The sequence below is a fragment of the Myotis myotis genome, unplaced genomic scaffold (assembly GCF_014108235.1).
Source record: "Myotis myotis isolate mMyoMyo1 unplaced genomic scaffold, mMyoMyo1.p scaffold_m19_p_3, whole genome shotgun sequence".
Taxonomy (NCBI): Eukaryota; Metazoa; Chordata; class Mammalia; order Chiroptera; family Vespertilionidae; genus Myotis; species Myotis myotis.
The window spans coordinates 121,080,400-121,184,780 of record NW_023416335.1 but is presented as its reverse complement, the minus strand read 5'-3'; the positions used below and the strand labels follow the sequence as shown (position 1 = coordinate 121,184,780).

Sequence of the window (104,381 nt, the reverse complement as noted above, 5' to 3'; positions counted from 1 at the left end):
AAAAGCTTTTTCCATTCCTTCACCATCAATCTCTGTGCGTCTTTTTTTCTGAGGTGGGTTTCCTGTAGACAGCAGATATGTGGGTCATGTTTTCTTATCCACTCAGTTACCCTATGTCTTTTGATTAGGGCATTTAATCCATTTACAGTTATTATTTAAAGTTATTATTGATACTTGTTTGTCACCATTTTTATTCTTTACCCCTGTGTTCCTTCTTTGTTTCCTATTTTTTCTTTTTACAGCAGACTCTTTAGGATTTCTTGCATTGCTCATTTGGTGGTAATAAATTCCCATAGTCCTTTTTTGTCCGTGAAGCTCCTGATTTCACCCTCAATTTTGATTGATAGCCTTGCTGGGTACAGTATTCTTGGATTCAGACCCTTTCTTTGCATGACTTTCTATATTTCATTCCATTCCCTTCTTGCCTGATGCGTTTCTGTTAAGAAATCAGTCACTAGCCTGATGGGGGACCCTTTGTAGGTAAATTTTTGTCTCTCTCTGGCCCCTTTTAAGATTCTTGCTTTGTCGTTGGTGTTTGCCAATTTAATTATAATGTGCCTTGGCGTTGGTCTTTTGGGGTTCATTTTGTTTGGGACTCTGTGAGCTTCTTGGATTTGTGTGAGCTTTTTCTTCCCTATATCAGGGAAGTTTTCTGTCATTATTTTTTCAAACAGGTTTTCTATTCCTTGCTCAGTTTCCTCTCCTTCTGTCACCCCTATTATGCGGATATTGTTTCATTTTGTGTTGTCCCAAAGTTCTCTTAGGCTCTCCTCCTGCTTTTTCTTTTTTTTTTTCTAGAAGCTGCTCTGCTTGGGTATTTTTTCCTACCTTGTCTTCTAGCTTACTGATGCGGTCCTCTGCTTCTTCTAGTCTACTGTTGATGCTTTCTATTGAGTTCTTTATAGCAGTGATGTCATTTTTCATTTCTTCTTGGTTCTTCTTCATTTCCTCTTGGTTATTACACATATTGTTGAATTGTCTTCCATTCTTTTCATCCATCTTATGACCATTTCTCTGAATTCTTTCTCTGACAGGTTGCTTGCCTCCATTGCCTTCATTTCATTTACTTCCTTTTCTGGTGATGCCTCTTTTTCTTTCATATGCGGACTGGTTCTTTGTCTCAACATGAACTCTCTTTTCTAGTTGTTTGGTTATGTAGTTCTCTCTCTGCTGCGTTGATTTAAAGGCACAAAATACAATACAACAAGGCACAAAGCACAAGGCACTGTACACAAATGTATTCACGATACTAATAACCCCAAATAAAGGTGACCACCAGATCAAAGAGAATTAGAGGATAAGGAAGAAAGAAGAGAAAAAGAAAAGAGAGGGGGAAAAAAGAAAAAAAAGGAGTGCAAAAATGAAATTGGGAAAAGAAAAAAAAAGTAAGAGAGAAAAAAAAGAGAATGAAATAGAAGAGGGGAAGAAACTATATGTGGAGAAAACTCCAATAGAACAGCCACTAATCCCAACAAATTCCAGCAACAGAATGCAAACTACAAATAACAATTAATATCAAGTGAGGCGAGGGAAAAACAGGAGCAAATAAATAGCCAGAAAAGAAAAACAAAAACAAAAACAAAACAGAAAAATAGAAAGAAAAACAAAGAATCTCACAAGAAGCATACAAAAAACCGAATATACTGAACAATCAAATAAACAACAACCAAATGACAGGGAGAAAAAAAATTTGGATAGTGAAGAAAGAGAAGAGAGAGGTGTATATGGATTTGGAGCAGGGGATTGGAAATTAGATATATAAGTAGGTTGAAATTTTAACGGGGTAAAAAGAAGGAATAGGGAAAATCTAAAGCAGGGATACGGTAAGAGAAACAGCAACAAAAGGGGAAAAGTGAGGAGGAGAGTTTTGGTGCAAAGGTAAAATTGAGGTAGAGTAAAATGATGCTAAAGGAAAAATGAAAATAGAATTTAGAACACTAATCCCAAAATAAGATAAAGCGAAAATATAATGACACTTTAAAAAAAGGGTAAAATGGTAGTAGTAATAATACTGGTTAAAAATAAAATTGTAGTAATTAAAAAGGTAAAATCAGGTGATGAAAAAAGAAAAAAAAATAGTTTCTTAAGTAAAAGGTGAAAAAAAATGTTTTTAAAATGTGCAGTAGTGGCCAAAACCGGTTTGGCTCAGTGGATAGAGCGTCGGCCTGCGGACTGAAAGGTCCCAGGTTCGATTCCGGTCAAGGGCATGTACCTGGGTTGCGGGCACATCCCCAGTGGGAGATGTGCAGGAGGCAGCTGATCGATGTTTCTCTCTCATCGATGTTTCTAACTCTCTATCTCTCTCCCTTCCTCTCTGTAAAAAATCAATAAAATATATTTTAAAAAAAAATGTGCAGTAGTGAAGGTGCTTCAGTTCCTCTACTCTTCTGTTTGACACGCCTTAGTCCTGTCAGGTATTCAGGAGAGTGTTCAAGTTCCCTGCGATACACTGTTCCTCCGTGTTGTAAACCACAGTCCTGATTTTAAAGCAGGCCGTATTTGTTTCCAAGACTGCCTTTATTTGTGTTTAGCTAAGAGTCAGTTTGTGTGGCTCAGGCTCTGGGTGGCAGTGTTTCTGGATTGACCTGCGAGGCTATAAGTCCTCTCTAGCCAGTAGTTTGGGAGAGCTGTTTCTGCCACAGAGCTGTTTCTTTGAATGTTACTCCCAGCTCTGAGTCCCAGGTTCCACAAAAACAACTTTTCCCTGCAGTCTCTGCGAGTGACACCAATTGGGCGATTCTACATATTGGGTTTAATAATCAAATGCAAAGATTTAAGGGGGAGAGAGGGAAAACAAAGGGCCTGAGGAGGAGCACAAGCTCTTGCAACCCTCCACCATCCAGCTCTATACGCAGTCTCTTCTGCACGTCCTCTCTCCCCTGGCACTAAGCAGCCAGTACACTGGCAAAATTCGAGGCAGCCTTTTTGCACCCAGTCCAGCTATGGGCTTATTTTTAGCATTCCCTTCTGGCAGCAGCCCTGTGAGACCCCTTCCGCACTCACAGATCATGCTGGCCGCAAGGCCGCAGACCTCGTGGGGCACAGACTAACCCCACGTGCGTTCCTCTCTCCAACCTGTATTGCAAACCGCACCCTTATCAAGGCGAAATCTGACCTTTCCGTGAAGAGGAGCAGGGCTCCTCTGAGTCCACGTATTCGCGCTGCTTTAGATCCAGTGTTTCTGATTCAGTAGCCTATTCCTGGATGCCGTGGTTGCAGGGTCTCTGAATGTGTACGCTTCCGAAAACAGCCACTCAAGATGGCGCGGACTACATGGCTGAGCCAGCCGTTCCGGAAGAGTTTTCAGCCGCAGTCTCCAACAGTCCCATTTCTCCGGGAGTCCTCTACTGCAAAACTGTCTCCCAGCTGAATTTCCTCTGCCTCTTTGGGCTAGATGTTACTTGGTTCAGCTGCTCACCCTATCTGCTCTGGGACAAGGCACGGGACAGTTCCATCTATACTGCCACCATTTTCTCCACTCCCCCCACCCCCATTGATTTTTTAAAAAGTAAATATATACATATTTTTGAATATGAACCCCAGAGATGTGCCTTTTACTACAATCAAACCTGAGACCCTTCAGTCAACAGGCCAACCCTCTATGCACGGAGCCAAACCAGCTAGGGCTAAATAAATATATTTTCATTGATTTCAGAGAGGCAGGGAGAGGGAAAGAGAGAGAGAAACAGCAATGATGAGAGAGGATCATTGATTGGCTGCCTCCTGCATGCCTCCCATAACCCACACCCACAACCTGGGCAAGTGCCCTGACCCAGAATCAAATCTGGGACCCTTAGGTCTACAGGCCAATGCTCTATCCAAAGAGCCAAAATGGCTAGCTCCCCATTGATTTTTAGATAGTGTAGAAGGGAGGGAGGGGGCACGAGAGAGAAACATTGATATGAGAGATACATGGACCAGTTACCTGCTGCACAGGTCCTAACTTAGGTTAGTGACGCCTGAAACCCAAATATATGTCCTTGCCTGGGAATCAAACTCAGACGCTTATGGTCCATGGGTCAAGGCTCTAACCATTAAGAAAAATATGGGCCCTTTTTTGCTTTTTTTTTTAAATAAATATTTATTGTTCAGATTATTACAGATGTTCCTCTTTTTTTTCCCCATAGCTCCCCTCCACCTGGTTCCACCCCACCCCATGCTTTTGCCCCCCACCTCTGTACTCATCCATAGGTGTATGATTTCTGTCCGATCTCTTCCTACACCCCTCACACCCCTTTCCCCCCTGAGAATTGTCAGTCCACTACTTTTCTATGCCCCTGCTTCTATTATATTCACCAGTTTATTCTGTTCATCAGATTTTTTTATTGACTTAATTTTTAGATTCACTTGTTGATAGAAATGTATTTGTTGTCAATTTGTTGTTCATAATTTTTATATTTATCTTTTTCTTCTTCCTACTCTTCATAAAGAATACACTTCAGCATTTCATATAATCCTGTTTTGGTGGTGGTGAAGTCCTTTAGTTTTTTCTTGTCTGTGAGGCTCTTTATCTGACCTTCAATTCTACATGATAGCTTTGCTGGGCAGAATAATCTTGGTTGTAGATTCTTCCTTTTCATCACTTTGAATATTTCTTTTTTTAAAAATTGTTTTATTGCTTAAAGTATTACAAAGAGTATTACATATGTCTCCTTTTTTTCTCCCCATGACATTCCCCTAGCCTCCCATACCCCCCAGTGTCTTGTGTCCATTGGTTATGCTTATATGCTTGCAAACAAGTCCTTCAATTGATCTCTTACCCACCCCTCAAACCCTCCCCGGCCTTCCCGCTATAGTTTGACAGTCTGTTCGATGTTGCTCTGCCTCTGTATCTATTTTTGCTCATCAGTTTATAATGGTCTTAATTATCCATAAATGAGTAATATCATGTGGTATTTTTCTTTCATTGACTGGCTTATTTCACTTAGCATAATGCTCTACAACTCCATCCATGCTGTTGCAAATGGTAAGAATTCCTTCTTTTTTATAGAAGCATAGTATTCCATGGTGTAGATGTACCACAGTTTTCTAATCCATTCATCTGCTGATGGGCACTTAGGCTGTTTTGAGATCTTATCTATGGTGAATAGTGCTGCTATGAACATAGGGGTGCATATATCCTTACTGATTGGTGTTTCTGGTTTCTTGGGATATATTCCTAGAAGTGGGATCACTGGGTCAAATGGGAGTTCCATTTTTAGTTTTATGAGGAAACTACATACTGTCTTCCATAGTGGCTGCACCAGTCTGCATTCTCACCAGCAGTGCACAACTGTTCCTTTTTCTCCACATCCTCTCCAGCACTTGTCGTTCATTGATTTGTTGATGATGGCCATTCTGACAGATGTATGCTTACTTACAGTATTCCTGTTCTGGCAGCTATCAATTTTTAATATTTGAACCTTGGATTTGTATTATTTTTGTATCGGCTTCATAATCTCTAAGAGCCTGGACACTCACTCCATGATTCATCTATTTTTCAGTTACTTTTAAAACCCAACATGTATATTTGACTTGACAAAGCCTAAAGATAATCTTTATCCTTCATCCAAACAATATAAGAACCTTAGAAGCTTGATTACACCGCCCCCGTTTTATTAATTAATATTGTCTAGTAGTTTAGTTTCACATTCTTTTAAAATCCCCAAATGTGGTCTTTAACATAATCACCACCATTGCTGTTATGTTATATAGTCAATACTCATGTAGATTTTCCCATATGTTGTTTACACATTTCTTCATTTACCTTTCCTTCTTATAGCTCTCTCCTCCCTTCTAGATTCATTTTCTTCTTTTTTCTTTGTGGCTTCTTCAGTGAGGGTCTGTTAATAGCAAATGTTTTCAGTCTTGGTCTGAAAATGTCTTTATTTTGTCTCACATTTGTCTTTAGTTTTTAGCAGTTTAGGATGTCTTGGCATGAATTTCTTTAGGTTTAGCCTGAATTTTTTGAAATCTCTATGTTTATGTCTTTTACCATACTTTAAAAGTTTGTAGCCATTATTTCTCCAAAACATTTTCAGCACATTCGTGTTCCTCTCTTTTTAGAAATCTGATGACAGAAATGTTGGACCTTTTGCTCTTGTCCCATCGGTCCCAAGATTCAGTTCATTTTCAATAATTTTTCTCCTTGTTGTTCAGATTGGAAAATTTTTATTGATCTGTCTTCAAGTTCACTGTGTCTTTCCTCCGACACCTGTGTTTTGCTAATTTGTATTTATCAGTTTAAATATTTCCCATTTTTCTTTATCTTGTCTTCTTCTTTGCTGAGGCTTTTATTTCTGAATTTATTACAAGGTTATTCAGTGTTGTTTTTGGAGTATTTTGTATCATAACTCCTTGGAGGTTTATATCAGATAATTCCAACATTTGTTTCATCTTAACTGGTATCTGTTTCATCTTAACTGTTTCATCTCAATTGGCTTTTCCCATGTGAGTCAAGATTTTCTGGGCTCTTCATATATAGAGTGATTTTTTTTTTAATCCTCACCTGAGGATAATTTTTCTATTGAATTTTTAAAAGAGAGTGGGAAAACTGTGGAGAAAAATGGCAGAGGTATAGACAGACGTGTCCCGTGCCTTGTCCTGGAGCTGTTAGGGTGAGCAGCTGAAGCGGGTAACATACAGCCCGAATAAGCAGATGATATTCAGCTGAGGGACAGTTTGCAACCGGGAAAGGCGGAGGAATCCTGGAGAAAGCGGATTGAAAGTTGGAGACTACGGCTGAAATCTCTCCCAGAGCACCGGCTCAGCTGCGGAGACTGCGCCACCTTGAGTGGCTATTTTTTTGGAAACGTATACTGTACACGCAAAGACCAGGCATCCAGAGATCGGCTGCTAACCCAGAGACACCGGATCTGGGACAGCGCGACTGTGTGGAGTCCTGCTTCTCACGGAAAGGTCAGGTCTCACCTGAAGTTGCAGTTTGCAATTCAGGTTGGGGAGAGGAGAGTGCGCAGGAAGGTCTGCACCCCACAAAGATCACAGCCTTTGGGGCCTGCGTGATCTGCGAGTGTGGAAGAGCTTCCACAGGGCTGCTGGCAGAAGGGAACGCTTAAAATTAGCCCATAGCTGGGCTGGGTGCAAAAAGGCAACCTCAGATTTTGCCAGTGCGCAGGCTACTCAATGTAAGGAGAGAGAGGGCGCGCGGACCAGACTGCGTGGGCTGGAAGGTGCAGAGTTGCGAATTCGCGCAACTCCGCAGGCTCTTGTTTTTTGGGGTTTTTTTTGTTTTTTTTTCCTTTCTTTCTCTTCTCCTTAAATCTTGGCGTTTGATTATTAAACCCAGTGCATGGGATTTCCCAGTTGGGGACACTCACAGAGACTGCAGGGGAAAGTTGTTTTTGTGGAATCTGGGAAACATAGCGGGATAATGATTAAAGAACCGGCTCTGGGCAGTGGACTTCCTCAAACCAGTTTTAAGTGCAATAGAGAAAATAAACCCCAACTGTTGGATAGAGAGGCCATATAGCCTCGGAGGTCAATCCAGAAACACTGCCACCCAGAGGCTCAGCCACAAACTGACTCTTATGTAAATACAAATTAAGGCAATCTGGGAAACAAATACGGCCTGCTTTAAAATCAGGACGGTGGTTTCCAACACGGAGAAACAGTGTATCGCAGGGAAATTCAACACTCTCCTGAATACTTGGCAGGACTAAGGCGTGCCAGACTGAAGAGTAGAAGAACTGAAGGACCCTCACGACTGCAAATTTTTATTTATTTTTCTTATTCTTTTTTCACCTTTTAACTAAGAAACCAATTTTTTTTTCTTTTTTCATCACCTGATTTTACCCTTTTAATTACTACATTTTTATTTTTAACCAGTATTATTACTGCTACCATTTTACCACTTTTAAAGTGTCATTTTATTTTCTCTTTATTTTATTTTGGGATTAGTGTTCTACATTCTATTTTTATCGTTCCTTGAACATCATTTTTCTCTACCTCAATTTTACGTCTATGCTAAAACCGTCTTCCTCACTTTTCCCCTTTTGTTGTCCTGTTTCTCTTACCCTATTCCTGCTTTAGATTTTCCCTATTCCTTCTTTTTACCCCCTGTCAAAATTTCACCCAACTTTTTAATCCTATTTCCAACCCCCTGCTCTAAATCCTTATACACCTCTCCCTTATCTTTCTTCACTATCCATTTTTTTTTTCTTTTTTTCTTTTCTCTCTCTATTGTTTTGTTGTTGTTTGCTTGATAGTTGAGTATATTGGTTTTTTTAGGATTGTTTGTGAAGTTTTTTTTCTTTTTCTTTTTCTGTTGGTTTCCCCTCCCCCACCCCACCAGTTATTTTTTTGCTTATTTTTCCTTGCCTCACTTGATATTATTCGTTGTTTGTAGTTTGCATTCATCTCCAGGGATCTGTTCCTGGAATTTGTTTGGATTAGTGGCAGTTCTATCAGAGTTTTCTCCTCATATAAATAGTCTCTTCCACTCTTCTACTTCATTCTCTCTTACTCCCCCCCCCTTTTCCCAATTTCATTTTTGCACTCCTTTTTTTTTCTCTTCTTTCTTCCTTATCCCCTAATTCTCTTAGCTTGAGTGGTCACCTTTATATGGGGTTATTAATATCGTGAATACATTTGTGTTCAGTGCCTGGTATGTTGTGCCTTGTTGTGTTGTACTTTGTGCCTTTATATCAACGCAGCAGATCCAAGCAACAGCAGCCTCCTGATCACCACACCCCCTGTCTGAGGATCAGCAGCTGCGTGTGAAGCCTCCCCCCAACAGCCAGAAGAGCCACCACAGCTGTGAACAGCACCCACCAGAGGAGGTACTGCCAACTGAGGAGCAGCTGCTAACACAACCGCCCGAAGAGCAACCACAGCTCGAGGAGCCACTGCCACCAGGGAGCACCCACTGAACGACTCAACATCTATATATGTCAGTGAGATCAAACATGGGTCGACAAAGAAACCCCCAAAGGAAAGAAAAGGAGGACTCACAAGAAAAGCCGCTAAGTGATACAGAGGCATGCAACATGACAGAAAAAGAATTCAGATTAAGGATCCTAGAGTGCATAAACCAGTTGGAGGAAAAAATCAACAACTTATGCAAGAAGCACGAAGAAAAAGATAAAATAATAAATACCTTATGTAAGAATCAAAAAGAAATGGATGAAAAAAATCAATAGCTTAGGTAAGAACCAAAAAGAAATGAAGAGCAATATAGCGGCAATAAAAAAACATCATTGAAAGTATCAACAGTAGAGTAGGATAAGCGGAGGATTGAATTAGTGAATTAGAAGACAAGGAAGCAAAACACACCCAAAATGTACTGCAATTGGAGAAAAAAATTAAAAGACAGGAGGAGAGCCTAAGGGAGCTATGGGACAACATGAAATGAAACAACAAATGATTAATAGGGGTGCCAGAACAACAGGAAGAGGAACAAGGATTAGAAAACCTATTCGAAGAAATAATATCTGAACACTTCCCTGAGGTGGGGAAGAAAAAAGTCACACAAGCACCGAGAGTCCCAAACAAGGTGAACCCGAAAAGACCCACACCAAGACACATCATAATTACCATGGCAAATGTTCAAGACAAAGAGAGAATCTTAAAAACTTCAAGAGAGAGACGGAAAGTTACATTCAAGGGATATCCCATTAGGTTATCAAATGATTTCTCAACAGAAACACATCAGGCCAGAAAAGAATGGACGGAAATTTACAAAGTGATGCAAAGCAAAGGACTGAATCCAAGAATACTCTATCCAGCAAGGCTATCATTCAAACTTGAAGGGGAAATAAGGAGCTTCACAGACAAAAAAAAGGCTAAGGGAGTTTATCACCATCAAGCCAGCAATGCATGAAATGCTAAAGGGACTGGTGTAAAAAGAAGAAATAAAAAGCTATGAAATAAAATAGCCACACAAAAAGAGAAATGGCTATAAACAAGAACCTTTCAATAATTACTTTAAACGTAAATGGCTGGAGAACCAAGATGGCGGCTTAGGTTAACACCGGAGTTGGCTGCTTTGAACAACTACTTCAAAAGTGAAACCAAAAAACGGAAGGGACATCACCCAGAACCACAGGAACGCTGGCTGAGTAGAAGTCCTACAACTAGGACGAAAGAGAAACGCATACAGACACTCAGAGGAGGCGCAGTGCTGAAGTCAAATTCTGAGGTGCGGAGTGCGCGGAGCGGGCTGGCGGCGGAGGGCGCGGTTGGCGTTTTCAATCGGGAGGGAGTCGCAGACTCTGAGCTCCAGATCCGGGCGAGTCTTTAGGGACCCAGACTCAAACGGGAGAAGCGGGACTGTCTGGCTTCGGTCAGAGCGAGTGCAGCTTTCTCTCTGAGCTTTGCAGCGGGTGCTGGGACTCAGAGAGGCAGAGCCCCTGGGGACAGGACTGAGAGCCGCCATAACTGCTCTCTCCAGCCCACCCTGTTGATCCTGTGCGACCCGCCCCGCCCAAGCCCTGCACACAGGCATTTGCCGGATAGCCTCAGGCAAAGGCTAGATTAGCACCTCCCTAGAGGACAGAAGTGCTCTCACTGCTGACACAGCTGATTCTCATAGCCACTTGGCCTGGAGGTCAAACTCTCCCTGGAATTAGCTACAACAATCAAGATTTAACTATAAGACTGCGAACAAAGACCACTAGGGGGTGCACCAAGGAAGCATAACAAAATGCGGAGACAAAGAAACAGGACAAAATTGTCAATGGAAGATATAGAGTTCAGAACCACACTTTTAAGGTCTCTCAAGAACTGTTTAGAAGCCGCCGATAAACTTAATGAGATCTACAAGAAAACTAATGAGACCCTCGATCTTATATTGGGGAACCAACTAGAAATTAAGCATACACGGACTGAAATAACGAATATTATACAGACTCCTGACAGCAGACCAGAGGAGCGCAAGAATCAAGTCAATGATTTGAAATGCGAGGAAGCAAAAAACACCCAACCGGAAAAGCAAAATGAAAAAAGAATCCAAAAATTCGAGGATAGTGTAAGGAGCCTCTGGGACAGCTTCAAGCGTACCAACATCAGAATTATAGGGGTGCCAGAAGATGAGAGAGAGCAAGATATTGAAAACCTATTTGAAGAAATAATGACAGAAAACTTCCCCCACCTGGTGAAAGAAATGGACTTACAGGTCCAAGAAGCGCGGAGAACCCCAAACAAAAGGAATCCAAAGAGGACCACACCAAGACACATCATAATTAAAATGCCAAGAGCAAAAGATAAAGAGAGAATCTTAAAAACAGCAAGAGAAAGAAACTCAGTTACCTACAAGGGAATACCCATACGACTGTCAGCTGATTTCTCAACAGAAACTTTGCAGGCCCGAAGGGAGTGGCAAGAAATATTCAAAGTGATGAATAGCAAGAACCTACAACCAAGATTACTTTATCCAGCAAAGCTATCATTCAGAATTGAAGGTCAGATAAAGAGCTTCACAGATAAGGAAAAGCTAAAGGAGTTCATCACCACCAAACCATTATTATATGAAATGCTGAAAAGTATCCTTTAAGAAGAGGAAGAGGAAGAGGAAGAAAAAGGTAAAGATACAAATTATGAACAACAAATATGCATCTATCAACAAGTGAATCTAAGATTCAAGTGAATAAATAATCTGATGAGCAGAATGAACTGTTGATTATAATAGAATCAGGGACATAGAAAGGGAATGGACTGACTATTCCTGCGGGGGAAAGGGGTGTGGGAGATGCGGGAAGAGACTGGACAAAAATCGCGCACCTATGGATGAGGACAGTGGGTGGGGAGTGAGGGCGGAGGGTGGGGCGGGAACTGGGAGGAGGGAAGTTATGGGGGGGAAAAAAAGGAACAAATGTAATAATCTGAACAATTAAGATTTAATTAAAATTTAAAAAAAAATAATAATTACTTTAAACGTAAATGGACTAAATGCTCCAACCAAAAGACATCGAGTGGCTGAATGGATAAAAAAACATGACCCATATATTTGCTGTCTACAAGAGACTCACCTAAGAAGAAGGGACACACACGGACTGAAAGTGAAGGGATGGAAAAATATATTTCAGGCAAATGGAAATGAAAAGAAAGCTGGGTAGCAATACTTATATCAGACAAAATAGACCTCAAAGTGAAGTCCATAACAAGAGATAAGGAAGGCCACTTCATAATACTAAAGGGATTAATACAACAAGAAGATATAACCCTGATAAACATATATGCACCCAATGCAGGAGCACCCAAATACATAAAAAAAAAACTCCTGGAAGATATCAAAGGAGAAATCGACAACAATACAATCATAGTAGGGGACTTTAATACATAACTGACATCACTGGATAAATCCTCTAGACAAACAATCAGCTAAGAAACAGCAATTTTAAATGACTCACTAGATCAGATGGACTTAATTGACATCTTCAGAACACTTCATCCCAAAGCCACGGAATATACATTCTACTCAAGTGCTCATAGGACATATTCAAAAATAGACCACATATTGGGTCAAAACAAAGTCTCCCCAAATTCAAGAAGATTGAAATCATATCAAGCATCTTCTCAGACCATGATGGCATAACATTGGAAATAAACTACAATAAAAACAACCCAAAATACTCAAACGCTTGGAAGCTGAATAGCATGTTATTAAATATTGATTGGGTTACCAATGAGATCAAAGAAGAAATTAAAAACATCCTGGAAACTAATGACAATGAAAACACAACAATCCAAAACCTATTGGACACAATGAAAGCAGTCCTGAGAGGGAAGTTTATAGCTCTACAGGCCTATCTCAAAAAACAAGAAAAAATGGTAGTAAATCATCTAACTCTACATCTCAAAGAATTGTAAATAGAGCAACAAGAAAACCCCAGAGTGAGCAGAAGGAAGGAGATAATAAAGATTAGAGCACAAATAAATGACATAGAGACAAAAAAAAAAAAAAAAACAATACAGAAAATGAATGAAACCAAGAGCTGGTTCTTTGAAAGGATAAACAAGATTGACAAACCTCTAGCCAGGCTCACCAAGAAGCAAAGAGAGAGGATTCAAATAAACAAAATCAGAAATTATAGAGGTGAAATAACAACAGACCCCACAGAAATTCAAATGATTGTTAAAACATACTATGGACAATGCTACTCCAACAAAGAAGACTACCTGGAGGAAATGGACATATTCCTAGAAAAATACAACATTCCAAAACTCAATCCAGAGGATTCTAAAAATCTCAACAGGCCAGTAACTATGGAAGAAATTGAAGCAGTCATCAAAAAGCTTCCAGCAAACAAAAGCCCAAGAACAGACGGCTTCACAGGGGAGTTTTACTAAACATTCAAGGACGAACTAAAAACTATCCTCCTCAGACAACTACAAAAAATCCAAGAGGAAGAAACAGTTCCAAGCTCATTCTATGCAGCCAGCATCACCCTCATGCCAAAACCAGACAAAGACAACACAATGAAAGAGAATTACAGGCCAATAACCCTCATGAACATAGATGCCAAAATCTTCAACAAAATCTTAGCAAATCGGATCCAGCAGTACATCAGAAAGATCATACACCATGACCAAGTAGGATTTATCCCAGGGATGCAAGGATGGTACAATATCCGCAAATCAATAAACGTGATTCATCACATAAACAAATTGAAAGAAAAAAACCACATGGTCATATCAATTGATGCAGAAAAAGCATTTGACAAAATCCAACACCCATTTTTGATAAAAACTCTCACCAAGGTGGAAATAGAAGGATCATACCTCAACATAATAAAAGCCATATATGACAGGCCCACAGCCAACGTCATACTCAATGGACAAAAACTAACATCATTTCCCCTAAGAACAGGAACAAGACAGAGATGCCCCCTCTCACCACTCCTGTTCGATATAGTACTAGAAGTATTAGCCATTGCAATTAGACAAGAAGAAGAAATAAAAGGCATCCAAATTGGAAAAGAAGAAGTAAAACTGTCCTTATTTGCAGATGACATGATACTGCACATAAAAAACCCTAAAGACTCCATAAAAAAACCATTAGACTTAATAAATGAATTCGGCAATGTAGCAGGATACAAAATTAACACCAGGAAATCTATGGCATTTCTATACACCAATAGTGAACTTACAGAAAGAGAGACTAAAAAACAATCTCATTTACCATCGCACCAAAAAATTAAGATACTTAGGTATAAACTTAACTAAGGAGGTAAAAGACCTCTACTCAGAAAACTACAGGAAGTTGAAAAAAGAGATAGAGGAAGACATAAACAGATGAAAGAACATACCATGTTCTTGGATTGGTAGAATCAACATCATTAACATGTCTATACTACCCAAAGCAATCTATAAATTCAACGCACTTCCCATTAATATACCAATGGCATATTTCACAGACCTAGAACGAACTCTCCAAAAATTCATCTGGAATAAAAAAAGACCCCGAATAGCTGCAGCAATCCTGAGAAAGAACAAAGTAGGTGGGATCTCAATACCAGATATCAAGATGTATTACAAAGCCACTGTTCTAAAAACTGCCTGGTACTGGCACAAGAACAGACATATAGATCAATGGAATAGAATAGAGAGCCCAGAAATCGACCCAAACCAATATGCTCAATTAATATTTGACAAAGTAGGCAAGAACATTCAATGGAGTCAAGATAGTCTCTTCAAGAAATGGTGTTGGGAAAATTGGACGGATACATGCAAGAAAATGAAACTAGACCACCAACTTACACCATACACAAAAATAAACTCAAAATGGATAAAGGACTTAAATGTAAGATGGGAAACCATAAAAATACTAGAGGAATCTAAAGGCAACAGAATCTCAGCCATATGCCGAAGCAATTTCTTCACCGATACAGCTCCTAGGGCATTGGAAACTAAAGAGAAAATAAACAAATGGGACTACATCAAAATAAAAAGCTTCTGCACAGCAAAAGAAACCAACAACAATCAAGCCCCATGCGTAGGAAAACATATTTGCCAATGTTATATCTGACAAGGGTCTAATCTCCAAAATTTATAGGGAACTCATACAACTTAACCAAAGGAAGATCAACAATCCAATCAAAAAATGGGCAAAGGACCTAAATAGACACCTTTCAAAAGAGAACATTCAGAAAGCCAAGAGACATATGAAAACATGCTCAAAGTCACTAATCATCCACGAGATGCAAATCAAAACAATGAGGTACCATCTCACACCTGTCAGAATGGCTATCATCAGCAAATCCACAAAGAACAAGTGCTGGAGAGGATGTGGAGAAAAAGGAACACTCGTGCACTGCTGGTGGGAATGCAGACTGGTGCAGCCACTATGGAAGACAGTATGGCGTTTCCTCAGAAAACTAGAAATGGAACTCCCATTTGACCCTATGATCTCACTTCTAGGAATATATCCCAAGAAACCAGAAACACCAATCAGAAAGGATATATGCACCCATATGTTTATAGCAGCACAATTCACCATAGCTAAGATCTGGAAACAGCCTAAGTGCCCATCAGCAGATGAATGGATTAGAAAGCTGTGGTACGTCTACACGATGGAATACTATGCTGCTGTAAAAAAGAAGGAATTCTTACCATTTGCAATGGCATGGATGGAACTGGAGAGCATTATGCTAAGTGAAATAAACCAGTCAATGAAGGAAAAACACTACATGATCTCACTCACTCATTGGTTATAAAGACCATTATAAACTTATAAACAAAAATAGATACAGTGGCAGAGCTGCCTGGAACAGACTGTCAAACTACAGCCAGAAAGCTGGGGAGGGTTGAGGGGTGGGAGGGGCGGGTAAGAAATCAACTGAAGGACTTGTATGCATGCATATAAGCATAACCAATGGACATAAGACACTGGGGGGTAGGGGAGGCTGGGGGATATTTAAGGGCAGGAAAAAAAGGAGACATGTAATACTCTTTGTAATACTTTAAGCAATAAAACAATAAAAAACCCGAAACAACCCAATTTAAAAATGTGCAATGGACCTGATTAGACACTTATCCAAAGAGGACATACATATGGCTATTATACATATGAAAAGATGCTCAACATCATTAATCATCTGGGAAAGCAAATTAAATTAAATTAAAACCACAATGAGATATCTCCTCACCCCTGTCAGAATGGCTATCATCATTAAATCAACAAACAAATGTTGGCAATGATGTAGAAAAGGGAATCCTTGTGCACTGTTGGTGAGATGGTAAATTGGTGCAGCCACTGTAGAAATCAGTACTGAGGGTCCTCAAAAAAATTTAAAATAGAACTACTTTATGACCAAAAAATCCACTTCTGGATATTTATCTAAAGGAATCCAAAACACTAATTTGAAAAGATATATGCAGCCCTATGTTCATTGCACCATTATTACAAGAACCAAGATATGGAAGCAGCCTAAGTGTCCATCCATAGATTGATAAAGAATGAATAAGGAAGATGTGGTACATATATAATGGAATATTACTCAATCATAAAAAGGAATGAAATCTTGCCACTTGCAACAACACGGATAGGCTGAGAGGGTATTATTCTAAGTGAAATAAGACAAACAACACAGGATTTCATTCATATGGGGAATTTACAAAACGAACGAACAAGCAAAACGGAAACAAAATCACATAGAGAAGAAATTGTTGGTTGCCAGATGGAAGGGGGTTCAGGGAAAAGGTGAAGAAATTAAGTACAAATTGCCAGTTATAGCCCTACATGGTTTTGCTCAGTGGATAGAGCATCCACCTTTGGACTCAGAGTCCGAGGTTCGATTCCAGTAAGGGCACATGCCTGGTTTGCGGGTGATCCCCAGTAGTGGGTGTGCAAGAGACAGCCAATCAATGATTTTCATCATTGATGTTTCTGTCTCTCTCTCCCTCCCCCTTCCTCTCTGAAATCTATAAAAATATATATTTAAAAAATTGCCAGTTATAAAAACAGTCAAGAGGAAGTAACGTAGAGTATACAGGAAAGTCAATAACATTTTAATAGGTATGTATGATGTCAGATGGGTACTAGATTTAATTGTGTGATCACTAGGTAAGTCACATAAATGTCCAATCAGTATTGTTGTACTCCTGAAAATAATATCATATTGCATGACAATTGAAATTGGAAAAAAAAGACGTCCAAGTTCCTGTACAACCCAGTTGAGGCGAGTACTGTCCATTCAGAGGTAAAAATAACACGTTCACATATTAAGGCCTGGCAACAGCGAGGATCAGAATACTGGTTTCTCAATTTTCTGCTAGCCTTTTTGCCTGCAGTGTTTGGTAAATATGAGCCCATTTCTTCAAGCCAATCATCTGTGGAGATTAGAACATCTGCGCCAATAGACGGAGGATCAAACATCCTGCACCGGGCAGGACTGCAAGGGAGTCGCAGGTTGGCATTAAGCCCAAAGGCTGTGTGTGGTCAGAAAGGCTGGCCCAGGGTCCATCACCTGCAGCCTTCCTACCTCCAGGAAACAGTCCCGGCCTGAGCGAGCCGCGCAAGCGCAGTGGTGCAAAAAGAGACCACGCCCAAGTCTCCAAGTGAGCACGCGCAGTGGCTCGGGGCGTGGCAGCGCTGCACGCTCCTCTGGGGACGGAGCGGAGCCGCGCTTTTAAGCTCCGCGACTTTCTCTCTCATTCCTCAGCCGCCTGGCCTGAAGCGAAGCTGTCTTGCCCGAGAAGAGAGTGGTCACGGTGGCGCGTGGTAACAAAGCTTAGGACGAGGAGAACCTGAATGAGAAAGGACGTCCTCCGGTGTAAGTGCTAACCAGTGGCTGTTTGCGGAGGGGCGGGGGGCGTCGGGAGCGGGAAAAACCTGGGCGACATAGAGGGGCGGAGCTATCGTGTGATTGATAGGCGAGAAACCTGTGCAAGGGCGAATGGGAGGTGAGTGAGGGCGGGATCTGCAGTTGAACTGGAGTGGTGCTTTGGAGTAATAATAACTAACACGCACCAGGGACTTCAGTAACCCATCTGTTCTAACCGCTTTTTATAAGTTACTTATTTAGTGGTCACTGCAACCTTATGGATATGCAGTTTTATCTGTCTCTCCTTTACACGCGGGGAAACTGAGGGTCAGGGCTTTTAACTTAGGCAAGAATACAGCTGGGGTCCCAAATTTAGAAGCCTGACCTCAGAGCCCATACTGTTAATGGCTCTGCCCTTCAGAAAAGCAAGGTGGAGTGGGGTCCAGTCAAGAGGGTTCGGTTGAATGGAATTGACCAGATTGTTGGAGGATGTGCAATGAAAAGTGGAAAAAACACCAAGTAGCAGGTTTTTCCTACAGGATGTGAGAGCTCTGAGGCTGGAGGTGGGAGGCCGGGCCATGTCCCCTGCTGTGGGAGCTTTGCAGCCCCGCTGGTGCTGTGCCTGGATTAACTGTAGGTGCAGAAAACGTGTTCTTTTGGGGCTGTGTTGTCTCCCAGGTGTGTGAAGTTAAAGCATTGTAGGGACTTAAAATGGGGATTGTGCTTTTAAATTGTTTCTGTCTTCTCTGGCTGCCATAACAAAATGCCATACATTGGGTGGCTTAAACAACAGAGTATTTTGTTTGTTTGTTTTTGTTCTATTTTAATTCTCACCCGAGGATATTTCCCCATTGATTTCTAGAGAGAGTGGAAAGGAAGTAGGAGAGGGGGAGAGAGAGAAACATCGTGGGACAGAAACAGATTGATTGCTCCCGCCCCTACCAGGGCTGGGGAACTTGCCACTGAGGTACCCTTGACCAGTACCCTTGGAGCTGCAAGCTGATGCTCTAACCACTTAGCACACTGGCCAGGGCCAGAGTTCTTTGTTTTGTTTTGTTTTTTTCCCCTCACAGTTCTAGAAGCTGGGAAGTCGAAGATTAAGGTCCAGCCTATTCTGTTCCCTGTCCAGGACCCTTTTCCTGTCTTGCAGAAGGTTGGTCCCCTTCTTACTAGTACTTGTTCTCACGTGGCTGGTAAAAAGAGAGCTCTCTGCCATAACCAGTTTGGCTCAGTGGATAGAGCGTCAGCCTGTGGACTCAAGGGTCCCAGGTTCGATTCTGGTCAAGGGCATGTATCTTGGTTGTGGGCACATACCCAGGAGGGAGTGTGAAGGAGGCAGCTGATCGATGTTTCTCTATCATCGATGTTTCTAACTCTCTATACCTCTCCCTTCCTCTCTGTAAAACATCAATAAAATATATTTTTTTAAAAAAAGACAGAGAGAGCTCTCTTACTCCTAGAAGGCCACCAATCTTAATAAGGATTAGGGCCCACTGTTATGCCTTAATTTAATCTTAATTATCCTTTTCATTTTATGTTAATTGCCTCCTAAAAGCCCTCCCTCCAAATAAAATAGAGTCTCATGTTGGGGGTTAGAGCTTTAACACATGAGTTTGAGGGAGGGTGGGACACAGTTCATTCTGTAGCAATAGTTTATCCCCAAGTAAAGAACAAGTGATAATTGAAGACTGAAGAAAATGAACACTTTCAACACTTACACTTTCATATAACCTCTTATTACCTCATTTAATGAGCATGAGGTTTGTGCCTTAGCACTGGTGGGGAATTCTAGGGAGAACTTGTGTGGGAGATCATGGTTGTCCTTCAGGCAGCCAATCTGAAGACGTTAGAAAAAGCTACATCAAACATTATTATAGTGCGCATAGTGTATCTACTATTTGTGGATTTATCTAAAACCTTCTTTAACTTCTGACTTAGCTTGTGCCGTTTCTGGAATAATGAAATCCATAATTACCATCCATAGGGAGTGAAATAATTACTACTTCTTTATTTTTTTTATTAAATCTTTATTGTTCAGATTATTACAGTTGTTCCTCTTTTTTCCCCCCATGGCTCCCCTCCACCCAGTTCCCACCCCATCCTCTCCCCTTACCCCCCTCCCCCCACTGTCCTCATCCATAGGTGTACGATTTTTGTCCAGTCTCTTCCTGCACCCCCCACACTCCTTTCCCACCCGAAAATAGTCAGTCCACTCCCTTTCTATGCCCCTGATTCTATTATATTTACCAGTTTATTCTGTTCATCAGATTATTTATTCACTTGATTTTTAGATTCACTTGTTGATAGATGTGTATTTGTTGTTCATAATTCGTACCTTTACCTTTTTCTTCTTCTTCCTCTTCTTAAAGGATACCTTTCAGCATTTCATATAATACTGGTTTGGTGGTGATGAACTCCTTTAGCTTTTTCTTATCTGTGAAGCTCTTTATCTGACCTTCAATTCTGAATGATAGCTTTGCTGGGTAAAGTAATCTTGGTTGTAGGTTCTTGCTATTCATCACTTTGAAATTTCTTGCCACTCGCTTCTGGCCTCCATAGTTTCTGTTGAGAAATCAGCTGACAGTCGTATGGGTGCTCCCTTGTAGGTAACTGACCTTTTTTTCTCTTGTTGCTTTTAAGATTCTCTCTTTGTCTTTTGCTCTTGGCATTTTAATTATGATGTGTCTTGGTGTGGTCCTCTTTGGATTCCTTTTGTTTGGGGTTCTGTGCGCTTCCTGGACTTGTAAGTCCATTTCTTTCACCAGATAGGGGAAGTTTTCTGTCATTATTTCTTCAAATAGGTTTTCAATATCTTGCTCTCTCTCTTCTTCTGGCACCCCCATAATTCAGATGTTGGTACGTTTGAAGTTGTCCCAGAGGCTCCTTACACTATCTTCATATTTTTGGATTCTTTTTTCTTTTAGTTTTTCCGGTTGGGTGTTTTTTGCTTCTCCATATTTCAAATCTTTGACTTGATTCTTGCAATCTTCTACTCTGCTGTTGGAACTCTGTATAATATTCTTTATTTCAGTCAGTGTATACTTAATTTCTAGTTTGTCCTTTTTCATAACCTCGAGGGTCTCACTAGATTTCTTGAGGGTCTCACTAAGTTTATCGGCGGTTTCTAGAAAACTCTTAAAAAACCTTAAAAGTGTGATTTTGAACTCTATATCCAGTAGTTTGCTTTCCTCCATTTCTGTCATTTGTGACCTGTTTCTTTGTCTCTGCATTTTTTATGCTACCCTGTGTTGATAGAGTGGCTTTCTGTGCTAGGTGTCCTATAGGGCCCAGTGGTTCAGCCTCCCCAATTACTGGAGGTGGACACTCTTGGTGGACCCCTTTGTGGGCTTTGTGCACAGTCTTGTTGTAGTTAAGCCTTGATTGTTGTAGGTATCACTGGGAGAAATTGACCTCCAGGCCAATTGACTGTGAGAATCAGCTATGTCTTCAGTGAGAGAACTTCTGTGGTGGAGACACCCTTCTGGGGCAAGACTTGCTTCAGTGGGGCTTTGGTGCTCACTGAGTCTGCCCCCTGAGTGTGTCCCTTATGGATCTGCGGAGTTGTAATCTGGATGGTCCCACTCTGACCACTGAGTACACTGGCTCTTGGATCTCTAAGGAGGTGCTAGTTTTGCCTCTGCCTGAGGCTACCCAGCAGGATCCCAGCTGTGAAGCAATGCAAGCTGCTGTGGGGCCTTGGGCCTTCTTTTGGAAGTTCTGGGTCTCTCTGAACCAGTTTGTTAGGTAATTTTCAGATTGCAGAGGGCCAGGTTTTTCATATGCAAAAGCCTCTGCGCACAGCTTGGGTGGGACGGGGTTTCTGGGGATCAACAGGGCGGAGCAAGCAGCTATGGCTGCTCCTCAGTCCTACCCTAAGAGGCCCCGCTTCTCAGTGTCCCGGTAATCGCTGCAAGTACCTCTGAGAGAAAGCCGCCCTCGAGTTCCGGCCGATGCCAGACTGTCCAATTTGTCCTGTATGAGTCTGGGTCCCCAGAGACTCACCTGGAACTGGAGTTCAGAGCAGTCAGGAGCTTGAGACTCCCTCTTGATTGAAAAAGACAACCGTGTCCTCAGCTGCCAGCCCTTTCCACGTGCGCCTCTGTACCTCTGCACTTTACTTCCACACCACACCTCCTCTGAGCCTCAGTGTGCTTCTCTCTTTCCTTCTAGTTGTAGAATTTCCACTCAGCCAGCCTTCCTGTCGTTCTGGATGATGTCTGTTTTGTCTTTTAGTTGTATTTTTGAAATTGTTGTGTGAGGCAGCAATTTCCGGTGTTTCCCTATGCCGCCATCTTGGTTTCTCCTTTTTTTTTTTTTTTTTAATCCTCACCCAGGAATATTTTTCTATTGATTTTGAGAGTAAGTAGAAGAGAGAGGGAAAGACAGAGAAATATTGATGTCAGAGAAACATATCCATTGGTTGCCTCCTGCACATGCCCCAACCAGGGCCTGGGCTGGGGAGGAGCCTGCAACTGAGGTATGTGCCCTTGACTGGAATCAAACTTGGGACCCGTACAGTCCACAGGCCGGGACTCTATCCACTGAGCCAAACTGGCTGGGGCAAACATTACTTTTTTTCTCTATTGTTTCCTGTTGTTATTCTAAAGTTTGGTAAACAAGTCTACTTTCACCTTACCCTGTTGAGAGAAGAGTGAGGAAATACAAAGCTTAGGGGCTTGAAGGTCTGGCAGATGTGTGTTCAAATCTTGGATTCAGGCAATTGCTTTATGACTGTGGGCAAGTCACTTAACCTTTCTTTTAAAAAAAAATTATGTTGATCTCAAAGAGGAAGGGAAAGGGAGAGAGAATCATTGATCGGCTGCCTCTTGCACGCCTCCCACTGGGAATGGAACCTGCAACCCAGACATGTGCCCTGACTGGGAATTCCTAGTGACCTCCTAGTTCATAGGTTAATACTCAACCACTGAGCCACACCGGCCGGGGAAGTTACTTAACCTTCTGACTGTCAGTTTCTTCATCTATAAAATAGAGCTAGTAATAATACTGACCACATGGTTGTTGTGAGGTTATATGAAAACAGTTTGGAACTACTAAGGAACTGGCCTTGCACTAGATATTTAAGTTATGGGACATCCTCCACTCACACCTCTGAAGGACAGAAACCTCCACCTACAGTCCCCATGTCAAGCTGGCTGTTTATTTATTCATCAAATTTTTATTGAAACCCTGATAGTTGTCAAAGCACCTGGCATTCTGAGTGCTAGGGGAAGGGAAGAACAAGACAGACAAAATTCTTTCTTTTATGCAGCTTATAGTGTAGTGGGAGGACTAGATGAATTGAGTTGAGTGCTAAGAACTATGAAGAAATTAAATGCAGGGTAATGACATCAAAGAGTGACCGTAGAGCGGCCTGCGTGTGTGCATGCACATGTATTTGGAGGGAGGGTGTTTGACCACTGTAGGGTGGCCAACTAAAGGGAGAGACTTCTGCCCTAACTGGTTTGGCTCAGCGGATAGAGCGTCGGCCTGTGGACTGAAGGGTCCCAGGTTCTATTCCGGTCAAGGGCATATACCTTGGTTGTGAGCACATCCCCAGTGGGGGTGTGCAAGAGGCAGCTGATCGATATTTCTCTCGCATTGATGTTGCTAACTCTCTATCCCTCTCCCTTCCTCTCTGTAAAAAATCAATAAAATATATATATTTTTAAAAATAAAGGGAGAGACTTCTCTGAGGAGCTGAGCTGTCATTGAGGACTGGTCATTCCCTTTGGAGGGACAGAAAGTGCAGGGCTGATAAGATCAGGCTGGATGCCTTAGATGTCTGTAGGCTGACCAGTGATCTGGGCAGGAGCCAGACAGAAGGCTCTGATTCTTGAGGCCAAAATTTTTTTTGGAGGCAGCTCTGGTTTGTACTGGAAATGGAAGGTAGGATGAACTAAGAAGCAAACTAACGGTGTCTGTAAAATAAGGTTATGTACATTAACCTGTGCCATGTCAGAAAAACTGTAATTGTACTTGTAACTCTCTGCCTGTGTGTCATGATTTTACTTACAGGTCTTCCAACAGGATAAAGTGGCATTTGTCATGCAAATACCGCCCTGTGCAGAAGTGAGGGAAGACTGCTGCAGAAGTGAATACAGGCAACATCTTTGATCCCAGGGCATAGGTCTTTGAGAAGAAACCTCCACGCCTCTCGAAGAGGCATTAGAAGGCTATCCAGGCAGCAAAAGTACCTCAGGTGAAATGCAGGGAGTTTCTGTATAAGGGCTTTCGTATTCTGCATTCTTCTAGAGCAGTGATGGCGAACCTTTTGAGCTCAGCGTGTCAGCATTTTGAAAAACCCTAACTTAACTCTGGTGCCGTGTCACATATAGAAATTTTTTGATATTTGTAACCATAGTAAAACAAAGATTTATATTTTTGATATTTATTTTATATATTTAAATGCCATTTAACAAAGAAAAATTGACCAAAAAAATGAGTTCACGTGTCACCTCTGGCACGCGTGTCATAGGTTCGCCATCACTGTTCTAGAGCCCTTGGTGATAAATGTCGCTGGGTGGATTGCATGATTTGGTGTGGCTTCATGGGGATATGCACATGATGGAGAGAACATGATCTCTGCTTGCCAAATAATGTAGAGCCTAAGGAGAAAATCCGTAATCAGTATTGAGACTGCTCTTAAGAACTGTCCTAGATTTCAAGCCGGTTCTTCCTGGCTCATCAGAGAACTACCAGATATTTTTCTTCCCTTAGGATCATGGCTGATAAAAACCAGGAGATCAGTGGCACCCATTTCCCTTTTCCCTTCACACCCTATTCCATCCAGATAGACTTCATGACAGTGCTGTACCAGGTGTTGGAGGATGGCAAGATTGGGATATTTGAGAGTCCAACTGGCACTGTAAGTATGAACAGTTGCCCCAAGAGGGCTCTTGGGAGAACCTGATTACAACTAGTCAGAGGTTTATTTTCCTCTGCAGAGATTTTCATGGTTTGGAGTTGGGCAAAGTAGTTTTCTCAGTTTACCTTTCTGAGTAATGCTCACTTCCCTCTATTAAATTGTTAAACACAACCCCGGGTTCTAAGGAAAGTTAGGCTAAAGGCAAAGGAGAATTTGAATGGCAGTAGAAGCATAGCACTGAAACTTTTAAGACTTCTCTGGGCACTCGCTTTGATATTGAGCAACATAGAAATTACTTTGGCTTATTCACAGATTTAACATGTTGATTTAATCTCCAGGCACTTGGTTACTGAGAGCTGGAGGGATCCAATCAAGGGCCCCTAAGTTTTTCCTTCCTGGCCTGGAATGAGGGATTCATTAGACATCGGTTGTTGAGGTTGCTAGGGCAGTGGTAATCAGTTCCTACTTCTCTCTTGCACTTTACTTACTTTTTTATAGCAAGTACTCTGTGATAGTGAAATGCATGTGTTGCTGTGAAGGTCCCTCAACTAGGCTGTGACCTTCTGGAGGATAAGGACTTTGTGGTCCTCACCTTTGTGTCCCTATCGTCTAGCAGAACTTGGCCCATTTGGCCCATAGGAGGCTCCTAATAGGTGTGTGGAATGAGTGAATAAAAGGAAGTGACTCATTCTTTTTCTCTCACTTGCTGATGGAAGCATGTCACTCTCTCCTGAGATGACATGATCTCCTGGGACAGGAAAAGTGCAGACTGGGGTACTGTATTGTTTCATTTTGTTCTTTCATATATGTGTAGTGAGTGGGAGAGAATAAGTCCTGCAATTAACAAAATGTGGGTCATAAATATAATGTGCAAAGGTATTTTTTTCAGTAGTATTCTAGCATTTTTACCTTCCATTTAAACCCAGTGCAATATGACTTATTGCCCTACCAACCCACTGAAATAATTTTAGGGTCAGTAGTGACTACCTGTTTAATAGATCTGGATATCTCAAGCCCTTATTTTGACCACTCTGTAATGTTTGACATTGTTGAACTTATCCTCCTCTTTTGTTTAAAGCAATATAAAAATTTCAATCAAAGATAACGCATGTTATTTTAAAAGTCAAATTTATTGCCCTGCCGGATTGGGCTCAGTTGGTTGAGCATTGTGTCATGTAGCAGGAGGTTACTGGTTTGATTCCCAATCAGGGCACTTGCCTGGGTTGTAGGTTGATTCCCAGTAGGGGCATGCAGAAGAAAACTAATCGATGTTTCTTCCTCATCAATGTTTCTATCTCTCTCTCCCTCTCCATTTCTCTCTCTGAAATAAATGAAAACATTATTTTTTAAAAAGTCAAATTTAGCCCTGACCAGTTTGGCTCAATGGATAGAGCAGCCGTGGGCAAACTACGGCCCGTGGGCCGGATTCGGCCTGTTTGAAATGAATAAAACTAAAAAAAAAAAAAGACCGTACACTTTTATGTAATGATGTTTACTTTGAATTTATATTAGTTCATACAAACACTCTATCCATGCTTTTGTTCCGGCCCTCCGGTCCAGTTTAAGAACCCATTGTGGCCTCAAGTCAAAAAGTTTGCCCACCCCTGGGATAGAGTGTCAGCCTGCGGACTGAAAGGTCCCAGGTTCTATTCCGGTCAAGGGCATGTACCTTGGTTGAGGGTACATCCCCAGTAGGGGGTGTGCAGGAGGCAGCTGATGGATGTTTCTCTCTTATCAATGTTTCTTTCTATCCCTCTATCTTCTTCCCTGTAAAAAAATCAATAAAATATTTTTTTTTTAAACAGTCAATTTTATCAAATTTGCTGCAATGGGCTGGTGCTTTTAATTCTTTTGTCTGTTTCTTAAGAAATGTACTTTTCTCATAGCACATTTTGAAATTATAACCTATGTACTCCTATTTCTTGATTTGTGGATTTTAGTGATTGGTACCTTCCCCTTGTGATGGATAAGATGTAGCTTTATTACCATCCCTTTTCCTTGCCTCTCCTGATGTAATTAGCTGTTTTTAGTCTCTGCTAAGTCATTATACTTTGACTAGAGGCCCAGTGCACAAAAATTCGTGCACTCGGCAGGGGGTCCCTCAGCCCGGTCTGTGCCCATTTGCAGTCCAGGACCCCTTGGGGGATGTCCACCTGTCGACTTAGGCCCACTCCCTGGGGGATCAGGCCTAAGCTTGCAGTCAGACATCCTTCTGGCAGCCAGGGAGCCCTTGGGATCAGGCCTAAACTGTTAGTTGGACATTCTTAGTGCTGCCATAGAGGTGGGAGAGGCTCCTGCCACCACCTCTGCACTGGCCAGCCATGAGCCAGCTTCTGGCTGAATGACACTACTTGGTCTGACCTAAACCCTAGAGATTAGTACTTCATTTTACAACTTTTTCTCAATTTATAGGCAGCAGCAAACTAAGACCACACAGTCGGGTGTGCGAGAAATGTTGCTTTCTTTATTGTTTAGTAACCAAACCTAGCTTCAGCTTCAGCCCCCATTCTGCCAAGTGAAAAAACAAAAACAAAATATTATTTAACTTAGGTTCCCCACCCCCTTCTCTGGAGTTGTACTTCCATGTCAGACAGTTTATATCTCAGGCAGAGGTGCCAAAAAACTGAGCAAGGTCAAGGACATCTGGACCTCAGTCTTCTGTCTGGGCTGGTCCCCACCCAGCTGCCTTTGACCCTCACAGAGCTCAAGTCCATGCTGATCCCTGGTATATTCTCCTCATCTGGGCCTTGAGGCCTCTTGAGTCCAATTCGCTCCCTCCCTCCCTCCCTGCCACCTTTTCTCTCTCACACAAAGAGGTATTGGGCTTTCTGGGGTGAGGTCCTCTGACACCTCCTCAGCCCCATTGCACAGACACAATCTTGGTGCCTGGGTCACCGCCATCAGGCTGTGTGGCTGCTCTCAGACCCTCCGTCTTCCTGCTGCCTTAGGGACTGACTCAACGGGAGGGGAGGGTCACAGTCCTTTTTACATGGCTGCCAACAAACACTCAGTGTTCCTTCCCTCTAGCTCTCCTTCTCCTCCTCACCCCAGTCCAGGCACGTCTATGTGCAGGGCAGGAGTGTCTCTGATCCAGCACACACAGGCTTCCTGATCCACTGCTCCCCCAAGAGGTCTTCCATGCTCTGGACCTCGACACCCAGAACCTGTCCCCTCTCAGCTGCAGGTCTTTGCCTGCAGTGGTCAAGTCTGTTTAGAGCAGTGGTTCTCAACCTTGGCTGCACATTAGAATCACCTGGGAATCTTTTTAAAATTCTGATTTCTGGGCCTCATCCTCCGGAAATTCTGTTTCTTTGTTACTAATGTTGTGGCCCTACCCCACAGAAATAGAATTTCTGGAGGATGAGGCCCAGAAATCAGGATTTTAAAAAGATTTCCAGGTGATTCTAATGTGCAGCCAAGTTTGAGAACCACTGGTTTAGAGGCTTGAGGTCAAGAAGTGCCTCTTTGTTCTCTGCTTTCTGGAGGCGGTCAGCGTGGAACATCCCTGCCTGGATTGGGGAGGGGTCTCTGGGTGTTAAGAATACCAGGAGGGGGAGCACAGACTCCTCCTAGAGCTCCGAGATGGGAAAGGCAGCACCCCGTCACCTCTAACCCCAGGACGTTTCTTTAAAAGCAGAAGCCTGGTCCCGTGCAGGGGCCTGTGCTGGCTACCTCAGTTTCTCAGAGACAAAGAATTTGATGAACGTCTTTTTCCCACTTAGTAGCTGCTTTATTTGTTTATTCTTCCATTTTTCATTAGCTGCTAAATCGCCCCTGTGGCTGCAAACCTGTTGTGCCTGACTCAGCCAGCGGGGGCTATGGGAGCTGTGCAGGGACAGGGGAAAGGGGTGGGGGGCCCAGCCTGCAGGGAGGGTCAGTGGTGCCTACCAGGCTGTCTCAGAGGATGTGGCTTAGGTTAGGTCCTGTCCTTTGGCAACTTTAGGAGGGGAGGCCATGTCCTCCGCTCCCCATTTTGACTCAGGCGCGGAAGTTCTCCTTGCTCTCTGGCCTCATAACTCAGTGGATCATGGTAGGATGCAGCAGGCAGGTGGCTTCTGCGGCTGCACACAGGCACGGGCTGGTGGCTTCTGCAACCGCACACGGGCGCGGGCCTGCAATCCGGGATGGATCAGGTCACAGGCGGCGGCAGGTGGCTTTTGTGGCTGCACAGGCTGTGGGCAGGCGGCTTCAGAGGCTGCACACGGGCGCGGGCAGTCGGCTTCTGCTGTCGCACACGGGCGGGGGCAGGTGGCTTCCGCGGCTGCACACACCACAGGCAGGCGGCTTCTACCACTGCACATGGGCGCCGGGCCACAGGCAGGCGACTTCTATGGCTGCACACGGGCGCTGGGCTGCGGGCAGGTGGCTTCCGCAGCTGCACACGGGCGCGGGCAGGTGGCTTCCGCGGCTGCACACGAGCGCGAGCAGGCGGCTTCCGCGGCTGCACACGGGCGTGGGCAGGTGGCTTCCGCGGCTGCACACGGGTGCGGGCAGGCGGCTTCCGTGGCTGCACACGGGCGGGGACAGGTGGCTTCTGCGGCTGCACACGGGCGCTGGGCCGCGGGCAGGCTGCTTCTACAGCTGCACACAGGCGCCGGGCCGTGGGCAGGTGGCTTCTGCGGCTGCACATGCCACAGGCAGGCAGCTTCTACCACTGCACATGGGCGCCAGGCTGCAGGCAGGCGACTTCTATGGCTGCACACGGGCGCTGGGGCGTGGGCAGGCGGCTTCTGCGGCTGCACACGGGCGCCAGCCTGTGGTTACTGCGGCTGCACACAGGCACGGACAGGCGGCTTCTGTGGTTGCACATGGCGCTGGCCTGTGGCCTGGTACCTGATCGGGTCACGGGCGGTGGGTAGGCGGCTTCCGGGTCTGCGCACGGGGGCCGGCCTGCGGCCCTGGACCTGATGGGGTCATGGGCAGTGGGGAGGTGGCTTCTGGGCCTGGATGGCGGCTGGCGCTGTCCCGCCCTGCCTGCAGTATGCAAATTAGCCGCCATCTTTGTTGGTGGTTAATTTGCATACCGTGCTTATTAGCCAATGGGAGGTGTATCTGAAGGTATGGTCAATTACCATGTCTGTCTATTATTAGATAGTATTGTTTTTTTATAGAATAATTTTATTTTTCTAGAGTTAATAATTGCCTTTTAAAAGTTTGTTTAAGTACCAGCTCAATGTTCAGCACCTAGTAAGGTACTCAATAGAGGGTGGTGTGAGGCTCCCACTGCACACGGCCCAGGCCCACGCAACACGACGTTTGAACCATCGGGAGATAATCAGAATGAAGAGACAAAACAACACCCAGAGGAAAGACAATGAGGAGTCGCCAAGAAAGGAAATTAATGAAGTTGAAGCATGCAACATGACAGAAAAAGAATTCAGAATAATGGTTGTACAATTCATTCACCAGATGGATGAGAAAATCAACAACCTATGCAAGAGTCAGGAAGAAATAAAAAGTGATATAGCTACAATCAAAAACACCATGGAAAGTTTCAACAGCAGACTAGAAGAAGCAGAGGACCGAATTAGTGAGTTAGAAGATAAGGCAGAGAAACAAGCTCAATCTGAACAGCAACTGGAGAAAAAAATTAAAAAACAGGAGGAGAGCCTAAGGGAGTTTTGGGACAACATGAAACAAAGTAACATATGCAAAATAGGGCTGCAAGAAGGACAAGAAGAGCAGCAAGGATTAGAAAATCTATTTGAAGAAATAATGACAGAAAACTTCCCAGATATGGGGAAGAAAAAAGTTACACAAGTACAGAGAGTCCCAAGCAAGATGAACCCCAAACGACCCACACTAAGACACGTCATAATAACGATGGCAAATGTACAAGACAAAGAGAGAATCTTAACACATTGTTTGCGGGTAGTTTGTATTGCGTGCTAACTGGTGGCGCGGGCCATTTTTGCTAATTTTTTGCGCAAATGGCAACGTTCAGTAAAATTACGATAACTTTAGTTTTACATATTTTTTTCAATGAAACATTTTGTGATTTAGTATAAAATGTATACTGAATTATTTTTCTTAGAATCGCACTGAATGCATGGCGAGGCAGAGAATTGTGTGAAGGGATGACTCTACGCAGTTGAATAGATTACCGTTATACCTGGAAGTACATACATAATTCACCATTGTATGTGTTAGAGACCCAAATTTTGTCCTTTGGAATTCGTATATCTGCATGTTAGCATCCCTTTAGAGCAATAAAAAAGTATAAAAATAAACGTATTTATACGTTACCCACATTCTACGACTAGTCTATAAAAAACGTATTAATATGTGTCCCGTGCTCTACTACCAGTCAACGTAAAACGTATAAATACGTTCCCCACATACAATGTGTTAAAGGCTGCAAGAAAGAAACAGAGAGTTACCTACAAAGGATCCCCCATCAGATTATCAAATGATTTCTCAACAGAAACACATAAAACTAGAAGGAAATGGAAGGAGGTATACAAAGTGTTGCAAAGCAAAGGACTGAATCCAAGAATACTATATCCAGCAATACTATCAATCAAAATTGAAGGGGAAATCAGGAGCTTTGCAGACAAAAAAAGGCTAAGGGAGTTTATCACCACCAAGCCAGCAATGCAAGAAATGCTAAAAGGAATGCTGTAAAAAGAAGAAATATAAAGATAAGAAAGAACACAGGCACGAAAATAGAAATGAATCCAAGCACGTACCTTTCAATAATAACTTTAAATGTAAACTGACTAAACACTCTAATCAAAAGACATCGAGCCGAAACTGGTTTGGCTCAGTGGATAGAGCGTCAGCCTGCGGACTGAAAGGTCCCAGGTTCGATTCCGGTCAAGGGCATGTACCTGGGTTGCGGGCATATCCCCAGTAGGAGATGTGCAGGAGGCAGCTGATCGATGTTTCTCTCTCATCGATGTTTCTATCTCTCTATCTCTCTCCCTTCCTCTCTGTAAAAAATCAATAAAATATATTTAAAAAAAAAGACATCGAGTGGCTAAATGGATAAAAAGACATGACCCATATATTTGCTGTCTACAAGAGACCCACCTCAGAAAAAGGGACTCACACAGGCTGAAAGTAAAGGGATGGAAAAATATCTTTCAGGCAAATGGAAATGAAAAAAAAAAGCTGGGGTAGCAATACTTACATCTGACAAAGTAGACCTCAAAGTGAAGGCCATAACAAGAGATAAGGAAGGCCACTTCATAATATTAAAGGGATCGATACAACAAGAGGATATAAACCTTATAAACAATGCAGGAGCACCCAAATACATAAAAAAAAAAAAAAAAAACCTTCTGGAAAATAACAAGGAAGAGATCAACAACCACACAATCATAGTAGGGGACTTAAACACACCACTGACATCACTGGATAAATCCTCTACACAGAAAAAATCAGCAAAGAAACAGCAATCCTAAATGACTCACTAGATCAGATGGACTTAATTGACATCTTCAGAACATTTCACCCCAAAGCCATGGAATATACGTTCTTCTCAAGTGCACATGGGATATCTTCAAAAATAGACCACATATTGGGTCACAAGCAAAATCTCCCCAAATACAAGAAGATTGAAATCATATCAAGCATATTCTCAGATCACAAGGGCATAATATTAGAAATAAACCACAATAAAAACAATAAAAAAAAACAAACACTTGGAAGCTGAATAGCATGTTACTAAATAATGAATGGGTTACCAGTGAGATCAAAGTAGAAATTAAAAACACCCTGGAAACTAATGACAATAACAGTACAACAACCCAAAATCTATGGGACACACTGAAAGCAGTCCTGAGAGGGAAGTTTATAGCACTACAGGCCTACCTCAAAAAACAAGAAAAAATGATAGTAAATCATTTAACTCTACAACTCAAAGAATTAAAAAGAGAACAACAAAAGAAGCCCAGAGTGAGCAGAAGGAGATAATAAAGATCAGAGCAGAAATAAATGATATAGAGACCAAAAAAAAAAAAAAAAAAAACAACAGATGAATGAAAGCAAGAGCTGGTTGGTTCTTTGAAAGGATAAACAAGATTGATGACCCTCTAGCCAGGCTCACCAAGAAGCAAAGAGAGAGGACTCAAATAAACAAAATCAGAAATGAAAGGGGCAAAATAACAACAGACCCCTCAGAAATTCAAAGAATTGTTAAAAAATACTATGAACAACTCAACTCTAACAAACTAGACAACCTGGAGGAAATGGACATATTCCTAGAAAAATACAATCTTCCGAAACTCAATCCAGAGGATTCTAAAAATCTCAACAGGCCAATAACGATGGAAGAAATTGAAGCAGTCATCAAAAAGCTCCCAGCAAACAAAAGCCTGGGTCAGACAGCTTCACAGGGGAGTTTTACCAAACATTCAAGGAAGAACTAAAACATATCCTCCTCAGACTATTCCAAAAAATTCAAGAAGAAGGAACACTTCCAAGCTCATTCTATGAAGCCAGCATCACCCTAATACCAAAACCAGATAGAGATAACACAATGAAAGAGAATTATAGGCCAATATCCCTCATGAACATAGACGCCAAAATACTCAACAAAATTCTAGCAAATCGGATCCAGCAATACACAGAAAGATCATACACCATGACCAAGTAGGATTCATCCCAGGGAAGCAAGGATGGTACAATATCCGCAAATCAATAAACGTGATTCATCACATAAACAGATTGAGAGATAAAAACCACATAGTCATATCAATTGATGCAGGAACAGCTTTCGACAAAATTCAACACCCTTGATAAAAACTCTGAGCAAGGTGGGAATAGAAGGATCATATCTCAACACAATAAAAGCCATATATGACAAACCCACAGCCAACATCATAATCAATGGGCAAAAACTAAAACCATTTCCCCTGAGAACAGGAACAAGACAGGGATGCCCCCTCTCACCACTCCTGTTCAATATAGTACTGGAAGTACTAGCCATTGCGATCAGACAAGAAGAAGAAATAAAAGGCATCCAAATTGGAAAAGAAGAAGTAAACCTGTCCTTATTTGCAGATGACATGATACTGTATATAGAAAACACTAAAGATTCCATCAAAAAATTATTAGACTTAATAAATGAATTTGGCAGTGTAGCAGGATACAAAATTAATGGCAAGAAATCTATGGCATTTCTATACACCAATAGTGAAATTACAGAAAGACTAAAAAAGCAATCCCATTTACCATTGCACCAAAAAAAATTAAGATACCTAGGAATAAACTTAACTAAGGAGGTAAAAGACTTATATGCGAAAAACTACAGGACACTGAAAAAAGAGATAGAGGAAGACATAAACAGATGGAAGAACATACCATGTTCATGGATTGGTAGAATCAACATCATCAAAATGTCCATACCACCCAAAGCAATCTATTGATTCCATGCAATCCCCATTAAATTACCAATGGCATATTTCACAGATCTAGAACGAACGTTCCAAAAAGTCATCTGGAATAAAAAAAAGACCTCGAATCGCTGCAGCAATCCTGAGAAAGAAGAACAAAATAGGTGGGATCTCAATACCAGATATCAAACTGTATTACAAAGCCACTGTACTTAAAACAGCTTGGTACTGGCACAAGAACAGACACATAGATCAATGGAATAGAATAGAGAACCCAGAAATAGACCCAAAGTACTATGCCCAATTAATATTCGACAAAGGAGGCAAGAGCATACAATGCAGTCAAGACAGTCTCTTCAATAAATGGTGTTGGGAAAATTGGACAGATACATGCAAAAAGATGAAACTAGACCACCAACTCACACCATACACAAAAATAAACTCAAAATGGATAAAAGACTTAAACGTAAGACGGGAAACCATAAAAATACTAGAGGAATCCACAGGCAGCAAAATTGCAAACATATGCCGAAGGAATTTCTTCTCTGATAATGCTCCTAGGGCAATGGAAACTAAAGAGAAAATAAACAAATGGGACTACATTAAAATAAAAAGCTTTTGCACAGCAAAGGAAACCATCAACAAAACAACAAGAAGACCCACTGCATGGGAAAACATATTTGCCAATGATATCACCGATACAGTTTTAATCTCCAACATTTACAAGGAACTCATGAAACTTAATAATAGGAAGATAAACAATCCAATTAAAAAATGGGCAATGGACCTAGATAGACACTTTTCGAAAGGACATACAGAGGGCCGAAAGACACATGAAAACATGCTCAAAGTCACTAATCATCCGAGAGACGCAAATCAAAACGATAATGCGGTATCATCTCACACCTGTCAGAATGGCTATCATCAACAAATCAACACACGACAAGTGTTGGAGAGGATGTGGAGAAAAAGGAACCCTTCTGCACTGCTGGTGGGAATGCAGACTAGTGCAGCCACTGTGGAGTACAGTATGGAGTTTCCTCAAAAAACTAAAAATGGAACTCCCATTTGACCCAGTGATCCCACTTCTAGGAATATATCCCGAGAAGCCAGAAACACCAATCAGAAAGGATATATGCACTCCTATGTTCATAGCAGCACAATTCACCATAGCTAAGATTTGGAAACAGCCTAAGTGCTCATCGGTAGATGAATGGATTAGAAAACTGTGGTCCATCTACACAATGGAATACTACGCTTCGATAAAAAAGAAGGAACTCTTTCCTTTTGCAACAGCTTGGATGGAACTGGAAAGCATTATGCTAAATGAAGTAAGCCAGTCAGAGAAAGATAAATACCACATGATCTCACTCATTTGTGGAATATAGAGAACAACATAGACTGATGAACAGGGACAGATCCAAAGACAGAGAAACAGCAATCAGACTATTAATCCCCAGAGGGAAAGTAGGGGAGGGTGGGGGTACGGGGAAGAGACCAACCAAAGGACTTGTATGCATGCATATAAGCCAAACCAATGGACATGGACAACAGGGGAATCAGAGCATGATTGGGGGGGGGGAGGGGCGGATGGGGGTTAATGGGGGGAATGAGGACACATTTGTAATTCCTTAACTAATAAAGAATTTAAAGATAAAAAAAATTGGTTTTTAATATGCTTAGGCTTGTTCCTCACAGATCATCCAGTAGTCTCTCAATATGATGCAGATTTTCACATTGTCCAAAAGTACAGTTGGCCCTTGTGTGTGGGTTTTTCACCCATGGGTTCAACCAACTCTAGATCAAAAATATTGGGGGAGAAAAGCTACCTTATTGCTGACATGTACTATGTAGTTAGACCTATTACAATTGCTGAACATGTAGAGACTTTTTTCTTGTTATTATTCCCTAAACAGTATAGTATAGCAATTATTTTTATAACATTTACATTACATTAAGTATTGTAAGTAATCTAGACATGATTTAAAGTGTATGGGAGGATGTGCATTGGTTACATGCAAATACTAAGTCATCTATATGTATAAAAGCCTAAGCAACCGGAACGCCAGAACAACTGGAATGACAGTCACTATGACACACACTGACCACCAGGGGGCAGATGCTCAATTCAGGAGCTGCCCCCTGGTGGTCAGTGTGCTCCTATAGCCAACCTCCCATGGCCGGTCAACCTCCCTTGGCCCCTCCCCACTGCTGGCCAACCACCCACAGTCCTTCCCCCTGGCCAGTAGCCAGCAGGAAGGCATGCCCTGGCTGCAGCCAGCAGGAAGGAAGGCCCCGGCTGGCACCCGGAAGGGCCCGATTTTCCTTGATCACAGGCCAGGCCTAGGGATCCAACCTGTGCATGAATTTCATGCACCGGGCCTCTAGTCCCAATAATAGAGAAACATGGTAATTAACCGTAACTTCGCAAACCTTCCCATTGGCTAATCAGTGAGATATGCAAATTAATTGCCAGCCAAGATGGCGGCCGGCAGCCACGCAGCTGAAGCGAACATGAGGTTTGGTTGCCCTGGTGATGGAGGAAGCCAAGGTTCCCCGCCTGCCTCCGCCCAGCTCTGAGCTCCAGATGCAACATTGTTGCAATTATAGAAGCTAAACACACTCCAGATACCTGCTTTCAGCCGCCAGCTGCTCAGCGCTTAGAGCGCCAGTGATGGTAACAGAGTTTCAATTATAGAAACTAAACAAACCCAGATACCTGCTTTCAGTCGGCAACGGCCTCAGAGCTGGAGCCGGCTCTCAGCTCCAGTGACAGCTATAGAAGGTATGTAAATCTCAGAATGAAAAAAAACGAAAAAAAACAGAGGCTGGGAGCTTCAGTTGCCCGTCAGCCTGAAAACGGCCCTCAGCCCCTCACCCAGACTGGCCAGGCACCCCAGTGGGGACCCCCACCCTGAAGGGGGTGTGACCAGCTGCAAACAGCCATCAGCCCCTCACCCAGGCTGGCCAGGCACCCAAGCGGGACCCCCACCCTGATCCGGATCACCCTTCAGGGCAAACCAGCCAGACCCCACCCGTGCACCAGGCCACTGTCCTATATAGTAAAACTGACCCTAACAGCAGAAAGATTGGGAATGACTGGTCACTATGACTCACACTGACCACCAGGGGGCAGACGCTCAATGCAGGAGCTGCCCTCTGGTGGTCAGTCGCTCTCACATGGGGAGCTCTGTTCAGCCACAAGCCAGGCTGATGGTTGCCAGTACAGCGGTGGTGGTGGGAGCCTCTCCTGCCTCCTCAGCAGTGCTAAGGATGTCCGACTGCAGCTTAGGTCTGCTCCTGGCTGGCAAGTGGGCATCCCCTGAGGGCTGCCGGGCTGCCAGAGGAATGTCTGATTGCCAGCTTAGGCCCAATCCCCCGGGGAGCATGCCTAAGCCAGCAAGTGGTCACCCCCGAGTGGTCCCAGACTGGGAGAGGGCACAGGCCGGGCTGAGGGACCCCCTACCCCTGAGTGCACAATTTTTGTGCCCCGGGCCTCTAGTTTTATATAAGAGAAGTGAGCATATTCAGATTTTTGTATTCTTGGGGGTCTTGAAACTAATCGCTCATGAATACTGAGGGACAGCTGTAGAGCATGCCTATGAAACCTTTCATAAGCCCAAATGGCATAAAGTGGAGAGTATCTTCCAATTCCCAAAAGTTTGCTTTCTGAAAGTTTTTGTTATACCACTCTGCTTTTTCAAACGAGCTCAGTTTGCCTAATGCAAACTTTCAGAAAGTGGGGAATACCTGTGTTCCCTATGTAAAATTATCATCTTAGTCTCCTAGAGTTGCTAGAACAAAATACTATAGACTGAGTGGTTTAAATGACAGAAATTTATTTTCTCACAGTACTGGAGACGAATGTCCAAGAGTAAGGTTGCAGCAGGCTTTGGTGTCTGGTGAGGATCCTCTTCCTGGCTTTCAGACGGCCATCTTCTTGCTGTGTCCTCACATGGCAGAGAAGGGGGGGAGGGGGGGGGGGAGAGAGAGAGGGAGAGAGAGATTTGGTGTCTCTTCCCCTTTTATAAGGACACCACCAGATCTATCAGAAGATCAGGGATACCTTTATGACCTCATTTTACCTTAATCACCTCCTTAAAGACTATTTTTCCAATATGGTCATGAGTGGGTTAGGGCTTCAACATACGAATTTGGGGGGTGATAAGTTCATAACAATAATCAATTCCATTTTACCCTGGAGACTTTCTTGAAGTCCTTCATCCATTTGTTCTAATCTGAATTAGTTGTTCCTTAGACCTACTTCACAGCGATTGCTGGAGGATTTCCCTTTGCTCCTTTTTTTAAAAAAATAAACTTTTTTGAGGATAATTGATATATAGAAATATGTACCCCTTTTAAGTCTACAATTCCAATGAGTTTTGACACATGTGAACACCCATATCATCACCGTGATCAAGATGCAAAACATATCCATCACCAGGGAAAGTTCCCTGTACCTTCTGGAAGTGGCTCCCTGCGGCCGCTTCTCCATTCCCACTTTATCAGCCTCAGTCATTGATCTGATTTCTGTAGATTAGCTTTTCCACTATTCCACAAAAATGGAATAATATGGTGTGTACTCTTGTGTAGCTGGTTTCTTTTATCCACTCAGCATATTTTTGAGATTCATCCATGTTATGTTTATTTTTTCCTTATTTTTTTCTGTAATGGAGTCTCTGTTTCTTGGACCCATATCTTCTTAGTTTATTTCCTTGTTTTGGTAGAGAATCTTCCTGAAAAGGGCTGTCTAGGAAGTAAGTGTTTAAGGCTTTGCTGGTCTGAAAATGTATTAGTTCTACTTGGTTGGTATTAATAGTTTGACTGGATATATAAGTGTAGCTTCAAAATAATTCTCCCTCACAGTTGCTTCCTCTGTTCACTAGTTTCCATTGTTGCTATTGAGAAGCTTAGTGGTAGTCTGCACTTCAGTCCTCTGCGACCTGATCCCACCTCATCCTCCAAAGTTTTCAGGATCTTCTCTTTATCCTTTGTGTCTGAAATTGCATGCTGACGGACCTGCTGTGCGTGTTTAATTCCTTGTACTGGTTACTTGTGCACTTTCAATCTGGGACATGTACCTCTCATCCTGAGACATTTTCTTGTACCCTATCAAATAATAGACAAACATGGTAATTGACCGTACCTTCACTACACCTTCCATTGGCTAATCAGTGCAATATGCAAATTGACCACCAACAAAGATGGCAGCTAATTTGCCTACTGCAGGCAGGGCGGAACAGCGCAAGCCGCCATCCAAGGCACTGGGGCCGGCCTGCCTTGCCACCCGGGATCCGATCCAGTCCCGGGCGGCAAGGCAGGCCGGCCCCAGATGCCCCAGAAGCCCCAGAAGCTGCCTGATATGGCAGTAATTCTGTCAGTAAGTACTCTGAAAGTCAGTGGCATAAATGCACCAATTAAAAGACAGATTATGAGGGTGAATCAAAAACAAAACCCACTTTAAATATAAAGACACATATAGATTAAAAGTAAATGAATTAAGCTGCAGCCTGTTTTGCTCAGTGGATAGAGCATTAGCCCATGGACTGAAGGGTCCCAGGTTAGATTCCAGTCAAGGGCATATACCTCAGTTGCTGGCTTGATCCCCAGTCCCTGTCAGAGCATGTGCAGGAGGCAACCAATCAATGTGTCTCTCCCTTTCCCTTCACTCTCTAAAATTCAATGGAAAAATATTCTTGGGTGAAGATTAACAAAAGCATAGTAAATGGATTAAGTAACATTAAAGAAATTATAAGAAAAATATATTCCAAATTTTGTTAGTTGTATAATGGCTATGTTTAAATTATTAACACCTAAGAAATTGGGTGAAGGGTACATATAATATGCTGTAGTATTTTATAGTTCTTTTTACATGTATGAGAGTATTTCAAATTAAAATATTAAAAAATTAAAAATTAATAAAATATTAATTGAAATGTATCTGCATTACATGAAAAATCTCCTAATTGCTTCTAGCATAATTTATTAAATTGTGCTAAAACTTATAAGGGTTCAATTAAAAAATATCTTAATTCTAAATGATGTAATAGAAAATATATAATAGTGCAGTTATAAGCATTTATCTGAAAATAAAAATTTAAAGAGGTGAATTTAAAGAAGGAATTAGCCAAAGAAAATATATTCACAACCCATGGACACAGACAACAGTATAGTGATGGCCAGAGAGAAGTGGGGGGCAAGAGCTGGATAGAGGGGGCAAAAGGGGGGAAATAGGGACATCCTATATCTACACTAATAAAAGAGAAACATGGTAATTGGCGTACGACCGCTACCCTTCCCATTGGCTAATCAGCGAGATATGCAAATTAACTGGCAGCCAAGATGGCGGCCGGCAGCCAGGCAGCTGATGCGAACAGGGAGGCTTGCTTGCTTCAGTGACGGAGGACTCCAACGTTCCCCGCCTGACTTGCCGGCCTCTCAGCGGGGCTTCAGCCAGCCGGACTGCAACATTGTATCAAATACAGACAGTAAACAAAGGCCAGAAACCTGTTTTCAGCAGCCGAGGCCTCAGAGCTAAAGCTGGCCCAGAATAAAAAAAAAAAGAAAAAAAGAAAAAAAGGAGCGGTTGGGAGCTTCAGTCCCAGCCTGAAAACAGCCCTCAGCCCCTCACCCAGACTGGCCAGGCACCCCAGTGGGGACCCCCACCCTGAAGGGTGTGTGACCAGCTGCAAACAGCCATCATCCCCTCACCCAGGCTGGCCAGGCACCCCAGTGGGGACCCCCACCCTGATCTAGGACACCCATCAGGGCAAACCAGCCGGCACCCACCCATGCACCAGGCCTCTATTCTAAATAGTAAAAGGGTAATATGCCTCCCAGCACCGGGATCAGCCGAGCCGCGAGGCCTCCCGGCACCGGGATCAGCGTGACGGGGCAGCGCCCAAACCCCCTGATCACCCTGCAGCTCTGTGTATGACAGGGGGTGGGGCCCCAATCCCCCGCCCCCCACGGGCCCTGCTCTGTGTGTGATGGGGTAGAGCCATAACCTCCCCATTGGCCCTGCCCTGAGTATGAGAGTGGCGACGCCCCAACCCCCTGATCGGCCCTGCTCTGTGGGTGATAGAGGGCAGCGCCCCAACCCCCTGATCCGCCCTGCCCTGAGTGTGATGGGGCGGTGCCCCAACTTCCCTATCAGCCCTGCTCTGTGCGTGACAGGGGGGAGCTCCTCAACCCCCTGATCGGCCCTGCTCTGTGCATGACGGGGGGAGCTCCCCAACCCCCTGATTGGCCCTGCTCTGTGAGTGACACGGGGGAGCTCCTCAACCCCCTGATTGGCCCTGCTTTGTGCATGACGGGGGGAGCTCCCCAACCCCCTGATTGGCCCTGCTCTGTGAGTGACAGGGTACGGAGCCCCAACTCCCTGATTGGCCCTGCTCTGTGCATGACAGGGTATGGAGCCCCAACCCCCCTGATGGGCCCTGCTCTGCGCGTGACAGGGGGTGGCACCGCAACCTCCCCATCGACCCTGCCTTGAGTGTGACAGGGGGCGGTGCCCCAACCCCCCAATCGGCCCTACCCTGAGTGTGACTGAGGGTGGCATCACAACCTCCCGATCGCCCTGCTCTGTGCATGACGGGGCGGCGCTCCAACTCCCCAATCGGCCCTGCTCTGAGCCCGACCAGGGGCTGCACCTAGGGATTGGGCCTGCCCTCTGCCACCCGGGAGCAGGCCTAAGCCAGCAGGTCGTTATCTCCCGAGGGATCCCAGACTGCGAGAGGGCACAGGCCGGGCTGAGGGACCCCCCCCCTTCCCCCAAGTGCACAAATTTTTGTGCACCGGGCCTCTAGTAATAATAATAAAAGGCTAATATGCAAATTGACTGAACAGCAGGATAGCCGATTGCTATGATGGGCACTGGCCACCAGGGGCAGACACTCAATGCAGGAGCTTCCACCTAGTGGTCAGTGCACTTCCATATGGGGAGTGCCACTCAGCCAGAAGCTGGCTCATGGCTGGCCAGCGCAGTGGTGGTGGCAGGAGCCTCTCCCACCTCTGTGGCAGCATTAAGAATGTCCAACTAACGGTTTAGACATGATTCTTTGGGGGCCTAAGCCTTTAGTCAGACATCCCCTGAGGGCTCCCTGGCTGCCAGAAGGATGTCTAACTGCAGCTTAGGCCTGATCCCCCTGGGGAGTGGGCCTAAGTCGACAGGTGGACATCCCCTAAGGGGTCCTGGGCGCAGGCCGATCTGAGGGACCCCGCCCGAGTGCACAAATTTTTGTGTACCGGGCCTCTAGTTTGATAATCTTGTTGGTACTCCCATTCACTGGGTTTTGGGCCTCCTGGTTAATCCTATAATTATGTTTTCTTCTAATTGCTCATCTCTTTGGGCACCATGGTTTGTTGGTTTTTGTTTTTGCCTAAAATTCTACTTCTTCAAGATTTCTTTAACTTCATTGTCCAGTCTTTCTATTCAGTTTATTTTGGCTGTCACCTCTTAAATATTCTTGCTTGTTCTTATTCTGTAATTTAAAAAAAAATAGCATCCTGTTCTTGTTTCATGGAAATAATATCGTTCTGAAGATATCAATGATAGTAGTAGTTTGAAGTCTTTTCCCCCCTGCATTGCCCGCCCCCCAATTTGGGGTTCCATGTTTTGTTTTGAGGCTTTCCTCAAATGCCTGGCGATCCTTGGCTGTCTTCTGTTGGTGTTCAAGAAAATGCCACTGCAAGGCTGAGTGAAAGGCCAGTGATGGAGGCTGTGGACCCATAGGCCCAGCCACTCTTTGGGGGCTTCCATTTGTCAGTATTTGTAGAATTTTCCCTAGAGCCATCTAGTTTTTCCAGAGAAGTCTCTCCTTTGAACTCTTGCCTAGTGGGTCTAAGCCTGACAGCCAGTATTTTTGAGGAGACTGGAGACGTGACTTCAGGTACACAGTCTCTCACTTAATGCTCTGCTTTCAGCCCTCTTCCCCACGCTTCACTCAACCTGCTGTCTCTAGGACCTCCTGGCTCAGCTTTACCAGAGAATAAACTGTCTTCTGTGAGGAGTGGGGACTGCAACTTGGGGGTCCAATTATCCTTAAAAGAATTTCAATTAATACCTTTGTTTTCAGTGCTATGCCTTGGCCCTGCTAGTTTCCCGGCATTTCTGAGGGGGAATCGGAGGAGACCTCTATAGACACCGGGGCTCAGCGTCCTTTACTCTGCTAAGTTAGTTCCATTTCTCTGCTTTCTCTCCTAAAACTTGTTACTATCCCTTCTTCCACTTTCTTTGTTTTTTTGTGTGTGAGTCTCTTTTATGCCTTTGGTTTAATTTTAATGTGTTCAGAAAAGGACATAGAAGAGCATGTGTACATACCAACTTGTTTAACCTGAAGGCCTACCTCCTCCCTCTCAGGTCTTTCCATCTTGAGCCCCTTGTCCATTCCAAGCTTCCCCTTCCTCTACTTGGCCCTTCATGTTGGTGCTCTCAGTTCTGTGGCCTCATCTGTGTACTTCAGTTACCTTCAAGAAAAAGCCACTGTCTTCCACATCCCACCCCTAATAGAGCTGCCTCCTGTCCTTGTGCCCCACTGCCTGCAGGGGTGCCATGTTACAGGCTGTGCCTCACCTTCTAGTCCTCTGCCTCAGGTGCCCGTTCCCTATGATGTTGCCTATTTTCCCTCAAGCATCATCTTTTTAAACCTTTCATGAGTCCACCACATTGAGTTGACCTCTTGCCTTTGTGCCCACTGTGCCTTGTATAGCATTGCAGTTCTGGGGTCCGTGTCCCGCAGAAATGCATAAACTCTTCAAGTCAGATGTTTAAGTTTGTGCCTGTGGGCACTTTCTAGAGAGCTCTGTGTTCCCACCATCAAGCCCAGTGCTTGCTACAGTGTAGGCGTTTAGAAAGAATGAAGTTAGTTTTCTTTGCATAAACTTTTTAAACTGTTATTTTAACAAAATCCCAAGGAAATAAATAACATTGTACAAAGCTAGGTATACTATGGGTACTTTATTAAATTTATTTCATAACAGGTGAGCAGTTGATTATACATCTTTTTAACATTTTCCAATTTAAAATTTCTGTGGCCTTATTACGGAACATGGATCTGCAGGGGTTTGGTGGTCTTTTTTTTTTTTTTTTTTTTTTATATTTATTGATTTTTACAGAGAGGAAGGGAGAGGGGTAGAGAGTTAGAAACATCGATGAGAGAGAAACATCGATCAGCTGCCTCCTGCACACTCCCCACTGGGGATGTGCCCGCAACCAAGGTACATGCCCTTGACCAGAATCGAACCTGGGACCCTTGAGTCCGCAGGCCAATGCTCTATCTACTGAGCCAAACTGGTTAGGGCTCTTTTTTTTTTTTCTTGATGTTAGAGTTTGCCACCGTTTTTTCTGGAAGATAACTCTGCCCATCCCTTTAGAAACTTCTTCAGCTCACTTTCAGGAGGAGGCTGCTGGCTCTCTGACCAGGCATCTGTGCCTGGGCCACTGTTACATGGGGGATGTCTCTGCTATTCCTGCCTTGATGACACCTGAAGCGGATGGCTCCACATTCCCAGACAGCACGGAATGGCTGCCCCAGGTTTTTCTGGCATCTGCTGTCTGCAAGTCTTTGTCACTTAGTCTCTATCAAAAATGGACAGAAATGGAACATATGGGGCTTTTCTAAACATATGTGAGTCATCCATTCTTCAGAAGTAGCCATCATTCTCAGGGCCTTCTGAGAATTTGATGAAAGCGAATAGATCCTCATCCCAAGTTAATAGTACTTTTATTATCCTATGTAATAAAAGCCTAATATGCTAAGTGTCCAGTTGTCTGGTCGTCCGTTCAACCAATCAAAGCGTAATATGCTAATGATATGCTAAGGCAGCTCAACCGCTCGCTGTGACGTGCACTGACCACCATGGGGAAGACAACCAGTCGACCAGTCGCTATGATGTACACTGACCACCCAGAGGCAGACGCTCCGTCCGACCTGAGGTTAGCTTGCTGCTGGAATCCAGGCAATCGGGACTGAGCAGGACAGGCAGGACATGCCCTGGAGCCCTCCTGCGGTCCCTCCCCGGCTGGCCAACCTCCCACGTTCCTCCCTGGCCTGATCGTGTGCTGGTGGGGTCCCTCAGCCTGGCCTGCGCCCTCTCAAAATCTGGGACCCCTCAGGGGATGTTGGAGAGCTGGTTTCAGCCCGATCTCACAGGCCAGGCTGAGGGACCCCAATGGTGAACGAATTTGTACATCAGGCCACTAGTTACTTAATAGTTGCAAAAAACAGGCCCTGGTTGCTCATTTATGTACCAGGTGTTCCCTCTAATCTTGGTGCAGGTATTACCCTTTATGTGTGTTCACTTATTCAATGCTTGCAGCAACTCTGAAGGTCTTACTATTACTCGTATTCCCATTTTGCATTTTTAGAAACAAGCCTAGAGAAGTTAGCCTAAGGCAGCTGTGGGCAAACTACGGCCCGTGGGCTGGATCCGGCCCGTTTGAAATGAATAAAACTAAAAAAAAAAAAAAAAGACCGTACACTTTTATGTAATGATGTTTACTTTGAATTTATATTAGTTCACACAAACACTCCATCCATGCTTTTGTTCCGGCCCTCCGGTCCAGTTTAAGAACCCATGTGGCCCTCGAGTCAAAAAGTTTGCCCACCCCTGGCCTAAGGTCACAGAGCTGATAGGTGGAGAAGCCTATATTTGACCCAAACTGGCTGTGCAGTCTAAAGCTCTAGCCACTGTGCACTGCTATTTCCCCCCAACACTAGACACACATGCATTTCACCTGCAGTTCATTCAAGCCCAAATTAGGCTGAGAACCTCGCTCTGGATACTCTGAGATCACCCCTGGGTTAAGCAGGGTTGGGGGAATGATGGCCTGGACATGAAGGTGTTGGCCTTCCTGAGACTCACCTGAAATGCCCTGCCCTTTGGATCCTAGATGCAGCAGCTTTGTGAAACTCACGGCAGCAGCCTTTCTAGAAGGATTCTTATAACAAATCGTGCAAACTTGGATGACCATAAATTTGTTCTCTCCCAGTTCTGGAGGTCAGAAGTCAGAAAGAACCAAGCCTCCCAACAGTTTGGTTTCAGGGTTGGTTCTTCTGAGGGCCGTGGGAGAAGGATCTGTTCAGCCCCGCTCCTTAGATGTCTCTTTTCCCTGCTGATCACCTTCCTTTGCGGCCTGTGTGTCCAAATTTCCCCTTTTTATAAGGACACCAGTCATATTGGATTAGGGCCCACCTCATCTTGACTAAATACACCTGCAATGACTCTGCTTCCAAATAAGGCCACATTCTGAGACACTGGAGGTTGGGACTTTGACATGGATTTTGGGGAGACAAGATTCAACCCATAACACGGACCCATAGGGAGAATTCTGGTCTTTAAATCAAGAATTGTGTTCTTGCCCTAACCAGTTTGGCTCAGTGGATAGAGTGTCAACCTGTGGACTCAAGGGTCCCAGGTTTGATTCCAGTCAAGGGCATGTACCTTGGTTGCGGGCACATCCCCAGTAGGGAGTGTGCAGGAGGCAGCCGATCGATGTTTCTCTCTCATCGATGTTTCTAACTCTCTATCCCTCATCCTTCCTCTCTGTAAAAAATCAATGAAATACATATATATATATAAAGAATTGTGTTCTTTTGCTTCAACAAAGTTATGAATGCCGGGACTACAGGACTGGTCATGTTCTACCTGCACACCAGCTGCTTGAAAGGTGTCGCTCCTCCTCAGCACGTGGGTGGCATTTCATGCTCCACATGTTTTTGCCTTAATTCTTTTGGGGGCCGTTTATCTACTTTCTCACTTCTAATTATGTTGGTGCAGGAAGGTCTTACTATTACTGGTATTCCCATTTTGCATTTTTAGAAACAAGCCTAGAGAAGTTAGCCTACAGTAGTTATGTGTAACCTGATAAGCCACTTCAAATTCTTTGAGGAGCAGTGACTTGTATAACTAAGCTAAGAACTTCCTTTTTATTCCTTCTTTCGTCCTACTTTTCCTGGCTATTTTTCTTGCTAATTTCCTTCTCTTTCTTTCCCAGGCTGGTCTAATATTTAAAGTCAGACTTTCTTTGAAGCTTTAGTAAAATGGAAAGGTCATTTGGGAAGCTTGGTTTGTTCTCTATTTCTGAAAACATGTTTTTCCTGTAGGGAAAATCCTTAAGTCTTATTTGTGGGGCCCTTTCCTGGCTTCGTGACTTTGAAGAGAAGAAACGTCAAGAGGAGGCACGTCTCCTTAAAACTGGAACTGCCCCCTCCAGTGATGGGAAGGACCAGCCCCCATGTATTTCATCTTCACGTCAAGAGACTCCAGACACCCTGGGGCCTACTGGAGAACCTGACTGGGTTACTCAGTTTGTGCAGAAGAAAGAAGAAAGGGACCTGGTGGACCGACTAAAGGTGAGATCCAGGGTAAAAGAAGTGGGAGTGATCTAGGAAACAGCACTTCAGTGATTATTTTGGGTTGATTCCGAGATTTAAATATGTGTTCTTTGGCTTTGCAATGCCTCTTAGTTCTCCTAGCAGCTTTGTTCAGTAAATGGTGTTGCACCCTTGCTGTCCTTTTTTGTTGTTAATCCTCACCTGGGGATATTTTTACCGTTGCTTTTCAAGGAAGGTGGAGAGAGAGAAACATCGATGTGAGAGAGACTCTTACATGAATTGATTGTCTCCTCACACATGCTGCCCTGACCAAGGGCGCATAGTGGACACACAACCCAGGTGCATGCTCTTGACTGTGACCCTTTGGTGTATGGGCCGGCGCTCTAACCACTGAGAAACATTGGCCAGGGCCTTGCTATCTTTTTAAAGCTGATGTCAACAGGCCTTCTCTGGATAAGGGGTTGGCAGGTCCCATTCATTACCCACCTGGGAAAGGAACCTATCTCACTGTTGCCATTGGCAACATGGTTTCATGGCTGCAAACTCAATAAGGAATGCATTTTATTGTGAGAGTATGTGGCTTTGGGAGGGGGGTATACAGACTTCCTGCAGTGAGCCGCGAGGTGGGGACTTGGCGAGGCTCCGGGTCTGGTGATGGGTGCTGGCCAGGGGAGGAGAACTGCCCTGTGTGAAGAGGCAATAGGCTGAGCAGTCCAGACTCTGTAAGAAAGGCTTGGTTTGGGCTTCCTGCAGGAGTCTCCTTTATGGCTTCTTTCCTCTTCAGAAGGAGCAGATCAGGAGGAAGAAGCGAGAAGAACGCCTACAGCAGCTCCGTCACAATACACAGCTCAAGTATGCAGCCAAGCGTGAGGTGAGTGTCATCTCCTGGGGTGGCTGCTTGGGGCCTCGAGGTGTAGCTCCTTTGGGTGAGTGGCCAGGTCTTCGTTCCTCTCCCTGACCCCCACTCCCTAAGTCCTTATGACCCAGTGGATGGGAACTTGAGCCGAGGTAGTGATACCTAGGATATTGATGCTAGTAAAGCAGCAAGGCCCAGGTTAATGGCGTGTGTGTGTGTGTGTGTGTGTGTGTGTTGTCCTTGGGGATGGCCACACTGAGGCTGACTCTGTCGAAGGTGGGGGCATCAGTACTGAGGTTATCTTTCCCCTCCTGCACTGCTCCTGTACAGAGACAGGAAGAAGAAGAGACAGAGCGTCTCCTCCGTCTCAGCAGGGACATACTGGCAGCAGGAACAGAGGCTGAGCCCCTGGAGCAGCTAGCATCTGGGGAGGAGGAGCTGGTCCTCTCAGAGTACGAGAGTGATGAGGAGAAAGGAGCCCCTAACAGGTAGGATAGCACTTCTGCTCCACCCACCACCCTGCTGAGCCCACATGGGAGGCAGCTCCTTCCTTGTGCCAAGAAAGAAGCAGGCTTCCTTGTCACTCTTTGGGCATCTGAAGGGATGGAATGCCAGCCACTGCCTCTTCTCTCAGACAGGCTCCTCCTTAGGGTGCGTAAGTGATAATGGCAGTGATAGTCAGCCCTCTCTCTCTGCCGGGCACTGGCTGCACGTCTGTTAATGCCATTACTCTCGCATCAGTATTTGTGTCTTCCCTTTACACCTGAGGAAGCTGTGGCCCATCCAGGTGTGATGCCTTGGCCAAGGTCACAAGGCCAGGTAGCGGGGAGCTGAGACTTGAACCTGGTCCCCCAACTCTAGATCTCAGACTCTTAAGTACCAAACTGCATTGGGTTCAAGGTGCTTACCCACACCACCATCTTGGTTCCTGTGGCCTATAATTTAAATCCAGGCCTTTCAGACAAAGCTGACTGAACAGTTCTTTATTGACCAAGAAACTAACACTGTAACTAACTCCTTTTCTAATAGCCCAAGGCAATGAACATTGCTGCTTTTTAAAAAAACTGAATTGCTAGGTGGACAAAAACAAAAAAATCCATCTGATGTCCCCACCTTATGTACAAAGTAGAGTATATCTGAAAAAGGATTTTGTGTTTTCTAAGAAGCTTAGACTAATAACGTTGACTAAACAACCAGCCAAGTAATGCAGGTTGACTTACAGTCCCCAGTGCTGATGGGCTACTCATTCATTCCCAGAAAGGGCAGACTTCGTTTATTCACACATCCAGCCTTGCACTGAGATCCTGCTGAGTCTGTGCACTATGTGGCATATGATTTATTTAGTTAGTTTTTTAATTTAAGTTTGTTTTTTTTAAATTCTGAGGGGAGAAGAGATTGATATGGTCATGAGTGACAGCATCTTTTATCCCCTCACCTGGTCAATTGGGGCTTCACTTAGGAAATGTGCATGGAGTTGTTGCTGTTTGCAGGCTGTGGGGGTGCTCCGTAGAAACAAGACACACCCAAATCCCCCTGTGGACAGGATAGGGTGGTTGAGGAGACAGAAGAAGAAATGGTTTTTGAAAGAGATGAATATCACAGGGACCATGGCAGTGTGTTACAGGGCAGGCAACCCTGCCAGGGGAGATTGAGGAACACTGCCCAGAGCAGGTAATGTTTATGAGGAGGTCTTGAAGTTGACTAGCAGTTGGGTAGGTAAAGGGAAGAAGTGAGGGAGAGAGCATTCCTGGCACAGAGCACAGCATGCCCACGCTCTGATAGAGTGGTAGAATCAAGTTCTCTTGGTGAATTGAGAGAAGTCCCATTTGCTGGAGGTTAGACAGTGAGAGGAGAGTAGCCTTGGATGACAAACATTGACCCTAGGGTCTTGGGAATACCATGTCCTTTCTCTCTCTGTCCTCTCCTGAGTGGCAGTGGGAGGATGGCCTTGGTGTTAGCCTGGCGCGTCTCCCTGACCAAGAGCACAAGCGACCACCTGCTGCTTTGGTGGAACTTCGCTGCTGGGATGTGTCCGTCTCCTAGCTCAGAGCTCAATCTTCAGTTTGGCTCTTAGTTGTTTAGGTCTAGGGCTGATCGCTGGCACGTGGTAAGATGCTCAGTAAGTGTGTTTCTAGTTGTGTTTCTAGTTTGCTGAGAAGAATGTTTTTCTGTGTTTTGTTTTTCTCTCAGATTAGATGAGGATGAGGATGACCTGGAGGAAGAACATGTAACTAAGGTAAGATGCCATGTCCTAAGCTTTGTGCTGTGATTGGCCTGGAGTCCAGGGAAAATGCGAAGGCCCCTCCTGTAGGTGAGGAGCCTCCAGCCCACTGACTCCATCTCCCCAGACCCAAACCTGGTCTGTAGGTGCTCACCTGGCAAGCTGGTCTGGGCACCTGGGGAGACATCTCGTGGGAGTGATGCCTTGGCTCGTGTGCCGCAGGACATGGGAGAACAGCCATTCTGGGCCAAGGACCCTGGGTCTCTCTCTGCATTAGGAGTTGGGGAAGGCCAGGGCAGGTCAGAGTGAGAGTTCTTTGTCCTTTGGATGTTCTGATGGCATGCTTGCATGGAGAGCTATGAGTCACATGTGGTGCCAACACTTCACAAATTCAAATCATTTGGTTTCATTCATGTAATACCTTTGTTTTCTCTGTTGAAACTAGATCCCCCCCCCCCTTCTCTTTTTTCCTCTCCTCACTCTTCTAAATCTTAGCGGAGTTCAGAGAAAGCGTGTTCAGCTCAGCCTCTGCCTGCTTTATTGCCAACCCCACCCTCCATGCCCTTGGGAGGTGTATGTGGAACAGCCCCTCACCACTCCCCAGAACCTTAGGGACCTTTTCCATGTCAAGAGTCACCACTCAGGGAAATACTTTTCCTAAGGTGGCCAAGCCCTCCAGAACAGTTGGATTAGGGGCTGAGCATGACTGATGGGAGGAGTCCCATCTTGTGGGCATTCTCTTGAACTTTAGGAGTTGAGGGTGAAGTGGGGAACCCTGGTATTTCGCTAAGATCTTCTCTGGGACAGTTACCTTGCTGTAGGTTTGTATATTTATGACCCCTTTCCCCATTCCCTCAGCCCATCACCCATGGCATTCCTTGATGTGCAGAGAATACTTGAGAATGTTATTCCATCTTTGAAATCCCCTGCTTTTCCTCGGCGCAGATTTATTACTGCAGTCGGACCCACTCCCAGCTGGCCCAGTTTGTGCACGAGGTACAGAAGAGCCCCTTTGGCAAGGACACCCGGCTCGTCTCCCTGGGCTCTCGGCAGGTAGACAGAGGCAGGGCGCCTCAGCCCTGGTGCCCTCTACTCCCTTCCCTGTGCCTTCAAATTCCTCTCGCAGGCAGGCTGAGGAGGGGAGGATCGCCCCTCTCGGGCCTTGCTGACCCTTGGAAGGAAATGGGGGAGGGCTGGTCTGCGAGGCCTGGTGGGCTGCTGTGTATCATGTAGAAGCACCATTTCTTTACCTCTTGCTCCTCTGTCTCATAGAATCTCTGTATAAACCAAGACGTGAAAAACCTGGGTTCTGTGCAGCTGATTAACGACCGCTGTATGGAGCTGCAGAGGAGCAGACACGGTAGCCACCTGCACCCTTGAGCGAAAGGAGCAGCCTCTGGGACCATCCTTTGGCCTCAGGCAGCTGGGAGTGAGGCGCGGGAGGGGCAGGGGCCAGCACAATACTGACAGTATCTTAGTGGAAATGATGGTCCTTCCTAAAGAGCCTCTCCTTGGGAGAAGGTGTGTTTGCTTTCTGAGTCAGAGTTAATTCCGAAATCCGGGTTTTGAACACAGAGTAAAATACCAGTGTTTTGATGAGACCAGAATAAATAGTTCACATAAGGGTTTTGTAGACATGACCTTACTGGCCTGCTCCTGGCCACAGGACCGTTACTGTTCTTTCTGCCTTTGCCCCTGTACTGCCACCTGCAGAGAGCAAGAGCAGAGCTGAGGACCAGGAACCCAAGAGGAGAAGGCAGGCACCCCAGGCTACCTGTCCCTTCTACAGCCATAGGCACTTGCAGCTCCTCCAGGACCAGGTGCTGCTGGAGGTGAAGGACATCGAGCAGCTGGTGGCCCTGGGGAAGGAGGCTGGGGCCTGTCCCTATTATGGGAGCCGGTTTGCCATTCCAGCTGCCCAGGTGAAGACCGCAGAGGGTTGGGCGGTGGCTCTTGGCTTTAACTGCAGCCTAGGCCGTGAGGGAAGTCCCTACTCCTCTTAGTTTGGGAAGGTGTCACTGGCCATGGTTGGACTGACCGACATACTGCACACCGATGACACATAACCCACTCTCCTAGGGCACAGGATCACAGGACGCCCCAGGTCCCTTGGTGGCTGTTCTGCAGGCACTGTGGCATTATGGGGGGTCAGGCCCAGGAGAAGGTGTGCATTCCTAGTTGAAACTACAGTGAGAGATGCCAGGGCAGACACCGGGAGGAATGGGAGCTACAGAACATAAATCTATTTCCAAATGGCTGTTCAGAGTGACTGTCCTGACTGTGCACTTACTGCACCATTTGAGAGGACTTTTCTAGACTGGGCATATGGAGTATTATTTAAACAGAAAAGCTGCCAATTTAACAGGTCAAAAATTATATTGTTATTTGGTTGTTATGATTTAACATTTCTTGCTACTTCCTTCATTTGAGTGACTTTTGGAAATAGGATATTATTTGTGGAGAATTCCACATAATCAAGAAAAGGTTAAAATCGATTTTAAAAGATGCAGGGAACTGTGTTAGTAATAATTTCATGTAGCAGTAATTGCTCATCAGTCTATTTCCCTGGACTGCGTGTGTGGTCCTCGGAGCAATGCAGCAGCGCTCCCAGCACTTTCATGTCCTTCCCAGTATCTGCCACAGCGAGGGTCAGCGCTGTAGACACTGTGTGCCAGTGCTGTAAAATGTCCCGAAATTCTTGTGATCTTGACTCTTTAAGGCACTTTTCACCTCATTTTTGCTTTCATGGTATCCCATTGAGCTAGCTAAGGCAGGTACTTTCCATATTCTACACCTGGGGACAGTGGGGTCCAGAAAGGTTAAGTGGTTTATCTGTTTTCTCACAGCAGGTGAGTAATGGAACCATATTAAAACTTGGGTCTTAAGTTTCCAGTTTTCTGAATTTTCACTTTGTTTATCAGTATTCTTGTAACTGGAAAATCGTCATAACACCAAAGCCACTAAAAAATGTACAGAATGTTTTTATTTTTGTCACCCCAACCCCACTTCTTAACCCTGTTTTGACAGTTTATCAAGCCCATTTTGCAGATGAGGAAAATGAGGCTCACGGACCCCAGAATCACACAGATAGGAAGTGACAGCTCCTGGACCAGAGCCCTGGGCTGCCTTCTGCTATGCTGGTGGTTTTCACCGTTTTTTGAGGAAATTTAGGTGCCTCAGGGGCTACCTTGGGGGCATGGACAAGGCTAAGTAAGCAACTGGGGTTCCCCTCCCCATAACCCCACTCTTGGTTCAATCAGAAGTCAGATCAGCTTCACATTTGTTTCATATATTTGATGTTACACATAAAACGTTTAAGCAAAGAGTCTGTTGTTAAAAGCACATTACGATGCCATCCTTTCTCTACACCTGTTCTGGGCAGGAAATGAAACTGTTCACACCAGGAACTTAGAGCAGGCTGGTGACCCTGCTCTAGGAGGAAGTCCCGCCCCACTCACGTGGCCCCATCTCCTCCCAGGTGGTGGTGCTGCCCTACCAGATGCTGCTGCACACGGCCACCCGGCAGGCCGCGGGGATCCGGCTGCAGGGCCAGGTAGTGATCATCGATGAGGCGCACAACCTGATTGACACCATCACAGGCATCCACAGTATGGAGGTCAGTGGATCCCAGGTAGGTCAGCCTCTCCCTACCGGAGCCAGGGTTTATCATGGGGCAAAGGAACATTTCTCTAACTGCCTGGACCCGGGATTCCTCCAGAAATGGCGCTCGGTAGTGGTGCACTGCAGCAAGGCGGCAGCCTCATGAGAGATGACTGCTTTCCAGCAGATCTCAGAACTGGGATCTAGCTCAGGCAGAGGAACTGGTGCCTTGGTCTTCACTGGCCTGTGTGGTCCTGAGTCCCTCCAGCCCAGGATGCTACTAACCACTCCATGATCCAGGGTAATGGCTTGAGAGAAGTAGCGTCCTCATGTAGTTAGATGTCATTATTATTGATATTGCTTTGAGAGGATTTAACTGAAGAATGCTCAAGATTTCTGAAAGCTACTATTTATTTCCTATTATGTGCCATGCACTGTAGGAGTTATCTCTGATATTCACGTCTATTCTACATTGGGCTGGTATTCCTATTTAACATTGAGAACTCTGAGTCAGAGAGGTTTAAGCAGTGCCTAAGGTCACATAGCTAGTAAGTGGGAAACTGGGATTTGACCACTGGTTTCTGACCATGAAACCCACACAACATTCCACCACCTCTACTGACTAATGCATGGGTTGATCTTAGGCCAGGACATGATGGTTACCTTGAACTATCACTCTCAGTAGGCAACACATCTTTTCCCAGCCCAGTAAAAACTAGCAGGGAGCTTCATTACGGAGATTCAGCCTCTTGCTTTTTCCCTGGCACAAAGTGGCCACTGCAGCAGAACCTGCCTTCCTTCCCCTCCCTCAGGTCCCACCAGCCCATGGGCCTTTAAAACCCACACCTTTAGTCTGTAACCAGCCCCACTCTCCTCACCTTGATTGCCTCCTGTGTGTCCTGGGCTGGCATTTTCTAACCACAATCTAGACAATTGGCACAGCCCTATGCCACTTGCCCAGACCCTAGTCTGCCTTCATGCCCATTTCTTCTCTCCTTAGCTCTGCCAGGCACATTCCCAGTTGCTCCAGTACATGGAACGATACAGGTGAGACACCACCTCCAGAAGGGAAGGGAAAATCCTGCTCAGCCTCAGCACCCCAAGCCAGCCTCTAGAGGAGGCACTTAGGTTGGCATCTCTGCGGGGTGGCCTAGCGTGCTGCTGTCTCCTGTGTGTGTGCACCCACATAGGCCAGGGGTGCTCAGGACACAGCACCTGGCTTTGAAGGCCTTGGGCCACAGCTGGCCTATTTTTCTGGGGGAGTATTTGTAGCTTGTGACCCAGTTTGAAAGACACCAGCCAGAAGGGCCTCAGCTTGGGGCACTTAGAAGGGAAGGTGCTGTTGGAGTAACCCACTTGCTGTCTGTTGATTTGTCCTCAGGAAGCGATTGAAGGCCAAGAACCTGATGTACATCAAACAGATCCTGTACCTGTTGGAGAAGTTTGTGACTGTGCTGGGTGGTAAGGAGCCCCGCAACCCCTGATCCGCTTGCCAGACTCAGACGCTGTCAGGACATCTAACTTAGATCTTTTTCAGGACCCTGATTTATTTCACCGTTCTGAGGCAGTAATAGCACTACAGTACAAGTGAATGCTGTTTTACATGATAGAGTGCTCTTGTGAGGACGGCAGCATGGGTGTGTAGACCCTCCGTGACACGAGTGAATGAAACTAGAGCCTCTGGTTGCTGAGCCCAGTGAGAGGAACTAGAACCCACGGGCTCCAGGTCCCGTGCACCTTTCCAGCATTCTGTGCAGCAGCCCTGTCCTTTCCCGGGGACCCTTTTGAAGGCTTTCATGGAAGCAGAAGTCCAGGACGCCAGCGTGGTGGTTCTGAGGGGATTTTGTCTCATGTTGGTGTTCTTGGTTTCCATCTCTGCCTTGCCTCTGTCACCAAGCAGCTGGGTGTGTCCTGTTGGCACCTGCCTAAACTGGGGTGGCTACTCTGTCCCTGCCTCCTTAGAGGAGGTGTGAAAAGAATGAAACCACCAGGCTTTGGGCTCCATATCACATGTGTGTGGGTCAGACTTTGAGGCTTCCTAGAACATCTGTTCTCAGTGGGGGGTCTATGGATATTAATACATTGTATGCGGGAAACGTGTTTACACGTTTTACATATTTATACGTTCTACCAGTGTAGTAGAGCGCAGGACAGTATTAATTCGTTTTTTATAGACTAACGGTAGAATACGGGTAACGTATAAATACGTAAACTAAAGTTATCGTAATTTTACTGAACGTTGCCATTTGCACAAAAAATTAGTAAAAATGGCCCACGCCACCTGTTAGCGCGCAATAAAAACTACCCGCAAACAATGTGTTAAAACTATCAAAAAGCCGGTTCACAGACAAATGTTCTTATTTGACTAGTATACTGTGGAGTGTGAGAGGATGGGGCCAGAGGACCACCATCTTGACCTGTTTGAATTCTCTTTTAGGGAACATTAAGCAAAATCCCAATACACAGAGCCTCTCACAGACAGGTAAGAAGATGGCCCTCATGGGGCCAGGGCTGGTCTGAGCCAGTTCTGAGCTTCCCTCTGGGACCCCAACACCATGGTCTTCAGAGCAGGACCCCAAGGCTTGTTTGTTTAACCCTTAGGGACAGAGCTGAAGACCATCAATGACTTTCTCTTTCAGAGCCAGATCGACAACATCAACCTGTTCAAGGTAGAGGTTTTACTGGTTCATGTTAGCTCATCAAATCTTATCCTTACCCCCACCTGTGGGCAGAACACTGTTAACACTGTGGAAGGAATAAAAAGGAAATTCCTTCAGTCCTCAGTCAGTCCAGAGGGCTGAGGATCTACAGCACAGACATGCCATTAACCCTGAAGAAAAAAAAGAAAAGTAATGTCAGTAACAAAAGAGGATCCTGGACCTAGGGTTGAAGGGTCAGAGAGATTAGGGGGAGATTAGATTAATAAGCACAACTAGAGATGCCCCTGCCCTCCGCTTTACTTCATCTTTCTTGGGGCACGGTCTTTCCCTGGCTGCTGGGTAGAGCTGGAAGTTAATTTTGTGAGTGTGATCCTGCTTTTGGGCTGAGGTGAGTGAGGTCACAGCTGGGCCACTCTGCTTGACCTTTCTCTCGTCTTTCCACTCCAGCCATAGTTTATTGCAGCCTCACATCTTTGCTTGCTCCAGGCCTACATATCGGTGCTCTCCCCGGGGGCCGGGGGGGGAGGGGCGGGGTACTCCCACTGCTACTAGACTCACAACCTTATGATTCTAGTTTACTAACAGTAACGGAGCAATTACTGTGTTTGAGGCAGTGCACCAGGCTCTGTGACTGTAGAGTAGGGTGTGCCATCTCCATTCTAGAGCAAAGGAAGCCGAGGCTCAACGAGGTCACCATAGGGGGACGCCACGCACAGGCCACACGAAAATGGTGCATGCCGAGCCAGTGTGCCAGCCCAGCCGCACAGACTCAGACCCTGCTTTCTCTCCATTGGGCCTTTCCTTTTCAAACCAGCTGCCCTGACTGGTTTGGTCATGGTTACTGCCATCACCCCCTCAGACAGGCTGGCAATCCTGTCATCTTTGAGTCCTTTCTCCCATTGCGTCTCACATCCAAACTGTGGCCAGGCCCCATAGCCTGGAATAGCTGTTGAATATACCCCACCTTTTCACTTCCACAGCTGCTACTTCAGTGCAGTCTTTTCCTTTGCCTTCTTTTTGGTCTTCTTGATTTCATTCTGTCTCCCTTCTAATAACTTTTACAAACTATAGTCTAGTGAACCTTAACTGAAAGATACCATTCTTATGAGAATTCTTTAAAGGCTCCAAAGTCATCATCTTGCATTCCAGCCTACACGCCAACCTAACTGCACTCCAGGTGTCCCTTGAACAAGTCCCAGGCTTTACCTCCTTTAATGCCTTTGCTCATAGGGTTTTTTTTAAGCCTTTGCTCATAGGGGTTTTTTTTTAAGACTAACTCTTAATCCTCCAAGGTCTAGCTTAGGTGCCGTCATAGTGAAGGAAAGCAGAGGGACACAGCCATCACCCAGGACCTTTAGGAGGGTGGAGCCATGCAGACTTGTGAAGGCTGTGCCTGAGGCCTGGCAGAGGCCCTCTCGTGGGAGAGCACTGTGTGGTGTGGGGACAGTGGGGGTGGAGTGACCTCAGAAAGGAGGGTGACATGGTTGGCCTCAGGAGGCTTTGGGCTCCTTGGGAGGTGGTGGTGACTGATGCTCCCGGGGTTTTGGAGAGTGGTTATCTGTTTTTGTTTTCCATCCTGATTAAGTTTTCCATGTACCTACAGCGGGTTTTGTTTTGCAGGTGCGGCGCTACTGTGAAAAGAGCATGGTCAGCAGAAAGGTACGGCTGCCCTTCCTTGGGGCCTGGGTGGGGTCCAGCTGCACCCCTGCTTGCTGCCCTCACAAAGCCTCTCTCTCCTGCCCTGTGGAAACTCAGGCACCCTCATCTCTATTGTCCTCACTGGGGAGCATCCTTGCCGGGTTGGGGAGGAGCTGCCAAGATGCCTGGTGTTGGGGTGGCGGGAAGGTGGGCCCTGGTTGAGATGCAGATGAGAGGTGGAAGCCTCTTGTCCACCCTGGCCTCCCGCTCTGCTGCCCTCATTTGTCTCTGTTGCTTATTCCTGCTTAGCTCTTTGGCTTCACAGAAAGGTATGGGGCAGTCCTCGCACCCCCCAGGGAGCAGCCCAGACTGACAGGGTTCCAGCACTTCATACAGAGCCTGCAGCCCGGGGTGACTGAGGGTGAGTCAGGTGGTGGGGGCTGGGCTGCAGACCCTGGGCAGGAATGTTCTCACACGTGGACTCTCCCCAGAGAACCCCGTTAGTCCAACTGCAAGGAGGCTCTCTGCTCTCGCCTGTGATCCCAGACTCTCTCCCTTCCACTCTGCAGCTCCCACAGCCCCTGTGGAAGAGGGGGAGGCCAGGGTGCCTCGACCTGCTTCCCCACTGATGCACATCGAAGGCTTCCTTGAAGCTCTCACCACTGCCAACCAGGACGGCAGGGTCATGCTGAGCCGCCAAGGTATTCCGAGGGGGAGCCAGCCTGGAGCTGGAGGCCAGAGCATGAGAGGGGCCTTTACTTCCGTCCCAGCACCTCCCGGGGTCAGGACAAAGAAACGTGGTGATGCCAGCCTCCTGTGACCTGGGCAGGCAGTGGGGGTAGTGAGGAGGGATGCAGGTGTGTAGGATGGTTGGTTGTCTCAGGCAAGGATGTGAGAGGAGCCATGTAGCCTAGTGGTTAAGGCAACATGGGCTTTAGCTTGAGCCTTGGTTCCATCACCTACAAGCTGTGTGTCTTGGACCAGTTTCTTTGTCTCTGAGCCTCATTTTTCTCATGCGAAAAGGGAGCTAATAGTACTGTACCTCACGGTTGTCCTGCAGATTAAGTAGGATTTGATTTAAAGAGAAAGTGATTATCTCTCATGCCTCCTACATGGACCCCTTTGCCTCGGAGGATAGAAGTGTTTCTTGGGCCTGTACCTGCCCCCTTCCCATGTAGCTCTTTTCTTTGTCTTTTTATCAGGCCGCCTCAGTCAGAGCAGCTTGAAATTCTTGCTGCTGAATCCAGCGGTGCCTTTTGCCCAGGTGGTGAAGGAATGCCGGGCAGTGGTCATTGCGGGGGGCACCATGCAGCCGGTAAGGACACCGGATCCAGACTCTTGTGCCCGGGTGTGGATGGGACGGTGACAGGAATGGTGCACAGTTAGGCCTCTTCATCTCATCCCTTGGGTTCCCAAACCAGAAAGGGCTTGGCTTGAACAGGCCAAACAATGTCCACCAGGTGGCACTGCTGTACTGTCTCACTGCTGGGCCTTGTAGGCTCGGGGACCGGGCATTGCCACTGCTCCTGTGTGTCTGCAGCGGTGGGATCACACTTCTCCAAAGAAAGTCCTGCTGGAGTTTCTTCCTCACACATAGTGCCTTACTGCCACTCCCTTCCTGTACCCACTATAGATATAACTTTCTCTCTCTTTTACAAATTTAAATGTATTTTTAGGAAAGTATTATATTTTCATTGTAGAAATCACAGATAAGCAAAAACAGGAAGAAGGATCATAATTTCACTAGCAAAAGATTCATTTGGTGCATATCATAGTTGTATGCATAATTTTTACAAATATACATACATATTTTTAAAACAAAAATATGGCATTATCTGTAAATGCTGTTGTAATTTGCTTTTTCTTACTCAGCAACAAAATGTCATACATATTTTTCTTGTCAGTAAGTAAGCATTTATTTCACCATACTTTGGCTATAACATGAATGTATTATATTTTACTATGTATAACCACTTTTGTTAGGTATTTAGGTGATTTCTAGTTTTTCTCTAGAAAACAACAGCGTTTAAACAATTGAGTGGTAAATGTAACCAGTCCCTGCACAGTGGTTATTTCCTGAGGAGATGTCCTAGAACAGCGATCACCAACCGGTGGTCTGCAGACCACTGGTGGTCTGTGAGGTCCGAAAGGTTGGCGCCCGTTGTTCTGGAACAGGACTTCCTGCATGAAGAGCTACTCGGCATCCTCAAGCAGTCTGTTCCCAGCCTCAGCTGCCTGTGAGATCGCCCCTGTAGCTTTATTGTTTTTCCATTCTTTCATGTGTCTAGACTTGTATATTTTTTTCGTTCGTGTATTAAAATAATTGGTAGTCATTATGGCTCAGTGCTCAAATCCATTGTGGCCTGTGGGAACCTCCCTGCTGCTGCTGGTCCTTGTGATGTGGCCTCCTTAGTCTTGGGATGCTTTCTTACTGCCTGGCACAAAAAACACCCCAGACCACCTGGTGCTTTTTTTGCCCCAGATCTGGAATCATTCATTTCTCCAAGGTGCCCTAGTTTCTTTTACTGGGGATGGGTACTTAGAAACCAAGATCTGGGTGCTGTGTGCGTACAGTGGATGATTGCTATTTGTGGGTCTTTTCAGTACTGACCTGGGAAATATGTTTTCAGACATCATGAGACCTTATTGATATTTCTGATTCAAAAATCAATTTATTTGACCTTATGTTGTATCTCATTTCTCAAGCTAAACTTCTGTTTTTTTATCCTATACTAGAAGCCCAGTGCACGAATTTGTGCACGGGTGGGGTCTGGCCGGCCCACCCCAATCAGGGCCAGTCTGGCTGGGGGGAGAGCCCGCAGGCGATTGGCCAGCAGGCCCTGCCCCCAAATGGGGTGGGGGAGCCAATTGGGGGTCAGCAGCCAGGGGAGGGGCCATGGGAGGTTGGCTGGCCACCCCTACTCCCTATTGGTATGTGGGGGGTGATTGGCTGGGGAAAGGGGCCCCAGGCCGATCAGGATGGGTTTGCTGGCCACAGTGGGCATCATAGCGACTGGTCATTCCAGTTGTTAATGGTGTTCCAGTCGCTGGCTTTTTATATATCTACTAGAGGTATGGTGCACGAAAATTCGTGCACTGGGCAGGGGGGATCCCTCAGCCCACCTGCCCCCTCTCACAGCCCAGAAGCCCTCAGGGGATGTCCTACTGACAGCATTCTGGTCTCTGTCTGCGGGAGGTGACCAGGGGAAGGTGCCGCCCCCATCATCCCGCTGCTGCTGCCACAGCCACCAGGGCTCACAGCTGCCTGAACCCCCAGGCCTCACAGCTCCCAGGGTTCAGGGCTGCCTGAGCCCCGGGCCTTGCAGCTACCTGAGCGCATGACTGCCGTAAGCACGGGCCTCGCAGCTGCCAGAGCTCAAGGCTGCTGTGAGCCCTGGGACTCGCAGCCACTATGGCTTTGGATGTATGTCTGGATGGGCATCCAGAAGACCTCCACCCTAATTAGCATATTACCCTTTTATTAGTATAGGTAATCATAAAAGCATAATATGCTAATAAGACCGGACAGCCAAATGACCTTCCGGACATCCTTCCAGATGACCTTCCGGATGAAGCCAGGGCTGCGAGGGCTGAGGCAAGCCGCCATGGCTGCAAGGGCTAAGCCTCTTGCACAAATTTCTTGCACCGGGCCTCTAGTATTAACATAATTACTTGTTCTTTCCCACAATATACTTAAAATAGTGCCAAAAATATAATACCAACATTCTAACAATAACGTATTGGTTAAAGTTTTATTTCTTTGCATTTGTTTTTTGCCCTTTTGAGTATATCCTGACAGAATATGTGGTCACTGAGGACGTGAAGCCGTTGCTATCAGGCTCTTCTGTGAGCATATGTTGTGAATTTGATAGGTAGCTAGGCTTTCTTTGTTTCAGTTTGAGAGTTTGCCTTTTTGTTGACTTAATTCTATTTTCAAAATATGTAAAACCTCTGTATGGTTCAAAAATTGAAACTCTACAAAGATCAGAAAGTCTCATTTCATCCCTTCCCAACCTGTTCCCCATCCTGTAGGTGAACATGTTTTATTAGCTGGTCTGTCCTTCTACTGTTTCATGTTAATTTTTTTTTTCCTTTTTTTGCCAAAATAAGCAATGCATGTACTTACTCTTTTTTCCTTTCCTTTTTTTCTTACATCAAAGGTGGCATATTCAGTTTCTGTTCACCAGTATGCTCTGGCGATCACTCTGTATCAGCACACAGGCACGGTCTGCGTTCCTTTCGTTGGCTGTGCAGGTTTCTGTTGGGTGGATGCAGCATAGCACTGTCGACCAGTCCCTCTGGAAAGGCAGTCTAGCCCTCACAAATAACTCACAAGAAATATCCTGTGCATATGTTCATTGGTTTGTTGAGCTGTATCTTCAGAGGAAACTCCTAGATATGGGATGGCGAGGTTAGGAAATCAAAATATATCTGATTTGTTCAGTATTGTCACGTTCCCCTCCTCTGCGGTGGCACTATGCTGCATCCCACCTGCAGTGTATGCGAGTGCCTGTTTCTCCAGAGTGGTCAAACTTTTCGACTTTTGCCAATTTGATAGGTAAAAAACTGGATGGAGCTTTTAAAAATACAAAAGCATAGTCCTCACGCTAGCGATTCTTATTCAGTAGTTTGGGCTGGACCCTGGCCATGTGAATATATATATTCTTAAATTCCCACTGGCGATTTTGTTGCATATCCAGGGCTGAGAGCCACTGTGCCAAATTTCCTTCGCTATTCCCACAAGTAGTTAAATGAGACTGCCAACACTGGACACCATTTAATTGTTTTATCCTTTTGCTAATTTCTTACCAGCTTTTCTTTTTCCCTCTTCTCTGTTCTTCTGTACTTGCTGCCTCCTCACCCAGACTTCTGTCTTTCCAAGCGATTCTCTCTTCCCTTCTCTGTTAAGGCCCCTGCCTGCTCAGACCTGAGGTCCCGTCCCCGGACCTCAGGGAGGTCACAGAGCCTTGACGTTGTGGTCTTCAGGTTTCTGACTTTCGGGAGCAGCTGCTGGCATGTGCTGGGGTGGAAGCCGAGCGACTGGTGGAGTTTTCCTGTGGTGAGGATCCATGTCCAGGGTTGAATGGGCCACATAGTCACTCATGACCCCGTGTTGTCATAGTTGAACCATATGCTGTTATCAGGCCTACGGGGCTGAGGAAACACGGATGGGCATCTCATCCTTTGCCAGCTCTCTCTGAGCTTGCCATCTCCATGCTTTCAATGCTCTGTGCCCCCTCTGTCTACCTGGGAGAGTTCTGAGCATTGCTGTTTTAGTGTGGAAACTGGTGGGTGGGTAAGTGATAGAAACCGCTACTCCTGGCCTGGAAGGCAAGGGTTGAGCAGTGCTCTTTCTGGACTCAGCCTTGCACTTCCAGTTCTCAGCCTCTCTCTGGGTCTCCCCAGGTCACGTGATCCCTCCAGACAACATCCTGCCCCTCGTCCTCTGCAGTGGGCCCTCCAACCAGCAGCTGGAATTTACATACCTGAAAAGAGAGCTGCCTCAGATGGTTAGTACCAGCCATCCTGCCTCACCTTGGCCTTTGCTAGGGCAGGAGAGAGATTTCTGGGGTGGGGATATGCTGGCCAATCCCGAGTGTTCAAGCATTGTGGAAGTTAGTACTGGTCCTCATCACAGAGCTGGTACAGGATGAATAGTGGCACAGGATGAATAGTGTCTAGGTGTTTATCAGGAAGGTCTGAGTTTCCCCGCACCCTTCACCTCTGAGGCTGCTAAATAACTTTTCTTGTCCTGGCCACTGTGGCTCAGTTGGTTGGAGCATCGACCTGTGTGCCAAAGGGTCCTGGGTTCAAATCCTGGTCAGGGCACATACCCAGGTTGCAAGTTTAATCCCTGGTGGGGGCATGTATGGGTGGCAGCCAATCAATGTTTCTCTCTAAAGAATCAATGAAAGGTATGTCCTTGGGTGAGAATTTTTAAAAATAGTTTTCTTGACATCTCCAGCCATCTCTTTAGGATGAAGTTCATGAGAAACCATTTCCTTTTGCCATTGGGTCATATCGAGCCCTGCCTAGCAGGGATGCCAATACTAGGGGCACTTCTCTAGTGGCATGCCTGGGTTTCCAGTGCCCGATTTGTCATAGATGGTGCCTAATCTCCAGTTGCCCACAGGACGTTGGGAGTTGGGGAGGACTTAGCACACCAGTAACAGGTGCAGCTCATTGTGCTGGGCTGCGGTGTGTCAGACGCTGCCAGGCACCAGGAGCAGCAGTGGAGTGTGTTTGGAGGGAGGTGGCACATTCCAGTCTGTGATTCCCAGCCAAGGGGCGCCACCTGGCCATAGGCCTCCTTGACCGCACTCACCCGTGAGTCTCTGTACTTGGTTCTGAGCCCTAAGGTTAGGAGATTTTTTTGGGTGTGGCTTCAGGAGTGGCCCCATGGGGGGCCTCTTGTCTTCCTTTCTTAGATGGACGAGACAGGTCGCATCCTCTGCAACTTGTGCAACGTGGTGCCTGGAGGGGTGATCTGTTTCTTCCCCTCCTATGAGTACCAGCGCCAGGTCCATGCCCACTGGGATAAGAGTGGCCTGCTGGCCCGCCTGGCTGTCAGGAAAAAGGTGAGTGACCCCTCAGCTGGACCTTCCACTCTGGGGATGGTGACCCAGAATTCCCGTGGGATTTCTCCTGCACATCAAACTGGGTGGTCGGGCCTCCCATATGGGGGCGTCTCCCACCACTTCTAATCCCTGGTCACTTCCCAGAGGAGTCCCCAAAGCCCAGGATGGAAAACAAGGTTTGGAGCAGATCTATGAGCCAGGCATCCTGAAACCCTGTTCTGGGAGATGTCTGTTTACTTTCAGATATTTCAGGAACCCAAGCGAGCAAACCAGGTGGAACAGGTGCTGACAGAGTATTCCAGGTGCATTCAGGTGAGAGCTGGAACCCAGGCCTTGGGTCCAGACCTGTGGGGTTGGCAGCTGAAACCCTCTGGATGGCGTCCCAGCTTTGTGCTGTTCCTGCAGTGCCATGGCCAGGCAGGAGGCATGGTGAATGGGGCCCTGTTGCTTTCGGTGGTTGGAGGAAAGATGAGTGAAGGCATCAACTTCTCTGATGACCTCGGGCGGTAAGTAGTGGGCTTCCCATCTCCCGGGACTCTGATCCCCACCTACCCCTCACTCCAAGCAGCCCTCCCTCCCCCTGCAATCTGCTGCCACCTGAGTCTGCACCTGGGCTGACAGCACAGTCAGCTGCATGGGGAAGTGATTCCGTAGCTTTGGGTGTGGCCCCTTGAGGCCAGGTGGAAAATTAGGCAGATGGTAACTTTATCAGAACTCAATTCCCTGGCCTAGATTGACTCTCTTAGCTGAAAAACCCCTTTCCAGGTGGTATAGGGTGGGGAGGGAGAGGGAGAGCCACTGAGCACAGCTGAGAACTGGAGTGGTCGGCGCAGCAGCTGTCATGTGGGTGAGGACCCGGCCCTTCGTCCTGGGCCTTGTGAACCCCAGGTGCCTTTGGCTCCTGTGTGCCTCCACCCAGGTGTGTGGTTATGGTGGGCCTGCCCTACCCCAACATCAAGTCTCCAGAGCTCCAAGAGAAAATGGCCTACCTGGACCACACCCTTGTGAGTACCTTCACGTTCTGGAGGATGGGCGGGAGGGGGGAGAGCGCTGTAGCCTCTAGGGCTAAGATAGGCTGTCACTTCCCCCTGCCCTTGCTGTGTGCTCTGGAGGGAATGGCACATCCTCCATACCCTCTTGAGCTTCTCAGGACATCATCCATTCTGTCAGCTGTTGGCATTGTGCCTGTGAAGCCGACTGGTCTTGCTCAGAGCCTGGCAGTGTCATTTTCTAAGAACACTAGGCAGGGGACAAGAAACAGTTCTGATAGGTCATCTCCTTTGCGCTTCCCAGCCCCGAACCCCAGGTCAGGCCCCCCCAGGAAAGGCTTTGGTGGAGAATCTATGTATGAAGGCTGTCAACCAGTCTATAGGTAAGTCGGGGACTGGCCCTGGATGAATAGTTGGGGAGGGATGGATGAGGAATGAGGTGACAGGATGGGATTTTACTTACCATCTCTCTAGTCTGAGATCCGAGGAGGGGAAAGGGACACAGTAGAACGTACTGTCGGGTTTATTAATCAGAGCCCCAACCTGTCCCATCCAGGGAGGGCCATCAGGCACCAGAAGGATTTTGCCAGCATAGTGCTCCTGGACCAGCGGTACGCCCGTCCACCTATCCTGGCAAAGCTGCCAGCCTGGATCCGAGACCGTGTGGAGGTCAAAGCCACCTTTGGTCCTGCCTTTGCTGCTTTGCGGAAGGTCAGTCCTGCCTTTTCCTTCCTGAGAACACTTCCACCAAGATCCCCACCTGGTGTCTCACTGTCTTTCCCTGTCTCCCCAGTTTCATCACGAGAAGTCTGGCCTTTCCTGAGGGACGGCTGCACCCGTCTGGAATGCAGACCAGCCCTTGTGGAATCCCTGGTTGCAGGATCCAGGAACAGGTGCAGAAGCCAGTAGGCGAAAATGAGGTCGATCCTGAACAAGCAGTGGCTCCTGGCCATCCTTGAGCCCGTCCCAGGGCAGTTCCCCTCCCTGAAATTGGGTCTTTCTTCCTGTTCACCACACCCAGTTGAGCGCCCCCCCTCCCCCCCCACCGGCCAGCTTTCATGGGCAACTGTGGAAGCTGCACCTTCCACTTCAGCGTCTGCCCACGCTTGTTTCTCAGCACCCACTTTCTCAGAGGCAAGATGGAGCAGGCCTCTCCTGCCTCTCCCTTTTCTCTCCCCTTTTAGCTAAAATTCATGTTCTAGACCTTTACTTTTCCCTCCGAATTGAGAATATTCCCCATTTCCAGCCCCTGGTGTCCTGGGCTCTTCTGCCCTCCGGCTGGTTACTTTGACCCACTGCCACCTGGGGATTAAGCACCATCTCTGACAAGTCAGGCACTGAAGTCATTTGGAAGTGGGAGCAGAGCTGTGTGCGGTGCTCCCCGCCTGCTGGCCCCTAACCTGTCCCACAGCCCTCCACAGCATGCTACCTCCTGGGCTGGTTCCAGGTCCCTCCAGTCGGTGGGGCCTCTCTCCCTCTCAGCCACTTGAGCAAACTCCAAGATACCTCTTTCCCTGGCATCAGCAATTACACCAAGGGCCATTAGGCTCTCAGCAGGACTATTTTTAAATACGCTGTCTGTCACTGAGACACTTTTTCTGTATGAAAATATCCCTCCCTCCATCTGCAACAGCTGCCCTGTTGACTATACCTCTCTTCCCTGGCCCCAGAGAAAGGGGGCTTGGTCCACTCGGCACCTTGCTCCATTGCCTGAGACCAGGGGGAGCAGGACAGGCCCTGGCTTGGAGACGTTTGCATTTCTGCACAGCTGTAGTTCCTTAATTAAAAGTGCACTGTTGGTTGATGCTCAGTTATATTTCTTTATTGATTTGTGTACTGCTGTACCTCAGTCTCAGGGACTAGAGGAGCATGCTAGTGAAGGAGGTGGGTGGAGCACAAGCAGAAAGTGAATGCCTCCTCCCAACACCCTCAGAAGCCAGCCTCCCTGCTCCTTGAAGATGGTCCAGGCACAGACCTGGGTAGTCCTCTGTGACCCCCATCTCTCCAAGGGCAGCAGGGGCTGAGAGATCTTCAGGCCAAGGAGCCCATCCCAGCCGTTTCCATGTGAGGACAAGAGCCTCAGCCTGGGTCTGGTGAGAATAAGTGGCTGCTGAGCCCCTAGGATTCCCAGTCCTCCTCGTCCTCCTCTCCAGGTGGCTGCTGCGGGGGGGGCAGAGGCGGGATGGAGTCTGACATTCGGGCGAAGGCTCCTCCTGGCCCCTCGTTGGCCTCGGCCCCAGGTCCTTTCCCAGAGATGCCTGGGAGGGAAAAGGTGGAGGGTGAGGGGGTTGTTTGGGGAACCAGTTCACCCAGCCGCTAGTCTTAGAAACAGGAAGAAAAAGGCAGAGTGTGTATGACACACCCCAATCCCTGGCCTTGGGAAGCAGTAGTGCTCTGTCCTACCTTTGCGCCTCATGACCAGCTTGTTAAAGAGATCCGACATCAGGTCGCCGCCTTGGCCCGTCGCTCTCACTGCAACAGGAAAACCATGGGTGACGGAGGAGGAAGGGACCAGTGTGAAACCTGTTCCTGGGTGACAACCTCAGGGTTTAGTCATATTTGTCCTCTTTTTCTTCACGACTGACACACCCCAGCCCCCCACAGCCATCATGTTACCACCAGCTCTTGGATCCAGCACCAGGGCACTGATGAGAAAATGGGTAACATTTGAGTAACACTGTCACAGCCACCCTGTGAGACAGGGCATGAATTTGCAGCCCACAGTATGGATGAGGAAACCAGCTCAGAGACGTTAGGGTTTGCCTGGGTCACAGTGCAAAGCTCAGAAGCAAAGCGAGGACTCAAGCTCAGGACTGTTGACATCCAGGACACAGTTGCTTTATGCCAGGTGTTATATGGATGCAAGCAAGCATCACAGAAGTAATCTGTGGCCTCAAGGGGCTTGGAAAAGCAAGACTGAGCCATCGGTCCAGGTCCTCTGTCTCTCAAGTATCTCGGGTCCTGACCGTTTCCTCAGACAGCTGGCAGGGTAGATTTTCTCTTATTTGGCCCCTACCAGCTTAGAGAGGAAAGCAGGCTCCAAACCCCAGCAGGAAGCCTCCCCCAGAGGCAACGATGTTAGGGTGGCCACCCAGGGTTTACAGCAAACACCCTGGGGAATAGAGGGCAGGAGTTTTGACACTTGGGTGGCAAAGAGCACCCTATTGGAGTCTGGTGGTGGTTAAAGAGGCGGGCCCTTTTCTTAGAGCCCTACTGGAGGGGTGTAGGGTCCCCTCACCTTGCTCCTGCTCCTTCTGTTTCTTCTTTTCCAGCTTGCGCTCCTTGACACTGCGGAGCTTGGCCTTGCCGATGCCCCCAGCCTGGCGGATAGACTCCAGCAGGGTGGCCCGGCCACTGGAGGGGTCCACTACTTCCTTGGGAGCCCCCTGGACTGGAGCTGGGGGTGGGGAAGGAAGGCTGCTCAAGCAGGGCTAGGCTGTGGGACAGCCCTGCCCAGCCCACAATTCTAGAAGCCCTCAGCAGCTGGCTGTGAGGAGGGGCTGTTCCTGAAGAGGAACCCAGCTGGTGAAGCCGGGACTTCGGTGAAGCCTGATCTCAGGAAGTCCTGGGTCCAGGCACCGGTCCCTCTCCAATCCTTACCCAGCTTAGGTGCCACCCTGCAGAGGTGAACCCTGGGAATTCCTCATGTGCTGAGGATCTAAATGTGACACATGCCCGCTGCTGCTCCTACCTGAAGGAGACACTCTGCTGTCATCCTTGGCACCTTGACCTGGAGTGGGCACAGTCTGCGGTGGGGGTGGGGGCGGGGGAGCGCTGGCCAGCACCGCTGGAGCTGGGGGAGGTGGGGGTGGAGGTGGTGGTGGCGGAGGTGCTGTTAGGACCCCATCTTCTAGGTCTGAAACAAGTAAAAAATGTGAGGTGGCTGGGGAAGAAAGAGGCCCAATTCCCATTCGTGGTTCTCACTCACCTGGCTTGAAAGGCCCAGCCACCTCTGTGTGGAAGGCGGGCAGCTCTGGAATGGTGCCAGGGGCAGAGGGGGCAATGCCAGGGCCCAGATCAGCGCTGTACATGAGGTCATCAGCGATGCCTGGCAGGTCGGGCAGGTAGGACGGCACGTCGATCTCAGGTACTTGGCCCAGGTCAGGTACATAGAAGTAGTTCTCTGGAACCTGCAGAATTAGGTGGGGGTACGTGAGTTGGGGTGCTGCAGGGGTCATGGGCCCTGCCGTTTGACCTTGGGACAGTCAGTGGGGCTCAGGTGGGATAAGGGGCTCCATAGACCCCTTGCCTAGAAAACCCTAGCAGGGCCCTACATCCTCAACCACCTATACCCCCCACCCAAGCACAGTCATCTCTACCTGTTGCTCCAGCTGCTCTCTCTTGCTGATGGACAGAGGGGCATCGAATAGCTTCTCCTCTGTCTCTGCCCCCAGCATCACATGGGTCTTTGTTACAGCACCAGCCAGGGGGTCCAGGAAGACATACTTTTTGTACCTGGAGAGGTGAGGTGGAGGTCAGGGGATCTATCATCTGTTCTAGGCCCATGGCCCTGACCTACCTTTCCTACTTCATCAGGGGCTACAGTTAGTTTGTACGGTGGATTCCCAGGCCTTACAAGGCAAAGCAAACTGGTCCTGGCCTTGCAGGCTGCAGACTTTTGCTGCATCTGAGTCTGATGTCCCTGGGGCCCCCAACTAAGCCAGCCAGGACTCCCACCACCCCTTTGTAGCCCCCCTTCTGGCCATACAGGTTCTCAGTGGTGTTGAAGAGCAGCAAGGAGCTGACGGAGTTGATGTTGCTGGGAAGACCCCCGAGCCCCTCCTCAGCCTCATCCTCAGGTTCCAACTTGGTGTTCACACACACAGGGAAGTATTTCAGCTTCTCCTGGGGGTGGGGCAGAAATGTGACAGGGGGATGGTGGTTACAGGGCCAGACCAGTGACCTCCACCCCATCCCGTCAGAATCCTCTTGGGGGACGAACCCTATGGTGGGCCCTTAGTTCCTCCCCCACATCCAGTACTGCCACTTGCCACTGGTCACGCCCCGCAAGTGTGTGAGCTGGGTGTGCCCATCAGACCTGCAGGGCCCGCTCATCCAGGGGGCGGTGCTTGCTCTGGATCCGGTGGCGGGGGCGTCTCTGCAGGCCAAAATCCTGGGCACCCGTAAAGATGGAGCTGTACTCCTGCAGGTGCTCTGGAGCGGGGTACTTGGCACTGGAGAACACCTGTGGACATGGAGAGTCTGACATCACTTTTTCAGGGGCCCCGAGAACTTCCAAAGAGCCTAGGTTTGGGATGAGGGGATTCTGAGGAGAAGGAAAGCTTGAGTTCTGGCTGGACAGTAACGGTAGGGATGTGGGCAACCTCAGAGGCACAGGGATATGGTAGAGAATGGGATATCTGTGATGGGCCATCAGCCACAGGGACATATGGGCTACCTTGATGGCCTTCTTGCTGCCTTTGATCTTCTCAATCTTGGCCTGGGCCAAGGAGACCCTCTCCCCAATGGCCTGCAGCTGGCTCCGGCTCAGCTCTACTCGCTGGGAGATCCTGTCATGGAAAAAAATGACAGGTCCAGGGGCTGCTCCTCAAACCCCTGCAGCCTCCTGCATACCTCCTGCTTCTAACAACAAACCTGCAAAAACCCAGGGACTTAAGCAAAGGGTCTTAAAAAAAAATGTTATCTGCTTATCAGGGTCAATCTTGGAACTCTCAGGTGACCTCCCAAAGATCATCCAAACTGAAGGGTCTAATGTACTGCATTGTGTTTCTTGGAGCTCTGGGTAGGGCTGGGCAATTACCCTGGTGCCTGCACATGTCACCTGAAGGGACATTGTTCCTGCCTCCCAGAGTCTGCAGCCTCAGACTGGGGCAAGTAGAGGCAGAATCTTCATGAGTGACATGGACACAATCACCTATTTACAGACAAGGAAACCAGAGTTCAGCAAGACTGAGTGACAAGGCTGGACCTAAATTCAAGTCCTCGACCTGTTCATGTCTCTTGGGAGTGCATCCCCAATCCTGACCAAGGTTCTCAAGGCTATGGTCTGGCTGCTCACGGGCTTCCTCCCCTTCCTTCCTACCCCAGTCAGTTGGCTGCAGCAACACCCGCTGCCCGGGTATCCCCCGAACATGCCAAACTCCTGTTGCGCGGCGTTTGCATCAAATGCTGTCCCCCAACATCCACACACTGGCTCCTTCACTGCGCCCCCTCACGAAGCCTTCCTGACCACAGAATCTGAAAAGGCAATGTCACTTCCCAACTCCCACCCATTCTTTCACACAGTGCACTTGACACTGTGTCCCTTGCCTACATGTGCTCCGAAGGACTGAGGACTCTGCTTTATTCCTGGGTATTCCCAGTGCCCAGGGCAGTGCTGGACCTCTCAGGCCCCTCTGTGGTTCCTGATGACTAACACCCATGTGCCCTAAATGTAAGTGCACAGGAGCCCCACTTTTGCTGTCCCCACGTTACTCAGCAACAGCAAGGGTCTTCTCGCTGCAGCGTTAACCCTGGCTCTCGTGTGCCAGTCTATCCTTCCTCCATAGGCTCCCCCACCTCCCAGAACACCAGTTCCTGCCATGACCACCACGTTCCACATTCAGAGCGGCCACATCTCTGCATTCACCTGGCAGGAGTGAGCACACAAGTGAGGCAGAGTTGGAAGTTGAGTATCTGGGGAAAAGTGGGGAGGATATGGTGGGTGGCAGAGTGGCCTCACTGCCTCTGCGGTGGGGGGCTGCAAGGTTAAGGGACTCTGAGATTTCTCTAAAAGTTGAAAGGAGCAGTCAAGACTGGCCCAGCCTTCGTAAAGCATCCCCACCCACTCTCAAAGGGTCTTGTCCCTCCAAAGAACCCACCTCTCCATCAGACAATTTCACAACCCAAGGGTCTCCGTCCTGACAAAGTCTCCCTGATTATGCCTGGCTCCTCAAGTGCCAGAGGTGGAGTGGGGTGGAGGCTGGGATACAAGCAGGCAGCTTAGTTTTCCCTGACAGACTAGTCTGAGTGGGGCAGCAATGCAGATAGACGGGCAGTTTCCTTCCAACGAGAGAACGTAAAACCACCCATCTTTCCAGCATGGGCTCCCTCTTTTCCGCAGGGAGAAAGGTCTTCATTCACTAGGAAGGCATACTTGATCAAGCTGCTTCGTCCAGTTCCTACCTCTGTCACTCTGGCCCTGGGTGCTGAAGCACCTTAGTGGTTATGTAACCACTCCTCTTGGAGTCAGTGTGGAGAGGGAGGGGCATGAAACCCGGAGATAGGCTACTCTGTTCTGCTTCTTCCATTAAGGAGAGAAGGGCCAATTCCTTAAAATTGTAAACATCAAGCTTAACAACAAACCCTGGCAAATATCCAGAATGGATTATTAAATAGAGTGTCTGTAAGCACTTAGAAAAGGAAGAGGCAGGTCCGGGGGGCCAGCACTGTTCTAAATTCACAGCATTTCTTACTTAGACAGGGTTATTAGGCTCGTGTATCAGGGGAAAACCTTAAACACAGTGCATCTTGAGTCAGCAAGGATTTCGATGGCGTCTCACAAAATCCTGCAGACAAGATGGAGCTATGGGGGTTGGGGGAGAGTACACTTGAGAAAACAAGGCCAGATGAACAACAGTCTCTGAAGGGCACTGCAGAGAATGGGCTGATTTCGGCTGCACCAAGGTATCTGGCAGGGCCCAGTCCAGCTCAGTCAACACTGGGGATATCAAACGGGGGATGTCAAACGGGGAGGGTCAAAAATGGTCTGCATGGTGGAACCTAGGCTCAAATAATCATTTCAATCCAGAAGGATGCAATGCAAGAAACAAGATGAAATTGACAAGGTGTGAACGGGAAGCCCAGCATTCAGGTTAAAGTCAAGCGCATATACAGAAGGTGGAGGCTGAACAGTAGCTCAGATGAAGAAAGGCCTAAGGTTTTGGTTAACCATAAACTCAGAATGAGTTAAAAGAATGTTAAGCAGCTTAAAAAGGAAATACAGCCCTGGCTGGTGTTTTCAGTGGTTAGAGCATCGGCCCGCCCACTGAAGGGTGTGGGTTCAATTCCCAGTCAAGGGCACATACCTGAGGTGCAGAGTCAATCCCTGGCCCTGGTTGTGGCACATGTGAGAGGCAACCAATCGATGTGTGTCTCTCACATCGATGTTTCTCTCTCTCTCCCCTCCCTCACTTCTACTCTCTAAAAATCAATGGAAAAAGTATCCTCGGGTGAGGATACATAGCTCCTGGTCTATCTTCTCCCTTTTTAATTTTTTTTAGAGAAGAGAAATATTGATTTGTTCCACTTATTTATGCAATGGCCACCGTAAGGGTGGGGGATGGTGGCAAAAGGGCAATTGTTTGCCATTCCTGATCTACAGCCCCTGGCTTGGTGGCAAACTTCAAAGTAGGTCAGTTTCCAAGCTAATCACTGAAGCCTTGTACAATGTCCCATAGACATGGGTTAACATCTACTTAGTAGCAGAGTGACCTTGGGCAAGTCACTTAATAGGCCTATGCTTCAGTTTCTTCGGCTGAAAAGTAGGAGTAGTAGCTTCTATATTATGGAATTATCGTAAAAGTTAAAATGAACAAATGTAAGTCCAGTGTTCCTGTATTAGCTGACATATCCTAAGTACTTGGTTAACATTTGCTCTTACTAAGATGCAGAGAGGGATGAGAGACTCCAGACACTCAGGGGAAGCCAGAAGAGGCAGTGATGGGCAGACAGAGAAGAAAGTCCCAGCCAGGAAATAAATACTTTGCAAGAGACCACCATGGAGAGCAGAGGGCAGAGCAACAGTAAGTCGCTCCCCGGGCTGGGGTGGGAGGCATCAAGGAGGCACCTAGGGACCGCCCTGCTAGTGTGACAGAGGGAGGGGGACAGGTTGGCTAGGGCAGTGCTTGGGCTCCCTGTGCGGACTCTTCCAACACTGACTCTCCATCCCCCTGTTTATGAAGCCAGGCAGGCCCCTGGCCCCTGCAGTGCTGCCCTGGCTCTTCACAATCAGATCAGCTCTTCACAATCAGATCGCATGCCAGTCCGCAGAGGCAGGCTGCTGAGGGGAAGGAGGCACCCACTCCACTCCTCCATAATTGCTGCCTCTCCTCCCTGCCTGCCCTGTCCCCAGGCGCAGCAGACCCTGAACCTGGGCTCTTGCCTTCACCTTTATCTTCTCCACTCACAGGGATCATTTACAGGGATAATTAAGAATGATCTGCTAATTATGCAGGCAGCTGATTGAGTGCTTCCTAACCTGGAGAGTCACCAGGTGCCAATCAGTAGAGAGAAACTGGCTTTGGGGGGGGGGGGGGGGGGGGGGGTCGTTAAGAAGTAGAAAGACAGAAAAGGAAAAGGCTTTGCAGAGAAAATGGATCCTTACCCAGGAGGAAGGGGCTGCAGCTTGGCTGACAGGAATGGCAAGTGATAGCACCCCAACTTCCACATGCAGAATCTGCCCAGCTCCTCTTCCCCATGCCACTGCAGCACCCTCTGCCTCGTCACCTAAATCTTGTGAAGAAGGTGACATCTCTGGGCAGATATTTTTGGCCTGGCTTCTCCCAGGTGAAAAGGGCAGAGAAGCCAGGGACTGGGCTGGAAGGAGAGGCTCCAGGAGAGCCTGTAAGGTACTTGTCATTCTCTCCAGTCTCTGCACAGCTCCCACTGCGGCAAAGCAGGAGAAAGGAACGCCAGCTTGGAATGCTAATTTGCCATGAGCTCACCTACCTGCAGAACTGCACCCAGGTTCCACTGGGCCAAGGGGCCAGGCCTGAGCCTGAAATGGGAGAACAGTGGGGAGGAGAGATAGAAAGTGTCTCTTTTCTGCAAGGTTTACAAGCAGGAGGAGCATGTTTAAGGGGGGAAATTTCTAAGCTGGGGTTACATCCCACCATAAAAGCCCATTAGAAATGAAAAGCCCCCTAGCCTGTTGATGGCTACAGGATGGGGTGGGGCAGAAGAGAGAGGTTAGGTCTAGGCACTCCCCACCCCTGTCCCAGTCATCCCAGACTCCTCCCTTTTCCTCATCCTCATTCCCATTTTGTCATTGTTCCCTTTGAAATGTCTCTTATCCATCCCTCCCTGTCGGCAACTCCCCTGGACTGCAGCCTTATCCCTTCCATGCCCCGACCACACAACAGTCCCAGAATCCACTCTCACCTCTTCTTGTCCACTCTGTGACCACTGCTTGATGAACCTTCCCAAAACTCTTCTGTCCCATCACTTCTCTGCTCAAGCACCTATCCAGGCTCCCTAAAACTCCTGGATCAAGCTCAAAGTCCTGCCTTGTTCAGAGAAGCCCCAGTGGGCCCTGACTCACTTATCCCAACTTTTCACTCACACAACCTCTTCCCTCCCACTCCACTGCATGGAGCACGCCCACACTGCAGAAAAGAAGCCGGAAGCAAACTCTCAAGGGCACGAGATCAGAGGGGGAAGTGAGACCCATAGACGCATGGCAAGTTGAGTTCACACCCTGTTCTGTTCTGACTGTATGAGACAGGCAGCAATGTCTGTACTCTGGGAGCCAGGACACACCACCTTCTGGCCTCTCAGCCTTTGGCACACATTTCCAGACCCTACCAGATGGCCTTCAGGCTCACATTCCCAGTCCTGCCCAAGCACACCCTGTCTTTCCTATGGCCTAGTTCATGCCCCTTTCCCTCGGGAGGCCTTTCCTGACCACATGTAGTAGGCATGTGATTCTCCTCGCTACCATCTACTGTTTCTTGTTCAAGTAACAGCCTCTGTTTTCGTGGCAGAACCCTTCACTCCCACAGACTCAGTCCATGGACTTCAGGGGGGCTAAACCCAGGGCTTAGGATAATGGTAATACATGTGACAGGTCTGAGCCAGTCTGTGTGTCATGCCCCTCTCTCCCCAGCATTCGGCTCTGGCATAGACAAGAGAACCAAGCTGTGCCAATGGGCGAATGGGACTTCTGAGGAAATGCTGGACTGGAACTAGAACCTGGGAGCTCTGACCCTACTGGGGTGACCTTGCCACCACAAGAGCAAGGCCTGTCTGGGAATGGGGCCAACCCAGAGGCAGAGAGCAGGGATGGAGTGAAAGCAATTCCAAGTCCTGATAACAGCATCACACCCTTCGGCTCCAAAACCTGCTCTACTGATGGGTTACTTTTTTTACCTAAACTACTTTAGGAAGTTCTAATTGATAAATATGCCATCAATTATTATTTATTTCTCTCTTCTCTAGATCCCGGGAGGCCCACAGTTTATGCTATGTAATTAAGAAACAACCAAGACCTGTTGCTCTCCTATTCCAAAATACAAGATCCTTGAGGACAGGAACCATGACATACACATCTTTGGTATCCCTCAAGATCCAGCAATGGGGTGACCTGAAACCTGGTTTTGAGGGCTCCTCAGAGACATTGGAGGGCCCATACCCACTCTCAACCAACTCACCATCCCTGCCCTGGAGATCATCCCACTAAATTGTCTACAGGAGCCAAATACCAGGAAGGGAAATTAACGTATGCTAAAAATCCAATGCCCTCCTTAGAGAAAGGCAAGCATGCTGTCACAATTCCAGTGAGGAACACAAATATTCAATCACTGGGCATGGGGCAGCCATAATCTCCGACTGTCAGCTCTTAAAGGCCTGTGTCCTCTTGCTTATGTGTTCCTTGAAAATATTTAACACAAAAATAAGCACAAAAGGGGCACCAAACACTTTCTATAACTATTGATAGCAGCTTAATAGAGGACCACCATAGGAGGCAAATGAGCAGAGATGATATTAAGAGTGAGCACTGATTGCATACTTACTATATTCCAAGCCCTGTAAGTTCTTTGCAAGTTTTAATTAACTTAATCTTTACAATAATCCTATTTGTAAGATACCATTATTATCATCACATTATAGATGAGAACACCGAGGCTTAGGGAAGTTAAATAACTCTCCCAAAGTTACAGAGCAAGCAAATGGGGAAGCCAACTGGAGCCCAGGCAGCCTGCTCCAGAGTCAACCTCCTGAACCACTTGGGCATCGTCCCCTGGTTACATTTATATTCTGGACAGGCTCGGGCAGGCGGGCACATCGGTGGGAAGGCAGCATGCAGAAGAGTCCAGTGGATCTGGTGTTTATACCAAATCCAACTGAAGACAATGACTCCATTCTCTGTTCCCACTGGGGAGGACTTTAGGAAGAGGTGGACTCACAACTGATGGAGGAGGAAGAGGTCACCTGGTGATGCAGAAGGGGATTCCTGGACTGGAGTGCCAGCAGGGTGAGGGATGACTTGGACCATGAGATCAACCTGAGTCAGGCAGTCAAATACTTTACACTGGGTGCAATAAAGGGTTCCTATGTGAGGCATAATGTGGGCACCCAGGAAGATCTAACTAAGCCCATGTCAGGTTGCTTATGGCCAGAGAAAGACAGGACAAAACCTGGGACCTTTGCAAGGAAATAGCAAACACCAGTGACTCATGTTAAATAAACATTGAGTGAAAAATCGTAATAGCTTAAGAATTGTGCTAGATTAGCACTGGAATAAACAAAAAGCTGCCACTCACCAACTCAAAATCGCCAAACACCTCTAAGGCTCTGCCTCTCCACCAGCTTCATGAGGTGACCCCCCACCCCCTTGCCCCAGCCACACTGGCTTCCATTCAAGTCCTTCCCACCTCAGGGCTTTAGCTCATGTACTTCTTTCTTTCTGAAACATTCTTCTTCCCAACCTACCCATTCACAATAACTCCCACTCACCCTTCAGATTTTACCATGCATCCTCTTCCCTTCATATGCCTCCTCTGATTCCCCCAAGCCACGTCAGGCCTCCCGTTAATAACTCTCAAGGTAACCTCCTTCCCAACACAGAAAGACAGTAAGAACTCCAGTGTCTGGAGCCACAATACCTGGGTGTGACCCCTGGTTCTGCCACTTGGGCAAGTCTCTTAGTCATTCTGTGCCTCAGTTTCCTCATCTATAAAATGGAGGTAACAACAGTAGCTCCTCATAAAGTTGTTGTGAGGGTTAAATGAATTAATGCACTTTGGATCAATGATGGTACATGATTAATGCTATATAAATATTCCAAAATTATTTAAAAATAGATCTTATTGCATTCAACAAAATCCAACACCCATTTTTGATAAAAACTTTCAGCAGAGTGGGAATAGAGGGAGCATATCTCAACATGCTAAAGGCCATATATGACAAACCTACAGACAACAGTATACTTAATGGGCAAAAACTAAAAGCATTTCCCCTAAGAACAGGAACAAGACAGGGATGTCCGCTTTCACCACTCATATTCAACATAGTACTAGAAGTCCTAGCCACAGCGATCAGACAAGAAGAAGAAATAAGAAGCATCCAAATTGGAAATAAGGAAGTGAAACTCTCATTATTCACAGGTGACATGATATTGTATATAGAAAACCCTAAAGACTCTACCAAAAACTACTAGATTTAATAAATGAATTTGGCAATGTAGCAGGTTACAAAATCAATACCCAAAAATCAATGGCTTTTTTATACACCAGTAATGAATGCTCAGAAAGAGAAACTAAGCAAATAATCCCACTTACCACTGCAACAAAAATATTAAGATACTTAGGAATAAACCTAACCAAGGAGACAAAAGACCTGTACTCACAAAACTACAGGACGTTGAAAATAAAAGATAGAGGAAGATATAAACAAGTGGAAGAATATACCGTGTTCATGGGTTGGTAGAATCCACATCATTAAAATGTCCATAGTACCAAAGGCAATCTACAGATTCAATGCAATCCCTATTAAAATACCAACGGCATATTTCACAGAGCTAGAACAAACTCTCCAAAAATTTATATGGCATCAAAAAAGACCCCGAATAGCTGCAGCAATTTTGACAAAGAAAAACAAAGGTGGAGGAATCACAATAACAGATTTCAAGTTATACTACAAAGCCACTGTAATCAAAACAGCCTGGTACTAGCACAAGAACAGGCATGTAGGTCAATTAAACAACAGAGAACCCAGAAATCGACCCAAGCCATTATGTTCAATTAATATTTGACAAAGGAGGCAAGAGCATGCAGTGGAGTCAAGAGAGTCTCTTTCAATAAATGATGTTGGGAAAATTGGACAAATACATGCAAAAAAAAAGAAAAAAGAAACTAGACCACCAACTTAACATCATACAAAAGAATAAACTCAAAATGGGTAAAAGACTTAAATGTAAGATGTGAAAGCATAAAAATCTTAGAAGAAACCATAGGCAGCATAATCTCAGACATCTTTAGTAGCAATATGTTTACAGCTACATCTCCTAAGGCAAAGGAAAGTAAGGAAAAAATAAACAAACAGGACTACACCAAAATAAAAAGCTTTTGCACAGCAAAAGAAACCATCAACAAAACGAAAACAGAGCCCACTGTATGGGAGAACATATTTGGCAATGATACATCTGATAAAAGGTTAATATACAAAATATATGAGGAACTCCTATAACTTAACAGAAGGAAGACAAACAATCCAATTAAAAAATGGGCAAATGACCTAAACAGACACCTCTCCAAAGTGGACAAAGAGATGACCAAGAGACATATGAAAAAATGCTCAAAATCACTGATCATCAGAGAGATGCAAATTAAAATGACAATGAGGTATCTATCACCTCACACCTGTCAGAATGGCTACCATCAACAAATCAACAAATGACAAGTGCTGACTAGGATGTGAAGAAAAGGGAACCCTAGTACACTGGTGATGGGAATGCAGACTGATGCAACCATTATGGAAAACAGTATGGAGTTTCCTCAAAAAATTAAATATGGAACTGCCATTTGACCCAGTGATTCCACTTCTAGGAATATAGACTAAGAAACCGGAAACACCAATCAGAAAGAATGTATGCACCCCTGTGTTCATACCAAGCACAATTTAAAATGGCTAATACTTGGAAACAGCCCAAGTGCCCATCAGTAGATGAGTGGATAAAAAAAGCTATGGTACGTTTATATCGTGGAATACTATGCAGCAGTAAAAAAGAAGAATCTCTACTCATTGAGACAGCATGGAGGGACCTGGAGAGTACCATGCTAAGTGAAATAAGTCAGTCAGAGAAAGACAAATATCACATGATCTCACTCATATGTGGAATCTAATTAATAAAATAAATTGATGAATGGAGTGGATCCAGAGAAATGGAAACATGGAACAGAGTGTGGAATTTCAGAGGGAAGTTAGGGGATAGGACGGGGGAGAGGTAATCAACCAAAGACCTTATATGCATATATGCATAATTCATGGATACAGACAATAGGGTGCTGAAGGCCTGGGGCGCAGGGGGGTGTGGGCTGGAAGGGATCAATGGGGGGGAAAAGGGATATATGTAATACTTTCAACAATAAAGAATTATCTATAACAATAAAAGCAATATGCAAACAACCAAACAGTAGAATAACTGTCCGGACGACCACGCTATGACACACACTGGCGCCATGGTAGTGCAATGCGATTGGTGGGGGGCACCGCCATTGCCCCACAATTGCCCTGCAGTGAGAGGCCCAGGCCACCCTCTGTGGGGTGATCGATGGGGCGGGGGGGGTTCCACGATCAATCACCCTGTAGAGGGAGGCTCAGGCCACCCGGCTGGTGGTGCTGCGGGGGGTGGGTGGGGCCTCCCTCTGTGGGGTGATCAATCTGGGGGCCCCGCGATCGATTGCCTCACAGAGGGAGGCCCAGGCCACCAGCCAGCAACGCTGTGGTGGGTGTGCGGAGCCAGCAAGCAATCACCCTGCAGAGGGAAGCCTAGGCCAGCCAAGCGATTGCACCCCACACCTGTCACCCACAGAGGGAGGCAACTGGTGGCAGGGGGGCAGGGTGGGGGTGGGGCAGCGCTGCACAGATGGCAAGCAGTGGCAGCAGCGGGGGTGGGGCGTGGGGCCAGCTGCCAGCAACCAGGGGAAGGAAAGCCCCGATAGGCTCTGACCTCTGGCCAGGACTAGGGACCCTACCCGAGGGGTCCCGGATTGCGAGAGGGCACAGGCCAGGCTGAGGAACACCCCCGCCCCGTGCACAAATTTCATGCACCGGGCCTCTAGTAAAAAAATAAAAATAGGTCTTATTACAATCATAATTTAAAAACTAACACATAATTGATTAATTACAGTCTATCTTTCCTGCCAGAGCATATCCTCTAGTTGGCGAGGGACGCTGCCTTATTCACCACTGTGACTAAGGAGAGTAGCAGTGCCTTGCACACAAGAAGTATTGAATATGTATTTGCTAACTGTAGGGATAAGTGAAGGAATAGGGCCCCCAGTGGGAGGAAGAGGATGAGTTAGGAGAGCAGTGTCACCACCAGGGCCTGTGGGGCCACAGGGAACCCAGGGGGCTAAGTGGAACATTAGATAGCTCTTATGAGCACTTAGGAGAACAAGCTTCTAAGCTGGGCCCCTTGGGCACAGGGAAGCCAGCTGGGTGCCCCCAGGGCCAAGAATCACCAGAAGGGCTGCTTCTAGAGGGTGCCTTGAGAATGACTGCACAGGGTAGGGAGAAGCCCCTGATCAGGTGAGGATGGGTGGCAGCACCCACCTGCTAAAGATGTCTCCGGAGATCTTCTGTAAGTACTGCAGGGCATCTGCTACCTGCTGGATGGCCTCTTCCCGCCGCAGGTCTGGCTGGATGAGGGGCACTGTGTAGGTCTGCCCTGCCAACGAGTGCTGGGTCCTCATGGGAGTCATGATGCCTGTGGGTGGGAACCAGAGCATCAGGGCCGCCACACACTCACCCACCCCCACCTACCATAGGGCAAGGTACAAAGAGAAGACAGCACAGCTCCACCCCACAAGTTCAGCCTGTACAGGCGGGGAGTTGGGGACAGCATTTGGTGGGAAGCCAGGAACCCCACAGGAGCTGGTCTTCTGTGCTTACTGAGTGAATGAAGAAGGGAAATTGGTAGGGACAACAGAGGCTGATGAAATGGGTTCTGAGAAGGTGCAACACTGACTGACCCCATAAGGTGCTAGGGACCCTGCTAGACACACTCATTTTACGTTATCTCATTCCAACCCCCTCAGCCTGGAAAACAAGAAAGAAACCCTTGTGGCAGAGTAAAAAAAAGCCTGGATTTGGGTGGGAGGAGGGGGGATTGCCACAGTTAACTACCAAATGGTACCCAGGTCTGGAAAACCACAGAGAAGGTGGACTCCTGGGTTCCTCTCACTTTGGCCTCTGAGGGACTGAGGGTCTGTTCCTGAGATAGGACAGGCAATGGCTCATGACTCTAGGTCAGTGATGGCGAACCTATGACACGCGAACTCATTTTTTTGGTTGATTTTTTGTTAAATGGCATTTAAATATATAAAATAAATATTAAAAATATAAGTCTTTGTTTTACTATGGTTGCAAATATCAAAAAATTTCTATATGTGACACAGCACCAGAGTTAAGTTAGGGTTTTTCAAAATGCTGACATGCCGAGCTCAAAAGGTTCGGCATCACTGCTCTAGGTATAGGTGTCCAGGCTCTGCTCACCCAGGCTAGCGCTAAGGGGGGCCAGGAAGAAGAAGGGGCATGTGGGGGTGGGAAACAGGAAGGAAAAACACTCCTTTGAATTGTAAGACAGGGCAGAGTCTATTTATACTGGGTTTAATTAACTCCACTCCCTGGTGTCACTAAAGCAGCAATCACACTGCAGACAGCACGGATTTGATTGGCAAGAGATGCACCAGGCAGAATATTAAGGCAATGGGCCCCTATAAATAGGCCTAATCACAGCCCCTTGGTAGAAGATGGTGAGGAAGACACAAATCAGGCCTGGCACTGTGCCCCAGACCTGTTTTCCTAGGCACCATGTTGGAACCCCTGGTTGCAAGGGGTGTGAGTGGGGCTGAGTGAATGTGGCAGGGAGGGCTTGAAGTGCTATGTGACCTTGTGTAAGTTGCTTGCCTTCTCTGAATATCTGATTCTAGTTCCCATTCCACACATGGAGAGGGTCACTGCTAAGTGGTTAGTCCTAATATATCACACCAACATCTTCAACAAGCAGGTGTACTCACTCCTTTGCTCCCTCTGCCCTCCTTCCCAGGCCTTCCTTCCACCCTACTTGTTCTCTCCTACCCTTCCCAGGCCAGCACTTTTCGTCATCTGAGACGATTGTTCTGCTCTCCAACTTGTTTTCCAGTAATGACATCCTCAGCTTCTCAGACCTGAACCTGCCTTAAATCCTTATCAGAGCCCAGTGTTACCTCCTCATCTCCTCACTTCCCTCCTATCAAATGACCAAAGTGGGGCCAGTTATTCCTATCTGAAGAATCTAACCCGCTGAGACTTCCCCCACTCCTTTCAAGGAGAATCCTACCACGTGTGTGTGTGTGTGTGTGTGTGTGTGTGTGTGTGTGTGTATTTTAAATCCTCACCTGAGTATAATTTCCCATTGATTTTACTAGGGCCTGGGCTGGGAATGAGCTTGCAACCGAGATATGTGCCCTTGACCAGAATCGAACCCAGGATCCTTCGGTCCTCAGGCTGATGCTCTATCCACAGAGCCAAATTGGCTAGGGCCTTTGTATTTCTATTGATGCAAATTTGCTGGCCATCCTAACAGTTCTGCACTCCAGTTTTCCCTTCTGTAAGATGGGGAGGAGTTTAAAAGCAGAAGACACTTTTCTGTGCACATCTTTTTTGTTGTTGTTGTTGTTAATCCTTACCAGAGGATATTTTTCCCATTGACTTTTTTAGAGAGAGTGGAAGGGAGGGAAGAAAGGAGACAGGGCAAGAGGGAGAGAGAGAGATACAGAGATACAGAGAAGTATCGATTGGTTGCCTCACACACTAGGTGCTGGGGATGCACCTGCAACCCAAGTACGTGCCCTTGACTAGGAATCAAACCCGAGACCCTATGGTGTGTGGGCTGACGCTTTAACCACTAAACACACTGGCCAGGGCAGTGCACATCTTGAAATGCATTCCTTGTGGTTGTTTATCACATGTCTGTGTGTATGTACACGTATGTACAAGGGGGTAATTCAGGCACAAATTTCCCAAACAAGAAAGTAACAGATCCATTCAAAAATTTAAAAAATGAGGATAACTGGCGGGTAGTTGGCGGGTAGTTTACTCATTCTGTCTGCAAACATCTACTGATCAACTATTAGGTGCCCGCCATGATCGCCACAAAGATGAATAAGACAGCATAGTAGCTATGGAGATAGCCTCAAGGACAATTCAACAGCATAGGATACGTGCTCTAATCTGGCCATGAGTAACACTGAGGAAGGTGTGATAAACCCCTTTGGGGCCATGGGAGTCAGGAAAAGCCTCTCAGTAGAAGCTCTACTTCCCTAGTAGGCCCAGAGAGAGCATTCCAGGTAGAAGGACAGCCTGAACAAAGGAAGTGGTCTGGTGGTGAGGTTATAACTATTCTTGACCAAGTAGCAGAAAAAAGAAAGATAAGGAGGGGCCCGATTATGAAAAACACAATACCATGGCAAGGAGTTTGGACTGAGATCCCCAGGCTTGTGCTGTCCAACATGGTAGCCACTAGCTACATGTGGCTTGGAGCACTTGGAATGTGGCTAGTCTGAACTGAGCTGTAGCTTAAGGGTAAAATATACATAGAATTTAAATACTTAATAGGAAAAAAGAATGCAAGATATCTCAAAGTATTTTACAGTCCTCATTCATGAGGGATATGTTTCAAGACCCTAGGTGGATGCCTAAAACCACAGATAGTACTGAACCCTTATATACATGATATTTTTTCTATACATACCTATGATAAAGTTTGGCCGAAACCGGTTTGGCTCAGTGGATAGAGCGTCGGCCTGCGGACTGAAAGGTCCCGGGTTCGATTCCGGTCAAGGGCATGTACCTGGGTTGCGGGCATATCCCCAGTGGGAGATGTGCAGGAGGCAGCTGATCGATGTTTCTCTCTCATCGATGTTTCTGACTCTCTATCTCTCTCCCTTCCTCTCTGTAAAAAATCAATAAAATATATTTAAAAAAAAAAAGTTTGACTTGTAAATTAGGCACAGTAAGAAATTAACAACAACCATGAAACAATTACAAGATACTGTAATAAAAGTTAATGTGAATGGCTTTGGGGCAAAATAAAGGTTACCTGAACTCAAGCACTGTGGTACCTGGCAGGTGACCTGATAACCTAGTCAGCCGTTAAGTGACTAAGGGGCGGGGGAGCAACTACAGAGTGGGACACCTGCGAGCTTTCATCAGGCTCCTCAAAAATGGGGTGCAACTTAAAATTTGTGAGTTATTTCCGGAATTTTCCATTTAATATTTGCAAACTGTGGTTGACCCAGGATAACTGAGACCATAAAAAGCAAAACCGGGGATAAGCAGGGAACGACTGTATATGTAGCGATTACATGCTGAAATGATCCTATTTCAGCTATACTGAGTTAAATAAAACATATTACTAAATTAATATCACCTGTTTCTTTTTACTTTTATTTTTCATCCTCATCCGAGGATTAAGTTGTTATTAATTTCAGAGAGAGGAAAGGGAGGGCGGGGGAGGGAGAGAGAGAATAAGAGACCCACCGGTTGCCTCCCGCGCGCGCCAGGGGATCGAACCCACAACCTAGTTCTGTGCCCTGACCGGGATGGCGCTCCAACCAGCCGAGTCGCCGGCCTGGGCTCTTTTTAGGTTTAGAATCACATCTGCGGCTCACATATTCCTAAGGAGCAGCATCACCTTGGAGAACCTGGTAAGAACCACGGACTCTCAGAAAATGAACCTACACCATCCCGTCTCTCCAAAGCTGCTTATAATGTCGGAAGCGCATGGATCCTCCCGCACACCCTCTCGGAACACCGGCCCCAGGCCGGGAACCTGTGCGCGGGAAGCGGGGGCCGCGCGGAGGGGCCAGGAGGCAGGGCGAGCCCGCCCGCGGGGCCCGGGAGCGGCAGAAGGTCCGGGGACTCGGCCGCCGGTTCCGGAGCCCCGCCCGCGGGCGGAAGGGCGCGTGAGGGCGGGCGGGGCCTGCAGAGGAAGTGAGCGCGCGGCCTGCAGCCAGGCCGGGTCCCCGTGGGGCCTCGGGCGCCGGCTCGGCCTCGCGCCGGGAAGGGGGGCCGCGGGGGCTCGGCGCGCGGGGAGGGGAGCCGGGGCCCACGGCGGTGCAGACCCGTCTTACTGGGGGCAGAGCCGGGACGCCGCTCCCGGGCGGGCAGCAGGGCCAGCGGCACCGTCTGTAGTCCGTCCGGGCGCAGGGCCTGAGGTCCCCACCCGCCTCTGGAGGACGCTCTCTCCGCTCGCGCCGGGCCCTGCGCAGCCCCGCCCCGCGCCTCCCCGCCCCTCACCCGGCGCCCGGCGCCCTCGCCGGCCCGGAGCGCCTGTGGCGGATGGGCGGCCCGGCTCCTCACCTGCGCGCTGCACCGCGCTGCCGGGTCCTGGCGCCGCGCCCGCCGCCGCCGCTCTGGCCCCCGAGTTCGGGCCCCACTAGCGGCCCAGTTGCGCAGCCCGGCACGGAACCCGCACTCGGCCGCCGGCGGACGGCTCGGCACCGCCCCCGCCCCCTCCCCGCCCTCCCTCTGACGGGGCCGGGCTGCCGGCCGCCCCGCGCTCCGGGCGCCGCGTTCCGCCGCGCGCTTCCCGTGCCGGACCCCCAGCCCCTCCCCTCGGCCCCACAGACTCACTGATTTAAAACGTCTTTTATTTTCTTGTCTTCAATTCTGTGGGCCGTTCTCCCCATAGGATTCACTTCGTTTCCATCCCCCTTTAAAAATAAGATAATGTCAGACACAAAAGGAAAAACACTATGACTCCACTTGCTAGACCCGGTAGCGGGAGTAGTCAGGTCCGTGGAGGCGGAGCGTGGTGGTGGCCGGGGTGATGGGAGGTGTTTGACCGAGCTGAGCCGGCTCCTGTGACCCCTCTTCCAGAGAGAGGCCTCTGCTTGCATCTCCGAGTTTTAGCGAGAATCCCCCACCCTCTGCATCCCACACAGCTGACCAAATCCCCTGGCCAGTGGTCGGCAAACTGGTTAGTCAACAGAGCCAAATATCCACAGTACAACAATTGAAATTTCTTTTGAGAGCCAAATTTTTTAAACTTAAACTATATAGGTAGGTACATTGTTATTAACTTAATTAGGGTACTCCTAAGGCTTAGGAAGAGCCACACTCAAGGGGCCAAAGAGCCGCATGTGGCTCGCGAGCAGCAGTTTGCCGACCACGGCCCCAGGTGATACCCGGTCGCCCTGTCCTGCCTTCAGCAAGAACCCTGTCAGGTCAGTTTGTTACAGAAAAATCGGAGAACCAAGCAACGCTTAGAGAGATGGAGTTACATTTATTACGCGCGGGCCCAGAGGAAAATGTCTCTCAAATTCTGGGTGAAATCACACACGAACTTTCCCATATTTATACGATTTTACCTTCTTTGTCTCCCAAATATGGGGTTTTTCAGTCCCCTTTGCAAGTTCTTAAAGGGCCCTATGTGCTGGCGCTTTGAGACCTCGACCAAAAGCTTGGCCTGACGCCAGCACTGATGACTTCGTCTGGAGAAGGTTTAATGGCCTCTCTGAAAGGGGAGTAGCCTTACTTTCCTTATGATTTAAGCAAGCAAGCGTTTACAGAAGCCAAAATGCAGGGTTAAAGTGTCAAACAGCAGTTTTTATATCAGATGGATGCTTCAAGTTCTGCAGAAAATTACTTCACACTCTTAGTAATTTTCCATCCAGGACCACTACCCCTGCTCTTGGCTATAAATCCCCATTTGTTCATGTTATATTCAGAATCGACTCTGGTTCTAGAATCTATACCGAAGTCTCTTTTCCCCTGTTGCAAAGTCCTGATAAGAATCTGTTTTCACCTCTTTAACTGCTGTACAAGTCTGGTTTTCTTTTTCCTTTTTTGTTTTTTTGTTTTGTTTTGTTTTGTTTTTTTGCTAGCTCTAATTTTCTTTGACATGCCAGCTTGGGATGATGAAAAAATTCTGGAAATTGGTGGTGTTGGTTGCAAAACAATGTGAGTGTACTTAATGCCACTTAAAAATGGTTAAAATAGTAAATTTTATGTTATGTAAATGTTCCCTCAAAAAATCAAGCTAGATAGTTTTTAAAAACAGGATTTAAAATGTTTAAATATATAAAGGAAATGGTAGTGCAGAGATCCTGCAATAGTTCCTCCTTAGTTCATTGGCTTGTCTTAGCGTTCTCGACCTTTCTTTTAGGGTTCCCAGAGAAAAATACAGGACACCAAGTTAATTTAAATTTCAGATAAAATTTACATTCTTATACTAATATATATTTATAATTTTACAAACACTAATTTATACATATACATATGTCCAAAACTAAGCACAGGACATACTTAAACTAAAAAAACATTTATTAGTTATTTGAAATTGAAAATCACATAGGCATTTGATATTTTTATTTGCTAAATCTGGCAACCCTACTTTCTTCATACTACTCCCTGAGTTTTGTCCTCCTTCCCTGCCCCTCCTTCTGGGGGAGTTAGGTTGAATAGTCTTTTTTTTTTTTTTTTTTTTAATGTATTAATTTTAGAGAAAGAGAAGAAGAAAGGGAGGGAGGGGGAGAGAGAAACATTGATTTGTTCTTCCACCCATTTATGCATTCATTGGATGCCTCCTGTATGTACTTGACTAGGGATGGAACCTGCTACCTTGGTGCATCGGAATGATGCTCTAACCAACTGAGCTTCCCATCCAGTGCTTGAATTGTCTTTTTTTTATGGTTTTTTAAAAATTAATTTTAGAGAGAAAGGGAGAGGGAGAGAGAGAGAAACATCAGTGAGAAATAGAAGCATCAATTGGTTGCCTTCCAGGGATCAAATCTGAAACCTAGGTATGTGCCCTGACTGGGAATCAAACCCTCAACTTTTTTGGTATATGGAACAATGCTCCAACCAACTGAACCACCAGCTGGGACCTTTGCTTCACATTTTAATTTAGGGACCCAGGTTCCTTCCATTAATGGCTCTACTATCTAAAACATGGGGTTTCCGCCCTGGTTGTTGTTTTTTTGTTTGTTTGTTTGTTTGTTTGTTTGTTTGTTTGTTTTGTTTCAGTGGTTAGAGCATCTGCCATGCACCCAAGAGTCACAGGTTGGATTCCTGGTTCCATCCCCAGCCCCTATCGGGGTGGGTGCGGGAAGCAACCAATTGATGCATCTCTCTCACATCGATGCTTCTTTCTCTCTCTCCCTCCCTTCCACCCTTCTGCTCTCTCTGAAAATCAATGGGGAAGAATATCATCGGGTGAGGATTAACAAAAACAACAACAAAAATAAATAAATAAAGCCCTAGCCGATTTCCCTTGGTCATTAGAGTGTCAGCCCAACAACTGAAAGGTCCTGGGTTTGTGCAGGCTCAATCCCTAGCCCTAGTTGGGGCACATGTGGGAGGCAACCAATCAATATGTCTCTCTCACATTGATGGTTCTCTTTGTCTCTCCCTCTCCCTTTCACTCTATCTAAAAATCAATGAGAAAAATAACCCCGGGTGGGAATTGATAACAAACAAACAAACAAACAAAACACTGGGCTTCCAAGGTTGGAAGGGGAAAGAGCATGAAGAGGATGTGGGAGGTTTGCTGGAACAGGCCTGGAAGCAGCACATAGCAGTCCACTCCACTGGCTAGGTGAGCTGGGAAAGATAGCCTACCTGCATGCCCAGGAGGAAGAGCTAGCCAGTTTCTGCAACAAGGTCAGGAGGTGAGAAAATGTGCAGTTCAGTGTGCAGTGGGGAATGAACGAGACCATAAGCAGGTTGGTGTTGCTGAAGTTCAAGGCAGAGAGGGGTGGGATGAGATTAGAGAAGTAAATAGGAACCAGACCACAATACTCGGTACCATTTTTGGAGCCCACATATATAATCTCAATTATGACAGAGTGCCTGAACTGTGGAGAAGAGGCAGGAGATCTGTGTGTGTTTGTTTTACATAACAATCCTATTTCCTAACAAGTGTATAGAGTTTTATTGTGTAAAATACATGTACATATACAATATTTAATGCTTATTAAAATTGGTGAGGAAAAGATTCTGTCATTCATATGTACAGTTGGAAAAAAAATGAGGCTTTGGGAGATTTAAGACCTTATCCACGGTCAGATAGGTTCATCTCTTTCTAAGCACTCTTGTCCACTATATTATATTACCTCTCTAAGAGGGTCTCATATGTCATAGTAAGGAGTCTAGACTTGAGCCATCTCTTCCTGTTGCCAAGCTTGGGCTCCCTCAGATTTATCTCTAAGCAGTGGCATGGAGGGGCAGGTAGGGAGGGGCCAGGAAGGACTTCATAAATCCATAACTGAATGCTTTGGTCAGCACCTGCCTCACCCAGGTGAGGAAGGTCTCCATTTTCAGAGGGAGGGGACAGGGAACTTTTGTGCCCTTCTCTGAGCCCAAAATGACCCACGTGAGGACCTTACAGCTCTCCTCCCCTCTCTCCTTTCCCCCCCCCTTAATTCTGGCCTCCTCTACAGCCAGGAGGACCATGCCTGGGAAAAGAAGGGGGAGCATATATGGGACCATGACTTATCCATTAGTTACAGTAGACACAATATTTTATGGGCCCACAAAAATATTTCAATTAAAATCAGAAGAAGAAAATGAACTTTAGATTGGAGAAGATATTTTAATATAGAATCCTATGTAATAAAGAGGTAATATGCAAATTGACTGTCATGCCCTTGCACAAGATGGCTGCCCCCATGTGGTCACAAGATGGCCACCACAAGACGGCCGGCAGGGGAGGGCAGTTGTAGGCAACCAGCCTGGCAGGGGAGGGCAGTTAGGGGTGACCAGGCCTGCAGGGGAGGGCAGTTAGGGGTGACCAGGCCTGCAGGGGAGGGCAGTTAGGGGCTATCGGTCTGGCAGGGGAGCAATTGGGCATCGATCAGGCTGGCAGGGGAGTGGTTAGGGGTAATCAGGTTGGCAGGAGAGTGGTTAGGGGACAATCAGGCAGGCAGGCAGGTGAGCGGTTGGGAGCCAGCAGTCTTGGATTATTAGAGGGATGTCTGACTGCCAGTTTAGGGATCGGGCCTAAACCGGCAGTCAGACATCCCTCGAGGGGTCCCAAATTGTAGAGGGTGCAGGCTGGGCTAAGGGACACCATCCTCCAGTGCACGAAATTCGAGTACTGGGCCTCTAGTATTAACATATTCATCTGTGAGCCAGCATAAAGTATAATTTTTAATAATTTTTAATATTTTTTAATAGAATAAGATTGGCCTGGCCTAGTGACTCAGTTGGTTGGAGTGCCATCCTGTTACCTGAAAGGGGACCTGGCCCTTGTGTGGGTAGCATGTGAGTTCTTGTCTTCGTGCAGGAAAATTTCACACCACGAGTCCAGATGACTGTGAGGGAGTGCTTATTAAAGCTGGGGCTATGAAACAAGAAAGGGCTTAGCATAGAGGAAGCAGCAGGCGAGCCGAGGCTGGGCTGCTCGAGCTCTCTGGGAAGTCAGAGAAAAGGGTCCTTGGGAACAGGTTCAGGGGACGAGCTGCCGCTGCCCATTGCTGCTTGGTTGCAAGTCGCATGGGGTCCCTTAGAGTTTAGGAGGTGCATGTCTGTGGGGAAAAGTGGGGGAAGAAGAGGGAAAATGTGATGGTGGGGGCTCCCCAGAGGGAGAGCACACACTAGGTCCTTTGTCTTGAAGCTTTATCTCTTTCTCAAAGGTGGGAATCTTAGGAGAGGTCGCAGGGCAGGGTTTCAGCAGAGTATTAACCAGTTTTCTAAGTGTGCTCCTCCCAGGCCGTGGTCTTCACTGATTGGTCAGTGTCAGGGCAAGGGGTCATCAGTCATCGCAGCTGGTCCTGGTGTTGCCTACCTGGTTTTGCTGCTTTTCTGGGTCTGGATCTGAAATACTATTGAGGCCTACATGATATTTCTAGGGAGGTGACCTTCTGTAGCTGCTGTAAATTGATCTGTCAGTTTGTTCAGCTGTTTGTCTCAGTTTCCCTATTCCACTTGCCCTGGCTTACCAGACTGCCTCCATCCCCTACAGCCGTGGTCAGCAAACTGTGGCTCGCGAGCCACATGCGGCTCTTTGGCCCCTTGAGTGTGGCTCTTCCTAAGCCTTAAGAGTACCCTAATTAAGTAAATAACAATGTACCTACCTATATAGTTTAAGTTTAAAAAATTTGGCTCTCAAAAGAAATTTCAATTGTTGTACTGTTGACATTTGGCTCTGTTGACTAATGAGTTTGCTGACCACTGCCTACACCAAAAAGGTTGCAGGTTTGATTCCCCGTTAGGGCATACACAGGTTGCAGGTTCAATCCGCAGTTGAGGCACACATGGGAGGCAACCAATCAATGTTTTTCTCTCACATTGATGTTTCTCTCTCTCTCTCTCTCTCTCTCTCTCTCTCTCTCTCTCTCTCTTTCTCTCTCTTTCTCCCCCCTCTCTCTCTAAAAATCAATACAAATATATCCTCAGGTGATAAATTAAAAATTAGAATAAAGTCCCCATGAAGGCAAAATCTATAAAAGTCATAATGAGGTTTGGTGCATGAAAGTAAAGAGTGAGCGGGAAAAGAAGAGGTGTGTGTGTGTGTGTGTGTGTGTGTGTGTGTGTGTGTGTGTATGTTTCAAGGCAAAGATTGAAGACCCAGGATGGCTGGTTCTCAATTCTCCAGCTCTTGGATTTAGGATCCCAGGCTGCCACTGAACTCCACTGAACATGACATGCTCTAAGGAACCTGGAACCTCGAGCCTGGTGCCCACGGCCCTTGTATGTGCATCACAGAGTTGTGCCCCTCCCTTGGTGGCATAGTGTCTACAGCGCTGAAATCCCAGTAGTGTGGGAGCTGGGGACAGGGCAGTAGGACTTATCCTTGAAATAGCTCAGGGAGGATTATCCCGGCCTCTCAGAGGCAGCACAGCAGGCTCATTCCCAGGAAGGGGGAGGCCAGAACGGGGCGGAGGCAGGTAGCGGAGGGGGGCGGGGAGAGGGCGGCGGCGTGGGAGGCTGCCAAAGTGGGAGGACTGGGGAAGGCAAATGCCCAGCAGAGGCGTCTGGGCAGGGCATGGCAAGGAAGGGGTCCTACGGGGTGGGGCTAAGTCTCAGAGGTGGGGTTGTGCAAATAAAGCCAATTTCCTCTAGTGATCTGAAGCTTGAAGAAAAAAAAAAAAACAGCTGGAGGGAAAGAATTAAAATTATACAAAATTTAAAATATGACTGTGAAATAATTCTTTAAGGTGCTTATTTAACAACCAGATCATTCCAACAAATGAACCATATGTGAAACATCCTCCCCACTCCCACAGCCCCCACACAGGCACCCTCTCCCCAACCCACACTACCACCCATGCTCAGGTACCTTTTCTGGTTCTTCCCATCTCTTAAAACAAGCAAATACTGAAATCCCACCTTCTCCAATAGGTGACAGGAAGACAAGATCCAGCTTCCTGGGGCCTCATTCAGTGAGGGGAGAATGCCTCCTGATCCTGAAATTGTGTGAATTTGACTAGGGCAGAAGTAATTAGTATGCAAATTGGCTTTCCAACATGCTAATATTTATGCATAGAGGTGTTAATCTCGCAAGGAGGACCAGGTCAAAAGTGGGCCAGGGGAACCAGGGATGGGTATGAGTCATGGGTACCTCCTGCAGGCTGGAAATGGGGGTGCAGGGAAGAAGGGGAGGCATTAGGGTCCTGTGTGTCTGGATAGAGATGCTGGGTGAAAGGACGAGGGCTACGCCCTCCATCTTACCCTGGATCCTCCATGTTGGGGCAGAGGCCATGTGCTCAGAAAAGTGCCTTCTTCCCGAGCCCAGGCCCCTGCTGGCCACGCCCAGGATTTCTTTGAACTAACCAATGACAAGCAAGGGATGTGCGCGCCATAGAGATGACCACATCCTGTGTAATAAGACCCGACTTGCGCCTGGCCAATCGGCAGGGCCACAGCCAGCTCCCCTCCCCTCACTATTAAAGCCCTGATTTTCACACGGGTCTCACTCAGTTTCCGGTCGCTGCGTTGACTGGAGGCCCGGGTCGGGTTAGCTAACTCAATAAAGGACCTTCTGCTTTTGCATCGGACTGACTCCCTGGCATGGTTTCTTGGGGATCTTGAATTCTGGGCATAACACTGGGCATAGCAGGATCTGGGTGAAATGGGTGACTAGAGAAAGTGGAAGCTGAGTGGTGACCTGGGGCCCAGAGAGGAGAGGCCGATGTTCTGGTAGCTACTAGTCACATGTAGGTATTGAGCACTTGAAATGTGGCTTGTGTGTGCCACTGAGGACCTCTTAAGGTGCTTAATTTTAACAAATTTAAAAGTAAATTTAAAAATTGATATTCTATTGGAAAACTCAAGTATGTATGAGATAGCTTGGGGATGTGAATTTACTTTTTCAATCTAATTTTTTGAAATCTAAATACAGACCACATATTCCCAATAAAAATTCAGCATCCAAATTGAAATGTGTTTCTTAGTATGAAAAAAAGTTTTCAAGTACCACATTAATAATTTTTCTTTTTAAAAAAATATATTTTTATTGATTTCCGAGAGGAAAGGAAAGGGAGAGTGATAGAAATATCAGTGATGAGAAAGAATCATTAATCAGCTGTCTCCTGCACATCCCCTACTGGGGATAGAGCCTGAAATCCGGGCATGCGTCCTGATGGGAATTGAACCGTGACCTCCAGGTTCATAGGTCAACACTAAATCACTGAGCCACACCAACCAGGCTACATTAATAATTTTATATAATTACATGTTGAAATGATAGTATTTTGGATATGTGGGTTAAATAAATATATTATTTAAATTAATTTCACTGTTTTAAAAATGTGGCTATTTAGAAATTTTAAAATCACACATATTCTCACATTATATTTCTAGTAGACAGCTCTTCTCTAGATGTAAAAGCTGCCCAAGTTAGGCAACCATCACCACTATCTAATTCCAAAATATTTTTATCACCCCAAAAAGAAACCCCCATACCCATTAGCAGTCATTCCCCACTTTCCTCCCCCAACCCCTGGGCAATGTTATTGCAGCTTTACCGAGGCCCGTCCAGCCCTCCCCAGCCTGCTGACCTACAGAAGCTGTGAGGTTCTCACTGTGTGGTGTTTAAAGCCTCTAAGTTTGTGATGAAATTATTGCGGGGCAATAGATAACTAATGAAGATTTTGGTTCCTGAAATGGGATGCTGCTATAACAGGTATTAAAAAGGTGGGAGTTGCTTTGAAATTGTGCAGCAGGCAGAGGCTGGGAGAATTTTGAGAATGAAAAGAAAGCCTAGATTGCTTTGCTTAGACCAGTGATGGCGAACCTATGACACGCGTGTCAGAGGTGACACGCGAACTCATTTTCTTGGTTGATTTTTCTTTGTTAAATGGCATTTAAATATATAAAATAAATATCAAAAATATAAATCTTTTTTATACTATGGTTGCAAATATCAAAAAAATTCTATATGTGACACGGCACCAGAGTTAAGTTAGGGTTTTTCAAAATGCTGACACATCAAGCTCAAAAGGTTCGCCATCACTGGCTTAGACTGTTAGCAGAAATGTGGACTTAGAGGACTTGCCAATAAGGATTCACAGACAGTGGGGTTTTATTAATAGCAACTGGAGGAAGGGGACCCTTGTTGGATAGTGACAGAAAGCTTAGAAAAATTGTCTCCTGCAGTTATGTGGGAACAGAATGTGTAAGTGATAAATTGGTTAATACTCTCAGGAGATTTCTAAACAAAATGTTGAGGTGCTGCCAGATTTCTTCTTGCTGTTTATAGTAAATGTGAGAGTAGAGAGATAAATTAAGGAGAAAGCTCACTTAAAAACTATTGAAAAGAAATCATGACTTGATGATTTTGAAAATTTGCAGCCTCTCCACACGGCAGAAGATGCTAAAATTAAGAAATGGCCCTGGTCTAGAGAAAAAGCAGGAAGTGTGATACAATCTTTCGTTAAAACATCATGAAGATGAAAGGATCAGAGTAGAATTGAGTAAAAAAGAGGGCTGTTCAAGAGATTAAGGATATGCCTCCCAGAACCTCTTAATCCACCACAGCCTCAAGGAAGCTTAAGTGAGCTATCACTCAGTGATTTCCGGAGGAGCTTCTCACAAAGATCTTGGGTGTGGCTTTTGCCTAATGGAGTGAACCCCGCTGAAAACAACACCAGACACACAAAGCCTTTTTAAATGTTATCTTTATTGTTGAAAGTATTACAGAAGTTCTCCCTCCTTTTTCTTTCTTCCCATTGACCCCCTCCACCCTGCACCTGCCTCTCCCAGGCCTTCACCACACTATTGTGTATGTACATGGGCTATGCATATATGCATGTAAGTCCCAGGTTAATCTCTCCCCACCTCCTCCTTCCCTCCGAGATTCAAAGTTCTCTTTCAGAAAGAGCACTGCTATCTTGAACTGTGAGGGACAGAGAGAGTGTACAATTAAAGGAGGCTTTAGGATCCCCCAAATTCTACTGGAAAGAAGAAAGCTGATAAAACTACTCAGCTGCAAATATGTGCTACCTTTTATGAAAAAGGAAGGACGAGCTTTATGGAATCTTGGGAGGTGGGGTGATCATTGTATTTGGCAAGTACAACGAACATCAGTCAATGGGGGACCGAGGGCAGAGTGGACAGGCTCCAAGCTGATGCCAATGACCCCCACCTCATATTCACACCCTTGCATAATCCCCTTCCCTTGAGTATGAACAGGATTTGTGACTTGCTTCTAGTCAATAAAGAACAACATAGGTTACAGTATACAGGGTGTCCCCCAAAATGTATGCATACTTTGAATAATTATTCATTCCAATGGGTTAAATCTGAAAAGAAAGAAACATCAATTGAGCTATCAGCTGTTGGGACACCCTGCATATGTGATTACATGTCCATGATCGCATTACATAAGATCATAACATCTGTCTTGCTCAGGCACTGTCTCCCTCGCTGGCTTCAGAAGCAGGATGCCATGGTGCAAGCTGCCTTATGGGGAGGACCATGCAGCAAGGAGCTGAGAGACACCTCCCGCAGCCTGCAAGGAACTGCATGCTGCTATGTGAGCTTGGAAGCAGACCCCTCCCCAGTCAGGTTCCAGATTAGAACCCGGCTCTGGCCCACACCTTGATTACAGCCTTGCAGAGGGCCCAGTTAAGCTATTCTCAGACTCCTGACTTGTGGAAATTATGAGATAGTATGTGTTGTTTGAAGCTGCTAAATTCATGGTAACTCATTGCACAGCAATGGGGAACTGATACAGCCTACAAGGCCTTTCTCAATCTGAACCTCGCCCCACCTTTCAGACTTAGTCTGATGCTGTGCCATCCCTGGCTCACTCCACTGTCACCACACTGGCCCCTTGCTGATCTTCAAAACCTCCAGGCTAGCATTTGTACTTGCTGTCCCTTTTCCTGGAATGTTCTTCCTGCACATAACTGCATGACTCATTCCCTTACCTCCTTCAGATCATTGCCTACATTTTGCCATCATAGTTACCTCCTTCCTGGGTCACCCTTAAAAAAATTGCAACTAATCTCTATTCCCATTCCAAACACTCAATATACCCCTTTCTTCTTTATTTTTTCTCCAGTGTTGTATCATCATTTTTGCCTTTTTCTTTTTTTACTGCTGCATCCCCAGATCATGGAACGTGTTCACTAAATACTAGGAGAGAAAATAAATGAACCGTGGAGGTTTGTGGATGTTGGGGATGGTTAGGATAATGAAGAGGAAGAGACTTTTCCTGGAGACTTTTTCTGTCTGGCAGATTTCTATAGAGTTCAACTTCTAAAAACCTTTTTTCTGGACACACTCCTTTTTATAGAAAACACAATCATGCAAGTGAGGAATGGATTGTGGATCTATTTCCATGTTCTACAAAATAGCAATGACTATATACATCTAATTACTTGATGAACATAGAAAGATAACATAATATTATACCTTGTGAGTGGTCCACAGTGAGGAATGCCCTCTCATCTGACCCTCACTATGCACATGAGGACGGCCAGATCCAGAAAGTCAGCAAACGTCACCAAGGTTACTCAGTTATTTAATTCCATATCCAGGAACCAGAAAGGAGGTCTCTTGCCTCCACCCAGTGCTGGAGAAAGTGGCTCCTGGAAAAGCTCCCCTAGGAGCATCAGTCCCCCAAAGGGAGAGGCAGGAGCTGTAGATTCAAATCCATCTCTGCCACCAAAGTGCCAGAGGTCCTCGGCCAGCTTTCTCCACCCAGGCGAGGAGCTGACATTGCCCACGAGCTGAATGCTGGTCACTTTCTGACCAGATAAAACATGAGGGAGCTGCCATTTGCCAGATGCTAGAGGACCCTGGTGGATACACAGAAGGGAGGACAAGAAGCCCTGAGCCAGAGTAGCAGGGCAGAGAAGAGACTAGGGAACCACAGTGGTCTCTGTCTGGCCCTCCTGCACACCTTCTTCTCTCCCCTTCCTTCCCTCTTCTGCCTTCCTTCCTCCCCTGTCCTCTGCCCTTCCCTCTCTCTCCTCTCTTTCTTGCCTTCATCTCTCTGGGTTGTTCAGTCCCGTTTGGTATCCATCTCTGCCTCAGTTACTGTATTTCCCACCTTTCACTTGCTGCACCCCTCTTCCTTTCTCAGCCTCTCCTCCAAGCCCAGGCTCTGCCAGGGCAGCACGACTTCACCCACTCAAAAACCCTAGAGCTGGGAGGGGTCTGTGGGAAGCTTTGGCAGACTCTGTGGAGAATGCATGTATGGACTGGAGTCATTCCTATACATGGGGAGCACTTTGCTCAGACCTCCTTCTGGCCAAGCCAGTGCCTGAGGAGTCTGCACTGGGGTCCACACTCCAGAGACCAGGTACAGCCAGAGATCAGGATTGCAGTGTGGGAAAACTGATTGACTTGTTCTATTCCATTGTTCCACTCCTGAACAAGCTGTGTGACATTGGGAAAGTCGCCTGACTTCTCTGAGCTCCACTTTTCTTATGTGCAAAATAGTAATACCTGCTTCGTGGGGTTGTTTAAGGATTCATTTTAATTGAATAAGCATTTTCCTAGTCATTGCAATGTGTCAGGCACTCTGTTAGTTGCATTTCTAGTCAGTACATAAGTAAACACATATATGTATGAATATGTAGATCTAACTGAATAAAAAATTTCAAAAGATAATATTTAACCTTATCACATGGGATGCATTCTATTTTCTTTTCTATTTTATTTCATATTTTTAAATGGCCCATTATATTGACGTTATGATCTACTACTCCCTTTGTTTTGTAAAGCACTATTTAGGCAACGGGGAAACATTGATGATGTTTGGCCTTACTACTTAATAGCTGTGTTCTTGGGGAAGTCATGTCGTTCTCTGAGCCTTGTTTGTCTCATGTATAAGATGGGGATAACACCTCTGACCTGCTGGTCAGATTAGCAGCCCCTGGTTCTCTTCTCACTCTAGCCTCTTCACTTAGTGAATCTTATATTTACTCATGGCTCCAATTAAAAAATATTTTTTATTAAGGTACTAGAGGCCCCGTGCACAAATTCGTGCACCAGTGGGGTCCCTCAGCCTGGCCTGTGGGATCCCCCAAGGGGTCCCGGACTGTGAGAGGGCTCAGGCCAGGCAGAGGGACCCCACTAGTGCACGATCAGGGCCGGGGAGGGATGCAGGAGGTTGGTCAGCCTGGGAGGGACATGGGAGGGCTCCAGGGCATGTCTGGCCCATCTCGCTCAGTCCCAATTGTCTGGACCACAGCTGCAAGCTAACCTACCAGTTGGAGCGTCATCCCCCTGGTGGTCAGTGCAAATCATAGTGACTGGTTGACTGTCTGCCCTCTGGTGGTCAGTGCACATCATAGCAAGCGGTTGAGCAGCCTTAGTGTATCATTAGCATATTACGCCTTGATTGGTTGAATGGATGACTGGACGACCAGGCACTTAACATATTAGGCTTTTATTATAAAGGATAACTCACATGTAGTAAAAGCCATGCATTTTAGTGTACAGTTCTGTGAGTTTTAACTCATGTGTGTAGTTGGGTAACCAGCACAATTAAGATATGGAAGGGTTCCATCACCCACAAAAATCTGTGTTCCCCCACTCCTTTGCAGTCAGCCCACCCCAACAACTACTGACCTCATTTCTCCCCACAACTATTGATCTGATTTCTATCATAAAGATTAGTTTTGCCCCTTCTAGAATGTCAGGTAAATTGAATTATACATATGCACTCTTTTTTATCTGGCTTCTTTCACTCAACATAATATTTTTGAGATTCATCCATGATACTGCATGTACCTATAGTTTGGTTCTTTTGGGGAATAAGCAGGGTTCCATTGTATAGATATTCCACAATGTATACATTCATTCACAATTGATGCACATTTTGGGTTGTTTTCATTTGGGAGTTATTCTGAATGAAGCTGTGATGAACATTATTTTGCAAGTCTTTGTGTGGATGAATGTTTTATTTCTCTTTGGTAAATATCAAGGAGTAGAGTTGCTGGGTTGTATGTTTATGTTTAACTTTTGAAGAAACTGCCTGTTCTCCAAAGTGGTTGTGTAATCTTATGTGTCCACCATTAATGTATGAGAGTTCTGGTTTTTCCACATCCTGGTTTTGTCACTCTTAAAATTTTAACCATTTTAATAAAATGATATCTCATTATGGATTTAATTTTGCATTTATTTAATGACTATTGATGCTGAGCACTTTTTATGTAGTTATTGGTGATTTGGACGATCTGTTTTGTGAAGTGCCTATTTAAGCCTTTTCCATGGTGCCAATTTTTATTAGCCAGTTTACTTCTTCTGTCCAAACCTTACTCCAGGGCTCTGGATAAATATGCCAATGGCTTTTTCTTTAATTTAAAAATTTTTACATTTAATATTATTTTGTATTAGTTTCAGGTGTACAGTATAGTGATTAGATAATCATATAACTTACAAAGTGGTCTCCCCGATATTCCAAGTACTCACCTGGCACCATACAGTTATTACAATATTATTGATTCTATTTCCTATGCTGTACTTTACATCCCATGACTATTTTGTAGCCACTGATTTGTACTTCTTAATCCCTTCACCTTTTTCACCCAGTCCCCCAACAATCCTCCTCTCTGGCAACTATCAGTCTGTTCTCTATCTATGAGTCTATTTCTGTTTCATTTGTTCATTTATATTGTTCTTTAGATACCACATATAAGTGAAATCATATGGTATTTATCTTTCTCTGACTGACTTATTTCACTTAGCATAATATCCTTTAGGTCCATCCATGCTGTTGCAAATGGTGATATTTCATTCTTTTTATGATAAAGTAATATTCCATTGTATATATGTACCACAGCTATTTTATCCACTCATCTTTGATAGGCACTTAGGTTGCTTCCATATTTTGGCTATTGTAAATAATGCTGTAATGAACATAAGGGTGCAGCATTTCAAATTAGTGTTTTGGGTTTCTTTGGCTATATATCCAGAAGTGGAATTGCTGGGTCTTAAGGAAGTTCCATTAAAAATTCTTTTTTTAATTAAATCTTTATTGTTCAGATTATTACATTTGTTCCTCTTTTTTCCCCCCATAACTCCCCTCTTCCCAGTTCCCGCCCCACCCTCCGCCCTCACTCCCCACCCACTGTCCTCATCCATAGGTGCACGATTTTTGTCCAGTCTCTTCCCGCATCTCCCACACCCCTTCCCCCCCAAGAACAGTCAGTCCATTCCCTTTCTATGTCCCTGATTCTATTATGATCACCAGATTATTTATTCACTTGATTCTTAGATTCACTTGTTGATAGATGCATGTTTGTTGTTCATAATTTGTATCTTTACCTTTTTCTTCTTCTTCCTCTTCTTAAAGGATACCTTTCAGTATTTCATATAATCCTGGTTTGGTGGTGATGAACTCCTTTAGCTTTTCCTTATCTGTGAAGCTCTTTATCTGACCTTCAGTTCTGAATGATAGCTTTGCTGGATAAAGTAATCTTGGTTGTAGGTTCTTGGTATTCATCACTTTGAATTTTTCTTGCCATTCCCTTCTGGCCTGCAAAGTTTCTGTTGAGAAATCAGCTGACAGTCATATGGGTATTCCCTTGTAGGTAACTGAGTTTCTTTCTCTTGCTGTTTTTAAGATTCTCTCTTTGTCTTTTGCTCAGTTTATGTTGTTCATTATATTCCACAAATGAGTGAGATCCTGTGGTATTTATCCGCTCTCCAGTTCCATCCACGCTGTGGCAAATGGTAAGAGTTCCTTTTTCTTCTTCCTCTTCTTAAAGAATACCTTTCAGCATTTCATATAATGCTGGTTTGGTGGTGATGAACTCCTTTAGCCTTTTCTTATCCGTGAAGCTCTTTATCTGACCTTCTATTCTGAATGATAGCTTTGCTGGATAAAGTAATCTTGGTTGCAGGTTCTTGCTATTCATCACTTTGAATATTTCTTGCCACTCTCTTCTGGCCTGCATGGTTTCTGTTGAGAAATCAGCTGACAGTCGTATGGGTACTCCCTTGTAGGTAACTGACTGTCTTTCTCGTGCTGCTTTTAAGATTCTCTCTTTGTCTTTTGCTCTTGGCATTTTAATTATGATGTGTCTTGGTGTGGTCCTCTTTGGATTCCTTTTGTTTGGGGTTCTCTGTGCTTCCTGGACCTGTAAGTCTATTTCTTTCACCAGGTGGGGGAAGTTTTCTGTCATTATTTCTTCAAATAGGTTTTCAATATCTTGCTCTCTCTCATCTTCTGGCACCCCTATAATTCTGATGTTGGTACGCTTGAAGCTGTCCCAGAGGCTCCTTACACTATCTTCGTATTTTCGGATTCTTTTTTCATTTTGCTTTTCTGGTTGGGTGTTTTTTGCTTCTTCGCATTTCAAATCTTTGCCTTGATTCTTGTGCTCCTCTGGTCTGCTGTTGGGAGTCTGTATAGTATTCATTATTTCAGTCTGTGTATGCTTAATTTCTAGTTGGTTCTTTATCATAACATCGAGGGTCTCATTAGATTTCTTGAGGATCTCACTACATTTATCGGCGGCGTCTAGACAGTTCTTAAGAGACCTTAAAAGTGTGGTTCTGAACTCAATATCCTCCATTGACAGTTTTGTCCTGTTTCTTTGTCTCCGGATTTTTTATGCTTTCTTGGTGCACCCCCTAGTGGTCTTTGTGCGCAGTCTTGTAGTTAAGCCTTGATTGTTGTCAGCAATACCGGGGGTGATTTGACCTCCAGGCTAACTGGCTATGAGAGTCCCCCCCAATTTTTTTTTAATATATTTTTTATTGATTAAGATATTACATATGTGTCCTTGTCCCCACGTTACCCTCTACCCCCCCTCCCCTGCTCATGCCCTCACCCCCCGTTGTCCATGTCCATTGGTTAGGCCTATATGCTTGCATATAAGTCCTTTGGCTGATCTTTCCCCCTTACCCCTACCCTCCCCTACCTTCCCTCCAAGGCCCAACAGTCCAATCAATGCCTCTCCGTCTCTGGATCAGTCCTTGTTCATCAGTTTATGTTGTTCATTATATTCCACAAATGAGTGAGATCCTGTGGTATTTATCCGCTCTCCAGTTCCATCCATGCTGTGGCAAATGGTAAGAGTTCCTTTTTCTTCTTCCTCTTCTTAAAGAATACCTTTCAGCATTTCATATAATGCTGGTTTGGTGGTGATGAACTCCTTTAGCTTTTTCTTATCCGTGAAGCTCTTTATCTGACCTTCTATTCTGAATGATAGCTTTGCTGGATAAAGTAATCTTGGTTGCAGGTTCTTGCTATTCATCACTTTGAATAT

At 46.3% G+C, this 104,381-nt stretch overlaps 2 protein-coding genes across 10 annotated transcripts; one reads left to right on the top strand and one right to left on the bottom strand.

Annotated features, from left to right (window-relative positions):
* The first annotated feature begins 17,518 nt into the window (after positions 1-17,518).
* Positions 17,519-67,591, top strand: DDX11 (DEAD/H-box helicase 11). Its single transcript, XM_036298568.1, is given in 28 exon segments — positions 17,519-17,708; positions 23,715-23,898; positions 24,417-24,564; positions 47,009-47,257; positions 48,024-48,110; positions 48,426-48,583; positions 50,286-50,331; positions 51,262-51,369; positions 51,589-51,676; positions 52,030-52,238; positions 53,795-53,947; positions 54,917-54,963; positions 55,298-55,377; positions 56,354-56,398; positions 56,518-56,585; positions 58,197-58,235; positions 58,524-58,635; positions 58,784-58,915; positions 59,417-59,529; positions 63,201-63,273; positions 63,621-63,724; positions 64,643-64,792; positions 65,036-65,104; positions 65,198-65,298; positions 65,712-65,796; positions 66,086-66,164; positions 66,338-66,537; positions 66,539-67,591. Coding segments are annotated over 26 exon segments (2,805 nt in total). The 5' UTR covers positions 17,519-17,708; positions 23,715-23,898; positions 24,417-24,420; the 3' UTR covers positions 66,605-67,591.
* On the bottom strand, positions 67,588-87,489 carry WASHC1 (WASH complex subunit 1). Of its 9 annotated transcripts, none has more exons than XM_036298572.1 (11): positions 87,340-87,489; positions 82,276-82,429; positions 71,180-71,291; positions 70,820-70,966; positions 70,490-70,626; positions 70,101-70,236; positions 69,710-69,911; positions 69,473-69,637; positions 69,020-69,178; positions 68,185-68,310; positions 67,588-68,039 (listed from the first exon to the last, which is right to left on the bottom strand). In XM_036298572.1, exons 2-11 carry the CDS (start codon positions 82,422-82,424, stop codon positions 67,900-67,902), a joined length of 1,473 nt encoding a protein of 490 aa, XP_036154465.1. In that variant the 5' UTR covers positions 82,425-82,429; positions 87,340-87,489; the 3' UTR covers positions 67,588-67,899. The 9 variants fall into 9 exon arrangements, with proteins under 9 accessions (XP_036154465.1, XP_036154463.1, XP_036154471.1 ...); XM_036298570.1 differs by lacking the exon at positions 87,340-87,489 and adding an exon at positions 87,067-87,219; XM_036298578.1 differs by lacking the exon at positions 87,340-87,489 and adding an exon at positions 87,067-87,219 and having other exon boundaries at positions 68,185-68,253.
* Positions 87,490-104,381: the final 16,892 nt, after the last annotated feature.

Excerpts from the sequence above, each read along its gene's own strand:
- WASHC1 (XM_036298569.1), bottom strand. The coding sequence starts at position 75,617 with ATGGTGGGATGTAACCCCAGCTTAGAAATTTCCCCCCTTAAACATGCT. Across the intron at positions 70,627-70,819 it reads TGGATGAGCGGGCCCTGCAG|GAGAAGCTGAAATACTTCCC; the intron begins GTCTGATGGGCA and ends CCCCACCCCCAG. Across the intron at positions 68,311-69,019 it reads ACAGAAGGAGCAGGAGCAAG|GAACAGGTTTCACACTGGTC; the intron begins GTGAGGGGACCC and ends GTTGTCACCCAG.